The following is a 110603-nucleotide window of genomic DNA, read 5'->3' as shown; positions in this document are numbered from 1 at the left end:
CAATAGGAAGCGGTTAAGAGAAAGGAGGAATGTGCCTACGAGATAGTAAGATCAGCTGGTGGGCAAAGTCTGGGCCGTAACCTATTTAATCCCCGAGTCAACAACACTTATTGAGTGCCCTTATATTTAATCGCTTTTAATTTTCCCTACAACTCAGTTTAAGTCCAAGCCTGGTTATGCTGTTCCTCAGCTGATATCGTGGTTTCAAACAAACGATTTAGGGATATACTGACAGCCTAATATTCCTTGATGAATTTTGGAATATTTACTCTAATATTAAATTGGTGATTTTTTAAAAAAATTTTTATTTATTTATTTTTGGCTGCGTTGGGTCTTCGTTGCTGCTCACTGGCTTTCTCTAGTTTCAGCGAGTGGGGGCTACTCTTCGTTGCGGTGCGCGGGCTTCTCATTGCGGTGGCTTCTCTTGTTGCGGAGCACGGGCTCTAGGAGTGCAGGCTTCAGTAGTTGTAGCACGCACGCTTAGTTGCTCCGCGGAATGTGGGATCTTCCTGGACCAGGGCGTGAACCTGTGTCCCCTGCATTGGCAGGCGGATTGTTAAAAATTGGTGACTTTTTGAAAGACCTTTTAGATGATGTTGGAGGATGTGCACATTGAACAAAAACCAAAACACTGCGACATGGTCACCCAACCAAGTTATTAAGTAATGTTTAGGGATAAAAATTCCATGACACTAGGGCTCCAAATATTTTTGTGATAGCTGTAGAACAGCTCTACCCTGCCCCTCTGCCCAAGTCTAGGAAAACAGAAGTATCTCTGGCCTTGGAGGGTATTATGCTTAGTGAAATAAGTCAGACAGAGAAAGATAAATACTGTATGATATCACTTATATGTGGAGTCTAAAAAATAAAAGAAACTGGTGAATGTAACAATAACAAAGGAAATATCCCTGGCAAGGTGAACCACCAAGCCTTATTCCCAACTGAGAACAACAGGCTGTACCTCCTGGTTCCTAACAAATAAGGTGTATTTTCTCTAAGCTGAACCCTCCAACTGGAAGTCTTCAAATCGGTGAAAGCACTGTAGTATAAGGTAAAAATAACTATGGAAGTGCTTGGGAATGTCATACACACAACTCTCAGGCTTATGCAAAAGGAAACATCCTTAGTTTTATTACTTTTTAAAAAGTAAGTCTACAGAAGACAAGAGAATTTTAAAAAATGAAGTAGAATATATAAAATAGAAAATTGGTAAGGACCTACTGTATAGCACAGGGAACTCTTTTCAATACTCTTTAATGACCTATATGGGAAAAGAATCTAAAAAAGAGTGGATATATGTATTAATGTATGTATAACTGATTCACTTTGCTGTACAGCAGAAACTAACACAACACTTCAAATCAACTATACTCCAATAAAAATTATAAGAAAAAAAAAGCACAGTGAAAAATAAGAATGAAGTAGATTTCTACTGCAAAAAAGGATTGTGCTGGGAATCTGGTCAGAGCACTTCCCAGATGGCCAGTGTACTATGTTACAGCCTCAGGCTAGGCTAATTTTGCACACTGATGGAATAACCAACCCCCATGTATTCAGATTTCAAGACTTCCAGTAGGACTTTCTGCACACAAAAATAATCTATTCCATCTGCACTGATGCTCCAGATTGTTAAATTTTCTCACTGTTTCTGTTTCAAAACTAGATTGTAAATTATTTGGGGCCAGAGATTGTATAATTAAGTACCAACTTTGTTCCAGATGCTAGGCTAGTGCTGAGGAGACACGGTCCCTCTTTCATGGAATTTGCAATCTAGTGGCAGAGAAATATACAACCTAATAATGGCAGAAGTGTATAATTACAAATAGGGAGACATACTATGAAGGAAAAGCAAAGAGTGTGATGAACATTTAAGGGCGTAGGGGGCTGATCTAGTCTAAGATACCCTGAGGAAATAACCTTGAATGACAGTCTGAAGTTTAAAGGAGATAATTTGTTAATGGAATAGGTGGGTGGTAGAATGTCTCCTAGGCACAGAGTACAGCATGTGCAAAAGTCCTGAGGAGGTGCATTCAAATAACTAAAAGAAGCCACCATGATTGCAGCTGAGAGAGAGAAGGAAGGGGATAAGTAGGCAGGGCCCAGACCCTATGTTAAGGATTTTGGTCTTTATCCTAAGGCTAATGGGAAATCGCTGGAAGAGTAGAGGAGAAATATAATCATACATGAATTTTTATAAGATCCTTTTGGCTGTGGCACGGTGTGCAGACTAGAAGAGGACAGGAGTGGATGAAGGTAGATCAGTTAGGTGGAGAGATGATGATAACAGTGGCAAATCCAGATTTTGTGTGGCCTGAAGCTTATATACGATTTCGGGGGCTTCTTAAGAAAAAGAATAGCAATTATAAATACAAAACTAGATACAAAAGCGTATATTTATTTAGACTGAGAAAAGAAATCACAATATTATAAACTATTAAAAGTTGAGAAATATTACAAATAATGCAAAATGTAAAAATAACAAAATATTTTTATTAATAAACTGTCAGGCACGCCTCTCCAAACTTTCTTCCCAAATTTTATGGCTATGTACTCTTTAATCGACTCTTCATATGACCATGGTTTGTAATATTTTCTATAGAGAGAATATGAAGATAATTTACTTTTTCTCTAGCATGGTTGATCAGTATTTGTTTTTTTATTATTAATAGCTCAGAAAAATTTTTTTCATCCTTGTAGTTCATTATTTGTGTGTGTGTGTGTGCGCGTGTGTGAAATTTCAGGAGCTCTATCAAATATTTTTAGATGGGCATTTCAAATTATCTTGCACAGTTACTAATCTTAGATATTCCTTGAATTGAAGGCACTAATTTAGTCATCAATGCACTCATTGTAATCACATATTATCAGTTTATATGAATTTCACTGATGTCAGTTTGAGGTCAAATCAGAAAAAAATTTAAATATTTTTAAATGAATTTGTATGATTCACTTCTCTTTACAAATTATCAAATGATTCAAGAGCCTATTTATTACTTTTATTTGCAATTTGTCTCTTCCTCTTAGTCTGCCCTTAAAGAGTACGTGTGAAGGGAAACAAACAGTTGCCCCAGTTTTCTACCTGGAGGCACATCCTGAACCAGGGAGCCAGAAAAAAGGTCCCATGCAGAACAAAATTGAGTTGAAGAGAGAAAGATTACAGTTAAGGGGGGCTGAAGTAGCTGGAACTTGTGGGGCAATGTTCCAAAGAGGAGGCTATGTAGGTGCAAAGCTTCATAAATCTGGGTAGATATCTTTGGGAGACATTGTTGAACACAAAGATGCACATGCCTAGGGTGAAGGCACCATAAGGTAATGCAATGAATGACCAAGGATATATAATAATTCCCAGAGGAGCTGGAAATGTTTGAGATCCAACCAGCCAGAAGGGAAAGTCTTTCTTGATCACAAGGAGCATCCAGTAGAGAACCCAGAAAGGTTATACTTTTGTAGTAGAGCTAAACTCTCATGCGTGAAAAGTACTGTATGCCTACAATGACAAAGTTTAAATACAAGTCTCAAAGTGTCAAGCTGATCTGCTAGAAACTTAACTGCCAAAATAAGGCCCCATACTCTTTAAGGGAAGACTACAAAATCTAGATACTCGACAACATGAAATTTACAATGGCCTGGATCCAATTAAAAAAAAATTACTGGGCTTCCCTGGTGGCGCAGTGGTTGAGAATCCGCCTGCCAATGCAGGGGACACGGGTTCGAGCCCTGGTCTGGGAAGATCCCACATGCTGCAGAGCAACTAAGCCCGTGCGCCACAACTACTGAAGCCCATGAGCCTAGAGCCCGTGCTCCACAACAAGAGAAGCCACTGCAATGAGAAGCCAGTGCACCACAACAAAGAGCCCCCGCTCTCTGCAACTAGAGAAAGCCCGGGTGCAGCAACGAAGACTCAACACAGCCAAAAATAAATAAATAAATTTATTTTTTAAAAAAATTACTACACAGGCCCCCAAACAGGAAAATGTGACCCATAACCAAAACAAAAACCAGGCAGCAAAAACAGATAATAAATGACGAGATGAAGGAATTAGCAGATCAGTGTGTTAAAACACCTATTACAACCATATGTCGTAATAGAGTTTAAACAGATCTGGACATCCTGCAGAACATCATATCCATCCATTACATTGATGACATCATGCTGATCAGGCAGGATGAACGAGAGGCATCTAACATGCTGGAATCTTTCATATGACACGTGCTCCAGAGGGTAGGAGAGAGACCCTATAAAAATTCAGGGACTTGGCACTTCAGTAGAGGATCTTAGGGGTCCAGTGTTAATGTCAGGACATTGCCTCCAAAGTGAAAACAAATCGCTGCTTCTTGCATTTCTTATTGCAGAAACGGAGGCACAGTGCTTGGTAGACCTTTCGGTATTCATAAGCAACCCATTCTACCGAGGAGTACAGCTACAGCCCATATACTGAGTGACAGGAAAGGATACCAGATTTGAGTGGAGCCTGGAGCAGAAAAGCACTCTGTAGCAGACAGGCCTGGTTACATAATCTGTAGGGCCCTGCGTGAAATAAAAATGTGGGGCCCTTTATTAAAAAAGCAGGAAAAAAGTGCCACTGAAAGTGGTAAAATATAAAGTTTTTCATTAAAAAATATTGAATTACTTACAAAATGCAATGGGTGTTATAGGGATACATGAATAACACTGTAATCTTACAAACTGCAGAGAAACTTTTGGTGTTATAATTTATGTAATACAATAAATAATTATTATTAATGTGATATCTTGATTGATTATATAATTTTTCTGGCTTGCTTTCCTATTAATTCATTTTGTAGGCCTATAAATTCACAATTTCCTACAAATTCATTTCAAAATCAGAATGTGTATTTTTAGCAACTTCATTTTCAATTGATATAACTAAAAGTGATCTCGTGACTCTCAGCAAATGCCTGATTGCAAATAATTTTTGATAATTTTTAATTTTGAGGAGGATCTTCTGATATAACTGTTACTGGAGCTGTTAAGAGTATTTTATAGGGTGTATAACAATGTGGGATAAACTTTTGACAGATTATTTCAAAATACAAATTTTAGCCCAGGTAGAGCTGATGATTGTGGAACAACTTTTCTAAAAACATTTAAATCTCTCTACAGATCAGTTTTATTTAGATATGAATTTAATTTCAATGTAAATCATAAATTATTATAATTTTGCAATTGTAAAATTGTAACTGGTGTAATAGTTACATTGTAATATTTCCTCCAACATTTCCTGTAACTTGTGAAGGGCCTACAAGAAACTTCAGATGGCTTCAAGTTTTTATATAATTCGGAGTGCCTGTTTTTGCATTCTAATACTGCATCTTCAATTATAAGAAAAAGTTAAAATTTTAAGTTGTTTTCATCATTACTAATTGGTTTATCTGGAGCTACATTTAAAAATAGTGTTCTTTTCCATCAAATGCATTGATCTTTAATTTCTTTCTAAGACTGTGGAAATTTGATTTGCCGCATTGCAGAAGTTTTCAAAACCAGAGACTCAACTCAGTGAAGAATTCTAATAATTTTCTGATATGCTTTATTTCAATATCCATATGTGTGCTTATATTTTATAATAATTTACTGACAAAATGTAATGCCTGAAAACTGGCAGTTCCTGTCCCAGATCTCCAAGATTTGTGCAAATGTCACAAAGATGGCATTCAGGAAACAGATGGGCAAGCTGGATCCCCACAGCAGGTCCCAGCACCAGTTTTAAATAGAAAACCTTTCTTTCTTACTGCTGTTGGCCACCACTGCTGCTTTTCCACTATTCTCTCTACAGTTGCTGCCACCAAGCTGGGTTCTGGTCTCTGCCTGCCCACCTGGGGGCCCTGAGGCTCCCGGGACTGCCTGGAGGTACGCACATGTGACAATTTCTCAGTGCTTGGCTGCTGCCTGCTCTACCCCCCAGTCCTGGCTCATCTCTACTGCTCCTGCACACCTTCCATTGTCCCACTGGACTTCACTTACAAAACACAAGTTCAAAGAAAATATTGTTAATAATTTCAAGATGATGACAACAAAGCATGAAGCCAAGTGTGGGGACATTCTGAAAGTGCAGCTCTGTACAAGTGCAGAGGTCACATCTTGAAGTCCATCCTGGTGGCAGGTCCAACCTGTGATGCAGGTAGCCCTGCTGCTTGGGGCATACCTGCAAGCAGACCCTATGGCATTCCAGATGTCAGTGGTGGGAACAGATGCCATGTCAAACACACTCCAATAGGAAAAAATCACAACACAGACCCCTGTGGTTTTGGAGCAAGGTCATGATACCTATAGCAGGAATCACGCATCTTTTGAAAAACAGCTCCTAATGTACTGAGCCCTGAGAAAGATGGGACTCTCGACCATGAGGCACTAAACGATGATGCTACCTGAATTATCCATCACCAGTTGGGTCCTCTAGGATTCCCAAGTCATAAAGTTGGTCAGGATCAGCAGTAGTTCTATAGAAGATGAAACGGTACACCTGGAACCAAGCATGAAGAAGACCAGAGGGCACAAGCAAGTGCATGAAGAGATAGCCCAGACTCCCATATCACTCATCATGTTTGCCCCTTACTCCTATCTCAGCTCACACCTGGGAGGCTATAGACCAGCTGAAAGAGGAGGAGAAAGTCTGAGCTTTGTTTAAGGATAGAACAGCTTGGTATATGGGTGCAAAGTGGAAGTGGTTGATGGTTGCATTACAGCCTCACTCAGCTTGGCCTTGAATGACAGTGGTGAGAGAAAACCATCTTAATGGGCAGAGCTTTGAGTGATGCACCTGACCATCCAGTTTGTGTAGAAAGAAGTGACCTAAGATTAGAATATATATGGACTCACTGGCAGTGGTGAATGGCCTCTGCTGGCTGGTCATGACCCTGGAAGGAAAATGACTGGGAGATTGGAGATGGGGAGTTCTGGTGTGGAGGCACAGGGATAGACATGTAGGAATAGGCACAAAGTGTGAAGATCTTAGTATGATGTGTATACGTCCACCAGAAAGCATTCACATGGAAGAGGCACTAAACAATGAATTAGACCAAGCAGTTGAGGCCATCGATGTTAGTCCGCCCTTGTCAGTGGCTACGTAAGACACCTCACTTACTCTCAAAGAATATCACTTGAATATGGGTGAGAGATCAGAAGTTCAGTTCCCAGCTGATATGCATTGAGCAATCACAACTATTTCTACTCTTGCAAAGGAAAGGTTATATAATCTGTCACTTTGAAATATAGTATAATAATTAATTATTAAGCAGTAGTCAAATGAGATCGCCAAAGTTCTTCTAAGCACTCAAATTTTGTGACTTAAATGTCATTCAACATTAATAGCTCTTTTTTTTTTTTTTTTTGTTGCTGTACGCAGGCCTCTCACTGCTGTGGCCTCTCCCGTTGCCGAGCACAGGCTCTGGACGCACAGGCATGTGGGATCTTCCCGGGCCGGGGCACGAACCCGTGTCCCCTGCATCGGCAGGCGGACTCTCAACCACTGCGCCACCAGGGAAGCCCCAATAGCTCTTATTTATTGACTGTCTACTATGGATTACTATGTATTTCCCAAGGTCTAAGGTTTGGTGGCTTTTTAAAGTATGAAAATCCCCTTTTTACCTCTTATCCCAACTTTTGGGATTGAAAAATATGATTCTTCATGTATAGTTATTAAATTGAAAATAGAGATTGTATTGCATTCCAAGGATATAAATAAATTGTAACCAGCAATTAATTTTGAGAGTGGGCTTCTATGAGAAGCTGAAACTCAGCAACGACCTTGTGCATTTCTCCTGTGACTCGAGAATGAGTAATCCCTGAAAGATTAGAGTAAAAGGTTAACTGCTAGATTTTACAAATCAGCCATTCCAAGAATAGTCATAACTTTCATCATAGCAATTTCGTCTTTATGTGTGTTTGCACACGCTGAAAAAAATTATCAATAATGTTGAGAGTCTTAAGGTAGTTTTATTTTTTAAATAGAATATCATTTATTAAATGGGATAGTAGGGAAAATACTCATAATAAAATGTTGAGCAAGAAAACAATATACAAAATCCATCTTATATAGGTTAAGGTAGTTTTAAATGACAGGTGACAGAAGGTTATTGGCAAGACCCTGATACAGGTTTGGAAATAATTGAAATGTTCATGGTCTGTATCTTGTACACAGATTTATATAAATTATATCCTACAGATTATAGCAAATTGTACTCAACTTAGAGATAGATGCTTCTTAGCTCCTTGTAAATATAATGCAATATTGGACCATATATCTGATACAAATAATTAATAATTATTTAAATATTAAAACTAAAGTTCCAAACAAATTAAAATGCTGATTATTATTAGTAGCATAGTTAACCATAGTAAATTTACTTTAAGCTATTAATTAGTTGTGATCAGTTTGAAATCATATTCTGTCAGGCCAATGGTTCCCTCTCATATCCAATTAGTTGGCTTCAGACCTCTAGGGAACTCATTGGGGTCCATCCCATCACCGGGCAGCAGTAATGTAGGGTACAAAAATGGGCTGCTCTTTGCCAACACCTCTTCTAGGACTCTGTTTAATGGAACTCACTTTTCTTAGGAAAGTAGGTAATTGGTTGATCTTTTCTCTAGTTTTCATATTATTCATTCAGTTAATTAATTCAACAAATATTTATTGAGTACATATAATGTGCTAGCATCTGTTCTAGGTGGTGGGCATACATCAGTGAACAAAGGAGACAAAAATTCCTGCCTTCAGGAGTTTATATTTTAGTGGAAGAAGACAGAGAATAAAATAAGTCCATAGATGGCATAATATGTTGGAAGGTGGTGAGTATTATGGAAGAAAAGAGGACAAGGAGGGGGAAGAAGGGAATACTGGGGGTTAGGGAGCTACAATTTTAAATAGGGCGGTTAGGAAGGATCCACTGAGAAGATGACATTTTATTTTATTTTTTTAAATTTATTTATTTATTGGCTGAGTTGGGTCTTTGTTGCTGCGCGCAGGCTTTCTCTAGTTGCAGCAAGGGGGGGCTACTCTTCATTGTGGTGCGTGGGCTTCTCATTGCAGTGGCTTCTCTTGTTGTAGAGCACGGGTTCAGTAGTTGTGGCGCACGGGCTTAGTTGCTCCGTGGCATGTAGGATCTTCCCAGACCAGGACTCAAACCCATGTCCCCTGCATTGGCAGGCGGATTCTTAACCACTGTGCCACCAGGGAAGCCCTGAAGATGACATTTAAACAGAGACCTCAGCTGGTGAGAGGAGTCACGTGGATATCTGGGCCAAGATCGTTCTAACAAGGGCAAAGGACTTTGAATCTGCTTTCCTTGTTAGTTTTTATTTTGCCAATTTTCTGTCCTCAGGTGATTTGGTAATGATGGGTAACAGGAGATGATTTTGGAGTTTGATTAATTTAGAAATGTTGACTGTCAATGACCTACTGTTTTTCCTGGCCTCTTTCACCATTCATTTCAGCTAACTTTGAGTTTCTTTATAGGTCCTGATAGTGATACCCGAGATGTGAATTGTGCTGAAGACTAGTAGTTATCACATCTCTTACTGGAGATAGAGAGAAAGAGCTGGGAAGTCAACTAAGAAAAGAGATCCAATTTCAGCGTTTCCCTTTGTTTAAGTCCTGCTTGTTGCAAAGTTTGACATCTGAAGGAAAGACTTCAGGACTGTATTCAATGCTGGAGACAACAGAAAAAAAAACCAAACCTCAAAAAACAAAACAACAATAAAATAACAAATAATTCCATTCCTTCTACTGCATACATTTTAAAGTTAAATGGATACAGTAGTAGTTAACACACTTACAAAACCATAAAATACTATTTCTAGTATAATTTTAAATTCTGGATACATAAAGGAAAAGTTATAAAACTTCTGCTTCCCTTATAGTAACTCCAGTTTCTAAAAGGGTCCTATTGGTCTCACTCTACGTTTACATGTATTTTGGTGGTGATGCCAAGGGACACCAGGTTTCTACAGGCTCTATTATGAAAGTGCCTTGAAAAGTAAAAAGTGTGTTGAACAAAAAGTACCACCATTGTTCACTAGGTGCTCTGCTGTTCCTTTAAAAAATATGGCAAGCATTTAATAGCATTAGGAGATAGACAAATATATACGCATCTGTACTAAAACCAAACACTTTAAGCTTTAAAGAAAGTTTACTTTATTCTTTGTAGATTGGCAGTTATTCAGCCTCTCTGTGCTCCAGCCCCCTCATCTGAAAAGTGAGGAAAAAATAGTACTTACCTTTGTAACTATATGGTGACATATGTGAGCTAGACATATTGTGGTGATCATTTTGCAATGTATACAAACATCGAATCATTATGTTGTACTCCTGAGACTAATATAATGTTATAGGTCAATTATGCCTCAATAAAAAAATAGTGCTTACTGCTTTATAGGGTTAAAGTGAGAATTAAATGAGATAATTCATGCAAAGAACTCAGAACAGTGCCTGGCACACAAAAAGTGCTCAAAAACATTGACAATTATTACTAAATTCACAAAAATATCTACAGTGGAGGGGCACCCAGTTCTTCCATTGAGGTGCAGGGTAAAGATACATCGCTTAGGAGATCAGGTGAACTTGATTTTACTGATAGAATCAGCTGCATCAATTTATTAGTTTTGCCTTCTCATGACACGTATTAAATCCTCATTCTCTGTTAGGTCTTGCGTCAGGGCATTAGTTGATTTTAATCCAGTACTTGATCTTTCACCGAAGGAAAAAAGTTCACAGCGTTATTAAATCTCAAGTATATGCCAGGTCTTCAGAAAAGTTATTGTCAGAAACTAAACTAAGAAAGCCTTTAAAGGCGCCCAGATCAGGTGGGAAGGTGAGAAGGGCTGGGCATTGTGCCCGGAGTAGGTGAAGGAGGGAGCTCCCGGCCTCGGCCTATTGATGGGCGCTTAGAACCGGCACTATTTCGAGCCGGTGGCTGAATAGGATGCTACAGCTGCCCTCTTTTTGAGTTAATCACGTTCATAAACGTGAAGGTGTCAGCAGCCAGAGCGCCCTTCCCCCTCCGGGCTAAAGGCTTCATCCTGATTCGTTCTGGCCACATCCTGCTACTGGACGCTCTTCAGAGATCGCTCCCGGGCGTAGGCTGGGCTCACCTGCTGCAGGTGTCCCCAGTTATCAAGCGGCGTGGCCGCCGCCCTATCCTCCCGGCCCGGAGCCGAAGGGCGGCGCCGCGCGTACAGACCCGGGGGGAGGTCGGGCGCTTGGGGTATCCGGAGGCCGCTGGCGCTGCGCCCGGCCCAGGACACCCCCGGTGGGGCCGAGGCCGCGCCTCCTCCCGGAACTGGCCGGCGCGGCGTGGCGCCGCGGGAGGAACGGCGGGAGGAGCGGCGGGAGCCATGGAGGTCCTGCCCGCCGGCGGGGGCCGGACGGGGCTCTCGCAGCCTGAGGTGAGGCTGGAGGACGCGGGCCCCAGAGCGCCCCTGGTTGTAAACCTGCCAGGGGCGCCCCCGGCGGAGCGAGCGCGGGGCTCCCGGGACTCCTGGGAAGGCGAGGAGGACCCGGAGCCCGGCGAGCCTCGGGGCAGCTGCACGGCGTCCCTGGTGAGCGGGTTGCTCACCGAGCTGTACAGCTGCACGGAGGAGGAGGCGGCGGCCGGCGGGGGCCGCGGGCCCTGGGGCCGCCAGCGGCGCCGAGACAGCCTCGACAGCTCCACGGAGGCCTCGGGCTCCGACGTGTTCGTGGGCGGCCGCGGCGGCGCCGGCGACTCCCGTGTGCTACAGGAGCTGCAGGAGCGGCCGAGCCAGCGGCACCAGATGCAGTACCTGTGGCAGAAAGGTGAGGACCGGGGGAGGGGGTTCCCGGGAGCTTCCCGGAGCCGCGCCCCCGCTGGGACAGTCCGCGCTCTCCGGCTCACCAGCGCGCACCTGTGCTGATGGGCCGTGCGCCCAGATGTTAAGTTTGGGACGTCTCTTTTGACCTGGCACGGCTGGCCACAGTGTCACGGATTCATGACCAAGTTCTTATTGTACCCCCATCCCTTCTCGAGTTGTCGAGTGAAGCATCAGTTATCGGAATGGTACCAACGGGCCTCCCCCCTCCCCCCGTCCCCCATCCTCCTTGTGTTTGTGGAGGCCCAAGGGGAGAGGCAGTCCAGGTTCTAATTTCACCAGAACAGCTGTTAAGACAGGTTTGGAGTTTCCGATTTGTCTATCTGAAGTTATCTAGAGGGCCCTGGGAGAGAATAGAGGCGACTCTTGGGGCTGGTTTAAAAAAAAACAAAATCCACTTTTTAAAAATTTTATTTTACATCCACCTTCCTTGGCCACACCACTGAGAGAGTGTTTAACTAGTGAGGCAGAATAATTCAGTAATGCAGTTTCTAAGCAGAACGTGTGAAATCCATTTCTCAGAACGTCTGGTTTCAAGAAGCTCACTGGGTGGATTTTTTTTCCCCCTTGGGTGGAGGATTAGTGGAGGGCCCTAGGGCGTTGTCATTATCACAGCATTTAACTACCAGTACCTTCAGTTGGAGAGGTCGATCCCAAAAGGGCCTTGGCTTTGGGGGGAGAGGCTAATTTGGTTTCTTTTGTTATCAGACTCTGATGCTCTGTCCTAATTGAGATTTTTTTTTCCCTCAACTGTTCATAATAGATTTCCTTTCAGGCACTGACACAGTTATTACAATTGTCTTTTGGTATAGATATATCAAGACCTCAATTTACAAAATGAAGTCAGGTGTGGAAAAACATGCTAAGCCACCATAACGTTTCTTGAGTTAATGTCCTTGTGGTAAATTACCAGGAAAGGGAGGAACAAGAATACTATGGATGGGTCTCTTGTCTCCTATTTGTAAAGTCAGCCCAGCTGGTGCGGGGATGGGGTGGGGGTGGAACCTAACTAGAAAAGGAATAAATTTCCCTGCTTTCTGAAATCTGTGTAAACAGCTTTCAGCTTCCTCTTTTGGCTTCCTGGTGAGGATTTTTTTCCCAGCTGATTGTTACAAATGGCTTCCACCCATCCAACCCCCGCCTGGGACTTTAGCTGGAGTTGTGCTCTTTAATTTTATACAATTATTTGGCTCTTCTCAGGGTGTTTATGCCAAGAGTTCTGCAGGGCAATAGTTCTTTCAGAATCAATTTTGAAGACTTATGATTTGGCTTTCTGTTTTTTACAAGGTTACTTACTTTTCATTACGGAGAGAATTTTGTGGATTAGTGATTTCCTTTTGGAAGAGGAAATTTGGCAAGCTAAAGTTTAGGGAAGACGTCACAGTACAGCTTTGGAAATACAGATTTCAAATAAGTGACCACTCTACTAATCATTCATAAGACCTGTAAGAGTCAGTTTTGCCCAAGTCTCGGTCTTTCTGCATGGTTAGCTATCTGCTGATCTCTTCCTTCCTTGTAGTCGACCCTATTAGAATGTACATGATGCCATATTATGATAGTCCTACACACGCAAACACACACATATATCCCTTTTCCTTCATCGATAAACATCATTAGAGTACTAAGAATAAGGAATCAGGTAATGGAAACAGCCGTCTACTTAAATAATTTTACAGCTTATTAGGTTATTTGATTGTTTTCAGGGTCAAAAAAATATCCCTCCTAACATAATATGTAGTTAAGACTATAATGTAGATAACCTGTGTATTAATTTGCTCTTCCCTCTGATACGGATTTTGTTGTAGGACCTATTTAGATATTCAGCATGCGTGGGTTGTTTATTTATGTGAGGCACCAAAATGGTTTCTCAGGAAATCTAGGCACTCTTTTCACTGTTGTCATTAAGGGCGTGAACTTTGGAGTTAGCTTGAGTTAATATCCTGCCACTGTTCCTTACTAATTGTGTGACCTTGGGCAAGCTCTTTAACCTCTCTGAGTCTCATTTTCCTCACCTACAAATAGGGATAATAATACTACTACTTCATAGTCAGGCAGAGAAAAAAAAATATTATGTCACTTATGTGTGGAATCTAAAAAAATAATACAAATAAATTTATTTACAAAACAGTAACAGACACACACAGAAAACAAACTGATGGTTACCAAAGGGGAAAGGGGGTGGGGAGGGATAAATTAAGAGTATGGGATTAACAGATAGGCACTACTATATATAAAATAGATAAACAGCAAGGATTTACTCTATAGCACAGGGAACTATATTCAGTATCTTGTAATAACCTATAATGGAAAAGAATCTAAAAATATGTATAACTGAACCACTTTGCTGTATACCTGAAACTAATACAATATTGTATTACAATACAATACAATATTACAATTACAATACAATATTGTAAATCAGCTATACTTCAGTAAAAGAAAATGCTACTACTTCATAGGGCTGTAGTGAGAATTATGTAAGTTAATGGGTGTGAAGTGCTCAATAAATGTTAGATATTGTTTTTATTATTATATACACTGGAATTCCTTAAAGAGGAAATTGTTCAGTTTGTCAGTTGATGATCTCATTTTTCCTCATTTATTGAACACTGTGTTAGGAGCTATGGCTGATGCTGTGGGACATAATAAAGATAAAGCAGACCTTATTTCTGTCTTCCAGATATTTATATACCAGCACATGTTGCTGTAAAAGACATTTTCAAGTTCAACTCTGAAGATTTTTCCTACATTGGACAGTACATATCATTCAGAAAATCATAGAGCTCTAGGTATCTGAAGAGTCACTGAAAATGACTCTTTTGTGGAAGGAAACTGTAATTTGAATATAAGATGATGATATCCCTGTCCCTTTTGTTTCTGTTAATAGAGGGAAAAACTTTAAACATTCGAATTTGCTCTATTTGAACGAATCTGGGATTGAAGGGTCTCTGGTGTCTTCTTGTTGCTGGATTCCACGTTTAATCATCCTCAGAACCCAACTGTTTTCAATTAACCTAAGTGTGTTCTTACTTCTCATTATATCTCACCACATTTGAACTCAAGGTGAGAGAAATAGCTGGCTGTTTTTTTCTTCCTAACAGTAATTACTTATTCTTACTTTAGTGCTCTTTATATTAATGTTTATAAAGGCTATTCACATCTGTTTTTCAGAATAATCTTGTAGAATTTGAGACTTGGAGCACTGCCTTGCCTGAGATCACACAGATAAGTGGATTGATCCAAAGGCAATTCTTTTTAACTCAAGGTCAAATGCATTTTCCATAATGAGGTCAATCCAGTATGAGGGCTGTTAAAGCAACCCTCACCCACTTCTCTGACACAGACCCCGACAGTTCACTTCCTGTGATCTCTGGAATGTTTTTCTTACTTTTGCACACTTCTTTTGTTCTCTTCTGATCCTCTCTAGTTTCTCCAAATCCCTTTCAAAATGAGTAGATCCAAACCCCACACAGGACCCCTAATGAGGGCCTAGGCTGTGCCACGCCAAGTGGAAGGCTTTGCCTGCCTGACAGGTCACAGTATGGTGACTAATGAAGTGCGACATTAGTCATACTAATATGCAGTATGACAAACGAAACTCCCCAATTGTAATGATTATTCATATAGATGTTGTGGTCACTTCTGATTCCCAAGTCTTTTTTCATTTGTAGAAAAACTGCTGTTGAGAATATTAGTTTTATAGATGCGAACTGTCTTTTACTTATCTGTTTGAAGGACATATTTTCTACCATATTTGAAAATGAAATGTTGTACTCAATGTCAAGCTATGGGAAGGCTGTATATTTAAAACAAAACCATTATCACTACATTTATCTATATTAGAAAATGTGGTAATATTACTTTGATCATTTACAAAAGTGAGTGCTTTTAAAAAACATTTGTTATCAGCTGTTAGATTTATCATTGATTTAACAGACTAAAGATTCTTTTTCTGTAAGCTTACCGTCTGAGCACTTTAATGATAGAAAAAAATACATGCCGGGCTTCCCTGGTGGCGCAGTGGTTGAGGGTCTGCCTGCCGATGCAGGGGACACGGGTTCGTTCCCCGGTCTGGTAAGATCCCACATGCCGCGGAGCGGCTGGGCCTGTGAGCCATGGCCGCTGAGCCTGCGCATCCGGAGCCTGTGTTCCGCGAAGGGAGAGGCCACAACAGTGAGAGGCCCACGTACCGGAAAAAAAAAAAAAAAAAATGCCAATTTTAAGGCAATGAAACAAATTTGAAACCAGAGCTGGATATCGTAAGAGTCTTTGCTTACATGTTACAAGTAGCCTCAAGAATAAAATTATCTTACAGTCTTTGCATGGACAGGGCAAGAAATATTAACAGATGAGTGACTTATTTCATCAGAATCTTTCAGCTGAATGTTTACATGTAATCCTGGCTGAGAATCCAGGATTACTTGGTTTAAATGGATGTTCCAGAGATTTTTCTCATGATTGGTATCACATTGGAATTTGTATTCCTCTCAGGGTATTTATTGTTCTATTTTCCTTTTTCTTTACTGATAGACACAAATGAACTGAAGATGATCCTTCGAGAGCTAAAGTACAGGATTGGCATTCAGTCGGCGAAATTACTTCGGCAGCTGAAGCAGAAAGATAGGCTTGTGCACAAAGTACAGAGGAACTGCGATGTTGTGACGGCGTGCTTGCAGGCTGTGTCTCAGAAGAGAAGTAAGTGCTGGATTGGGGTAAGCCCTTTTGCCACGTGGGACCGGAATGTTAGTGAAGCCACATCAGTAGTCATTATGCTTTTGAATATATGTATTGAGAAGTTTTAAATGGAAGTCTATACCTTCAGAACTAAGAACGATGAGACAGCTTCCTGTATTTTTCAGTTAAAATGTATATTACATGTCTGATGTTACAATGTAGTTAGTTTTATTATTATAGATTTGAGGTAGCACTTCACTTTGACAATGGTTATTTTTGCCTGATGCTACATAATGACTAAAATCTTTACTTTTAAAACAGCAGCAAAGAGACACAACCTAAAAGGCATGTCTCTACCTTCTTATGCTGTGTTGCTCTAATAAGTGAATTAAACAATTGATTTAAAAGAAGGAGACTCTTGGAACAGGATCTTACAACTTGCTCTGAAATCCGAAAAGGACAACATAGTTTAACAAATTAAACCTGTCTCGTGGGTAATCCATTCATAAGTAAGAGATGCATGGTTTATTAACTGAGTTAAAAACAAAATATTAACTTACTAATCCATGTTAGATACTGGATATAAAAGCTTGTGAATTGATTTTTTAATTCTCCATGCAAGAATTTTATGTTTTATTCTGCTAATGTTTCCCTATTTTTGTTTTTTATTTTTTATTAACATGCAGCGTGGCAGAACAGGTATGGTAAACAGAGGCACGATAATGTGTTTTGACAGAATGCCCGTGGCAGCTTTTTAGGTGCATGTGAAAGTTGCCTTTTCTTTTTCCTTTACCCTGTCACATTTTGTATGTAAAGTGACACTTACTAGAGTGTTTTTTTTTTAATTCCAAATGAAGATGTGTCTGTTTTCATAAAACAATTTTTAGGGCTTGATTAGCTTCAGATAATAAAATTAATGACTTAAATTCCATTCTTACGTTTGTTATTAAAAGAAAATACTGTTTGCTTCCTCTCCTTTTATTATATCACTGTTATCCCCAAATTATTATTATGCTATTTACTGAGGAAGGTTTCAACCTAATGTGTATTAAACGGAATACTTCTTATTGTTATAATGATGTAATAGTCCATACAAGAAGCAGGAATATAATTGAGTAGACTGGTTTTGAATAGGGTTTTCTGCAGAGCCAGACACTTGTCTGAAATAGGTAGAGAAGGAGGGTAGAGATATATAGATATACATGTACATATATAGATATACATGTATAGCATATAGTACATGTATATCTATATATGTGTATGTATACAAAAAGTTGTCGTGTGTTATAAGTATTTGATATTTTTCCATGGATTCTGGTTGATTTCACTAGTGTCCAGTAAAAATGGTATTATTTTCCCTTTTTATTTTGAAATGTTTTGATTTTTCTCTTCTCAACTGTGTTTTCATCTTCCCATTATTATTGTTTGTATCAGAAGTTAAAAGCACAAAGTGGTAAATGCATGGATTTGGACGTGTGGGAAAGTATAAGGGGGGGCGTTGGAGCCAGTGTCAGGAGACAGAGAGGAATGTCAGGCTAGCACAGGATCACAGGCTGGTAAGTACCAGAGACTGATAATCGTTTAGAGTTTCACTTTGCTTGACTGATGAAAGGACTGGCTTTTATGTCTTTTTAGAAAAATGTGTCCACACACCCCCAATTTAATTTGTGGATTTGTGGGTGCAGCATTCCTATGTATTTTCGATTTTTGTCTCTTTAAGTCCAGAGTTTTGCATGTCAGAGAATATGGGGTTAATGGCTCCTTTCCTTGGATTTCAGTTCTCACCTGGGTAATAAGACTCTATTAAACGGAACAGAATTTTTTGTTGAATTAAGAAATAACAGTGTATTAGAATTATCATTCTCATCATGTGATAAAGTATTATGATGTAGACATTGTTAGAAATTTGACTAAGTGGTTATTTATCCATTTGAGAACTCTAGAGGTTAGATTTAAAAAAAAATTAATTAACTAATTAATTTTTGGCTGCATTGGGTCTTCGTTGTTGCGCGCGGGCTTTCTGTAGTTGTGGCGAGCTGGGGCTACTCTTCGATGCGGTGCACTGGCTTCTCATTTTCGTGGCTTCTCTTGTTGCAGAGCACGGCCTCTAGGCACGTGGGCTTCAGCAGTTGTGGCACATGGGCTCAGTAGTTGTGGCTCACGGGCTCTAGCACGCAGGCTCAGTAGTTGTGGCACGGGCTTAGTTGCTCCACGACATGTGAGACCTTCCCGGACCAGGTCTCGAACCCGTGTCCCCTGCATTGGCAGGCGGATTCTTAACCACTGCACCACCAGAGAAGCCCCGGAGGTTAGAAGTTTAGTGACTAAATGCCTGATTCCAGTACTTACCCATTTGTCCTCTTTCCTCAAAGTCAACTAATAACAAATATGTTTAATTAGATTAGTCACTGAACTTTCAGTTTAGTAGTGACTGTCAGTGATGCATTGCAATACAGCATACGTGTTGAATTGTTTGCATTTAATGTGCAAAAGTCAGATAACCCCTATTTTCCCCTCCGTATGGATTCAGTGCTTATGATTCTTTCTATAAGTGACTTTTCCCCTTTTATAACACGCTGTAGAATTAAACACTTTTTTTTACATATACATGAAATATTTTTATTGTTGTTAGTTTTACAAAAACAGGGTCATATTATAGAATTAAACAATTTAAATCTTTTATTAAAATGGATTATTTCCTGTTGATACACCGAAGGGGATATATTAATTTTGAAATAAGAATCACAAGTGGATGATGAATCAGAAAGTGTGGATTATGAACCAAAATGACTAGATCATTTCTATTTCTAACACAGGTGATGTAACTGCTTAGACTTTTTGATTTTCTACACCAAGCCTTACGGTAGAATCCCTTTATTTTCAAACGGGTGAGAATAAGAGCAGGATCAATACTTGCCTTATAGCACAGCAGATTTTTCCCCTCGATTTTACCGTTTATCTAAGGGTAACCATAGTATAACCACTTCAATATTAATCTTAAAATGAATAATAAGAATAGTATCAGCAGCTACTCTTCACTAAGTATGTGCTTTATGCGAAAGTGTTGGTTTTATCTCTCATAGCAATTCCAAAAGTATATTGTCTTTAGGCACATTTTATTGGGAAATTGAGATTCAGAAAGTTTAGGTAATTTGCCTAGTGGTTGAGAAGGAATTTGAAGATAGGTATCTCAAAACTTCACTCTTTGGACCGTAAACATAAGAGGGGTCTGCTTTTTCTTAGCAATTAGATTGATACTTCTCTAATACTGGATTACTGTTGGAGCAATAAGAAATTTGTAACATACGAAGGATGTAATACAGAGTTTCATGTTTATTAGAATATACTGCTTTAGCACAGTTGGCATGTGAAGTAAATATCTTTTCTTGGCCATCTGGATTATGGAACGAATGTAGTGTGGTGTGCAGGAAAATCTACCCAAAGGCATTAAGATGATGGGAAGAATAAGGTGACTATTTGGCCGGGAGTTTGATTCTGATGATAAGATTTTTAAGTAGTTAGCTTATCCCGTGGTGTAACTATTTTTCCTGAAAACAGAAGGGAGGCCATCTTAATGATCAGCGTTGCCTAGTTCTACGGTTTTCTGCATTGGTATATTAAATGTTTGTTCTGCTGGTTGAGTTTGTGAAAGGTGTTATAGATCAAGTGATTGATCTAGATCATTCCAATCTAGTGGTGATTGGAAAACTGTGAAAAGAGAGAAGCATGAAAAAAACGTGAATGTAAATGGACGTATTATCTTTATTTTAGCCTGGTCTCTAAGTACAGGAATTTTAGGCAGCTTATAGACTTATTTTGTTAATGTGTCCACCCTGGCATCCTGATAATGTAATTAAATCTTGCTATCATAAATGCCTGGTAGAGACTGATACTTTTGTCAAACAGTGAGTGGCCTTTGTTCTTCTTTTTCTATGGGTCTCTTCTCTACAGTAGTACCTTGTCCTCTGCGGCAGAAGAAGGAATTTGTGTGACGCTGAGTTTGGTATCACTGACATTCAACATTTTCCACTAAGAAACAATTCTCATTGTTTTTTAAAAAATTATAAAAAGTAATGCACCTAACCAGCTATCTACTCCTAGGTATTTACCCAAGAGAATTGGAGATGTATATCCCCACAAAAATTGGTACATGAATGTTCATAGCAGTTTTTTTTTATAATAGCCAAAAAATGGTAACAACCTGAATGTCAATGGATGAATGGATAGACAAATGTGATACATCCATATGATGGAATATTATTCAGCCATAAACAGGAATGAAGTTACTAATTCATGTTACAACATGGATGACCCTTGAAAACATGATGCTAAGTGAAAGAAGCAGGCACAAAAGTCCACATACTGTATGATTCTATTTGAAATGTTCAGAATAGACACATCCATAGAAATAGAAAGTAAATTAGTCATTGCCAGGGCTTGCGGGTAGGGAGAATAGGAAATGACTGCTAATGGCATGGGTTTCTTGCTGGGGTGATGAAAATGTTGTGCTGTCAGATAGTGGTGTTGGTTGCACAATTCTGTGAATATACTAAAAGTCACTAAATTGTACAGTTTAAAAGGGTGAATTTTATGGTATGTGAATAATATCTCAATAAAAAGTGTTAAAATATAATAATAAAGAAACCTTGGAAAATACAGAAGTGTAAAAAGAAGAGGAAAAACCATTTTCTAAAGACAGTCTCTTAATGTTTTTGAATTTTTATGCAAGTGGTTTTTTAATATGAAGTTTTTCCAAAGTCGGTGTACTGTATAATATTTCTGTATCCTGCCTTTTTCATGTAACATATTATAAGCTGGTGCCATTGGCATAAATTATCATAAACATAATTTTGAATGATTAATGCACTACTTTTCAGTCTACCATTTTATTTTGTCACCACATTGTAATAGTGACGAATCTCCTTTCAGTTGTGAGTACAGAAACACAACTCAAACTGATTTAAGCAATAAAGGAAGTTGATGGGCTTACATAATTAAAAGTCCAAGGATGTGCCTTCAGGTGTAGCTAAATCAGGTAAATACAGGTGCTCAGAGAATATCTTTAAGACATATGACTTCATCTCTTAGCTGTGCTTTCCTCTGTATTGGACAACACCAAAATGGCCAACAGCAGCTCCGAATCAGCAAACGTACCAGAAAGAACATCTTTTTCCGTAGCTCCAGAAAGTCCCATAATTTACTTTCCTTGACCTAGTTGGGTCACGTGCTTACTAAGACTCAATCCTTTTTTAAATGTATGTAAGAAGGGGTTAAGGTGATAAGTGCCATGGGGAAAAAAAAACCAACAGGAAAAGGCAGATTTGGAGTGGCCAACAATTGGTGTTTGTGTTGTCCTTTAAATTTTAACTCTTCTAGTGAGTGCTTTAGTGGCTGCGTGATTTTCATTTTCATTTTGCTGATTACTAACGTGGTTCAGCACCTCTTCATGTGTTTACTGACTAATTGTCTCCTAAGAAAAGGATTAGTCTCCTTTTTCTTACAGATTTGTAGGAATTCTTTATGTATTCTGAATATGAGTCTTTGTCAGATACATGTGATGCAAATACCTTCTCCCACTTTTTTGGCTTGCATTTTCACTCTCTTAAGAGTGTCATCTAGAGGGCATCTATGAACATTCCATTGGGAGTCATCCTTTCCTATCAGGCATCTCACCTGCGGCTTTGTGTATTTGGTCAGACTTCTGGCATGTTTCGTTTCCTGTTGTTTAGTAAAGGTGCTGTTCCTGGGATGTACTAAACCAGGTGATTTTTCTTTTTTTTGATTTTTTCCTTTTGATTTAATATACTGAGAAAGAATTGGGGCTGTTAAGATCAATTTTAGGAGTGGTGTGTGTATTAAATAGTTATTCATTCTGGAACACAAGGACAGGATTGTAATAAAAGGAGATGGAACAGTTTTAAAAAAAAAGAGTGTCATTTGATGAACAAGAATTCTTAGTTTTTATTTAGTCCAATTTACTAGTCGTTTAGCTTCTTGCAGGGCCAGCTTCACGGGCATGTGATCTGTGCAGTCACTTGGGGCCCATGCTCATCAGGGCCCTACAATTGGTTTAATGCTCTGCTGTTGCTTTTCTTAGTGATTTTTGAACAAGGGGTCCCACAGGTTAGGTAACCAGTCCTGCCTTTATAGCTGGTGCTTTCTGTTCTCCCATTATATTTTCAGGAAGCTTTATTGTTTTGTTTTCAGATCAAAAGCCACCTAAAATTGATTCATTTTGTTCACATGAAATGAGAAAGGAGTCAAATTTCATTTTTGTCCATGTGGACATCTAATTGACTCAGCACGGTTTATCAGAGACCATCCTTTTACCACTGCTCTGTGGTGCGATTTTTATATAAATTTCTATATGTGTGTGGGTCTATTTGGGGTCTCTTATCCTATTTTATTGTTTTATTTGTCTATCCTTGAGCCAATGCAACACTGTCTTAATTACTGCACTGTTTTGGTTTTTTTTTTTTTTTTTTTTTTTTTTGCGGTACGCGGGCCTCTCACTGTTGTGGCCTCTCCCGTGGCGGAGCACAGGCTCCGGAAGCGCAGGCTCAGCGGCCATGGCTAACGGGCCTAGCCACTCCGCGGCATGTGGGATCTTCCCGGACCAGGGCACGAACCCATGTCCCCTGCATTGGCAGGCGGACTCTCAACCACTGCGCCACCAGGGAAGCCCTAATTACTGCACTTTATAATAACTCTTACTCTCTGATAGTGTAGGTTCTTACATCTTGTTCTTCTTTAGGACTGTTTTGCTTATTATTGGCTTTTAGGGGAGAATTGACATCTTTACAATGTTGGGTCCTCCAATCCATAACTATGGTATTTAAAATTATTATTCAAATTTATTTGAATAATATTTTACAGTTTTCTATGCAGAGGTCTTACATATCTTTTACTATATTTATTCTTAGGTAATTGAGTTTTCTTGATGCTATTTTAAATTGGTACCTTTTAAGAAATTCATTTTCTATTTGTTTCTAGTACATAGAAGTATGATTGTTATCTGCATATTGGTACTATATCCAGTAATTTTACTTTTTCTTTTCTTGATTCTAATTATCTGTAAAATCATTTGTTTCTTCTAAGTATATAATCTTTATCATCTGTGAATACTGTCAGTTTTATGGATTTCTTTACCATCCTTTCGTTTATTTTTCTCGTCTTATGTACTGGCTAGGACCTCCGGTTTAATCTTGAATAGAAGTAGTGAAAATAAGATGAGAATTTTTGTCTTGTGTACAACCTCAGAAGGAAAGTTTTCTTTTTATCATTTCACCATTAAATACAATGTTTGCTGAAAGTTTTCTGTAGAAATCCTTTATCAAATTAAGAAAATTCTCTTGTCCAATTTGCTAAGATGCTGAATTTTATCACATACTTTATTGCTGTATTGAGATAATATGTTGAATTTTATATTTTTGTTGAATTTTAAAACAACTTTGTATTCTTGAAAAAAATCCTACCTAGGTCATTATATATATATATATACACACACACACATATAATATACACACGAATATATACGCATATATACACACACACAATATGTATATGTACATACATATATACATTGCTAGATTTGATTTGCTAATATTTTGTTTATGATTTTTTATGGCTTGTTCATGAGTGAGATTAACTTATAATTTCCCTTTCTTGTAATGCTCTTGTCAAGTTTTGGGAGTCTCATAAAAGAAGTTACAGAGTACCCTCTTTTTCCATTCTTTGGAAGAGATTGTATAAGACTGGAATTATTTCTTTCATAAAAGTTTGGTAGAATTCACTGGTAAAATATTTGGGCCTGAAGTTTCCTTCATAGGAAGGTTTTAAATTATGACAACTTAAAAAATTATAGGATTATTTGTATTTTCTGTTTCTTTTTATATCAGCTTTGGTAAATTACATACAATTTGCCCATTTCACGTAAACTTTCACATTTATAGGCATAAAAATTTTAAGAATATTTTTTTGGTTCCTTTAGTGTTCCACAATATTAAAACAATATCACTGATTTAAATAGAAATTCACTTACTATTTAAGATATCTATTATAGAATGCATCACCATAAAGAAGAGTATTCTAATACATGTATGTATATTAAAAATAAGCAGAATCTATGTATGATATCTACCTATGAAGATTGAGTAATAAATATTACTGGCACATTAGAAGCCCTTGTGTGTTCCTCCCTGGCTGAAATCTCCTTTCTCCCCTGCGTTTGTGTTAATTATTCCCTCGCTTCTCTTTATAGTTTTTCTGCCTCTTGTACATATCCCTAAACAACATATAGTTTTGAAAAGCTGAGTAGCAAGCCCATGCCTAGTTGTGTAGGGAAAGGGTAATGTTGCTGCCTCTGTTAGAGAAAAGCTCTCAAAAGGTAAGCCAAACCGTTTCTGGGTCACAGTCTGATGTTGGGTTCCTCAGAGAATTCACAGGAGCCCCTTCTGGGGGAGTCAGAGGGCAGGTCCTGTGGCATCTGCCAGGGCTGTGTTTTGGACTAGTTGATGAATGATCAGCTAAGCTGGAGGAGTGGACTGCTGCTTATTTTTGATTTGAAGCTCGCCAACATGGCCTTGCTCTTTCTCTCAGAAGTAGGTCCAAGCAGAACACTTTTGTGGGCATGGAGGGGAGTGGAGAACAGGCACTTTATCAGCACACTGTGAGATAAACAAGCACAGATGAGAATCTGGACCAGCTCACCTGGGCATTCTCACTTCGAGTTAGAAAAAGGGTCCAGTAGCAGGAAGCATCTTGTGTTGACTGCAGTCAACACAACTGTTGCCGGTTGTGCCCTGTCTGATGGACACCCGTGATCTTGGGATCTCTCTTCACTCTCAGCCTGGAGGCTCTCTTTTTCTCCTGTGTTGGATCTGTTACTTCCTGTGTCCTGTGTTTTCTTTCTTTCTTTTTTTGAAAATATCATTGCCCATATCTCCTTGAGGAAGGGCGCCTGTGAGGTAAATTTTTGGAAATTGTGCAGGAATGAAAATATCTTTATTATATCCTTGCTTTAATTGGCATTTCTATACCTGTTTTATCGCCTTTATTGTTTTATTGCTTTCATTGTTGGTCTAGAGAAGTCTAGAGTCTTATTCCTTATCCTTTGTACTGGACTGTTTGTTTTTCCTCTTTGAAAGCTTGTGGGATCTTTCTTTGTTCTTGGTCTTCTGGAATTCACGATCATGTTGCTTGGCGTGGGTCTATTTTCACCCACTGTGCCTGGGTCTAGACGGGCTCTTTTGATCAGGCAACTATGTCTTTCAGCTCTGAAAAATTTATGTGAATTAATTCTTTGATGCTTTTCCTCTCTCCTTTTATTTTTTCATTTTTCCTCTTTCTGGGATTCTATTGTTTGGCTGTCAGAACGTCTGGACTAGTTCTGTAATAGTCTTGTCTTATTTTCTATATCTGTTGTTTATTTTCTTGTTTTTGCTTTACTTACTCAGAGATTATCGCAACTTTATTTCCCACTCCTGTTACTGAGACCTTTTTTTTAAGTTGTTAGTTGACTATTTCATGCATATATATGGTATTCTGTTCTTATTTCATAGATGCAATCTATTTCCTTGTTGCTCTAAGGATATTAATGATAGAGACTAAAACAGACAAACAGAAAATAACAATTTGGAGGAAATAGATTATCCAGGGAGGAAAGAAACCTTCAAAATGCTGTTATACTTCAAGTCTTTCCCCGGATATCCGGTGATCCTTGACTGTCTGCTCATAAGTGTGAGAATCTAAAAGAATGAGTTGAACTCTGAGCTCGCCCAGTAGAGCTTGTGGACTTTGAGCTTTACTGGAGTGTCGTCTGGATGGGCCCTTTCTTATAGGGCCCCCAGGTCAGTGTCTCCAGGTTTTTCTTGTGGAGCTGGTCAGAGTCCTCAGGGAAGAGTCCTCTGACTTCCTGCCCGGATGGTGAAGGTCTATGGAGCTAAGAGCTGGGTCTCTGCATTCAGTATTCAGTGTGCATATGGTCACTGGATTCCCTCTGTTTTAGGTAAGGTTCCCGCCCTCAGCTGGTTGTCCAGCAACTCTCTGTTTTACCCCTTTTCAGAAATGAAACCTTCAGTCTTTGGCAGGGATGGAAGAGGAGTAATTGTCCAGCCTCATGAAGTAGGGGAGAGGATATAGGGATCCAACTGCTTCTCAACAGCTGTCTCCCAATTCTCCTCATGAAGCCTGGCCGCCTGTCTCTGAGTCTTTTGTGGAATATGTGGTGTAATAGAGGTTGGATTTCCACTTTCCCGTGCGGTTTTGGGATTTGGCTTTCTAGGATCTGCTGAGTCAATTTCTACTTGTCCATATGTTTTTTCATCTTCAAAATTCTATTGCTGTTGTCTCTGATGCTTTTTTTTTTTTTTTACTTCTTGGTCCTTGTGGGTTATGATAAACAAAAATCTCTTAACTGTATTTTTTAGTGTGATTTTGGTGGGGACCAAAATTCGATGGAATTTTTTTTGAATCTTCCTTCTTAACCCAGATGTATGTATACCTTTTTCATAAGCTCATTTGTTTTGCTGGATGGAAAGTATTTTTTCAGCTTTATTGAGATAACATTGACATATAAACAAGTTAGCATTTAGATTAAGGTGGATGTGCCTTAACTTTGGAACTTGGTTGCAGAGTTGTGACTTTTGGTATAAATTTGTTAATATTGATAATCGATTTAGGTTTGTTTTGATATATAATTAGCAGCGTGGTCTGCCCTAAAGTAAGACTATGACTAGGTGAAAGAAATTGGATTCTTATTGCTTACAACATATTTTAGCAACAGTTTCCTCTCATTTCCTTTAAACTTTTAGTGTCTTGCAGCTGAGTTTTTTTTTATTTTGTCATAATTTACTTATCCTTACTGCAAATTTGTGAAATATTTGAAAGTACTGTATAGCTTTTGAACCTCTAACTTCCGAGAGATTCTTTTTTTTTAAAAATACATTTATTTATTTATTTTTGGCTGCATTGGGTCTTCGTTGCTGCGCGCCGGCTTTCTTTAGTTGCGGCGAGTGGGGCTACTCTTTGTTGCAGTGCGCGGGCTTCTCATTGTGGTGGCTTCTTTTGTTGCGGAGCATGGGTTCTAGGTACACAGGCTTCAGTACTTGTGGCACGTGGGCTCAGTAGCTGTGGCTTACGGGCTCTAGAGTGCAGGCTCAGTAGTTGTGGCACTTGGGGCTTAGTTGCTCCGCGGCATGTGGGATCTTCCTGGACCAGGGCTGGAACCTGTGTCCCCTGCATTGGTAGGTAGATTCTCAACCACTGCGCCACCAGGGAAGCCCCTGAGAGATTCCTGTGGCTTTGGAAAACAACAAAACAGTAGCTGTTCCTTGTGCACATTACAGAGAGAATTGGTTTTTAGAGAAAACCATCTGAATCTCAAAGTCATAGTAATTTAGAGCTAGAAGAGAACTTAAATCTAATTTCTGTTTACTCCCAACCTTAGGGCTGGGCAAAGTGAGGTGGAAGAGTTAAGAGTGTTGCCGAATATAATCTGCAAAACAAAAAACAAAAAACGAAAAACTGAATCACTATGATGTACACCTAAATCTAACCCAGTATTGTAAATCAGCTATACTTCAGTTAAAAACAAAACATTGCGGGAACTCACTCTACTGGTTGGTGACTCAGTCAGGGCTCCCCTGGTTGGTGGTGCCCTTGCTATCAGTTGTGACAAAAGAAAACTGTATATACAGCCAGCAGGGGGAGTTCTCTTTCTCTTTTAAGCTTTCCTAAGAGCTGTGTTAAATTTACATTCTCTGTATTGTCACAGCTTGAATCCTGGTTCTGCCACTTCCTCAAGGTGCAGTCTCATGTAAGTTCTTTGACATCCCTGTGCTTCATTTTTCTCATCAGTTAAAAAAGGGGGCTTCCCTGGTGGCGCAGTGGTTGAGAGTCCACCTGCCGATGCAGGGGACACGGGTTCGTGCCCCGGTCCGGGAAGATCCCACCTGCTGCGGAGCGGCTGGGCCCGTGAGCCATGACCGCTGAGCCTGCACGTCCGGAGCCTGTGCTCCGCAACGGGAGAGACCACAACAGTGAGAGGCCCGCGTACCCCCCCAAAAAAAAAAAAAAAAAAAAAGGGACATGATAATACCCATTTCATAGAGTGGTTATGAGAACTGAGTGAAATTATATAAAATGCTTATAGGGGGCTTCCCTGGTGGCGCAGTGGTTGAGAGTCCGCCTGCCGATGCAGGGGACACGGGTTCATGCCCTGGTCTGGGAAGATCCCACATGCCGCGGAGCTGGCCGCTGAGCCTGCGCGTCCGGAGCCTGTGCTCCGCAACAGGAGAGGCCACAACAGTGAGAGGCCCGCGTACCGCAAAAAATGCTTATAGAACAGTGTCTGGCCATATTACTTACTATTATTGCCATTATTTCTGCTGTGGGGAGGTTTAGAGGCTGCCCTTTCTACCAGCATTTGGATACTACCAGCATTTGAAGGCAATTGAGAAGGTTGGAGTTGGGGTTCCTCACATTTAAAAAAATTGATGGGATGGGATTGTTGGAGGAGGAGATATTAGATGATCATAATTAGGGATTTTAGACTTCTTTAGCTCTTTGGGAAAGGATGGCTTACTCTTGTCCAATAACATGCAAGGAGATTGCTCCTCTTTTATGTGATTCAGTTGAAAAGATGATAAGTAAACACATCATATCTGAAAGTAGGCAACTGCCTGTGTGTACAAGGACAGTAGGGTCCAAGGTGAGAATCACCCAAATCCTCCTTGAAGCACTTCAAAAAAGAACTAGAACGAGAAGAATGACAGGAATGTGCTACGTAGCTAAGGGTAGGTGGGTTGGGGAAATATTCCAGGCAGAGATAATGGCGCAGAGGCTGCGAGGACATCAGGTACTTAGGATACTTTTAGTAATCTAGTATTTCTGGATATAAAATTAGAGCTAGAGGGAACCTCAGAATTCATCTGGTGTAACTGCCTCTTGAACATAGAACACTAGTGTCTGGGAACTGCCTTCTTAACTAGATTGAAAGCTGTTTGAGGATATGGCTATTTGACAATAACTACTTGATACGTGAACATTTAGTACATAATACTAACCGATAATGAGAGTGCAGCCTTATCTCTACGTGAGGATGAAGTGAGTAGGGAAAATTAGATGATATCACTCTCGTTAGAAAGAAAGTTTGAAAATGTATATACCAGGCAGCAGGAAAATAGCAAAGACAGATAATTCAGCTGTGTTGTCTTCAGAGAATATGTCCTTAACGGCATTGTAAAATTGTACCTGCTCAGTTCTAATTATGGATCTGACGTATCTCCCTCCCCAGCCTGCAGGAGCTTTTTTTTCCTACCTGCTTCTTGGCATTTCTGTCATGATTTTACTTTCGAGGTCATTGAACAATAATGTAATATTTTTTTCTGGGGAGGGCGTGAACAAGTAGATGTTTATAATGGACTCTGTATAGAAATATATTTTAATATCTTATGTTGGAAGAGAATTGTTGCTAATGAACCCTCATCGTTGCCCATGCCTAGTCTTTTAGATGGAGCTCTTTTTCGGTCTCATCCAGTATTGCCTTCTCAACACCATTTGCAAAAAGGAATGTTCCAGGACATGGTTACTAAGGCAACATCAAAGTTTGCTCTTTGGCCCGCAATGTCTTCCATAAGCTTTCTGCTGTGTATGAAAGTTGCTGTAGCTGGGTGTCTTGGTTTTTTTGTGTGTCTAGTTCCTCCAGCTAAAGGTGGAGATCATCTCCTCACATCTTACTGCCACTACCCAGGATTGCCAGCAGAGGGCAGGCTTGCTCCTTTCCCTGATCTGGGACCTGCACTGCCTTCTTCCGGCCCAGTCTGTCGCCTCTGATATCCAGCAGTTTTCTGATTTGTCAGATCACACAGTTTCTAGAATCAGTTATAATATAATTAAAAACTAGTGGAAAAGGGACACAAACGTCATTCTTGTTTTCTCCATACATCTTGATTCTTTGGGGCAGATGTCTTTTAGCCCACGTTGGTGGCCCTCTCTGAGCTTTTTCTGCCCATATTCTCCCAGGATGACGCACGGAAGGTATAAGGGACTCAACCCTCAACGCTTGTAATGTGAGGAGGTTGTGGTCTTCATGTTGTTGTGGTCTCTCCCGTTGCGGAGCACAGGCTCCGGACGCGCAGGCTCAGCGGTCATGGCTCACGGGCCCAGCCGCTCCGCGGTATGTGGGATCTTCCCGGACCGGGGCACGAACCCGTGTCCCCTGTATCGGCAGGCGGACTCTCAACCAGTGCGCCACCAGGGAAACCCTGGAGGAGGATTCTTAATAGGTCGTTAAGGAGGCTTCTCAAGTTTGATTCCCACATCGAGGTCCACAATGTTGCAGCGTTCCTACAAAAAGACACAGATTTACATGGAGCTAAAGTCTGTACACATCCATATTAATAGATTTTTTTGTTGTTATTCATGGAAAGATGTGATAATAATAATTCTCCTTTTTAGAGGAGGAACTAAATTTGCAAACAGTATTGGGCTGTGAGTTCAGGAGTCCTGGATTCTGTTTTTGATGTTTCTGGATTTTCTGCAAATCATCTTGCTAGCCTTTGTTCACCAGTTTGTAAAAACAGTATTCTTCTTGGGGACTTACTGGTGACTTTTCTTCAGGGTGTCTCATTGAAGAAAATACATTTTCTCTTTCAAGTTTTAGCCGTTGTATTTGAGAGTGGGGAGGATTCACCCCACATCAGAAAAACATGACAGATTTCCCAGGGAAATGACCATCTCTCTCTGCCCTCCCAGCCTGACCATTAAAAAAAAAATTAGTTGCAATGAATTCATCCCTTTATATGAGTGAAAGTGAAAGTTGAACAATGAGTAGAAGGCGTCCTCATTACAGTTGTTGCTAATAATTAACCCACCTGTGGGAAGACCCGTGGCATGTGAAATTTGCTCCACTTGTGTCGACCAGTCGCCTTCAGCATCCAGTGGTGTCCGTGTCCTTGCCACGGATGGCTGGGACCAGCCTCTCTTAAACTTTCCCATTAAGTTAATGCTCTTTGCACTTGAATTTCAGTCTGTGTTTTACTTGAAACCACATCCAGAGGGGTGTCAGTGCTGTGACTATAGTTAGGGAATGTGAGCCTCAGAATGAGTAAATGACCTGAGTTTTCCCAGTAAATCAACCTAATTCTCCTCTCAATTCATAGAATCATGAAATCTGAGCTCCTTGGGGATCATCTAGTCCAACACACTCATTTTACAGATGAGGAAATTGGAGGCTCAGAAGCGCTAATAAGATGGTTGTAACTACCTCACATCCATTAGGATGGCTGCTATTAAAAAAAAAAAAAACCCAGAAAATAAGTGTTGGCAAGAATGTGTGAAAAGTTGAAACCTGTGTACACTTTTGGAGGGAAAGTAAAATGGTGCTGCTGCTATGGAAAATGGTATGACTGTTCCCCCCCAAATTAAAAATAGAATTACCATGAGATCCAGCGTTCTTCTGGGTATACAGTCGTCTCTAGATGTCTGCAGCATATGGTTCCAGGACCAGCTGTGGACACCAAAATCCACGAATGCTCAAGTTTCTCTGTATCTACAGCTCCACATCTGTGGAATCAATCAACTGCAGATCGTGTAGAACTGTAGTATTCATTGAAAAAATCTGTGTATAAGTGGACCGGCACAGTTCAAACCCATGTTGTTCAAGGGTCAGCTGTATACCCCAAAGAATTGAAAATAGGGTCTGGAAAAGGTATCTGTACATCCACGTTTATACCAACATTATTCGCAATAGCCAAAAGGTGGAAGCGCCCCAAGTGTCTATTGATGGATGAATGGATAAACAAAATGTGGTTTATACATATGGTGGAATCTTTTTTAAAAAATTTATTTATTTTTGGCTCGAGTATAGTTGCTTTGCACTGCTGTGTCAGTTTCTCCTGTACAGCAAAGTGAATCAGCCATACGTATACATATATCCCCTCTTTTTTTGGATTTCCTTCCCATTTAGGTCACCATAGAGCACCGAGTAGAGTTCCCTCTGCTGTACGGTAGGTTCTTATTAGTTATCTGTTTTATACATAGTAGTGTATATATGTCAATCCCAATCTCCCAATTCATCCATACGTTTGAGAGTGGTATCCATACATTTGTTCTCTACGTCTGTGTCTCTATTTCTGTTTTGCAAATAAGTACATCTATACCATTTTTCTAGATTCCACATATATGTGTTAATATACATTTTTTTCTCTTTCTGACTTACTTCACTCTGTATGACAGTCTCTAGGTCCATCCATGTCTCTGCAGATGATACAATTTCATTCCTTTTTATGGCTGAGTAATATTCCTTTGTATATATGTACCACATCTTCTTTGTCCATTCCATTCCATGTTGATGGACATTTAGTTTGCTTCCATGTCCTGGCTATTGTAAATAGTGCTGCAGCGAACATTGGTGCGCATGTATCTTTTTGAATTATGGTTTTCTCAGGGTATATGCCCAGGAGTGGGATTGCTGGGTCATATGGTAGTTCTAGTTTTAGATTTTTAAGGAACCTCCATATTGTTCTCCATAGTGGCTGTATCAATTTACATTCCCACCAATAGTGTAAGAGGGTTCCCATTTCTCCACACCCTCTCCAGCATCTATTGTTTGTAGATTTTTTGATGATGGCCATTCTGACTGGTGTGAGGTGATACCTCACTGTAGCTTTCTGTTTTTGATTGTTCACATTTATTTTATTTGGCCTCACCCATTTCTCAACATTTAGGACTAGTGTTTTGTTTTTTTTTAATTAATTTTTATTAGAGTATGGTTGCCTCATTGTAGTTTCGATTTGCATTTCTCTAATAATTAGTGATGTTGAGCAGCTAGCTTTTCATGTGCTTCTTGGCCACCTGTATGTCTTCTTTGGAGAAGTGTCTATTTAGGTCTTCTGCCCATTTTTGGATTGGGTTGTTTGTTCTTTTGATATTGAGCTGCATGAGCTGCTTGTATATTTTGGAGATTAATCCCTTGTCAGTTGCTTCGTTTGCAAATATTTTCTCCCATTCTCAGGGTTGTCTTCGTCTTGTTTATGGGTTCCTTTGCTGTGCAAAAGCTTTTAAGTTTCATTAGGTCCCATTTGTTTATTTTTGTTTTTATTTTCATTACTCTAGGAGGTGGATCAAAAAAGACCTTGCTGCAATTTATGTCAAAGGATGTTCTGCCTATGTTTTCCTCTAAGAGTTTTATAGTGTCTGGTCTTACATTTAGGTCTTTAATCCATTTTGAGTTTATTTTTGTGTGTGGTGTTAAGGAGTATTCTGATTTCAATATGTTACATGTAACCATCCAGTTTTGCCAGCACCACTTATTGAAGAGACTGTCTTTTCTCCATTGTATATTCTTGACATAGGGTAGAATCTTATTCCTCCTCGAAAAGGAAGGAAATTCTGACATGCTACAACGTGGATGAACCTTGAGGGCAGTATGCTAAGTGAAATAATCCAGTCACAAAAAGACAGATAGGTACCCCTTATATGAGGCACCTAGAATCGTGAAATTCATAGAGACGGAAAGTAGAATGGTGGTTGCCAGGGGCTTGGAGGAGGGAGGATGGGGAATTGTATAATGGATGACAGAGTTTCAGTTTGGGAAGATGAAGGTTCTGGAGACTGGTTGCACGACAGTTCAACGCTACTGGACTACACGCTAAAAATGGTTAAGATGGTAAATTTTATGATACGTGTATTTTATCCCCCGCCCCCCCCGCCCCTCACCGAAAGAGCTTATGTCCACATGGATAGGTGGCGTTTCATTTACTCTCAACTATTCTGTGCTTGTCCTAATACGCCATTAATGATATTCTTTCCACAAAATTAATCATGCATCGGACGCTAAAGCATCCTTCCCCCAACCGGTTTGTCACTGCCCAGAAAAATAATTTTCACTGTTGATGTGTGGATGCTGTTTGACTCTCCATCCTCCTCTCTTCAGATCACACCTTCCCACTCTGTGCTCCAGGCAGGATGCATTAGAGGTGGTACTTAAAGTTCACCGCATTCTCTCTCGCCACATGCTCTTTGCTTTGGTACTCTTTTCTCTGCTATATGGTAACTTCTACTTTTAGGATTCAGCTGAGGCATCATTCCTTCTGGAAAGTACTTTTGACCCCAGAGTCTGAATTTGGTGCTTCCTCTGGTCAGGCTTGTCCTGGCTACGTGGAATTGTCCTGCTCTGTTTCCCGGTCTGCATCTCACGCCGGACTGTGCCTTACTTACTCGATGTTCCCAGTGTCGAGCACACCGCTTGCACAGGGTAGGGGCTCAAAAACCTTTGCCAGAAGATGAACTGTGTCTTGGAAGATACTGCTGTAAGAGAGACATATTCAAAACTGCCCAACACCAGTCGCTGATCTGCAACTCTCCGGCTTTTTTTTAAAGTTCATTTTGAATCATTGTGGTAAAATACATGCAACATAAACGTTGCCATCTTAACCATGTTTAAGAGCTTAGTTCATTGGTATTAAGTAGAGTCATATTGCTGTGCAACCGTCACCACCATCCATCTCCAGAAGTCTTCATCTTGCAAAACGGAAACTCTGCACCCCTTAAACAATGACTCCCTATTCCTCTCTCTCCTCAGTCCCTGGCAACCACTATTGGGTATGTGTCCTTTTGTGACGTGCTTATTTCATTCAGCATAACGTCCTCAAGGTTCATCTATGTAGTAGTAGCATGTGTCAGAATTGCCTTCATTTTTAAGGCTGAATAACATGCCACCATATGTATGTACCACATTTATGCATTCATCCATTGATGGACACTTGGGTTGCTTCCACCCCTTGGCTATTGTGAATAATGCTGCTGTGAACATGGGGTAGCTCTGACTTCTTAAGCATGACAGGTCTGTCTTTGTGCCGTCCATACAGCACCACATAAAAAACACACCTTTTAGACCCTGAATTCTTACATCCTCCATCCTGAACCATTTTTCTCCATCCATCTGCTTTCTGTCCTCTTCCAGTCTCCCCAGCGTTGACCTTGTGACTTGTTTTCTTCACTTAGAACTGCGTCTGTGGTTTCAGTCTGGGTTCATACACAACCCCTTGTCTGTGGTTTCGGATCAGTCAAGAAGACTTGCTTCTCTACCTCGTGGAGTTTGGGATCTCTTGACAGAATGTCTCCCCCTCCTCCTACCCCTCTACTTTCTCCACCCCACCAGGCTTTTCTCTTCCGCTTTGCCACCTATTCCCATTGGAGAAGGGAGGCTCCACTGGCAGCAGCCCTCCCATGCTCTGTTCGGCGTGAAGCCCCCCTTCCTTACCCTTGGCCCCTACTGCTCCCCCTTCCCCCATTTCCCATGATTGCAAGGCCTTGGAGAAATGAAAAGTGACCTCTTGAACTAAAGACAATTGCAAAATATAGCCACCACTCCCAACAGCCCTTGTTAGTAGATTGGGTGGGAGAGTGGCTAGTTTCACATCTGTCCTGACTGGGGCCATCCTGCTTCTCCTCTGTCATGTGCTGTCTGTCCCTGCAGCACTGTCTTTTTTTAAAAAAAATTTTTGTTGGAGTATAGTTGATTTGCAATGTTGTGTTAGTTTCAGGTGTACAGCTAAGTGAATTAGTTATACATATAGCCACTCTTTTTTAGATTATTTCCCCATAAGGGCCATTACACAGTGTTGCGTAGAGTTCCTTGTGCTATACAGCAGGTTCTTATTAGTTATCTATTTTATATATAGTAATGTGGATGGACCTAGAGATTGTCATACTGAGTGAAGTAAGTGAGACACAGAAAGACAAATATCATATGATACCACTTATATGTGGAATCTAAAAAAGGGTACAAATGAACTTATTTACAAAACAGAAGTAGAGTCACGGATGTAAAAAACAAACTTATGGTTACCAGGGGATAAGGGGGGAGGGATAAATAGGGGGATTGGGACTGACATATAAGCACTGTCTTTTCACTCTAAACCTGAACACTTAGGTTGCTTCCATTGGAGTGCGTGTATTTTTTGCGAATTAGTGTTTTTGTTTTATTCAGATATATACCCAGGAGTGGAATTGCTGAGTCATATGGTAGTTCTATTTTTAGTTTTTTGAGAATCCTCCACAGTGGCTGCACCAACTTACATTACCACCAACAGTGTACGAGGGTTCCCTTTTCTCCAGATCCTTGCCAACATTTGTTATTTGTGTTCTTTTTGATGATAGCCATTCTGACCAGTTGTACACCAAATTTTGTAAAGCAACTGTTGGACATACAGCAAGGAAGCATCTGAAGCATTGACTCACTGCATCAAATCTTTAACATCAGTGAGTGGTTAATGAGAATTTTCTGCTGTCTGTGATATTGTGCAAGAGTTTTCAAACACTTTTAAAAAAATTAAAAAAAATTTTTTTATTTTTGCAGTACGCGGGCCTCTCACTGTTGTGGCCTCTCCTGTTGCGGAGCATGGGCTCCAGATGCGCAGGCTCAGCGGCATGGCTCACGGGCCCAGCCGCTCCGCGTCATGTGGGATCTTCCCGGACCGGGGCACAAACCTGCGTCCCTTGCATTGGCAGGCGGACTCTCAACCACTGCGCCACCAGGGAAGCCCTCAAACACATTTTTAAAAGTCTGGGCAACTTAGTTTGAATCATCTTGAATGTTATCCTAACTCTGAGATACAGTGATTGTGACAGCTGGCCCCTGCACAAGAGGGAACACAACAATGGCACAAAAATTATTTGAGACTGATTATACCCCAAGTCCTCATCATTTAACATTTTCTCTCTATGGAGAGGGTCTTTGGTTTGTTGCTTTCTCAAATAATGAACCAGCTTCCTGTCTCCTGAAAATTATTTTCAGAGACAAAATCATATCTGCAGTCTCTTGGGGGAACTTCAAGGTGGCCCAGATTTTTCCTGGATGAGTTATAGGGTGGGTTGATGCAGAAAGAATTGCCCCATGAGGTCTCCACCAAGCCCCATCTCGCTGTGGGTTCTAATGAACTCCTGCATGCCCTGCCACGTATCCTATAGGACACAGCTGGTCTTCTGTAATCCTCACCTAAGAGCTTCACTCATTTGCTCTGGCATCATGGAATCTTTCCGTTTACCTGGCAGTGCTGGGCTGACCCTGTTGATGCTGCTTCTCTATCATCTCTACCAGTATCTTGTTTGTTTTAGTAGGTAAATAATAAGAGGGGAGTTTGAGGAAATTATGGATGTTTCATTCACTTGGTAACATCAATGAGACTGTGAACAAGTCTCCTTCCAGAACTTCCAAAGTGTTTTTGATCCTGCTCAGATCAAAAATACCTGGCTATATTTTATTGGTTTGGTGTGGCTTTGCAGTGAGATAGACCTGGGTTCAAATCCCAACTCCACCACTTATTAGTTATATGGCCTTGGGAAACTTATTTAACCTCTTTGTTTTTTCCTTCTTTTTTTCCTTCCTTCCTTCAGGAATAAAAAAAAAAATCAGAAAAGTACAAGGAAAAATACAATAAATCCCCATACTCCCACCACTCAGAATTAACTATTTATATTTGAATATATCTTCTTGCCCTCCCCCACCCCCATGCTTAGGAAAAAATTACCCTGATAATATAGGTGTACACTCTCCTTTTACTCCCCATTTCTTGGGGAATAATGTTTACCTTGTTGGGTTAAAATGAGATAAGATACTTAAACACCTAGCCCAGTGCCTGATCCACAGCAGACAGCTGGTACAGGTAGTTGTTACTTATTTTTCTCCTCCCATGCTTACTTTTCTCCTGGTGCATCTCCATTAGAAAATTTAGTACTGGAACATTGACAAACTTAGAAAAATTATTTTTTTGACAAACTCTTTCTCCTTCTAGGGTGTATTTGTAACCCCCCCCAACCCCAACTCGAGGAATTGATGTTGATGCATGTAGAAATGGATAGAATACACCATACAACTTATTTATATGGCAAATAATAAAAATACATTGAGGGCTTCCCTGGTGGCGCAGTGGTCGAGAGTCCGTCTGCCGATGCAGGGGACACGGGTTCGTGCCCCGGTCCGGGAAGATCCCACATGCCGCGGAGCAGCTGGGCCCGTGAGCCATGGCCACTGAGCCTGCGCGTCCGGAGCCTGTGCTCCGCAACGGGAGAGGCCACAACAGTGAGAGGTCCGCGTACCGCAAAAAAAAAAAAAAAAAAAAAAAAAAATACATTGAAAGACCAGAACTTTCTGATGAATGATGGACTACCTTTGGGAAACCCTTTAAAACAAAATGATTGAACCAAATTTTAGAAAACTGCATGCATTATTTAAAAAAGCTGTAATATTGGAGGAATAGAAAGATTGAGAAGAAAATTGCTTACTTAAACTCTGCTGTGAAAGATTGATTTCTTCCCTGTAGTGATCTCGCAAAGCAAGAGGCTGTTGGGTAACTGATGCTGGGGCTTTGTTAGTTTATGAAGAGCAGGGAAGGATTAGCTTGTCTGCACTGAAGTGAATTCTCCCCAAGTAACATGCTTGAAAAAAAAATCAAGATGATGAGAAATGTGAACAGTTTGTCAGTTTAAATGGATGTTCCCTTTTATGGGCTTCCTAGACTGGTTTCGCACTAAAATCTCTGCCCGGATGGAAGGTAACATAATTAAAGTGCAAAGATGCTTGAGTGACCAGGTGGCATCATTTATAATCTGCAACAATGTTGATGTATAAGCTTAAAATAGTTTTCCTTTAAAAAAATATTCTGCGTGTCTTTAATACTATATATTAATGGCACAATAAGTCATTTACTATAAGAACTTACTGTAAGACAGACAGCATAAGTGCTTTCTCTGTATCATTCGATCCTTGGAATAATGCTTAAGAAGTAGATAGTTTTCCCATTTTATGGATGAGGAAACTGAGATAATTAACTTACCCAAGTTTAGATAGTTACTGAGTGGTGGAACCAGGTTTCAAATCCAGGTAGCTGGTTCTAGAGTCTGATTTTAGCTGCTATACTATGCTGACTGCCGTTATATCTAGAATTTCAGGAGCGTCTTTCACCCGATGAGTAGAGCAACTATGTGATATTTGAGCATCTTATATTTTGGAAACTTGTCAGGGAGACTAAGAATAGTGATTGTGGATTTTTGGGGGGTACATTGCATAAATGTCAGTCAAAATATCTTTTCATAAACACATCTGCTTATTTCTCTTGTAGTTGAATAAAAAGCCCTTTTTTAATGAGTGGGAAGGTCTAGCTCTCTTCTTGATGTGATGAGTTTATGATGTTATTGTTCATGTTCATGTACTGAGTGTCGAAAGTGTATGAGCCCCATGCTGGCTGCAGGCAGGGAAGGGGAGAGATCCAACAAAGAAGAAGTCTTAGTCCTGGTGCTCAAAGCAGTTTATGATCTATTGAGAAGCCTATAAACAATTCAAGGGCATGGATGAATCAGACGTGGGGGTGGGATAAGTGTGGCATCTGAAATACAGGTTTTAATGTGGGTACCATTTAAAAATGTCCAGTCAGCAAGATCCCAACCTGATACTCTTTGTGTCATAGATGCAATTAAAAAATTTTACTGGGCTTCCCTGGTGGCGCAGTGGTTGAGAGTCCGCCTGCCGATGCAGGGGACATGGGTTCGGGCCCCGGTCTGGGAAGATCCCACGTGCCGCGGAGTGGCTGGGCCCGTGAGTCATGGCCGCTGAGCCTGCGCGTCCAGAGCCTGTGCTCCGCAACGGGAGAGGCCACAGCAGTGAGAGGCCTGCGTACCGCAAAAAAAAAAAAAAAAATTTTACTGAGTCCCTACTGTATTTCAGGCCCTGTGAAAGAAAATTATTCTGTATTTTCCTAAAATACACTGTGGTACTTAGTTTTCAAGTATTAGGAAGGTTTAAAGTTTAGAGAAACCAGGGTTAACTTTATTTAGCCATAATCTATTCCCTCCTTAGGAGCTGGTGTATCTGATTGAAGCTGGTGTTAGGCCAGAGTGACATACTGCCAAGTGACACTCTGTGGTAAGGTGGTACTAAAGATGGTGGTAATTCAAGGTGCCAGCGCTGCTATTTTAAGTACATGAATATATAATGGGCCACACTCGTATTGTTTCTCGAAGAGAAGGAGTACATCGGAAGTATATTTATTAAAAGGGTCTGCTTTGTTAGGAGTTTTTCTCTAGTACCAAAACTTTAAGTTGACTTGCAAAAACTAGAACACATAGGACCATTTTTAAGACTACACTGGTGAATTCCTGTATCTGTGGAGGTAAAGGTAAAAGTGGATGTAAGTCACCCGATATGCTACCCTTTGAAATGCTGAGGCCTGTATTGGCTGACATACCATAAAATTTCTCTTACCTCCAAGTATCTGTCACCCGTATAATTCAGGAGACATGCATTTTCCTTTTAATGTAGTTCCCAAGATGATTTGCAGTTCCTTTCTAACATGTGTCCTGGACTCTCAGACAATGAGAATAATAATATAACGTAAGGTTTTTAGTAAATACATAAAAATTCAGTTTGTTCAGAATTCTTTTTTTTTGCGATACGCGGGCCTCTCACTGTTGTGGCCTCTCCCGTTGCGGAGCAAAGGCTCCGCGGCCATGGCTCACGGGCCCAGCCGTTCCGCGGCATGTGGGATCTTCCCGGACCGGGGCACAAACCCGCGTCCCCTGCATTGGCAGGTGAACTCTCAACCACTGCGCCACCAGGGAAGCCCCAGAATTCTCTTTTTAAGTAAAGAAAGTATAATGGTACATTTAAAAAAATATCCTTAATAAGGATTGAAGCCAACTGGATCTCTTCTGCTTAAACTTCAGTTTACCTGAAACTATAACAATCCAATGCTGTATTCTCCCAGCATTATAGTTGGTCAGGATTTGTATTGGATTGAGGAAATCTTACAGAGTAAGAAACCTGAATATCAGTTCAGTTGCTTTCAGAGAATCATAGTGTTGGAAGCTGTTTTACTGATACTGATGCTTGAAACTCACCTCGTTTTAAATGCCCTTTCACAGCACTCCTGACTGCTGGGCTTGCAGTCTTTGCCTGAGAACTCCAAAGAAAGGACATTTATGATCTCCTGAGGCCCTTTTATGACAGTTATAGTGTCCTTAAATTTTGATGTCTGCCTCTCTATAACCCCATTTAGCAGTTCTGGTTTTGCACTTTGGAGCAAACATGAAGCTAACCTCAGTTTTCCTCCCATTGAGTGAGGGCACCAGGGTAAGAAGGCAAAAGAGGAGCATCTGGTGAGGACCTGGGACCTCAGAGGACCCAGGACCTGGGTGTTCTGGCCGGGCAGACTTTCCCTGTGGGTCAGGTCCTGATCCTGTGCTGGGCGGCAGACTTCTGGATAGACCGCGAGCGGGGCCATTTTAACCTTTATCTTGTACGATTATCAACAAACACTAAGGAGGACACCCCAGTGCACATGTATTGAGTGCCGGCTTTATACCACTACTGTGTTAGAATCTTGACTTTCATTATGCCACCTAATTCTCACAAGTACTCAGGTAAGTATTGTTAATTCTCAAGATGAGGAAACCGAAGCGCAGAAATTTTAAGTAACTTGCCCAAGGGCATAGAGCTAGTAAGTATGGACGTTGGCATTCTAATCTTGGTCTCCCCGCCACGTGGGCAGGCCCTTTCTGATACACCACATTGCCTCCTGAGGCCTTTCAGGTGAAGCTTTTATGAGCTCCCTCATCAGTTCACATGTTCTACACTCTTCTCTTCTGAATAAATACATCTGGGAGATCTAAGGCTCCCAGGCCAGCCAAGCCAACATTCATGTTAATTCAAATCTCTCTCCTCTTCCTGATACCTCTCTGGTCTTACCATCAAAGTTAAGCATATTATTTTCAAAGGTATCACCTTTTTTTCTCACTAGGAATATATATTCCTAAGCCAAACTGATCTGCATCAATAGGTATGAGAAACCTCTCCTTTCATATCCCTCAACTGGGTCAAAAAGGATCTCAGAATGGCTTAATATAAAGGTTGGGAAATCTTAGCTAAATAGTCATTTGTGACCAGGTTGAACAATGATTTCATCTTCTAAAGTGATGGGTCTCACAAAGTGAGAGAGAGGCATGGACATATATACACTACCAAACGTAAGGTAGATAGTGGGAAGCAGCTGCATAGCACAGGGAGATCAGCTCGATGCTTTGTGACCGCCTGGAGGGGTGGGATAGGGAGGGTGGGAGGGAGGGAGACGCAAGAGGGAAGAGATATGGGAACATATGTATATGTATAACTGATTCACTTTGTTATAAAGCAGAAGCTAACACACCATTGTAAAGCAATTATACTCCAATAAAGATGTAAAAAAAAAAACAAAAAATAAAATAAAATAAAGTGATGGGTCTCAGTCTTCCAGACTGAGATCCACTCCTGATGTGCAAATAAAGGGCTGAATATCATAATTATGAGAAGAACACAGATGAGCTTGGTCTTTGGCCTGCTTTCAGCTGAAATTTAATAGTTCAATAAAATGAAGCCCTGGGAAAACATTGGAATGTATGATACCTAGGAGGAGGTAGAGATAATGGTATCCCTCCAAGTACTTGCATAGTATTTAATTAATTAATTTTAATTGAATTATCGTTGATGTACAACGTTTATAAGTTACAGATGTACAATATAGTGGTTCACAATTTTTAAAGGTTATACTCCATTTATAATTATTGTGTTTGCTATAATCACACTCCCTGACTTCAGACTATACTATAAAGCTACAGTAAACAAAACAGTATGGTGCTGGGAAGACTGGACAGCTACATATAAAACAATGAAATTAGAACATTCTCTAACATCATGTACAAAAATAAAGCCTAAATGTAAGACTGGATACCATAAATCTCCTAGGGAAAAACTTAGGTAGAACACTCTGACAAAAATCGCAGCAATATTTTTTTGCATAGTATTTTATTTTTATTTTTTTTAAACATTTTTATTGGAGTATAATTGCTTTACAATGATGTGTTAGTTTCTGCTTTATAACGTAGTGAATCAGTTATACATATACATATATCCCCATATCTCTTCCCTTTTCTGTCTCCCTCCCTCCCACCCTCCTTATCCCACCCTTCTAGCTGGTCACAAAGCACCAAGCTGATCTCCCTGTGCTATGTGACTGCTTCCCACTAGCTATCTATTTCACATTTGGTAGTGTATGTATGTCCATATATACACTACCACTCTCTCACTTTGTCCTAGTTTACCCTTCCCCCTCCCTGTGTCCTCAGGTCCATTCTCTAGTAGGTCTGCATTTTTATTCCCATCTTGCCCCTAGGTTCTTCATGACCATTTTTTTTTCTTTTTTAGATTCCATATATATGTGTTAGCATATGGTATTTGTTTTTCTCTTTCTGAGTTACTTCACTCTGTATGACAGACTCTAGGTCTATCCACCTCACTACAAATAACTCAATTTCATTCTTTTTATGGCTGAGTAATATTCCATTGTATATATGTGCCACATCTTCTTTATCCTTTCACCATTGATGGACACTTAGGTTGCTTCCATGTCCTGACTATTGTAAATAGAGCTGCAATGAACATTGTTGTACATGACTCTTTTTTTTTTTTTTTTTTTTGCGGTATGTGGGCCTCTCACTGTTGTGTTCTCTCCCCTTGAGGAGCACAGGCTCCAGATGCACAGGCTCAGCGGCCATGGCTCACGGGCCCAGCCGCTCCACGGCATGTGGCATCCTCCCGGACCGGGGCACAAACCCGTGTCCCCTGCATCAGCAGGCAGACTCTCAACCACTGCGCCACCAGGGAAGCCCCATGACTCTTTTTGAATTATGGTTTTCTCAGGGTATATGCCCAGTAGTGGGATTGCTGTGTCATATGGTAGTTCTATTTTTAGTCTTTTAAGGACCCTCCATACTGTTCTCCATAGTGACTGTATCAATATACATTCCCACCAACAGTATATGAGGGTTCCCTTTTCTCCACACCCTCTCCAGCATTATTGTTTGTACATTTTTTGTTGATGGCCATTCTGACTGGTGTGAGATGATGTCGCATTGTAGTTTTGATTTTGCATAGTATTTTAAATGAACCTTTCACACTGTCCTATCACTACCCACTTTGTCCCTCAGTAAACTGTAAGCTTCTTGAGGGTAGAGAACATACTGAATTCATACTTTTATTCCCCACAGGCCATGGCACAATGCCTTTCCCACAGCAGTTGAGGAATAAATGTTTATTTCACTAATGAACGAATGAATAAAAGAAGTAGGAAGATGTCTTGTATGGGCAACATAAACCTACCTCAAGTGGTGCTGAATCAGTTTCAGTTATTCTGAAGCAAGAAAATACTTACTAGAAAATAGAAAATCTTGGGTTAGCTATGCATCTGAAGTTACATGGACCTGGATGCAGGGTTTTACGTGTATTTCCACTATGGTACTGTGAAATTCCTAGCTTCACTCCAGCTAGGAATTAAATCTTTATATTAGATAAGTTTTGAATTTGAAACTTTCTGGCCTGTAAATAAAACCGGTTATTCTTAAAATACTTCGTCCAAAATATTTGAGTGTGCTTGGGGGGAATGTTAAGAGTGGTTTTGGTTTTGAAAATATCTGATTAAAATGAATGGTCCTGGAAAGCGTAAGCAGGGACTATTGGGAGGTAGAAGACGGTGCTGAGTGTGATTCGGTGTTGGAATGTCCAAGCTTCTCTGTACCACGCTGGACAGAATCCTTTCTCTGTGATAAGCAAAATACAAAAGCTACACCTGATTGTCTTCAAGGATGCCTGTATTTAAGTAGAGAAATAGGTTTTTATGACTAAGAAGGGAAACCATACAAAAAGAAAACAAAATGTCCCATGTACGTCATGTGATGTGTCAGATAATTGTAAGGTTTTTCCTTTCCCCTTGGTTTCTTCCTGCTGTCCCGCTTCTGTCTCTTTCATGAGGGAAGGTGGTTATGATGCTCGTCTCCATGAGCTCATAGTTTTGTGGGCTCCGTCCTGGATAATGAGTTGAAGGAGCTGCTTATTAAGGCCCTGCTCTTAAGTAGTTCTGAGGAGAGTGGTAGCTTCTTATGTGACTGATCACAGTTTACCATCCATTTAGGAGATATTACTTTTCCTATTTACGAGTTGCTCACAGACCTTCAGAAATGGTGGGGAGAGCAGAGAGGAGAAGAGTGACTTTTATGCCACTAGACCACCACCCTTTTCATTAGCACAAGTGCCAAGACGTACCATCTCCTGCCCGATGGGAGACAGTGCTGGGCCTGATGTTCGGTACAATCTCTTCTGATCCTTTGAGACTTGTGGGTTGGAGAACAGCTGCCAGGGGCCTCTGAAAGCCGTGAGGATGAGTTCCAGGCTCACCTCCTCAGAGCAGACCAGCTCCCTGTGTTTTCTCTCTCTTTGCTGTAGAGAGAGCTTTTTCCGGAGCTTTTTCTCTCGGTAACTGTCACCATTGGCTCTGTTCAGTCCCTGAAGATAAACACATAGGCCCTTTGTATTTTAAGATTTTACTGTTAGGGCTTCCCTGGTGGTGCAGTGGTTGAGAGTCCGCCTGCCGATGCGGGGTACATGGGTTCGTGCCCCGGTCCGGGAAGATCCCACATGCCGCGGAGCGGCTGGGCCCGTGAGCCATGGCCGTTGAGCCTGCGCGTCCGGAGCCTGTGCTCCGCAACGGGAGAGGCCACAATAGTAAGAGGCCTGTGTACCGCAAAAAAAAAAAAAAAAAACCCAACGATTTTACTGTTAGACGAAAGTAACATCATTAGGAAACCACAGGAATCCCAGACCTGATTCCCTTCTGGAAGCCCCGTGGGACATAGCTTTTATTTATGCTGGACTTGCTTTTTCTTCTGGCTTGTCCCCTTTCTCCATTAAAGGAATAGTTTGCTCTCAAGGAAGCCTCACTGCCAGCACATAAGCCTGAAGATGCAGGGGTAGCTGAATGACCCCTACTTCCTTGTTTTGGCCTGGGAGCTTAGATCTCTGGGGATGTACCATGGGTATTGGACTCTCTGAGACATTCAGAGTATTTCCTCAAAGCACTCATTTTCTTTAGCAAGCCAGTAACAGATTCTCATTCGATGTGAAGTTTTCCTTTTCCCAAACTCAGCTTAAATCATAACTGCTCTGGACCATGCCAAGGTATGATTCGCCCAAATGTGAATTCATTGATATTATTTGATTAGTAAAAATCACTCAGTGAAGAGTGATGGTAAGTTGGCTTTGGCTGGAAATCTCACCAGCTGAGATCCTCAAGCAGAGCTCATGCTGGCATTGTTTCCTCTGCAGGTTGACTTCAGATGACTTCTTTTGCGTTTGGAAAACAATATTCCAGACACGAATAAGAAACTATGAGTCATACAATAAATATAATGCTAGGCTTGTGCCATGGCTGTTTTTAGAGCATTGTATTTTAGTGCTTAATTATCTGTTTGCTACGAAAGTTGGCAGTCTTGGCTTTCCTCTCCAATGTAAACAAAATAATATTATTTAATTCCTTCATTATGTATTGCTTTAATAGTAGAAACTTAAATTTTTTTGTGTGAGTTTCAACTTCTATGTAGTTTAGCATGGGAAGTTTTCAAGAAAGCATTTTTTTTTAAGTCAGTTTTTTCTTGTAATAAATCTGAGTGAAAGAAAATTTTTATCTTGAAAGTAAACAAGCCCCTGTCACTAATAGTAAGAAAAATGCTGTAACTGAAGAATTTCAGAGACAGGCCTTTTTGTCAGCCGTGACACATCTGGGTGGGTTGGCAATCTAGGGTCTACACTTCAGCTTTGGCAGCCCAGAAATTTGATTTCTTCAGCTCACTGAGAGTTGAGCAAACTCAGGGATATTGACTGCTGTTAACTGGTCAGCGTGTCCTCTCCTCAGCGGCAAAGTCTCTATGGGAAGCCAAATGACAATCAAAAGTTTGCTTGGTGAGCAGGGAGTCCGAGCCAAAGGGTGTGGGATGGTCTGAGTGGTGGACGTCAGCCAGGCCTGTACGTCCTCCTTTCTACCCCAGAGGCAGTGTTGTAAAGCAGAGCCCATTGCTCCTCCTCTTGGCCGGCGAGGCTGTCTTTCCTGCTGGCCCACTGCTAAAACTGAGCATGAACAGCCTTTTTGTTAAAAGAGAACATGAACCCTCTATGGTTTGAGAAGGTGAGAGCTCTGGAAGACGATACTGTGCATGCACTTACCACCTTGGTCTGGATTTTCCCTCTCCTTCCAGTTTTCTTCCTTTAACTATGGGTGTTCATTCACCCAGGGGTCTGTGTTGCCCTCTAAAAAACTGTCCAAAGCCAAACACCAGATATCTTTCAGTTATCGTTCTCAGGCCAGAGCAGTCAAGGGACATCTTAATAAAATGAAGAGAAAGCTGAAGGAGAACAAACATGTACTGAAACTGTAAGCATCGGGCTGAATAAGTGTAGATTTCTGTACCTGAGATTGGTGTGAAATGTTGGGAAATCTAAGCTAAACAGTTCATCACAACCAGGCGCAATAATGATTTTATCTTCTAAAGTGATGAGGCAGGCTACTGCCTGTTTCAAGGCATCTTTATCTCAGTCAGGTGGGCATAACTGAATAGCTTCTATATCCCTATCAGCTGGCGTTACTGTTGCAGATGACCAATGTCATTTTAACAGATTTTTATATGTGAAATGTATATTTCATGCTTAGTGTTATATCATTTCTGACATTGTCCTCAAATTCTGAGGGCAATTCACAAAGTCCAGAATGTGCTGATTACAAAATAAGTGTGCCAGAGTTGTGTGAAGGACTTCTTTTTTAGTTCTTTCAGAATATCATAAGAAATGCATTTTTTAAAAAGTTAATACTTTCAATCAATAGCAGCCATTGTTTTTTTAAAATTTATTTATTTATATGTAAGTATAGTTGATTTACAATGTTGCATTAGTTTCTGGTGTACAACAAAGTAATTCAGTTATAAATATATATATATATAAAATATTCTTTTTCATATTCTTTTCTATTATGGTTTATTACAGGATACTGATTATAGTTCCCTGTGCTATAGAGTAGACCTTATTGTTTATCTGTTTTATATATAATACTTTGTATCTGCTAATCCCAAACTCCTAATTTATCCCTCCCCCACCTCCTTTTCCCTTTGGTAACCATAAGTTTGTTTTCTATGTCTGTGAGTCTGTTTCATAAATAAGTTCATAAGTTCATTTGTGTCATGTTTTAGATTCCACATATAAATGATATCATATGATATTTGTCTTTCTCTTTCTGACTTATTTCACTTAGTATGATAGTCTGTAGGTCCATCCATGTTGCTGCAAATGGCAAAAATTACATTCTTTTTTATGGATGAATAGTATTCCATTGTATATATGTCACATCTTCTTTATCCATTCATCTGTCGATTAGCAGTCATTGTTTTTGATGCTCAAAGTGTTCCATCTTTGGCCAATAGTATCCTATCTGTATGGCTCTCATGTCTTTTTTTTTTTTGGTACGCGGGCTTCTCACTGTTGTGGCCTCTCCCGTCGCAGAGCACAGGCTCCGGACGCGCAGGCTCAGCGGCCATGGCTCACGGGCCCAGCCGCTCCGTGGCATGTGGGAGCTTCCCGGACCGGGGCACGAACCCGTGTCCCCTGCATCGGCAGGCGGACTCTCAACCACTGAGCCACCAGGGAAGCCCCTCTCATGTCTTTTTGACATAACCCCTTTAGTCTTGGAGCACATCCTTCCTTCCTGAATTCATCAATATATTTCAGGCTCATCTTGTACTTTTTCTGGCCCAGAACTGGAATCAGTTGCACCTCAAAGGAGCCCTGGTTCCTTTTAGTGGGGAATGGTTTTTAGAGACCACATCCTGAGTGCTGGGGGTGTTCATTGCTGCTGGGTTGTCCTTAGTTCTAAACCTATTCAGTGGCTTTATATGTATTTTTGAAAAGAAAAAAGATGAGTTCATACAATTATTTCCATTTAAAATATACTATTGCAGGATTAAAAAAAACTTAATTTCTTTGGTTGCACACCTGTATTTTCTGTTACACTGAAAACATCTTGGTTTCTTTTGACCTTAACATATTTATTTATTTTTTCACTAAGAAAACATGTAGACTTTAATATTCGAGTAAGAAATTCACAGAAAATATCATATAACTGCTTAGTTAACATACCAAAAAAGTTCAATTGCACTACTAATAAAAAATGCCAATAAAAACAACAAAATGACAGTTCTCTTTATCAAATCAGCAAGTGTTTAAATGATAATACTGAGAGCTGTTGAAGATGGAGGATGAAAATGTGTCAATCAGAGACTAAACTGGTATAATCCTTTAAGATTTAATTTAGCAATATATGTCATATAGATGATTATGCCTTTAGATCCAATAACCCCACTGTGGAAATTCATTTTAGGTGTTCAAAAATCTAGTAAAGCTTAGTCAACAAAGATATCCATCACATTACTTAGTGAAACATTTAAAATCACCCCAAATTAGCAGACTGATTATGATGTTAACATAATTATTTATTTAGGTTATCCTATAGTGTACATAAGAATTAAGAAATAACACCAATATTATTAATAACAGTAATGCTACTGAATGACATTTAAGATTTCTTTGCAGCTCTTTTTGCCCTTGAAGTCTATACCACCATTGATACACAGGCATAACACTACACTCTAAAACAACTTACTCATCTTTTCTGTGTTCTTATGCCATCAACAGGATTTCTAGTTAGGTTCATTTGTTTCCATTCATTTTCAAATTTTAGGGTTTTCTTTTTGCTTGATTTATTAATATTATTAATATAAGATGTTATTCCAGAGTCAAAACTACATAAGGCACATCTAGAGAAATCTGTTTTCTATTCCTCTCTCTTCTACACTCTTCCCTTCCACATAAATACTTTTTAGTTGTTTTTAATCCATCTGGTGTTCCTTCTCTAAATATTAGCATATACAAATATCTTTGTATTTCCCTCCATATGCTTTCCTTTCTTATGACTTATTCATCTTTATGATTAATATCCACTGGTGAATGTCATAATGTCGTAGTTTAAGAATGATTTAGAAAAAAAGTAATTATCACTAACCATTCTGCCTGCTGAAGTCTCTGGCTGGAGAGACGGAGGAAGCACTTAAAAAAAAAACCCTGCTTTTAATGGAACACTTTTATCTTGAAGTCTACTCTTCCAAAAGAAACAACCATTATTATAATAATAATTATGTTATAGATTTAATTAATGTACAAAGTATATATTAATAGTAATATATAATAATAATTTTAACGTGCTTCCTATGCCTCTCTAAGATGCCAAGAAAAAGAGTTTAACACAATTTGGGATGAAGCTGGTGCTTCACCTTCCACCAACGTTCCCGCCGCGCTGCTAGATTCTTCCTGCGGTCTGTTGACCGACTCTTGCAAGACTGCTCAGATGAGGTGGGCACTTGCATCTCGCTGGCGTTCTGCACCTGAGACTCGCTCCCTTGGGTGCTCCCTCCTGCACCTCCCAGATCTTGGGAGAGGCACGGAAATCTGTCACTGCTTCTGGTCCCCGGGCGCAGTTGCTCAGCCCCCCGCTCCTGGGCTCCGGGTCTCTGCGGCTGCCCAGTGCAGGTGCCGCGAGCTGGCGGGGCGCTCGGGAGCTAAGGCAGCCCCGCCTGCGCACGGTGATGCCGGGATTGGGGGCGGGAGCGTTGCCTCCGTCTCCGCGCGCTCGCTCGCTCGCTCCCGCCCTCCTCCCCGCCCCAAGTCCTCTCCTGCCTCAGCCTTGCAGGCTCCGCACTGCAGATCCCTGCCGGCCGCCTCGCGCTTGGCGGCTCCCGCGGTGCTCCGCAGGGTCCCTTGACCCCCGAGCACTTTTGCTGCTTTCGAGAGACCCTTGACTGACCGGTCTTGCCGAGCCCCACGCGTGCGAAGCCGCTGCGCCGGCGGGACAGCGAGGACCCAGGCGGACGGCGGCCGCACGGGAGCCCAGGGCGCTCTCGGATGCGGCAGGACAAGCTGACCGGCTCCCTTAGGCGCGGAGGGAGATGCCTGAAACGTCAGGGCGGCGGCGGCGGCAGCGGTGGCGGCAGCGGTGGCGGCGGCGTGGGCACCATCCTGAGCAATGTGCTCAAGAAACGCAGCTGCATTTCCCGGACCGCGCCCCGGCTGCTCTGCACCCTGGAGCCGGGTGAGGACCCGGGGAGGCAGATGGGGCACTGGAAAGTAGCGTGGCGCCCCCGGAGCTGGTGCCTCTGCCTCAGCCGAACTCCGCGTAGGCCAGGGAACAGTCGCCGGCCGCCCGGTGCTGGGTACCGCGGCTGGGCGCAGGCGGGGCTGGGTCGGCCTGGGAGGGAAGAGCGCGGACCGAGGCCTGGGCGGGGGCAGCGGCCTCCCACGGCGCGGAGGACCGGCTGCTCCCGCCGGCTGCCCGTGCGCCCCCATCCCACCGCCTGTGTGCGGTCCAGCCCTGCTTGTGCCGGGAGCTGCTGGCGAGCGATGCGCTCGGTTTTCTCCGAGTGGTGGGAAAGTGTTGGCGGCTACCCGGGCTATCAGAGGCCGAGCAACCAGTTGTGTTTCGGACCCACAAGAAGCCACACCTTGAAAGAGGTGTGTGAGGCAGGAGAAAGGCACAGGTCTGATGCTTGTTGTCAGAAGAGGAGGCAGTGACCGCGAAGGAAAAAATCGGGTGCATTTTCTTGAGGGTCCCTGCTTCGTGAGTGCCGGGATCGTCTCACCTGGAGCCTCTAATTTGTGTGTCCGGGTGGAGAGCGGGCAGGAAACACTCCTGCAAAGTAGAGATTCTTTCTATAGGTAAAGACTGAGAGTTCTCCTGGCTGTGCTAGGCTAGGCCCTTTCTGCTGTCAGCCTGTGTTTACACATCCCTGCTTCTCCAGGCTGCATAACTCCGCGCTTGCTCCACCACCCGGCATCCCTCCGCAGGGTTTTATGAGGCCGGCCCTGGCGCGCGGGCCCCTGGACATAAGGCTTTCCGGCTAGGGGTGGCCGCAGAGGGAGCCGGCTGTACTCGTACCCGTGCGTAGCGCACACTTGTCCCTGGAGTGGCACCAGCTGGCTTCCAGGTGGGTTTGTCCTCCCCCAACCCCACCCCATCCCACCTCCCAGCGCCTTTGGGGACCTGCTGTCCTGAGGCTGCAGGGGAGAATCTGTCGAGGCACCGAGCCTCAAAGGGTGGAACACGTCGCTGCCTTTCCGAACCTCGTGGTTTCTTTGTTTTTCTCCCCAAGGAAGTGTCTAGTTGCAGAGACTGTAGTAGTTATTCACCGTCTTCCTTTAGCCTTAAAAAAAGAAACCTCCTTCCCACGTTAAAAGTGTTTTGTATTTCTGAATCCGGAACAGCCAGTGATTACCAGATGAAACATAAACCTTCTCCCCTCCCTTATTCAATTAGAAGAAAATAGGTGGAAATGACCTGATTTCAGCTTTTGCCTGCAGGCAGCGAATGATCAATTCCGGTTAAATCCTGTAACTCATTTTTGATAGTGAGAAAATAGTTGTGATTTTGACTAACCCCAGCCGGGTTTCAGCTCGGCAAGGCGATGGGCATCGTGCCCAGCAGGTACTTCTGAAAAAAGTCAAGGGAGCATATTCGGTCATACATGCAAGGAATCCGAGGCTTTTAGGTCGGTTGAAATAGGAGCGTGGGACCGAATTTCCTGGTCTTTGTTACAATAAAGCAAACGTCATGACTATACGCTCCTCCATTCAGCACCCTGTGTATGGACAGCAACCTCACAAAGAGGTCCGTTTTATCGTGTCTTAAATCATGCGCGCCAGCTGGAGGCACTCTTGTGGTCTTTGTATCATTGTGCTGCACTGAGGCAGGACTTAATTTAAACCATCTCAGAGAATTGGGAATCCGTCGGGGTACTTAATATACCTTCGAAGAAGGAAATCTTATCTATCTAGGCAGAGTATGGTTTTGGCCCTGAAGCTCTGAAGAGAATGATCAGGGCATTGGTTGAATGCCTGGGATTCTCTATCACACACAGCTTGACTTTAGAAATCTAGGACCCAACTCATGTATACACAGTATTCTTCTAGGACTCCAAGAAGGACATCTTCATACTGTCACGGGCCTGGGCAAATCAGACACATCTCTTTTCAGCTTCTTGACTCCATATATGTTTTTTAAAAGACACCCGCATAGCACAGGGAGATCAGCTCGGTGCTTTGTGACCACCTAGAGGGGTGGGATAAGGAGGGTGGGAGGGAGGGAGACACAAGAGGGAAGAGATATGAGGATATATGTATATGTATAGCTGATTCACTTTGTTATAAAGCAGAAACTAAGACACCATTGTAAAGCAATTATACTCCAATAAAGATGTTAAAAAAAATTGTCATGGAATTTCACCTCAATAATAAAAAAGCCCAATATGAATACAGCGTATAATCTTTATATATTCTCCTATTTACTTACTTCTATTCCATAGATTTGGGATTTGAGTCAAAGAAGTTTAAAGTTGTAGATAACTTGGAATTAGAGTTCGGTTATATTTTTAGCTTGGAGCCTATAATTAAATGTGTAAACTTATCTTTAATGAATAAGTCTATCATGACAGAATTTAAAAATACATGCAAATTGCTAAATAGTCTTGTTAAAATGGATTATTCCACAAGTGGGAAGGCAGTGACGTTATTTTTATAACTTGATATTTCACTGAAGTTTCCTTAATAGACTTAGTCCATGCAAGTGTCCTAGAAAACAAATTCTGTAAGTAGAGAATTCTCTTCCTAAGTTTCATAAATATTAATTATACTGTGCTAAGTGATTTACAGTTAATTATTGCAACAACTAACTGAGATAGACGTTATCCTCATTTTAAGGATAAAGAATTGAGACTGAGACAGGTTAAATAATTTGTTTGACTCTAGGAACCAAAGGTGAATTAAAGTGTGCATGACTCCAAGCCTGTGGTGTTATTTTTTTGTTTTTGCACTACTCCAGACAGCGGTGAAACCACCATTCTATGTGATAAGCTTCATTCTATTACCACAGGACATTTTTCTATCTTAATAATCAGTATTCTTTTTCTTTTAACAAAATTGACTACAATTTAGTAAAAATAAATGTTTTAAAAATTTTATGATGACTCAGTAGAATCAGGTTAATTTTTACTTTTATTTTTGATGTAACGTATTTTTCCCCCAAATAACAGTTATTTATGTATTTTTCTTTTAGGAGTTGACACAAAGTTGAAGTTCACTCTTGAGCCATCTTTAGGTCAAAATGGTTTTCAGCAGGTAATTTTATTTTTGGTTTTGAAAATACCTTTATTTTGGGGTACCTACAGGGTACACTGAGGTATATTCTCAAAGTGGGAAAATTAACATGTGCTTGGATATGCCTAAGAAGATGAGTCAGTTTTAAAAATTATAGATAAAATAACTTGTGAAGCTATAAGTGACTTGGATTTATACTTGCAGTGAAAATTTTTGCACTTTTTTTTAATGGTTCAAGTGTAAAAAAATTTAAAAACCAAATGCCGTTATTCCGAATCCGTAACACATGTTTTGATTTCAGAGTTCCCAGCCTTTGTGTGTGTACTGCAATTGGATCACGGGTGTGTTAAGGGTACCTAAGTGGGGGACCTTGGGGCAGTCATAGCCCTTAGACCAGTCATGTCTGGCTGAAGGAAGCTCTGAATGTTTACCCCAGTGTTCTGTATACATTTTCTCATGCTCTACGAACGTTAAGATGGGGAAAAGTTGACAAGTGCTTAACCAGGTCAGTATTATCACTTTGACAGCTTTTCTTCTTTGTTTCTAGTGGTATGATGCGCTCAAAGCGGTTGCCAGACTATCGACCGGAATACCAAAGGAATGGAGGAGAAAGGTGAGGCGGATTTGTATGGCTAAAGTACAAAAGGCCCATCACTTTGTCCCTCTTGAAAGTGTCTGGAATGTCAGAAAGGATATTCTAGATTTAGTCATTTGAAATCTGTCTCTCTTCATTATTCATTAATTCAGTAAGTATTTAATGATTATCTATTCTATGCCAGGTACTGTTCTGCTGGGTAATGGGGATACAGCAGTGGAAAAAAAAAAACAGCAGACCAAAATTTTTGTCCTCATGGAGTTTACAATGCATATAATATAAAGTAGGTCAGATGATGCTAAGTGCCATGCATAAAAATAAAGCAGAGAAAGGAATCAGGAGAGAGGAATGGAGGTAAGGAGGTAGCATTTTAAATGGCAAGGTGACATTTGAATAGGGCCCTTAAAGAGGTGAGCCATTGACCCCGTAGCTACCTGGTGAGAGAGTACTCCAAACAGGAAACACCCTCAGGTGAGAGCATCACTGAGGAGTATGCAAGCAAAAGCAAGAGGCCAGGGTGGCTGAAGCACAGTGAATAAAAGGGAAAGCAATGGGGGGGGGGGAGGGTCATAGAGGTAATGTGATGACCTTAGGGGAATGGCAGCTCATATAGGACCTTACAGGTCATAGTAGGACTTTTGCCCAATGTGAGATGAGAAACATTGGGAAGTTTTGAGGAGGAGAATAACGTGATATGACTTATATTTTAAATGGACCACTCTGGCTACTAACTTGAGAATATGAAGGACAAGGGCAGCAGCGGAGAGACCAGTAGGAGACTTGAGATAATTCAGGCAAGAGATGGATCAGGGTTGTGGTAGTGTAGATGGAGAGAAGGTCAGATTCTGGATATATTTTGAAGGCTGGGTTGACTTGAATTCCTACTGGATTGAATAAAAAGTGTAAGAGGGATGTCAATGACTTCAAGATTGACCTGAGCTACTGGAAGGGTAGAGTTACTGTTTTCCCAGAGAGGGGACAAGCAGGTGTGTGTGTTTGTGTGTATGTCTGTATAGTTGGGGTGGCGGTGGATTAGACAGTTGGTTTTGGATATGTTAAGGTTGAGATGCCTATTAGATGTCTAAGTTGAAGATGTCAAGTGAGCATTTTGACATATGATCCTGATGCTTAAGAGAGAAGTATGGCTGGAGATATTAATCAGTGTTATTCCTGCTAAATTATGTTCAAATACCAAAACTTGAATTGCCATCTTATTAATTCATAAACGTAGTCTTTGTTTCCTTTTTTAAAAAATTTTATTGAAGTATAGTTGATTTTCAATGTTGTGTTAATTACTGCTATACAGCAAAGTGATTCAGTTATACATATATATACATTCTTTTTTATATTCTTTTCCATTATGCTTTATCACAGAATATCGAATATAGTTCCCTGTGCTATACAGTAGGACCTTGTTGTTTATCCATTCTATATATAATAGCTTGCATCTACTAATCCCAAACTCCTAATCTATCCTTCCCCCACCCCCTTCCTTTTTGGCAACAACAATTCCCATTCCTTTTATTAAATTTAATTTTTATTATATATTGGGGTATAGTTAATTTACAATGCTGTGTTAGCTTCAGGTGTACAGCAAAGTGATTCAGTTATACATATACATATAGCCATTCCATTTCAGATTCTCTTCCCATATAGGTCACCACAGAATATTGAGTAGAGTTCCTTGTGCTATACAGTAGGTCCTTATTGATTATCTATTTTACATATAGTAGTGTGTATATGTTAATCCCAAACTCCTAATTTATCCCCCCACCCCACATTTCCCCTTTGGTAACCGTAAGTTTGTTTTCGAAGTCTGTAAGTCTCTTTCTGTTTTGTAAATAAATTCATTTGTATTATAAACCAGGTCTTAATACCCCTAGAATCTGAACATTTTGGTTCCTCAAAATGCACATTAGAAATAGCATTATGAAACAGCTTTTCCAGATAAGGTAATGAAAGGAGTAAAAATATCCAGTGATTCCTTTAAAAAAGTTATTCATTATAGGAACCCATCTGTCAGTTTTTTGTGTGTGTGAGAGAGGGATGATTTAAAGGCAGAAGCCACTTTATGGTAAAAACAGGCCCATACTCCACGGATGACCAGGGAGCTCTTGCCCAAGCATAGAGCGCCATCCAGAGCCAGGTATAACAAGCTCATAAGCTAATTTAGCTATTCCAATGAACTGAAATAAAATTTGAAATGTTTTCGTTTTCTTAACAATATCCCTAATGGCTGGATCATTGCTTGGTACATAGTAGGAACTCAACAATATTAATTGAAAGAATAAACAAAAGCCCCTAATTGGTACAGTTTAGTACAGCAATTTTTCAGTGAGGTTCTTAGAGATTTCTACATGTAGGCTATATCTGTTCTAGTAACAGCTCTCATTTTCTTATTGGACGCAATCATTATTTCCTGATAAAGAAAGATGAAATTATGTCTTTTACTTTAGCATTCTTTTTTATTAATATTTTAGGTTTGGTTGACCTTGGCAGATCATTATTTGCACAGTATAGCCATTGATTGGGACAAAACCATGCGCTTCACTTTCAATGAAAGGAGTAATCCTGATGATGACTCGATGGGAATTCAGATAGTCAAGGTAATGCCCCTAAGTTTAGCTTATTGTCCTAATTTAGAAGAAAGATTCTAAGAGCCAGATGTTTCCTGGACAGAGGATCAAGCCTTATGGATTGAATGTCCGTGTATTTCCTGCTTCCTAATTTCATTAGTTAACAGCCTTTTTTTTTTTTTTTGCGGTACGCGGGCCTCTTACTGTTGTGGCCGCTCCCGTCGCGGAGCACAGGCTCCGGACCCGCAGGCCCAGCGGCCACGGCCCGAGGGCCCAGCCGCTCCGCGGCCCGCGGGATCCTCCCGGACCAGGGCACGAACCCGTGTTCCCTGCATCGGCAGGCGGACTCCCAACCACTGCGCCACCAGGGAAGCCCAGTTAACAGCTTTTTAATGGGGAACTTGATGATGCCTTGTCCTCATAAATTTGTATGTTGCTAGTAAGAAGAAAATGTTTCCATTCGTATTCAACTTATTTATTTTGCTCACATGATAGGAAATTGAAATTCCTTTTTTCTTTAGCATGGGTCAGTGCTTTTAACTGGATTTTAATGTAAAAGTCACTGAGAAATTTAAAGTTAAATCTATTTCATATTAGAATAATTGGGTACTTCTTAGGATTTTGATAATTTCTTAACTGTCATTTTATGAAGATAGTTAGATTGACTGATGGGTTTACTTTAAACCAGATGGTCAAATGCTCAAGCCAGCTGTGGTTCACCTACCTGGATTATTACAGTTGATCAGAGCCTGGCACCGAAAGCCAAGGATGCTGATTTGATTTAATCCCATTATTCTTCTCTTACATAAGCCTCTAGCACATGCTTTTTATTTTATATGAGTACATTACATGTGATGCTAAACTGAGGGTTTAAAAGGAAAGTTGTTTCATCTAAATTTCGGTCACCAGAAGTTGGCTAATGTTTTGGCAGATTTGAAGATATGTTTTTCAGGAGGAGGTCCTAACTAAAATGAGCTATTTTCTCATCTAACTTGGTCTGTTTCAAGCATATAATATAAAAAAGGAAATTTTATATTGTATGCTTGAAAAGCCTTTGCATTGTCCACATTTGAGCTGTTTATTTGGAATTTAGGTGTATGTTTCCCAGAGATGAAATATTCCATATTTGAAATATTTTCTTTCTATTTAAGTTGTGAATTAAGGCAATGCACATTTTATAACAATCATGTTATTAAGAGAAGTTTTTTTCTCATTGAAATGAATGATATGTCAGTAAAATGACTTCAGCTCCTGAAAATCATAGTCTCTGTTGGGTAATTAAATTATAGATATTGCCCTCATTAAATATTAAAGCACAGTAAATGTTTCTGCCTCTTTTATACAAATTTATAAAACAACTTGGAGAGAATGGTTTTTCTGTCTCTTTACAGTACCGGTTACATTTTTTTATTCTTTTCATTTGGCTCCTTAATACTATTTGGAGTTTTGATAGCTAAATATTATATCATTTTTTATAGAAAGAAATAATGTTAGCATCTATCATAATGTGTTAAAATGACTTGTTTTATTTGAGATGTATGATTAAAATAAACTGTCAATTTATTTGGAATTATAATGCAATATTAATTCTGAGTCCCTTTTTGTGTTAACTCTGGAAATACTTTTGGTAGCAAGTTTGCCTGACTGAAATTCCTCTTGAAAATGCCTCAGCATATTAGAAAACTAAAAAAAAAAAAAAAAAAAAAGTTTTGGTCCATGTGTTTTAAGTTGCATATACATTTTTGAAAACTAAAATCCATGTTGATACTCTGACTCTACTGAATGCTGAGGCAGAGAAAAAACTAAAGTTTTTAGAGAGCTTAAGGAGGTATTTTAAAAAATGTTGTTTCCCTGTCATTTTAGGATCTTCACCGCACAGGCTGCAGTTCTTACTGTGGCCAGGAGGCTGAGCAGGACAGGGTTGTGTTGAAGCGGGTTCTGCTGGCCTACGCCCGATGGAACAAGAATGTCGGGTATTGCCAAGGCTTTAACATCCTGGCTGCACTAATTCTGGAAGTGGTGGAAGGCAATGAAGGCGATGCTCTGAAAGTGAGTATCAGGCTCTGAAGAAGGCAACTAAAATTCTTCAGAGAGTGAAATACTGGAGCTATAACTTCTCTTCCCTGGTGCTCCACCTCCTTCCAGGGTATTGACTACACCTTTCTTATTATCCATGACACCATTTCTCCCAGGTTAAAGCCTAGTCACATGACAGACTTATGTAGCTGCCAAATTTGAGGAGAATGATTATGTTTTTAGTCTCACTTATGAGACATCACATTTTTTTAAATTTAATTTTATTCTTTTAACATCTTTATTGGAGTATAATTGCTTTACAATGGTGTGTTAGTTTCTGCTGTATAACAAAGTGAATCAGCTATACATATACATATATCCCCATATCTCCTCCCTCTTGCGTCTCCTTCCCACCCTCCCTAGGTCCCACCCCTCTAGGTTGTCACAAAGCACCGAGCTGATCTCCCTGTGCTATGGGACTGCTTCCCACTAGCTATCTATTTTACATTTGGTAGTGTATATATGTCCATATATACACTACCACTCTCTCACTTTGTCCCAGCATACCCTTCCCTCTCCCCATGTCCTCAAGTCCATTCTCTAGTAGGCCTGCATCTTTACTCCCGTCTTGCCCCTAGGTTCTTCATGACCATTTTTTGTTTGTTTGTTTGTTTTAGATTCCATATATATGTGTTAGCATATGGTATTTGTTTTTCTCTTTCTGACTTATTCACTCTGTATGACAGTCTCTAGGTCCATCCACCTCACTACAAATAACTCAATTTCATTTCTTTTTGTGGCTGAGTAATATTCCATTGTATATATGTGCCACATCTTCTTTATCCATTCATCTGTCGATGGACACTTAGGTTGCTTCCAAGTCCTGGCTATTGTAAATAGAGCTGCAATGAACATTGTGGTACATGACTCTTTTTGAATTATGGTTTTCTCAGGGTATATGCCCAGTAACGGGATTGCTGGGTCATATGGTAGTTCTATTTTTAGTTTTTTAAGGAACCTTCATACTGTTCTCCATAGTGGCTGTATCAATTTACATTCCCACCAACAGTGCAAGAGGGTTCCCTTTTCTCCACACCCTCTCCAGCATTTATTGTTTGTAGATTTTTTGAGGATGGCCATTCTGACCGGTGTGAGATGATATCGCATTGTAGTTTTGATTTGCATTTCTTTAATGATTAATGATGTTGAGCATTCTTTCATGTGTTTGTTGGCAGTTGTATATCTTCTTTGGAGAAATGTCTATTTAGATCTTCTGCCCTTTTTTGGATTGGGTTGTTTGTTTTTTTGATATTGAGCTGCATGAGCTGCTTGCAAATTTTGGAGATTAATCCTCTGTCAGTTGCTTCAGTTGCAAATATTTTCTCCCATTCTGAGGGTTGTCTTTTTGTCTTGTTTATAGTTTCATTTCTTGTGCAAAAGCTTTTAAGTCTCATTAGGTCCCATTTGTTTATTTTTGTTTTTATTTCCATTTCTCTAGGAGGTGGGTCAAAAAGGACCTTGCTGCAATTTATGTCATAGAGTGTTCTGCCTATGTTTTCCTCTGAGAGTTTGATAGTGTCTGGCCTTACATATAGGATTTTAATCCATTTTGAGTTTATTTTTGTGTATGGTGTTAGGGAGTGTTCTAATTTCATTCTTTTACATGTAGCTGTCCAGTTTTCCCAGCACCACTTATTGAAGAGACTATCTTTTCTCCATTGTATGTTCTTTCCTCCTTTATCAAAGATAAGGTGACCATATGTGCATGGGTTTATCTCTGGGCTTTCTGTCCTGTTCCATTGATCTGTAATTCTGTTTTTGTGCCAGTACCATACTGTCTTGATTACTGTAGCTTTGTAGTATAGTCTGAAGTCCGGTAGCCTGATTCCTCCAGCTCCGTTTTTCTTTCTCAAGTTTGCTTTGGCTATTCAGGGTCTTTTGTGTTTGCATACAAATTGTGCAATTTTTTGTTCTAGTTCTGTGAAAAATGCCATTGGTAGTTTGATAGGGATTGCATTGAATCTGTAGATTGCTTTGGGTAGTAGAGTCATTTTCACAATGTTGATTCTTCCAATCCAGGAACACGGTATATCTCTCCATCTATTTGTTTCATCTTTAATTCTTTCATCAGTGTCTTATAATTTTCTGCAAACAGGTCTTTTGTCTTCTTAGGTAGGTTTATTCCTAGGTATTTTATTCTTTTTGTTGCAATGGTAAATGGGAGTGTTTTCTTAATTTCACTTTCAGCATTTTCATCATAAGTGTATAGGAATGCAAGAGATTTCTGTGTATTAATTTTGTATCCTGCTACTTTACCAAATTCATTGATTAGCTCTAGTAGTTTTCTGGTAGCATCTTTAGGATTCTCTATGTATAGCATCATGTCATCTGCAAACAGTGACAGCTTTACTACTTCTTTTCCGATTTGGATTCCTTTTATTTATTTTTCTTCTCTGATTGCTGTGGTAAAACTTCCAAAACTATGTTGAATAATAGTGGTGAGAGTGGGCAACCTTGCCTTGTTCCTGAACTTAGTGGAAATGGTTTCGGTTTTTCACCATTGAGGACATGTTGGCTGTGGGTTTGTCATATATGGCCTTTATTATGTTGAGGTAAGTTCTCCCTATGCCTACTTTCTGGAGAACTTTTATCATAAATGGGTGTTCAATTTTGTCAAAAGCTTTCTCTGCATCTATTGAGATGATCATATGGTTTTTCTCCTTCAGTTTGTTAATATGGTATATCACATTGATTGATTTGCATATATTGAAGAATTCTTGCATTCCTGGGATAAACCCCACTTGATCATGGTGTATGATCCTTTTAATGTGCCGTTGGATTCTGTTTGCTAGTATTTTGTTGAGGATTTTTGCATCTGTGTTCATCAGTGATATTGGTCTGTAGTTTTCTTTTTTTGTGACATCTTTGTCTGGTTTTGGTATCAGGTTGAAGGTGGCCTCGTAGAATGAGTTTGGGAGTGTTCCTCCTTCTTCTTTGTTTTGGAAGAGCTTGAGAAGGATAGGTGTTAGCTCTTCTCTAAATGTTGGATAGAATTCGCCTGTGAAGCCATCTGGTCCTGGGCTTTTGTTTGTTGGAAGATTTTTAATCACAGTTTCAATTTCAGTGCTTGTGATTGGTCTGTTTATATTTTCTGTTTCTTCCTGATTCAGTCTTGGAAGGTTGTGCTTTTCTAAGAATTTGTCCATTTCTTCCAGGTTGTCCATTTTATTGGCATATAGTTGCTTGTAGTAATCTCTCATGATCCTTTGTATTTCTGCAGTGTCATTTGTTACCTCCCCTTTTTCATTTCTAATTCTATTGATTTGAGTCTTCTCCCTCTTTTTCTTTTTTTTCTTTTTTTTTTGCCCTACGCGGGCCTCTCACTGCTGTGGCCTCTCCCGTTGTGGAGCACAGGCCCCGGATGCACAGGCTCAGCGGCCATGGCTCATCGGCCCAGCTGCTCTGCAGCATGTGGGATCCTCCCGGACCGGGGCATGAACCCACTTCCCCTGCATCGGCAGGCGGACTCTCAACCACTGCGCCACCAGGGAAGCCCTCCCTTTTTTTCTTGATGAATCTGGCTAATGGTTTATCAATTTTGTTTATCTTCTCAAAGAACCAGCCTTTAGTTTTATTGATCTTTGCTATCATTTCCTTTATTTCTTTTTCATTTATTTCTCATCTGATCTTTATGATTTCTTTCCTTCTGCTAACTTTGGGGTTTTTTTTTTTCTTCTTTCTCTAATTGCTTTAGGTGTGAGGTTAGGTTGTTTATTTGAGATGTTTCTTGTTTCTTAAGGTAGGATTGTTTTGCTATAAACTTCCCTCTTAGAACTGCTTTTGCTGCATCCCATAGGTTTTGGGTCGTCGTGTTGTCATTGTCATTTGTTTCTAGGTGTTTTTTGATTTCCTCTTTGATTTCTTCATTGATCTCTTGCTTATTAGGTAGTGTATTGTTTAGCTCCATGTGTTTGTAGTTTTTACAGATCTTTTCCTGTAATTGATATCTAGTCTCATAGCGTTGTGGTCAGAAAAGATGCCTGATACGATTTTGATTTTCTTAAATTTACCAAGGCTTGATTTGTGACCCAAGATATGATCTATCCTGGAGAATGTTCCTTGAGCACTTGAGAAGAAAGTGTATTCTGTTGTGTTTGGATGGAATGTCGTCTAAATATCAATTAACTCCATCTTGTTTAATGTATCATTTAAAGCTTGTGTTTCCTTATTTATTTTCATTTTGGATGATCTGTCCATTGGTGAAAGTAGGGTGTTAAAGTTCCCTACTATGATTGTGTTACTGTCGATTTCCCCTTTTATGGCTGTTATTGTATGTTTTATTTATTAGAAGCCCGTCACTAGTCCAGCTTGTATTCAAGGCGAAGGGCATATACAAGGGTGTGACTGCCAGGAGGTGTAGACCCTGAGGGGTCACGCTGTAAACTGCCTTATTTGTTATGCTTAATTCTGGTTGGATCTTGTTAATAGGTTGCTTTCACATCTGGGGCAAGGTATGAATGAAGTAGGCTGAGAGTGAATGTCTGTTATGGAAGGTGTTTGTGTGGAGAAAGGTTATGGAAGTGAATTATGTTTCTTATCTTTTAATCTTGGATGTCTAGGGCCTTTTTTTTTCTTGTGGTTTGCGGGCCTCTCACTGCTTTGGCCTCTCCCCTTGCGGAGCACAGGCTCTGGACGCGCAGGCTCAGCGGCCACGTCTCACGGGCCTAGCCTCTCCGCGGCATGTGGGATCTTTCCGGAATGGGGCACGAACCTGTGTCCCCTGCATCGGCAGGCGGACTCTCAACCACTGCGCCACCAGGGAAGCCCTCGGGCCTTTTTTAGTAAAAAAATTCTGGAAACACTTTGAGATGGGTCGCTAGCAAGTTAAACATATAGGTCTGAATATGACTCAGTGAGTCACCACAAATGGTCTTTATGAGAAATGAAGCGTTTCAGATGTAGAGGATGGCCACTGCCTTATTTGCTTGGTGTAGTATGGGGTTGCTTATTCATGTTTGAATCCTGAAGCTGTTTTTGATTGCAATGTTGTGTGGTGGATGGGACGAATACTTAGTCTTTGTATTCAAGATCCCCCGCCTCCTCCCAATTCTGTGTTTGATTTCAGCAAATAACTTAGTGATATTCTTAATCACTCACTTAATGTCATATGGAAAAATAAACACATTTTCCTCCTGGTTTTATACACATCGTGGTGTAATTAACTATAAATCCAGCATGACATGATCTAAATCTGTATTCACCCTCTCGATTTTTCCATTCATGTATTTAAGGAAACAGCTTTGAAGGTACTCGTTCATCAAATAGGCAGGGGAGAAGGGGAGGAGGCAGTGACAAATCAAATACGTGAGTTTAAAACATTTTTTATTAAGAAGCAATTTTGTTTATTCAGTCTATCAGCTTTAGTCATTTTTTTTTTTCTGGTGTAATTTGCATGACTATGAAATGAGAGCTGTCCAGTTGAAATGTTGAAATAAACAGGTTTGGGAAAGGGGATATAAATGCCAATCAAATCACAAAATCTCAGTGATATTTGAGAAACTGAAAATTCACATAAAAAGATGGATTATTCAAAGCTGAGAAACTGAATATTTATATTTCTGCCTCTAAGAAAATGAACTCTGTGGAATGAAATGACATCATCATCATTTAGGAATCTTGTGGTTAGACATTTAATGTGCAGAGGAAGGTTGGGTTTATGAAGACACTTCTGATGCTAAGGAAAATATTGGGTGTCATTGTTTTTCCAGCAGCTCTTTTCGCCTCTGCAAGTTGTAGTTATTAGGGAAATGAATAGTTTATCATAGTAGGTAAACCATTTTCCCTGCTTTTTTTGTGTTTACTGTTTTTTCTTAGTAACTCTTTTGTTTTTAACTATTTGTTAAAAATTTGAAGCTTCCCCATTATTTTTTGAATACTTCATTTTTAAGAGCAGTTTAGAGTCATAGCAAAATTGAGAGGAAAGTACAGAGATTTTCCATATACCCCTTGGCGCCCCCCCACCATGACAGCCTCCTCCATTATCAGTATCACTCACTAGAGGGGTACATTTGTTAAAATCGATGAACCTACATTGACACTTCAATAATCACCTGAAGTCCACAGCTTACATTAGGGTTCACCCTTTGTGTTGTACATTCTACGGGTTTGGACAAATGTATAATGACACATAGTCATCATTAGAATGTCATAAGGGTATTTTCACTGCCATAAAAATGCTCTGTTTTCTTCACTCCCTGCCCCCCTTCCACTAATCTTTTTACTACTTCCATAGTTTTGCCTTTTCCAGAATATCATATCGTTGGAATCATACAGTATGTTGCCTCTTCAGATTGGCTTCTTTCGTTTAGCAATATACATTTATGGTCTCTCCATGTCTCTTCATGGCTTGATAGCTGGATTCTTTTTAGTAATGAATAATATTCCATTGTCTGGACCTACTGGAGGACATCTTGCTTCCAAGTTTTGGCAATTATGAATAAAGCTGCTATAAAAATCCACATGTAAGTTTTTGTGTGGACATAAATTTTCAACTCCTTTGGATAAATACCAAGGAGTGCAGTTGCTGGATTGTATGGTAGGAGTATGTTTAGTTTTATAAAAAAAAAAAAAACTCATCAAACTGTCTTCCAAAGTGACTATACCAGTTTGCATTCCTACTAGCAAAGTCTGAGAGTTCTTGTTGCTCCACATCCTTGTCAACATTTGTTGTTGTCAGCATTCCAGATTTTGGCCATTGTAATAAGTGTGTAGTGGTACCTCACTGTTGTTTTAATTTGAATTTCTCTGATGACTGTGATGTGGAACATCTTTTCATAGCTTATTTACCACCTGTATAACTTCTTTGGGTGTCTGTTAAGGTCTTTGGTCCATTTTTTAATCAGGTTGTTTGTTTTCTTATTGTTGAGTTTTAAGAATTGTTGTACATTTTGGGTGACAGTCCTTTTTTCAGATCTGTCTTTTCAAATATTTTCTCCCAGTTTGTGGCTTTTCTTCTAATCCTCTTGGCAGTGTCTTTCACAGAGCAGAAGGTTTAAATTTTAATGAAGTCTAGCCTACCAAGTATTTCTCTCATGGATTGTGCCTTTGGTATTGTATCTAAAAAGTCATTTAAAAGTCATACTCAAGGTCATCTAGGCTCTGTTATCTCCTAGGAGTATTATGGTATTGTGTTTTAGATCATAGGTCTATGATCCCTTTTGAGTTACTTTTTGTGGAGAGTGTAGGGTTGTACCAGCACCATTTGTTGAGGAGACTGTCAGTTCTATTGCCATTATGTATCCTATTTTTTTTAAAGATCTAATGTTTGGTCTTTGGAATACAGTAGTAGGTGAAGTAACATAGCTGACATAGTACATAGCTGGCTCTTCTGTCTTATGTCAGATTTTTTTTTTTTTTTTTTTTTTCTGTACGTGGGCCTCTCACTGTTGTGGCCTCTCCCGTTGCGGAGCACAGGCTCCAGACACAGGCTCAGCGGCCATGGCTCATGGGCCCAGCCGCTCCGCGGCATGTGGCATCTTCCCAGACCGGGTCACGAACCCGTGTCCCCTGCATTGGCAGGCGGACTCTCAACGACTGCGCCACCAGGGAAGCCCTTATGTCAGATTTTGAGATGCGTTTGGACAGAGAATTTCATTGTGTCACAAGAATTACTGTGATAATCGGAATTCTTTTTCTTGTTTTCATGTAATTTTGAGGGATTGTGATGCCTCATAAAAACTTATAAATTCATTTAAAAATCTTTCTTGGTATTATATAGCTTATTCTAGATGAAAAGTGCAGTAATAGACTGTTACCTTTAAATTTTGCCTTCAGATCCCATAAATCTTCTCCTTACCTGTAGAGCGCGAGGTCCCTGACAGTGCTCTCTGCTCTGCTGACAATTTGCTCTCCCCTCTGCTGGCCTGTGTGAGGGCTTCTTCCCTCCACAAAGGCTGAATGTACTGCTTTTACTGCTAAGCTCCTGTTTTCAGGGTGATGCTGCATTTACCTGGTAAATTCTGACCCTGTGTCAGAAGGCTAAGGCGGTTCCCTGGGCCTGTTCACTCCTATAGTAAAGGCCGTGGGGGGCCTTCCTGAGAGTATGTCCCCAGTCTTACTGACTTAGTCAAAACTATGACCCTAGGGCTTCCCTGGTGGCACAGTGGTTAAGAATCCGCCTGCCAATGCAGGGGACACGGGTTTGAGCCCTGGTCTGGGAGGATCCCACATGCCACAGAGCAACTAAGCCCGTGTGCCACAACTACTGAGCCCGTGTACCACAACTACTGAAGCCCGTGCACCTAGAGCCCGTGTTCCTCAACAAGAGAAGCCACTGCAATGAGAAGCCTGCGAATCGCAATGAACAGTAGCCCTTGCTCGCTGCAACTAGAGAAAGCCCGTGTGCAGCAACGAAGACCCAACACAGCCAAAAATAAATAAATAAATTTATAAAAAACAAAACAAAACAAAACAACTGTGACCGTAAAAGTAGAAGTTACAAGCCAAGGATGAGGGGGAAACGGGCCCTTGGCAGGTCTGGGAGATAATTTTTTTTTTTGGAAAATAGTGTCTTGTGATATGCTGAAAATCAAAATATGAGACAGCTACCTCTTTACCAACGTATAGGACCCACTATGATTTTGTTCTTTTATTTTTTAAATTAATTTATTTATTTTTGGCTGCATTGGGTCTTCATTGCTGCGCGTGGGCTTTCTCTAGTTGCGGTGAGCGGGGTCTACTCCTTGTTGCGGTGTGCAGGCTTCTCGTTGCGGTGGCTTCTCTTGTGGCGGAGCACGGGCTCTAGGTGGCTGGCTTCAGCAGTTGTGGCATGCGGGCTCAGTAGTTGTGGCTCAAGAGCTCTAGAGCACAGGCTCAGTAGTTGTGGCACATGGGCTTAGTTGCTCCACGTCACATGGGATCTTCCCAGACCAGGGCTTGAACCCGTGTCCCCTGCATTGGCAGGTGGATTCTTAACCACTGCACCACCACGGAAGTCCTATGATTTTGCTCTTAATTTTGCTTTTTCTGTGCTCTAGGGAAAGAGCAGTTCTAAGGAGGAGGGCATAAACAGAGCATGCAAGCTGACATATAGAACTCACGTGTGTTTTGCTGGGTCATTCTGGTGGTCCTTGACATCTTAGAAAAGATAGAAAAATCAGATAGAAAAGTCAGAATGAAAATAGTAATTTGAAGAGCATGAGCCAATCTCATGAAAGAAATCCCAATTTAAAAGTACCATTTGCTCAGACAAAACCTTGTTGCACTCTCCCAGGAGAGGAAGTGGACAAAAAGCCGACATCAGTTGTCCAAATAACCCAGGTTGATGGTCAGTGAATCTTGAGACCGGCTGCAGTTGGGATGTTCCATGACAGGCCAGCTGTTGGTTTTCAGGTTAAGGTTGTAAAACTGTGCTGGTATCAGGGAGCCGACATTGAGATTCCTGCCGGCTGCTGAGAAAGCACGTGCTCCGTGGCTTCTCAGAAGGAGGCTGAGGGGTGTGTTTATCATCACAGCTACTTATAGGATGAACTCAGGTCTAGTGGCCCAGCTAGAAGTTTTAGACATTGGCAGATGTGGGGTCTGAGGTACTTAGACAGTTATGCCGCCCGCTCCTTACCCAGGGGGAGAGGAGCCTTGAAAATCCAGAACATTTAGTTCTGACATATGTAAAGGATAGTGTGCTTTGGCTAACTGCATTTTATCTATTTGAATATGTTCTATTTAAGATATGTGAATATACTGGTTTTTATGAAGCAATCTTCTTTTTTTAATAGATTTATTTTGTTTATTTGTTTTTTTTTTCGGGCTGCATTGGGTCTTCATTGCTGCATGCAGGCTTTCTCTAGTTGCAGCTAGCAGGGGCTACTCTTCGTTGTGGTGCATGGGCTTCTCATTGCAATGGCTTCTCTTGTTGCGGAGCATAGGCTCTAGGCGCACAGGCTTCAGTAGTTGTGGCACGTGGGCTTCAGTAGTTGTGGCTCACAGGCTCTAGAGCGCAGGCTCAGTTTTTGTGGTGCGCGGGCTTTGTTGCCCCACGGCCTATATGAAGTGATCTTATTCTTTATCTTTTTCTTCAGATTATGATTTACCTTATCGACAAGGTACTTCCTGAAAGCTATTTTGTCAACAATCTCCGGGCACTGTCTGTGGATATGGCCGTCTTCCGAGACCTCTTGAGACTGAAGCTCCCTGAATTATCTCAGCACCTGGATACTCTTCAGAAAACTGCAAACAAGGAAAGTGGAGGTAGTGATGATTCAATGCTATTTTACCTTTGAAAATACTTTACTTCTCTGGTTCCACTGTACATAAGAGCCTAAACCTTGAATGGAAATATGTGTTTTCAGATATTTCTATTGGTGAGAGTTTAGTGCAATGAAATAGATTTCTAGAGAACAAAAACAAAACTAAAAACAAAACCAAGAACAAAAAACAGAGGGGCAAATGTTGAACCTCTAACTGGTTATGGTTAGGAACTCAGACAAGAACCTAATACTTCACCAGTGCCAGATCACCAAGTATATATTGTACTCTAGGTAAAGAAGGGTATCCGTGTCTTGCCATCTAGTTAAACTGCTTTAAGTTGGCACCAAAACTACAGGAGTTCTTTAAAACTGAGCTACAGGTACAGCTTAGCACAGACTGTGGTTTTGCCTCAACCATTGATGTTACGGAGAGTGGAATATGTATTTTCATAGAGTTGTAGGAGATAAAAGCAGTCCTTTGGACTGAGTTCCTTTGATTCATTCATGCGAAGGGTATTTAGATTTACTTGAGATGAATGGGCCTGGTCTTGCTGGAGAAGGGCTCTTCTGGACCTCTGTTTAGAACCTGAGCCCTGCAGGAATGGACTGGGCTGAGTGGGGCGGTGATGGAGACAGCTCTGCAAGCAGCTCTGCGTCTCCTCCATCTAGCCGGCTTCGTCCAGCTTCCCAAGTACCTGAGCTCGTAGCTGTCATTATAGCCACTGCTTGCACTTCCCCGGCTGTGCTCAGGATACCAGAAATAGAATAGTCAGAAGTTTGCTATGTTTCCTTTAAATGGTTGCCAGTTCCTGATCCATGCATCTAAATCTGGGAAAATACGAAAGGATTTTGAGGACCCTATCTATGATTAAGATACACTGGAAATTTTAGTGACACCTGAGCGTCTCTAAGCATTTTCTTCTAACTCATTTGAGCAATCTTACTTAATTTGGCTGTGCAGTATACTTGTGAACCGATGAGGATTTCATAAAGCTTCCAGCGAGACCAAACTTTTCTGTCCTGGAGTCAGACACACTTTTACTGGGCTCCATGTTTCCCCTAAATGCCCTGTACTTGCTTAAGTGGTGACCTCAGATTCTAGTCTCTGAACAAAGATATTCCTTTGTTCATAGGTAAGAAGCAAGAAAATGAGTGCAGGAGAACAGATCTTGTTTTGCTTGTACTTGGGTAACTGCACCTTCTGACTGTAATTTGGAGGGAGGATTAGTCCAAATATCTAAATTTTTGTATTTCATTAAAATACACGCTTATGTGATCACAGGAAATGGGAGGGGACTCTTTTTTTTAGTGAATCCAGAAACTTCAAAGTGAGCTGGATCCCAGGTCTTTAAAACTGGGTATAGTTTAGTTAAAAATATTGTAAAATTTCACTTTGCTTGATCTCCGAGTATTTTGGGATTTTCCAGCTTTATTTCTGTTATTGATTTCTGGTTTAATTCCATTGTGGTCTGAGAACTATGTATAAATTAAGAAGTAGACAGGTAACTGCTAATGAGCAATTTTATTTTTATCGGCAGCATTTGAATAAAGGTAGGCTTTAGGAGGTTTTGAAAATCAACTTTTACCTTTGAGAGGTTAAAATCCTTTTTATCCTGTTTTCGGTAAGGAAAACATCCTCCTTAATTTTCAGCACCCCACAATAGGTAAAGCCAAATTAAATTTTAGGTTAAGATTTCTGAAATATCACAAAGAATCTGTGAAGTTCAAATTATTGAGATTTTTATTAAACACACCAGTGTTCTTCCAAAAAAAAAAAAAAAACAGGGCTTCCCTGGTGGCGCAGTGGTTGAGAGTCCGCCTGCCAATGCAGGGAACATGGGTTCGTGACCTGGTCTGTGAAGATCCCACATGCCGCGGAGCGGCTGGGCCCGTGAGCCATGGCTGCTGAGCCTGCGCGTCCGGAGCCTGTGCTCCGTAACGGGAGAGGACACAACAGTGAGAGGCCCGCGTAAAAAAAAATAAAAAAATAAAAGAAACAAGGAAGGACAAAAGGAGGAAGGAACCAGAATTTAGAGATATAAAGAAATCAGTCAGGAAATAACATATTTGGGTGGACATGGGAGACTGAAAGAGGGTATTTTTATATCTTACAAGTTGTCGATTCTGGAGAGATGTAGAGTGTTTGTTTCATTTCAGGTGGATATGAGCCCCCACTTACGAATGTCTTCACGATGCAGTGGTTTCTGACTCTCTTCGCTACGTGCCTCCCTAACCATACGGTTTTAAAGATTTGGGATTCAGTCTTCTTTGAAGGTTCGGAAATCATCCTAAGGGTGTCGCTGGCTATCTGGGCAAAACTAGGAGAGTAAGTGATTTCCCACTGCTGTTCTTTTCTGTGGTGTTGAGGGCTTTACACCATTTTTGTGCTCTAACAAGTAAAGGATTGCTATTTAGGTTTGAGGAGGAGAGAAAGTTGTGAACTCGGTGCAATTGCTTCTGCCTTCTGAACTCTCAGCTGGCTCTTCTGTGAATGTTGGGGGCAGAGAGAATCCATTTTACTGAAGGAGGCAAGCTGTTTCAGGCCTGTAGGTCTCCTCCTCCTCGGTGCTGGTGTCCTGCCTGGTCCGAACTGTCGGCATCTTTCCTGACACTGGTTGGGGAGAGGGAAAGGGATGTAGATGGAAGAGGAACAGGCAGATCTGGAGAGGACTGGGTGGGTTTGTTGGTTAAGACTGCAATTTGGCTTATGTTTGAATCTTTATAATTTATTTTGTGAGCTGTGATAAAATTAAATGAGATAATATGTGTAAGGGTATCTAGCATGGTGCTTGGTACCTAGTCAACAGTAGAACTTACTTCATTTCATCAAGAGTTAATTCTAGGGGCTTCCCTGGTGGCGCAGTAGTTGAGAGTCCGCCTGCCGATGCAGGGGACACGGGTTCGTGCCCCGGTCTGGGAGGATCCCACGTGCCGCAGAGTGGCTGGGCCCGTGAGCCATGGCCGCTGGACCTGCGTGTCCGGAGCCTGTGCTCCGTGGCGGGAGAGGCCATGGCGTGGGAGGCCCGCGTACCATTAAAAAAAAAAAAAAAAAAAGAGTTAACTCTATGTTGCAATCTATTACTACTAAACAGATTTTACTTACATTCTTGTCTAGTAGCAGAGCTGAAAAAACTAGGGTATTTTCACCTACCTCTAATGTATTATGACTATTACATTAAAATTCTGCCTTTGGGGTACTGGAAGAGACGTCAGGATGAAGTTGTTGCAGTTAACTGAAGATGCAGAGGATTAAAAAAAAAATTATATTGGAGTATAGTTGCTTCACAATGCTGTGTTAGTTTCTGTTGTGCAACAAAGTGAATCAACCATATGCATACATATATCCCCATATCCCCTCCCTCTTGAACCTCCCTCCCACCCTCCCTATCCCACCCCTTTTTGTGGTCATAAAGCACCAAGCTGATCTCCCTGTGCTATGCTGCTGCTTCCCACTAGCTGTCTGTTTTACATTTGGTAGTGTATATATGTCAATGCTACTCTCACTTTGCCCCAGCTTCCCCCTGCCCCCACCATGTCCTCAAGTCCATTCTCTATGTCTACGTCTTCATTCCTGCCCTGCCCCTAGGTTCATCAGTACCATTTTTTTTTAAGTTTCCATATATATGCGTTAGCATACGGTATTTGTTTTTCTCTTTCTGACTTCACTCTGTATGACAGACTCTAGGTCCATCTACCTCACTACAAATAACTCAATTTCGTTTCTTTTTATGGCTGAGTAATATTCCATTGTGTACATGTGCCACTTGGAGATGCAGAGAAGTTGTTAATGTTTCTTTCCTAGAGCTGTAAATGACTTGAGTGGGTACCCATAGGCGACACGGATCAAAACCTTTTTCAGTAGCCTTTTTATCTATGACCAGTTGTTTCCTTGGAGACTTGCAGTATTTTTTACTTTTTGTAAGAAAGATCCACTGACTCTCAATTCAGGGATTAAAAAAAAGTCATTGTGTGTGGAAGTATTTTTAAATATCATATAGCTATCTCCTTTGCCTTTGTTTTATTGTACATAGCTTTTCAGCTAGGCAAATAAATTAATCTGTGCGGGGTTTGTTGTGCTATTTATTTACCTGATTACTTTCTTCTGATGTCTACCTCTTTCTGCAGTCACATATTTCCAACCCACTCTACACCTCGTAAACTCTTTGAGCTTTGATAATTTCTCTATCAAACACTATCACACTCTAACTGGTGTGATAGTTACTGAGTAATTAGCTTATGGGGTTAAAATGCTAAAGCACTTTACTGTATGCAGTTACGGTCCCCTTTTTGTTAGTTCTTAATTATGGGGCAGGAGGAAAAGAGGTGGTTCTCATTTTATTCCCATCTATCCATTATTTGTAGGATCAGAATTTATTCATGTGGTCATCCCAGGGATGGCACACTGTTGAAATAATAATAGCTACACTTAAAATCCAATATTCATGGAGTGCTTGCGAAGGACAGGCATGGTTCTAAGCACTCTAGATGTAAAATTAACTCATTTAGTCCTCACCATCATCCTATGAGGTAGGTACTGTTATCATCCCCATTTTATAGATGTGGGCACTGAGGCACAGAGAAGTTAAGTAAATTGCCCCAAATCACCGAGTTAGTAAGTAGAAAGGCCTGATTTTGAACCTAGGTATCTTGGCTCTATAATCTGTGCTTTTAATAATGTGAATCTATTGCTTATAAATAGCTCCTGTTTATGAAGTTCAGGGATCTATGAATCAGACTCGTAGAATTTTAAATGTTTCATAGTCTTTGCTTATTATAATTATACATGTTTTGAGCGTGCAGCTTGTTAAACGAAAGGCAAGGCAACCAACATGTATACAACATCAAGTACCTGCCGTGCCGTCATTGTGTTAGGAAGTTTACACACATCATCTCATTCGATTCTCCCCACAACCCTGTGAAGTAGGTAGGATTATTCTCCCTGTCTTTTCAAGTGCGAAAACTACCCCAGGAAGGCTAATTAACTAGCTCATTGTCCCACAGCTAATGAGTAGCGGAGCTGGGACTTAATCCTGGATCTTTCTGACTGTAATCAGTCAGACTCCAGGGCCTATAATCTTGTCCACAAACTTTCCATTGGAAAAATCGTAAACAGTATGCAGGTGATCTCCAGCTTATGTGTTCCTGAGTAACATATGTGCCTTGTGTGTGGTTATCCATGGGACCCTTCCCATCACCCTGCCTCTGCAACGTGAAATTTCCTCCTTTGCTCATACCAGCGGTACTTTTGGAACGTGTAAGCTGTAGACCATCTACTTAGCCCCACTGGCATCTCTTTCACATGTCCCTTCTTTTCTGATCTGACTGCCTTGATTCCCTCCCTCGTTGCCTCATGCCTGGCACTGTCCTCCCTGGCCTCCCCGTCGTACCCTGAAATCGCCATGCCACCTCCCGGGCAACCTTGCCAAGGGCATGTCTGTTCCCACACTCCATATTAAAGGCCTTTCAGTGACTCTTGTCCCGAGGGGGCTCAGCAGGCAAGGGAGGCCATTGCGATCTGCTCTCTGCACCTCTCTGCCCTCAGCTCTCCCTGTCGCCCCCAGCTGTGCAGCCGCTCCCATGCTGGTGGTGGGGACCTACATGCATTTCCCCCGGTAGTGCCTTCTGTCTCCTGTATCCACATCTTTGGGATGCTTTTTCCACCTTGTCAACCTGCAGAATATTTTTCAAACTCATCTTAGGCATTACTTCTCTTCCTCGCGCTTCCTGCCACTCACAGGATAAACGTAACCACTTTATTTATGCCCACATGGTACTCGGTATTTTTCATTAACACGTCAGCCGTTTATTTCATTTATTTATTTACATGTTGTGGCAGTGGGCAGTGAACAGCACTCCAGAGCATGGAATTTTCCCATCATCATATTGGTTTTGGATGGCTCTATAGAAATCCCCTAACCTTAGTGTATGCCAAAGAGCATGTCTTATGATTGGTGGGCAAATAGAGTTATCCTGCTATGCAAAGAATGTCATAATAGATAAAACAAATACACAGGTCTCTTTGCTTTGGGTTATTCCTTCCCCCTCTAGAAGAAGGATTAAAGTCTCACCTGTCTCACAGGATGGGAGGTGACATATTCTTTATTTACATGTCAAACCAAACACAAGAAACAGGGTGTAATTTCCAACTAGCAGCAGTGTCCTGAGAAGGGCTGAAAAGACTACCTGTGAAAATATCCTGTGGACTGATGAAATATGCAGATAAAGTTTTTGTATATTTCATCTTTCACTTCTACTGTGGTTTGATTTTAGTCTGTCAATGCCACTGCAGTTTGCAGATCCAGAGAAACAGATCCCCTCTAGGGAATAATTGTACTTGGGCACCCAATTTCCTGGTTATAATTGCTGATCCGTGATGGGTATTCTGATGTGTAGAATGTGTCACATGGAAACAATAAAGATGCCACAGATGGGGCTGTGAGTCAGCGGAGCAGCATAGCAAAGGTGGGAACTCATCCTAGAATAAGTACCTTTACATTGTCCTTCGAATTTTTAAAATCTTTTCTCTGCCTAAAACAGGCTGTCCTGTGAGTGTATCATAGGATTTTGACTTTTGTTGGTTGCTAACTTGGTCAATTTGATGGCAAGAGAAAACATGCCTTGTTGTGCCTGCAGCATGTACCTGATAGCGTGGGTATCCTAAACAGTTCCTTTTTCTGTCCTTTATCTAGGCAGATAGAATGTTGTGAAACAGCAGATGAATTCTATAGCACCATGGGGCGCCTTACCCAGGAGATGCTGGAGAATGATCTCCTGGAAAGCCATGAACTCATGCAGGTGAGTGGGCAGTGCCACCCCCCTTGGCTCGGGGGACCCTGGTACCGTGGGAGCAAGCAGTGCGAGAGCAGCGATCTTGGGAAATGTATTTTCCCAGTCCTCAGATGTAGTTTTTCAAATGACCAAGAGTCTATATATAATTTGTTAAGCATCTAACTGTGTCACAAGAGGAAGGAAGAAATGGATATTCGTTACGGCTTTCGTTCCAACTGTGTTGCTTAAAAATCATAACGTGCAATATAAAAACCAAAAAACCACCAGAACACCTCCTCCCTCACCCCCCAAATCACCAGGTATTTGTTCTGAATCTGATTCTTAGCTGTAAAGGGAGACATGTGGGGAGAAATAATTATTTCTGAGAAGGGATTATTGAGGATAAAAAGGAGATTATTCTAATCAGCATTTTGGTTTATTTGTTTTGCCCACATTTGCAACTCATGTTATTACATATGCATCATAAATTTCAAAATGGAAGACTTGAAGGGTTTGGTCATTTTTCTGGCATGTTGCTGTATCTCAAGATTACATTCTCCAAATCATTAAAATTGGCAGTGAGTATAGAAGAGATAGAAGTATATATATAGTATATATATATAGAAGTGTATATATATATATATATATATATATATATATATATAGAAGAGATATATATAGAAGAGATATATATAGAAGAGATAAGTATATCTCTTCTATATATATATAGAATATATATATATACTATATATATATATAGAATATATATATATAGTATATATATATACTATATATACTTCTATATATAAGTATATATATAGAAGAGATAGCTCTCTTCCATTCGGCTCTATGACATGAGTTTTCTGCAGCCTCCTCCCGCTTTTTTTTTTTTTTTTGCGGTACGCGGGCCTCTCACTGTTGTGGCCTCTCCCACTGCTGAGCACAGGCTCCGGACGCGCAGGCTCAGCGGCCATGGCTCACGGGCCCAGCCGCTACACGGCATGTGGGATCTTCCTGGACCGGGGCACGAACCCGTGTCCCCTGCATCGGCAGGCGGACTCTCAACTACTGCGCCACCAGGGAAGCCCTCCTCCCGCTTTTGACCACTGCTTCTCTTGCTAGTTCTTCCTTCATCCTGCCCACTGACCAACAGTTGGTCTTGTCCAAGGTTGTCCTTGGGCCTTAGTTCCTTCTTTCTCTGTGGTTTCTCTCTCCCTTTTTTTTTTTTTTTTGGTGTCAATTTTCATGTTGGGTTCCATGCCTGAGGTCATTTCTGGGTGGTGGAGCCCAGTCAACAGGTTAGAAAACAGAGACTCAGGCCCTGATTTAGGACTTGTCAAGTGAAGAGGTTCCAGTTCCTTTGCTTGTATCCTGGTACCTCCAGCTCTTTCTCAGAATCCCTCACTTTTAGCAGACAGCTGCCCGATTCACTGAGAATACTGACCACCTGGTATAACTTCCCTGAACATTCATATTTTGTATTTCATGTTTTCTTTGCATTGTCATCCGGTCTTTCTTCCTTCCTGTCTGTCTCAGAGGTGGAACGCTCTATCTGCCCCTGACCTCTGTGTTCTGATTTCAACTCCTCTCACACGTCCTGGGCTGCTGCTTCATTGCTCATTCTCTCTCTTAGAGGGAAGGGCCTTTTATTGAACATTGTTGTGGATGTGAGGTCCAAGCTTGGCATTTTCCACGTGTGAGATCCTTTACATCCTACAGAATTGCCTGGTTCACATGCCCCAGGCGGGACTGTGAGATCTCATCCCTTCTCCCTCACTCATGAAACTACAGTGACTACTCACTGCCTACAGCACAAAGCGTGGATTTCTCAGCTTATCCTCCAGTGCTCTCGACTGTCCGGCATTAACCCATCTTTTCAGCCATAGTTCCTATTCCTCCCTTTTGTACCCTTGACCTCGTCTAGTCAAGTCACACTGTCTTCCATGTTCCCAGAAAGGCCTGGGAACATGCCTCCTCTACGCCTTTGCTCTCTCTGTTCCGTCTTTCTCTTCTCCCTTCACGTGTTTCAGGCCTGCTTCCTTGTGAAATGTCCAGTTCAGATGCCATCTTCTTTGTGAAACATTCTGATAGTCTCGGCTAAAAGCGTCTCCTTCTTTGCCTCACCACATTTTCCTTGTACCTCTTCTGTGAGCCTTCATTACATTCTACCTTGAGTTGAGGCTGTGATACTGTAAGTTCCTTAAGGACAGGGACTGTGCTTTGCTCATAGCACATAGCACTTTGCCTTTTACTGGTGCTGCACAATAAATGTATTAATTCATTAAGCAAATATCTATGGAGAGTCTGCAACTAGTTTTCTGCCTTCTCTTTCTCAGTGAATGTTTGCTGAATTAAACCACACTCAGAGATGATGGCCCTCCTTCTGGGGTCCGCCTGCTCTAATACAATCCTCACTTTGCTGCCAGAGTATTTGTCCACACTTACTGCTTTGGTCATTTTATTGTTCTTCATAAAACCTGTGCTTCCTTGTTATCAACTGCAGTAAATAAAATGTTTCAGCCTAGTTTTCTAGGCCCTGTATTAACTTCTCCAAATATTAAAAGAACATCTCTCTCTGTCAGAAGCCTTTCTTGAGGGAATTAATATCTGGTTTTACCTTTTTTTTTTTTTTTGTGGTATGGTACGCGGGCCTCTCACTGTTGTGGCCTCTCCCGTTGCGGAGCACAGGCTCCGGACGCGCAGCCTCAGTGGCCACGTGGGATCTTCGCGGACTGGGGCACGAACCTGCGTCCCCTGCATCAGCAGGCGGACTCTCAACCACTGCGCCACCAGGGAAGCCCTGGTTTTACCTTTAAAGATGGATCGGAGTAGGTCGGGCTGTGTGTGTGTGTGTGTGTGTGTGTGTGTGTTTGAGGCAGTGGTGCAGAGCAGACAGGCAGTTCATGGCTGAGGGAACAGCATGAGACAAGGCATTGGCAATGAAAACCTTTATGGTGTGGGAAGGAAGCTACAGGAGTTTGGTATACAGGGATGGCTCGTGGGAGACCACAACCCATGGTTAGGAGTGTGGACTTGATCCTGGAGGTCAGTGGTTGTGAGGTTGTGCTTGCTGGAGTTCTTGGGCCTCTGTGGAACCTTTGGAAAGAGAAGAAGAGCTGTGGGCCTGAGAGGTTTTAGGGAGAAGAGGGAAATGGTCTCAGTTGTGTCTGATGTTGATTACAGGGGCAACTCTGTGAAGGGTGGACTTGAAGGGGTCACCATGGGGAGGCAGTGAAGGGTCGAAGCAAGAATGGAACAGAGGCAGTACTTAGAAGGTGAAGTTGACAGGACTTGGCCATGGGAAGTGGACATGGGGTGAGGGAGAAAGACAGGGAGAACCAAGGACAGCCCCCAGGTTTCTGGCTTAGGAAGAAGAGGAAAAGTTCACAGGGGAGGAAGGTGGATTTGTCTTCACACTGGTTGCATTGGAGGTATTCTGTGGTGGCCCCATTTCTTACCTATACAGAGGCGCTCCCCACTACTTCACAGCCAGGACCTATTGCACTGGCCATAGCTCTGTCCCCACCCAGTCCCCTGTGGGCCTTGCTCATCCCCATGACAGGGCTTGTGGTTCCCTCTGACACCCTATCTGGGCAGATCCTTTCTGCCTACCGGATCCTACTCAGTCTGTTCTCCCCTCCCCTCAGGCTCTGTCATCTCAGCCCTCGTTGATGATACCTCTTCCCTACTCCTTCAGTACTTAAGATTGTCAGCAATTGACTTAATTTTCATTACAAATTATTTTATATTGTTTGGTATTTTTTCAAATATGTTAATCTTATCTAGCAACTTCCTTAATGATAAGGGCCTTGTATTACCCTGTATTCCCATAACATCTAATGTAGCGCTAAGAACCCACCTGGTTGCTCAGTGCATATACAGAATTATAGACCATTAGAACTCGAGGCAGTGGTTTTCAAACGTGACTGTGTGTAAGCAGCACGTCAGGAGTGTATTAAAAGGCAGATATTTGGCCCGTGGGTGGTTCTGATGCAAGTGGCTTTGAGCTAACACTTAGACAAACACTGGTTTGAAAGAAGCTTAACAGTCCACTAACCTAATTCTGTCATTTTACAGAGAAGAAACTAAGACGTGGAGAGTGAGCCTCTTGCCATATTCTTAGGTTGTCTAGTGGCAGACCCAGAACTGGGGCCCAAGCTCGACACCTGGCCAAGTGCTTCTCCTCCCCACCCAACACAGGGCTTCCACCTTATTGAAAACATGACTTTCTAAAAGCTGAAATCCCTTTTAGAAGAATGAGGAACGTTTTATCTCACCTAAAGTTTAAACATTGCCAGAAGGAATGATAGATATGTTGAGGTACTCCATCTTTGTCCTTCAGGAATTTCCAGTCTTAAGTATTAAGAGATGGGCTTCCCTGGTGGCGCAGTGGTTGAGAGTCCGCCTGCCGTTGCAGGAGACACGGGTTCGTGTCCCGGTACGGGAGGATCCCACATGCTGCGGAGCCGCTGAGCCTGCGCGTCCAGAGCCTGTGCTCCGCAACGGGAGAGGCCACAATAGTGAGAGACCCACGTACCGCAAAAAAAAAAAAAAAATAGAAAAGAGCACCTCTTCTTTACTCTGCTTTAAGAGACTCCTGGAAGGAAAAATGTAGGCTGTGGCTTGATTGATTAGAATTCCATTTTAGCAGCATTTCTCCTGCCGAGGGAAACATCTGGTGAAGATGAATTGAGCCTAATTTTGTACAATTTATGTTTTCATGTTTCTTTTAAAGCATGTCAATAATGAAAAAGAGAAATACAGCTCCTTTGCAGCAGTGCCTAAATATAAATGTCTATTTAAATGTGTGTTGGTAGTTTGGGCAGTAAATAGGCTTGGTTTTCCTTGACATCGTAGAGTATTAAGGAGAGAAACGCTGAATGTCATTTCAAGCACTCTCTTTTCTGTACTCTTAAAAAAAATTAATTCAATGGCTGTGATCCAATTATGGTAGACTTTTAAGTCTGTCAGCAAACCTGAAATGACTCCAGATGAAAAATTTGGACTGCATACAGATCTTTATTTTCGAGCTGAAAACGTTCTCCCTGTTTGGTCTTCTGTATTTTTTTCAGTTCTAGGGGCCATACGCAAAATAATCTACTGGGTTTTTTCCCCCTGCAAATTGCATTACTCTTTTATTTTACTAGTAATGGCCATTTAAAAAAAAAAACAATGTTAGAAAAAGATGTTGGGAGAATGCTGATGAAATAGTGTATATGGATTTCAGTAAGACTTTTGACAAAGTCTCTCATGAATTCTTTAAGAGTAATATAGAGAAAAGTTAGTTAGATGCTGTTTACTAGATGGGTTTTAGGTGCTTAGGAAAACCTAGCCCGAAGTGGTTGTCAATAATTTACTGTTAGCTGCGGGGAGCTTTCACGTGCCGTGAGGCAGGACCTGCCCTTGGACTGTTCCATTTTTTGTATCAGTGATGAAGTAGAAATTACGTGGATGTGAATGCTTGTCCAGTAGAAGGTTACTGTTTGATTGATTAGTGCTGTCAAAATGAAACCGTCTGCCTTGCAGAATTGTGTGTGCCCGTAACTGCAGGTGTTTCAGCAGTGCCTTTATGATCATCTGTTGGAGATGCGTTAGAGGGAACTCCTGCTTGGGACGGAGGTTGAACTAAATTATGTTTAAATTTCTTTCTAACCCTAAGACCCTATTCATGTACTATACTTTGGCTCTAAGATGATTAGTAAAATTCCTTTCTTGAAATCTGTTACAAATCTCTGATTTACACAGTTGGAAGTCTACAGTTTCTCAGGTATCCTGAGGGCTGTGGTGGTGTGTGTGGTGTACCTTCATGGGATAAACATGCCTGCCGACATGTGAGACCTTTAAGTGAGTGAGTATATGCAAAGTACTCTTAGCACATTTGTTTCAGGAACACCGATGTATGCTTTGAAGGGCTAACTAAAAGTAAATTATAGAGAAAGGAAGACCAGGAATAGAGAATGCAGCTCAATGGAGCCAGTGTTCCTTTTGGTCCAGTGTCTTTAGCTGAGTCGCCCTTGAAGGAAGCTTGGTAAGACCCCAGACTGTTTACCCTGGAGCAGGATGGGACAGAGTAGGGGCAAGATGTACTTCCCTTTCTTTCTTTTTTTTCTTTTAATATTTATTGGAGTATAGTTTATTTACAATGTTGTGTTAGTTTCAGGTGTACAGCAAAGTGAATCTGTTATACATATATATATATATCCACTCTTTTTTAGATTCTTTTCCCATATAGGCCATTACAGAGTATTGAGTAGAGTTTCCCATGCTATACAGTAGGTCCTTATTAGCACTTTCTTTTCTTACACACTTCCTTCATGAGGCTGGACAAAGGAGTTTTCTGATAACTTTTAATAAAACTGGCAAAAATAAAACAAGTGAATCTTCAGCTAGACATCCCACTAATTGTCTCCAATGAGGCATCTTACTTTGTAGAGAATTGTGAAATTCCTAGCATTAATAATTTCATCTTTTAAACTTGAATCCAGATGGTGTGGGTTTCTCTTTTATTGAGATATGGTTGGCATATAACATTACACTAGTTTCAGATATACAACATAATGATTCGATATTTGTATATATTGTGAAATGATCACAGTAAGTCCCGTCAACACCGATTACCACACACAGTTACAAATTTTTTTTCTTGTGATGAGAACTTTTAAGATCTACTCTCTTAGCAACTTTCAAATACGCAATATAGTATCATTAACTATAGTCACCGTGCTATTCATTGCATGGTATGCGTTTCTTGAAATCTGAACCAGGTTTCTAAATTGTTAAGGAAGAAAAGTCTCATGAGTGAGGGACAGGCTGACTCTTGGCCCAGCAGCGGGACCAACATTTGATGTGTCAGAGAGTGATGCTGCTGTACTGAGGCCCAAGCAGAGGTGCCGTGCTCTGCACTTAAAGTTGGGGTGCTGAGGTTTTCACATCTTTCCATTTCCCTCAAAAGGGTATGTGGAGTTAAGACAGGTCACAGGAGCAAGGAGGGAAGAATTCCATACTGGCAGTAAAGCAGGTTCTCGGGCGATGGGCTGCTGGTACACTTTGTGGGATCAAAAAATGTGAGCGTGTACTCTGACCATGTTATTAATGAAATTATATGAAGTATTTCAGGCATACAGAATGCATTAAAATAATAAAACTTACACACCTATGACCCAACTTAAATAAAACATTAACAGCACAGGTGAACACCCTCATACCCTTCTCTCTGATCCCGCCACCCCCTCTCCTCTCAGAGGTAACCAGCGTCCTGAGTTTCATGCCTTCATTTTTTCAGATGAGAGAAAGGAGGCCTAGAGAGGTTGGGAACCAGCTTAGTCTCACACTCCAGCCTAGTGGGAACCACAGGGCGCCTTCTGCTTCTTCCCAGTGGGGAACAGTTGACTGTTAGTAAATTTGTACTGCTTCTCAGCCTTTTGGGTACACAGATCTTCCTGGACTTCCGATGGGGTTACATCCAGATAAGCCCTTCATACGTTGAAAATGCATTTAATACACCTAACCTACCAAACATCACAGCTCAGCCTGGCCTGCCTTAAACATGCCCAGAACACTTACATTAGCCTAGAGTTGGGCAGAATCATCTGACACGAAGCCTGTTTTATGATGAAGAGTTGAATAACTCACGTAATTTATTGCATACTGAACTGCAAGTGAAAAACAGAACGGTTGTCTGGGTCCAGAATGGTTGTAAATGTATTGGTTGTTTCCCCTCGTGATCCCGTGGCTGATGGGGAGCTGCCTTGCCCAGCATCACGGGAGAGGACCTATGGCGTATCGTAAACCCAGGAAAAGTTCCAAATTCTAAATTCAAAGAAGGGTTTCTACTGAATGTGTATCACTTTTGCACCTTCGTAAGCTGGAAAAATCATTTAAGTTGAACCATTGTAAGTCAGGGACTGTCTGTAATCAAGTATGTGTGAGATAATACGACTTGGAGATGACTTTTGTGGTCCCAATAAACTGTGTAACTTTGCCTAATAAGCAATGGAGAATCAAAGGGAAGGAATTTTAGTCAACACTTCCTTGTTTGGAATCTTGGGATGTTACACTAAGGTATAAGCGGATACCACAGAAGTTTGGGGACAGTCAGATGTGCAGACTGTTTAGAATCGAAATTGTGGTGGACTGTCCCCGGTGGTGGCTCTGAGCTGTGGGGTGAGGCTGCAGTGCTAGGAAGCCCCTTTCAGAGCCCTCCTTTTCCTACCTGTGCAGATATTAGACATCTCCTAAGCCTTCAGGAAAACAGTACTGTTGAAATGAAAAATACCACTTCAAAATATTGTCCTAGAAAAGTGTTATCAGGACATTTGAATGGCTTCCTGGAAGAAATGAAAGTTAATGTGATTAATATACATTTTCTGGTGAATAAGAACCTGAAAGATTGAAGAAATATGTTTGGAGCAGTTAAATTTTCATAAAATTAAGAGAACAAACAAGATGATTTTCCTCCTGCTGGTAGAACGATACATAATCTTAAAATCCTGGAGGAAGCACAGGTGCTTTTCCCAATTTTATTTATAGATTTTTAACAGCCTGTGCTTTACACCCTGTCACTTTTCTTTCTTTTTTTCTTTAAAAATAACAGTTAACAATTTTCACCTAGAACTGATTCACAGACATTTGAAAAGGTGGTATCTTTGGAGAAAGCTTGCAGGTGATCACAAGATTGTCCCCCAGACATAACTGTATCTGGAAGGCTGACATTTAATGCCTATAACAATCATCAAGCGAAGCTTTGAAAAACGAGTGGTACAGATGAAGAAGATTGATGGGTTCGCTGTGAAAGAAGTAATAGGGAGCTGTGAATTTCTGAATTAGCCCATCTATCAAATGAGCAAGAGAACGTCAGACTGTCCCCATTTGCCCACCCATGTTCACCAGTTGGCGTGCCCAGTCCCAGCTGGGTTGATTTGGGGACTAACTGTTGTTTTATCAGTATTCTTTTGTCTTTCTCTAAAACGATACTGAAGTATATTCTCTCCACCTGCTGTGTAAGGAGCAGTATCTACCTCTTCACACCCAAATCATAGAACTTTAATGTCTTTGCAGGATTGATAAGAGCTGTTTAAGGCCACCATTTCAGACTTGGCATTTTTGTTCTTGTTTTCCAGACTGTATATTCTATGGCTCCATTCCCTTTTCCACAGTTGGCAGAGCTGAGGGAAAAATACACCTACAACATTACACCATTCCCAGCCACAATTAAGCCCACCTCAGTTTCTGGGTAAGGTCCTTTTTTTTTTCCTTCTTGTTTTCATGATGGAAGACTTAATACCTTAATTTGTTATTAATATTTGTTAAATCCCAGAAATACATTTGAAGTAGTTTGGTGCTTAAAATCTGAATATCTCTTTCCCAAAGGTTTTGATTTAAATTCTAGAGGGAGATTTTTGAAAGTGTACTTTCCAAAGAAGGTTGGAACATAAACTGAAGGGATATTTAGCAACCCCACAACTTATTTAAAAAGATCAAATATTAAAAATCTCAGTAATTAAAAAAGGGTAGAATCAAAAAAGTGTAGACAGATGAGCTAGTTTAAAATACTGTGGAGACCAGAAATTAACAAATACACACATACACACACACACACACACACATACACACACACACACAGGAATTTAATATATGAAAATGTAAATCAACACTGAAAAGATATACTATTTAGTAAATGGTGCTGGGCCAATGAGACTCAGTCTGGAAAGAAATAAAGTTAGAGTCATACTTTACACCATACATCAGGATAAACTCCGTAGAGATGAGACAGTTAAATGGAAAAAACTGAAATAATAAGCAGAAGAAAATGTGGAAGGATGTCTTTAGTTCTTTGGAATTGGGAAGGCCTTAATAACTCACTCAAAAAAACAATAAGGGATAAAAAATTAAGTACTTTAAAAATAATTTTCCGCATGACTAAAACCAAAACAGAGCAAAAGAAAACCTCCATAAGCAGACACAAAAATATTTGTGAAAAAATATTTGTAACTGATTCCTCTCATATATAAAGTTCTTAGAAGTCAATAAGAAAATGACCACCATCTGAAAAATGATGAAAGTATGGGAATAGGCAGTTTACATAAAAGGCAGCTTCACTTGGACTAAGAGAAATGCAGCTTAAAGCAAGATTGAGATTCTGTTTTTTTCACCTATCAGGTTGACAAAAATTCAAAAGGTTGATGTGCTGTCTGTTGATAAGGCTATAGGGAAACGGGCACTCTTACACTTTGCTCACGAGAGGTTAATTACCATGGGATTTGGGGCAGGCAATTTGACCGTATTTTCCCAAATTACTATTGCATATATCCTTTGACCCAGCAATTCTACCTTTCTGAATTATCCAACAAATATATTTGTACACATGCAAAACACAGTAGGTATAAGGTTATTTATTGCAGTGTTGTTTATAATAGTTTAATATTGGAAACCACTTGAGTGTGCATCATTTAGCAGCCTGGTTCCATAACATGGGCTACATACATGCAATACAGTGCATACATACGAACAATAATGTATACATACAGTACAGTGCAGACACACGAACAATAATATATACATACAGTACAGTGCAGACATACGAACAATAATGTGTACATACAGTACAGTGCAGACATTAAGGAAAGGTTGAGGAGGAAGCTCTGTGTGAATATGGAGAGATTTTTTTTATTAGGTGAATAAAAGCAAGGTGCAGAAGAGTGTACTTATATATAGCATGCTAATACTTATGAAAAAGAGGTGAAAAATGAGACTGTATGGTCATATTTGCTTATTTAACTGATAAGGAAGCTGAAGAACACATCAGAAACTAGTAACAGTGGTCCCCTGTGGGGATTAAGTGGGGCAGGAACAGGGTAGAAGTTGGACAGGGATGGGAGATGGACTTTATATATATATGTATAAATTATAAAAATATAATATATAATTATATAAATATATAAATATGTTATAGAAATTATAATCATGTATATACCTTATATATATGTCATTTAAGTCATGTGGCTATATTACTTATTTAAAAATAATACCACTTTTTGGAAAAATATTCCTTTTTCTTTTATGTTTTCCAAGACGACGTGGTAAGGTCAGAGACAGCGATGAAGAGAATGACCCAGATGATGAAGATGCTATTGCTAATGCAGTGGGGTGTCTCGGACCTTTTAGTGGGCTCCTGGCACCTGAACTGCAGAAGTACCAAAAGCAAGTTAAAGGTAAAGAGGTGGCATCTATTAGATACTCACAATGTGTTGGTTCACTATAGCAAGGGTAGTATTATTGTGTCCTGTTGTTTCCCGAACTGATTACCACTATTAAAGGTCTTTATTAAAAGTAACTTCTCTGTTACTTTATCATTTAGGAGGATCTCTCTGTTATGTGTTTCATGCATAATACATATTTCTTTTTCTTTATGATTCGTTTTGCCTCCCACTCGTCTGATTTAAGTTTGTGTGCTCAGTTCCTTAGCACCGAGCCTGGCATATAATAGATGCTTACTACATTCTGTTTGAGTTAAATTGAATCCATTATAGACTGGCTTCTTTTCCACTATAGAAGTACTCCCTAAAGCCAAAATATTATGGTACCTCTACTTGAATTTCAGTGACCAGAAACTCATTATCTCATAAGACATTCTGCTAATTCCTCTGCTTAGCCCAGCGTTTCTAGTTTTGAAGAGAGAAACTCCACTTACTAGTTCTATTAATAGTTCTTCTCTTCAGAACAAAATAGAACAAGTCTGCTCCCTCTTCTGCTGGATGTCTCCTTTGAATCTTGAGGACAGTCATCACGTCCCCCAAAAGTTTCTTCATGGTCCAAATTCAGAATTTCTCAAAGATATGTCTTCCAGAACTTTTAAAGTTCTATAAATTCACCTCTAAATGTCCTGCAGTTTGATAGTATCCCCCTTAAAAAGTGGTGCTCTGAATTGAATGTCATGCTATGTTTGTTTTTTTCTTGTAGAAAATAGATTGGACATTATTCGTGTAATGAACTCTTTTGAAGCAGTTCGCGGTTCCCCCACTGTGATCTTTCCTATCTTTGGTGGCAGCTCTTCCTTTATGACATTTATTCTAGTTTGAAGACCATTCTCCGTGCTGAAAGAGGACAGAAACAAAAGATGTCAGGCACCTCTGCATTCTCTTTGCCATCTGCTAGCTTTATACTGCCTTCTCAAAGTCATGGGGCTATCTTCTTGTTTTTGTTCCTCTTGCTTAGAAGGCTTCCTTTTTGTTTGTCTGTTTGTTTTGTTGTTGTTTTGGTCGTGGTAGTTTTGAGTATGTTCTGCAAGCCTTAGCTTGTTTTGAGTTTTAACCTGCTTAATGTTCGGTTCATGTCATTTTTGTGTGTGTTCTTGGTATGCACTCCCCTGTCATCTTTTTAAATGACTTAAAAAAATCTGAACTCAACAAGAGTTCTGTTGGTTTTGTAATGGTTTCTATCTCCTCTTTAGTTGCCTGAATTTTAGCTTTTGGTTTCTAGCTACGGGATCAATTAGTATTTTAACTCTAATGTTTTTGAATCTGCTTTCTGTCATCTGGGTCTACGTTCCATTTTTTTCCCCCCTGTTATTCTTTCTGTGCAATTATAGGCTCTGGGATGACATGGTCATTTTCTCCTAAATTTCATCCTTAGTCTTTCTTGTTGGTTTTACTTTAGTTAGATTAGAGGTCCTCTTTTAATTTTCTTCTCCTTAGAGAAGTATTTTCAATAAAAAAGAAAGTTTACCAGATGTTCGGTCTTTATCTGAATAACACTTTCAGCAGATGTTAGGATACTTGAAATCCCCTACTAATCTTTTTTCTTAAGCTTGTCCCCAGGCAAGTTTTACATATCGTGTTAGAAAAGCCTAATTTTATCCCCTGTTTACCTGTGTGGCATGTGAGTGTATTTTCACACAGTACTTATTTCTGTTTCTTGGAGGTAATCTCAAATTTATTTGAGGGATAAATCTACGAGTTGTTGGTGTTAACAGGAGCAGAAACCACGTCAGACATAACACACATAGTAGACAGTCAGGAAGTGCTTGTTAAATGAATAAAAACATTTCGTTTCTAGTGATACCATGATCTAAATTCTTGATAATCTTATAGGATGTCTTGCTGTTTTTAACTTAAGAAAAACTCACTTTTAATGACTGACTAAACCCTACAGTGTAAAATTTACAAATTTATAGTTGTGAGTCCTCGTGCAGTTAGTTATGTGGAACCTTGTAAATCCTCATGTGGTTATATGGAAATCTGTACCCTGACTTTAGAAAACTAGAGTGATATTTTTCTAAGGGAATTTTAGAAAATGACAGTGATTTTTTATCTGGAAACAGCGGATCTTATGTCCATATAATGAACAAAGGGGTCATAAAATCAAACAATGAACCCACACAGCTCGTTTCAGACTCACAGTTAGCCTAATAAGAAAATGCAGAAATGTTTTCAGGACCAAATAAAAACAAGTACTAGACAAATTCTAGTGTACATGTTTTTTATGGTTCAGAATTTCCTGGAGGTTAAGATACTACCCCAGGTTATATAGTGTAAGCAATTCCCAGTTAGTCCCGTTCTCCTCCTGTGATAGTGTCTCCTTGTCTCTATTCCTTGGAATATAGAGCCAAATGGGGACCAGAATCTGAGATCCAATAACATTGCGGAGCTGAGTCCAGGAGCGATCAACTCCTGCCGAAGTGAATACCATGCAGCTTTTAACAGTATGATGATGGAACGCATGACCACAGATATCAACGCGCTGAAGCAGCAATATTCTCGGATTAAAAAGAAGCAGCAGCAGCAGGTTCATCAGGTGTATATCAGGGCAGGTAATGTACTTCTTTGTTTGAGTCAATTTCAGCTCCATGTCAACTTGTGAAAGGAAGACCAAGTATTCCCAGGATGTCCTGGGAATTACTGCTCACTCTGGCTTGGCATCCACCAACACAGCTGGCAGGAGACAATAACATCTTTATCTTCTCACTTTTTATTTTATCTTATCAGGCTCTAAATAAGAGAAAGGTCCCAAGGACCAGGCAATTGATGGTATTCAATACTTCTTTACTCTGTATGCTTGTGGAGAAGGCTTTACAAATGATTAGAATGTTGCAAAGCCATGCAGTCCTTGGATTTGAGACATTTGGGAGCTATTGCCTCTTAAATTTCAGGCATTTGGAAGTAGAATTTAGTCATCTGTATACTGGTAAATAATATTGCTACCAGTCATTTAGGTAGTAATACAACAGATGTTGTGATCAGAGGAAACGGAAAAAGCCATTACTGTGCCTGCTGACTGTGGGTTAGCAGTGTCTTGGGAGTCTGCTGAGAAGAACACAATTGTACTGCAGTTGGAAATGCTCTTTTCCAAGGATTGTCAAGCTTCTTTTTTCCTTTAAATTCCCCAAATCCCAATGAACAGTCTGATTTATTGTTTAATATATGCTGATTTGGGAATTGGTTTGTCTTCTTTTAAGCGAAATCCTAATGAAAATGATGCCGATCCAGGATTAACCAAGATACAAATTTGACGTGTTTTTAAGAGGCTTGTGAGCATGTGACTGATCTTGCAAAAAAACTGAATTTACCTTTCCCTTGTTGGGGAGGAGTAGGCAACTTCTTAAAGATGCTTACTTTATCCTGAATCATTAAAAAAGCAATCACAAAAGGAACTAACAACTCTAACACTTTAAGTTTCAAAACATTGGCACATACATATCCTCATTTGTCCTCAAATCTATGAGAAAGGCAAGGACAGATATTCTTCTGTCCTTTTAAAAAATGAGGAAATGGTAATTCAGGAAGGCTGAGCAACTGTCTAGGATTATATAACTATAGTGAGTGGTCAGGCCAGGGCTAGAACCCCCATGTTCTGATTCTTTATGTAGTTCTTTTCCAACCACTTTCAGAAGCTTTAGGTGGAATGGTGAACAATTGCCATTGGGTACTAAATCTGCCCAGTGTCTGTACTCTAGTCAGGGGTCAGCAAACTATGGTCTGTAGGTCAAATTCTGCGCACTGCCTGTTTTTATAAATAAAGTTTTGTTGAAACACAGGCATGCCCATTTGTCTACATATTGTCTATTGGCTGCTTTTGCACTACAGTGGCTAAAATATTTATAGTCTGGTCCTTTACAGGAAAAGTTTGCTGACCCCTACTCTAGATCAGGGTTTATGTGGTTATTTTTAGGGAGAGATTGCTGCTCAAGGGCAAAGTTTGAGAGCATTGTTTCTCAAACTTTAGTGTGAATACGCATCACTTGGGGATGTGTCAAGAGGAGGAATCTGCTTCAGTAGCTGTGGGTGGGACTGAGATGATGCATTTCCAATAAGCCTCCAGGCGATGCCACTGCTGCTGGGTGGGGATTGCACTTTGAGTAGCGGGGGTTTTAGAGGAGGTGGTGTAGGATAGGATCAGCAGCACAGGCGGAGAGATTGAACTTGTGCTAGAGGCAAAGGTCCTCAGCTTCTGAGATTTAAAGGAAGGTGGTAAGGATGGTGGTTGAGGTACCAGCTTCCTAGGTTAGGGAGGACAGGAAGTTAAGGCTTTTCAGTCCTGATAGCTTCTGCTTGTATGAAGAAATTGGAGGAAAAGTTGTTTGCTTGGGAGTAAGTTGAAGGTTGGGTGGGAGCTTAAAGAAAGTGATGAAGATTTGGATCGGCCGTCGGAAGCAATGGGAGAGGGAAAGAAAGTTTGTTCAGCGGCATTGCGGACCTAACAAAAATAGGAAGTTATGAATTTAAGGGAAATCAATCCACCTGGCTGTGTGATTTCCCCCCACCCGCATCCCCACCCCCAGCAGCTATTAGCAGCTCCTGTTTTGGAAAGGAGAATGTGAATTGTGGATCTAGAGTGGAGTTTTGCCAGGCCTGTGTGATAAGCCATAGGGATGCCTGGATGTGTGGTTATTGGTGAGGTGTGGTCCAAGGGATCCACCGTGCATCTAGCAGGGTAGGGGTGTAATTGAGCCGAGGAGACGGTGAGAGGTTATGAGAAGATTGAGGGATCAAGGAACGGAAATCTTTATGGTTTAGTACCAAGTATAGTTACGTCGAGAGTCTGAGAGCTGGAAGAGTCAAAGAGAGGAATATGAGAGTTAAATATTTTTCACATGAGGCAGAGCCGAGTGATGAGGTTTAGGATGGAACTGGGCAGGTGGAGGATGGGTCAGTCACCGAGGCAGTAAAGTAACCGAGGTAGGTAAGAGGACATAGAGCGAAGAGGAAACAGGTGTCAAAATTTCAGTGAAGATTGGACTGTGACCAGAGGTAGGTAGATAGGAGCAGTCGAGAAGCACAGACGGGAGTTCAGCCACGTGACCTGGATATCAGGAGGAAGGCTGTTCACACAAAGGCCAAAGGCGGCGGGGTCTGCTCTTGATACTTCTGCCTGCAGCTGTCGTCCCTGGGGCCATGAATGTTGAAGCTTCATTGGAAATAGGGGCTCGGTCAGCCGCAGGATGAGGACGGTAATACTGTTAACAGTGCCTTGCAGGAGAACACAGCTTTTGGTGCTTTCCTGTTTTCAATTTGCTTTCAAAGTCAATTGAGGACACAGGAGTGGAAGTAGAGCCAGGCACTGGATAGCTGTGATGTCACTGCATTTTTACCACCTTCTTATCACTTCTCTCATTCTGCTGTCTCTCAATAATATGCAGTGTGTTGTTTTTCTACCTCTCAGAAGCTGACAGCTGGTAATCTATATGGTCATAGTGTTTGACCTATTATTTAAAAAAAAAATCCTCAAAGATTTCCTAGATACAAGACCTCCGAGGTTGCTTCTCAGACACAAGGCTCTCTGTAAAAAACATTAGGGAGGCTGGGCTCTAATTAGTAACAACGGGTCAGAGTCTGTTCCTTTTTGTATCCTCAGCCGCTTGTCTCCTCCTCTTTGAAGAGGAGGGAATCCGTACCCCAGGCTCTAGGATCGAATTCAGTTTCTGCTGCCTTCAGTTACATGACTCTGCCAAGACCTGGGAAATATGTGGGCAGGGTCCGGGCACAACCTGTGTGTGACTCCTGTTCTGTGCTGGATGTCTTTCTCTGTGGTACCTTTCACACGACCTTTCAACATTTCTTTCAGACAAAGGGCCAGTGACCAGCATTCTCCCATCTCAGGTAAACAACTCTCCAGTTATAAACCACCTTCTTTTAGGAAAGAAGATGAAAATGTCAAACAGAGCTGCCAAGAATGCCGTCATCCACATCCCTGGTCACACAGGAGGCAAAGTATCTCCCGTCCCCTATGAAGACCTCAGGACCAAGCTCAATTCTCCATGGCGAACTCACATCCGGGTCCACAAAAAGAACACGGCGAGGACCAAGAGTCAGCTGGGCTGTGGGGACACCGTCGGGCTGATAGACGAGCAGAACGAGGGCTGCAAGACTCACAGTCTGGGGGCAGTGCAGGGATTTTCCTCCGATTGTGCGGGGGCAGCTCAAAGGGAAGGTGGCAGCTCTGATGGCGGCACTGGGAGGACCATCGAAGGGCAGTCTCCAGAGCCACTGTTTGGGGATGCTGATGCCGACGTGTCTGTGGTCCAGGTGAAGTTAGAAGCCTTGGAACTGAACGCAAGGGATGCTGCTGCTGAAACTGATCCCAAGGTGCACCTGCCCTGCCAGCAGCACCTCCCGGAGCCGCCAGACACACCTGGAGGAAACAAGGCCCCTGGCAAGTCTCCCCAAGGCAGCCACCCGAAAACTCCCATCTTTAGCCCCTTTCCCAGCGTCAAGCCACTGCGGAAGTCAGCCACTGCCAGGAATTTGGGATTATATGGTCCTACAGAAAGAACCCCAACCGTGCACTTTCCTTACATGAGCAGGAGCTTCAGCAAGTCCAGCGGTGGAAACAGTAGTACTAAGAAACGGTGACATCTTTCAGCAACTGTGTATCCACATTCACCTCTTCACGGTGGCAGAAGGGTTCCAGCTGGATGGCTCCAAGAGAGCTTCAGTTGTCCATTGAAAACGAAGAGATAGGTTCAGAGATGAGCAACGGTTCATAAAAATGGGAACTGGAAATTTTATAATGGGTGCTAGAATAGGGATGTCTTCCGATCATCGATACAGTGGGTTCTTGTGGCAAAATAAATATTGTGGTTTTAAAGTGTGAAGTTTTCCTAACTTTTCATTGTGAGCTGTTTAGAAAAGACTTTGTATCTAGGCTGTTAACCCCTCTTCCTTCCTCCTGTTCTGAGGGCCTTCAGGGTGCCTTTGACAACCCCCCCACCCAACCTTCCAGTTCTCTGGGTGTTATTAATACTCAAGCATGCACACACTAGCTTGCTAGAACAGAAACTGTAAAAAGAAAGTAAGTTCCTTAGTTGCAAAGAACTTCCCAATTTCCCTCTTCGTGCCCCCCTGGGGAGAATGTTTGTACGTGTGAGTTTTCCTTCAGTAGTTTCTTTCAGCCGGTCTCAAAACTGGGTTTTATTCTTGTGCTAAAATGCAGGAGAAAAATCTAGATAGCCTTTCTTTCACTTTCTATTTCTACCCGCAAAAGGAAGAAAACCTTTATCTGTTGAAATGTAGCTTGATCATCAGCTGGAAGATCTTATGAAGAGGACACAAATGGGTTATGCCTTAAGCAATTGCTCTCAACAGCTTGCTGACTCCACTGAGCTTTCCTCGAGCTTCGTGTTCGCTTCTTAAGCAGAGTTTTGGTCCTCGTTGGTGGGATGATCCATGGGCTCTATACAGAGCTTGTCTGGCCTCCACCATGCAGCTCATTTACCTATCAGTTCTCCACTGCAGATGCGAGGAGCCTCTGCTCAAAAGCCGGAACATGGCACCTGCAACTCTGTTACTTGAATTTTGTGCTTTTTTTAATGGGTGGGAGTACTTTGTTGAGTACTTTCTTACTTGAACACAGCCTTTCCCCGGAGAAGGCCCCAGTGCTTTCTAGCTCTGTCTCGCCCATTCCTCCCCAGAGACAGCACCTGTTATCTCCACCATGCAGATGGGAACTCTGAGCCACACAGAGGTGAAGTAGTACTTCAGATACGCAAGGTAAATACTCCCAATACTCAGTGTGACTCAGCCACATTGCCTCCAGTGCAGTAGGTGGGTTTTATGCTCCATGTACCCAGGTGCATTGGCTACATAGGTTCTAGAAACCAAGACTGGGAAGCTATTCACTGCACTCCCTCCTGACTCAAAGGACCTTTCTCCAGATGGTACAGAGTCCTGAGATGGCATTTCATAAAACCAGCTTTGACCTTCTTATCCGAAAACGTAGTTCATTTAAAAAATGCTTCATGCAGCTGTCATTTTGGCTGGACAAAAGGCTCACTCCTCAATCCCCTTCTCCCACCAACGTTAGAAGATAGACTTGGCATTTTTATCCTCGTTCCCTGGAAGACCTCGGCTAGGCTTGCCGGCATTTTGATGAGGCAGTCAGTATTCATTGGAGCTAATTGGATTGTTAATTCTGAAACCAAAGCTATAGTTTTAGAAAGAGTTTTTACTATGAGAGGCACTAATTTTTATAATAAAACAGAGAATGTGGTTGTGTGGGCTTTTTTGCACAGAAAACACAAGAATGATATATACAATGAGAAAAGTTATCCCTTTTGTGGTATTTTTACCCTCCAAAGAACTGAAGGTGGAAAATATGACTAATAAGTTATTGCAGTTTTGGTCTTGCAGGAGAATTCTGTGCCATCTGAAGTTAGCATGCAACTTCTTAAAAAGCAGCCGCTCCCACAGCCTGTGTCTTGGGAAGGGTGTAGGTGGAGAATCGGGATTACTTCGCATACCACCCCCAGGACGAGACCCACTGCATTTTCCAAAGTTAGGGCAGTGAAACGATTTTCTTCCATCTGCTGAACTTTACATTCCACCTTGTATTCTTTCCTCCTCCCCCTTCCCAAGTGAGTCAAAACAGTCATTTCCCCTTGAGGGATGTCTGACTTGAATAGAGAATTTTTCTTTTCTCTCTTGAGTCAGCTCCCAGCTCCCGGAGGGTCTGGGTCTGGGGAGGTGGGTGAGGCGGTGGAGGGCACTTACTGCAGTTCTTAGGCGTGTACCATCGCTGTCTGCCACCTGTCTTAGGGTTAGCAGCACATGCTGTATCTGTTTCCTGGGGTTGGTCTTCCTGAGAAAAGAATGGATGTGACGCACACGGCTTGGGATAAGTATCTGTTGAATGAATGAATAAACTACTGAAAGGAAAATAGTCCTTTGAGGTCAAAATGACCTCATCAGGATTTCCAAACCTGACAGATTCCTGTGAAAGCACTCTGTCCTGTTAAAGTGCATGCGTTGTACCATGTAATCACCATGTGTATCGGTCAACTTGTGAGCTTTGCCTACTTTAGAAAATAAAGGATCTGCAGTAACCTGTAGCACACAGCATGTACGAAGAGACCAGTATGGACTTTTATCTTCTTTGTATTGGACACTGTATGCCAGCACCAGTACTTACCAAGTAGCGGTTTCTTCATTTTTAGATATGTCTGTACCCCGTCAGCACTTAGGCCGGAGCCGACTCCTCATGTCTCTGCACCTCGGTTCTCTTACAAAAGCCTCCAGATACTTTAAACCTAGTTTGTAATGTCAACCTATGGGGCTGTAACTGTTTGGAATATTGTATTCCCTTTTTCAGTCTCTCTTGTTCTGAAGAACTGTACTGATCACAAAGATATATGCATAAAGATTCTCATTATTGTAGCTATTGTGACGTTGTTTATCTGAGCGCCTGCATAGAACGCTGTTGTGACTTTCCCCACCCCTTCTCTTACCCTGTCAACTTTACCCCACCTTGGTCACGTGAACCAAGAGAACAGCCCAATAAACTCCATCTCCGCCAGTCTAATCACTGGGTTGCTGGGTGGCCTATGACCTGCCAAGAACTTGGCAAAATGGCGAGTTCCCGAATATGAGTAAAAGAGTTTATTCAGGAACGCGTGTGTGTGTATGTGTGTGTGGAAGTATGTGTGTGTATAAAAATAACCTGTGGATCTGTCATTTTTCTTTGTTTTAATAAAATAGAACAATAAGAATGCCATTTAGCTTCCTGGTCTTATGGATTCTAGATAACGGAGAGCCGTGGTCAAGTGTACAGCCTGCCATCTCCCCTCATAAAATCTCCCTTTACTCTTTCTGAGCCACTTTTTTTTTTTTTTCACATCTTTATTGGAGTATAATTGCTTTACAATGGTGTGTTAGTTTCTGCCGTATAACAAAGTGAATCAGCTATACATATACATATATCCCCATCTCTCTTCCCTCTTGCGTCTCCCTGCCTCCCACCCTCCCTATCCCACCCCTCTAGGTGGTCACAGAGCACCGAGCTGATCTCCCTGTGCTATGCGGCTGCTTCCCACTAGGTATCTGTTTTACATTTGGTAGTGTATATATGTCCATGCCACTCTCTCACTTCGTCCCAGCATACCCTTCCCTCTCCCCGTGTCCTCAGGTCCATTCTCTACGTCTGCGTCTTTATTCCTGTCCTGCCCCTAGGTTCTTCAGACCATTTTTTTTTTTTTTAGATTCCATATATATGCGTCAGCATACGGTATTTGTTTTTCTCTTTCTGACTTGCTTCTCTCTGTATGACAGTCTCTACGTCCATCCACCGCATTACAAATAGCTGAGTTTCGTTTCTTTTTATGGCCGAGTAATATTCCATTGTATCTATGTGCCACATCTTCTTTATCCATTCATCTGTCGATGGATACTTAGGTTGCTTCCATGTCCTGCCTATTGTAAATAGAGCTGCTGAGCCACTTCTTTTTGCTACCTACAGCTGTCACTTGAGGCAGCATTTTAAATATATTAGTTTCCTAATTAGAAAAATGACATGTGTTAAGAAAATCTGGAAAACAGAAAGAGCACGAGGAATCATTGGTATTCTGGTATGGGTCTCTCCACTATGTTTTTTTATGTGTGTTCGTGTATATACACACCACTATCTACAAAAAGGTATATTGAGAAAACTAAGCTTTCTTTCCATTAAATGCTCTTTTTCAGTATCATTTTCAGTAACTGTTATTTCATCATGTGTTTTTGCCAGAATTCACATAACCAGTGTCTCGTCCACGAGGTGTTTTTTTTTTTTTAAATTGAAGTGTAGTTGATTTTCAATATTGTGTTAGTTTCAGGTATATAGTAAAGTAATTTGGTTATACATATATGTATGTATAATTTTTTGGCTTCTTTTCCATTATAGATTATTAAGAGATATTGAATATAGTTCCCTGTGCTGTACAGTAAATCCTTGTTGTTTATCTGTTTTATATATTGTAGTGTGTATCTCAAACAGGTATTTTTTCATTGTAGATAGTACTGGAGAGAACATCCTAATACTTATAACTTTGTACACAACCCTAAGAATTTTCTTAAGGTATGTTCATCCAGGTGGAGTTGCAGGGTCAGAAAGTATGTGCATTTTTAAAACTTATATATATGTATTGCCAAGTTGCCATCCTTGAAGACTGAACTTACTATATATACAAGCAGAATGCCTGTTTCTCTACACCTCCGGATGAGGCAGTAGTTTCTTTCTTTTTTTTCCCTAGGACCTCCATCATTGATAGAAGCAGTGATAATGGGCATTCATATCTCATTCCTGACTTTTAAGAAAACAATTAAGTCAGATGTTTCCTGAGATTCCTGGTAGGTATCTTTTATCAGGTTAAGGAAAGTACCTTTTATTCTTTGCTCACTAAGAGATTTTTTAAAAATCAACAAATATTTAACTTTATCAAATGATCCCTAATTGCATCCTTTGAGAGGGAAGTGGTGCTTGAGATTTGGTATCTTTGAACTTGAGAAAATAGCCATTACCGGGTTTCATCGAAGCATATTAAGATATTTTAGAGTTGCAAGTGATAGCAGTGAAAGTTTTATGTGCAAATTTTCATTGCACTGTTAAATTTACTAGAGGAAATTTGGAAACAGTAGAAACAATGTAAACATCTGAGAATGGGGTAATGGTTACCTTAATTATGGAAGTGCAATGGCCCATGAGTGTTGGGGCCATTGAAATGGCAGTTATCTCTTATCCACATGAGGCAGTTCAGATGAAAGTTTCAGTGAAGTCTGGAGTCATAGAATCACTAGGATACAGCTACGGATGGGAAGCCCTTACTGGATGATGGCTAAAGCAGAACTGTGCAGTGTAGCTCTTCCACAAAGGCAGCCTGGGCTCAATTAAATAGGGACCAAATGGGGACCCACAGACTCTGGGGGTTGGATCAGCTCCCATGAATTTCCTTGCTGCCTGTGTCCTGAATCTGAGTCTACTTCTTTCCTGGTGCTCAGCTCTGATCAAACCCACTGACCTTTTTCAAAGTCACTCTCTATCCCATTCTCTTCATTCCTTCCAGCACAGGCAAGCCTTATCTGACTGCTATACCCTGCATCCCAGGGGCCTCGAGAGTCTTCTGTTTAAGGTTAAAAAACCAGAAAGTTGACTGTTTCTTAATATTTGCATTCCTTCTATATATTCCTGTAGCACTTCTAGTTTTTCTTTAGGTGATGTTGATCCTTGGGGAGGAGGTGGATCAATTTCCCTAAGGGGCCAACAGCTTTCTGGGTGGGACTTAGCTGATATTTCAACCCAGGTGTCTCCCAACCCCTGGAGAGTTTAGAAATCTGTATTAAAACAAAATAAAGCAACAACAAAACAAAAAAACCTCCCCTAGAAATTTTGATACTGAACTAGATTTGACACCCACTGGTCAACCTATTTTAAATGTCCTTCAACTAGTCTCTCCCATCCTACCCCACCTCTCTCTGTTGCCGTGGCTACACATTGCTGCCAGAGTGATTCTTCTAAAATGAAAAACTGATCAGACCATTCCTCTGGACAAAATCCTTCAATCGGTTCCCATCTTCTGAAGTATAAAGGCTAAAACTCTTGTCTTAGTTTGATCTGGCCCGTAGTTTGATCTATCATCATCAGCAGAATAACATCAACCATTTGTTGAGATCCTATCTGCTAGGCACTATGCTAGCTCCTTTATATATGTTATCTAGCTGGCATATTCCTCCCAAGAACCCCACAAAGCATATTATTCCTGTATTAGAGATGATAAAAGTGGGGTGACTTGTTATGTCCTTGACCACGTTTACCTCATGGCAAATAGCAGGGTCCTTATCCCTCTGACACGAGAGCTTAAGCTCTTTGCCCTGCACTGTCTGCACTGTCTGAGAACTTTGCATACAGCAACCTGAAATTCCCTGAAAGCTCCTTGCTCTCCCAACACCCTCGTAACTGTGTATTCATTAACCTCTGCCTAGAACACCCTCCTTGCTCCAGTCTGCCTGGGAAACACCCACCCATCCTTTTAGTCATATCACACACATCAATGGGGTCAGATCCAATCCCTGCCACTTTCCAATAGTATGATGTTGTGTAAGTTTCTTAACATCTGGGACCTTCTATCTCCACATCTGTACAAGGAGGATAATAATTTCAATCTCATAAGGTTTGTTGTGGGCTTCTGCTATTTTTGCTGCCTAGAATTAACTACCTTCCTTGGGCAACAGTGCCCTGGAGAGCTTTGTTCTCTAACTCTCTCCATGTAGTCTGGTGAAGTTGCTGCCCCAGGAGCACAGGGACCAAGCCATTCAGCACTCTCCCTCTTCCCTGCTGTGGTGTCTGACTCATGGTCAAGCACATGGGCAAAGAAACTCAATTCCTGGGCTCTTGTTTTGAACTCTTGGGGAAGCTGATTTTCTCGTTTTTTAGTGGATTTGAACCTAAAGGAAAAAGCCCAGGAGTTGCTGCTGGCAGCCATCTTGTAACATCTCCGCATGAGAGGAGAGTTTCTTGGAGAAGTGAGTCAACACTGAACAAGCAGAGCTCAGAAACAGAAACCAGGCCCTTTTCATATCAGATGACCCCTGGATCAGGCCATACCTGAAGTTAAATTAATCTCTCTACACCATTTATTACATCAGCCAACATTCCAGTTTTGGGTTTTACCCTGTTTGGTTGGGTTTTCTATCATTCATATTAAAAACCTGTCAATTGGAACAGGCATTTTATGAATATTACAGGTTAAAAGGGCAAAATAGTGGTATAGTCAGTAAAAATTAGCTAATATTTTTAGTTTAGTGAGTCAAACCTCTCTTGAGCTCTGTTATTTTTGGGGGGCTCTGTCCTCCCCATCATAACAATAGATAGTGTAAGCTGGTGATAGAGTCAGGGAGAGTGGTTCTTGTTTCACGAAGAGGGTTCTTTCCTCCAGCCTTTGGATCTTCTTTGGCCTTGTATCTCCTTGTGGCAGAAGGACAAGTGATTCTGAGTATGAAATGATTTTCCACCAATCTTACCTATTGTTCCAGCCCCATCTGCATTCACAGCTGAGTTCTGTGAAGAGCAGAGAAACTAGATGCAAAACATGGAAGGGTTGTTTTAACCGAATTCCATAAAATTTGGGGGTCCAACAGCATATTTGTGGAATTGCTCTCACCGGCTATAATGGAAACTGAGGGCATTTCCCTTCCCTCCCTCAGGTGCTCATGCAGCTCTCTGACAGAGAAGGCTCTGGAGCAGCTCGGGTGGCATCTGATGGGAAGCAGCAGGGCTGGGTTGGGGAGTGGGCCTCTTGGGGAGCTGAGGCGTCCAGCAGAGTTGTAGGAGCACCTGCTGGGGAGCACACCTGTTTGGGGAAACAAGAGAAGCACCTCTTGAGGATTTCAAGAAAACCTTGCCCTGTGTTAAGAGGATAGGAAGACTTTATAGGCCCTACCTCAAAAGATGTATGTGAGAACAGTGGCTTGAGTTGTTGCTGTTACAGGGACCCTACCTGGATGAAAAATTTGCTGAGGTCTGTGAAAAGTCAGGTTACATATAACTGTCACCTGATAAACTCCACATATGTATATGCAACCAAACTAGCAGATGGTGAAAAGCTTAAAGTTTTTTTTTTTTTTTTTGCACTTGGAACTATGGACCAGAGTGTCTAGTGCATTTTTTATGTGGGAAACAAATCACAGAATCATAGAATTATTTGACAAAAGTGTTTGTATTGGAATAATGGAATTACTAAATGTCAGATCTAGAGATCATGGAGCTCAGTGGTTTTCAATATCTTTAAGCAACAGGACATTTACAAAATTATTTAAACTTTCACTTTGCACATATTTGCACATGGTGAAAATTCAAAATGTACAAAAAAGCACATGGTAAAAACTAGGTCTCCCTCCATGCCTTGTCTCTTAGCCAACCAATTTCTCTACCCACTGGAAACCACCGCTACTATTTTCTTGCATACCCTTCCAGGAAGATTTTATGCATGTTCAAGCACTGTCACACGCACATATTTATAAGTAGCAGCATAATAACCTTCTGAACCTTTTTTTAAAAAATAAATTTATTTATTTATGGCTGCGTTGGGTCTTCCTTGCTGTGTGCAGGCTTTCTCTAGTTGCAGTGAGTAGGGGCTGCTCTTCCTCGTGGTGCACGTGCTTCTCATTGTGGTGGCTTCTCTTGTTGCGGAGCACCAGCACTAGGTGCGCGGGCTTCAGTAGTTGTGGCGTGGAGGCTCAGTATTTGTGGCTCATGGGCTCTAGAGCGCAGGCTTAGTAGTCTTGGTGCATGGGCTTAGTTGCTCCATGGCATGTGGGATCTTCCTGGACCAGGGATCGAACCCATGTCCCCTGCATTGGCAGGTGGGTTCTTAACCACTGTACCACCAGGGAAGTCTTGAACCTTTCTTTTTTTTGTTTTTTGCGGTATGCGGGCCTCTCACTATTGCGGCCTCTCCCCTTGTGGAGCACAGGCTCCGGACGCGCAGGCTCAGCGGCCATGGCTCACGGGCCCAGCTGCTCCACAGCATGTGGGATCTTCCCGGACCGGGGCACGAACCCGTGTCTCCTGCATCGGCAGGCGGACTCTCAAACACAGCGCCACCAGGGAAACCCTATTCTTTCTTTCTTTCTTTCTTTTTTTTTGGTCCTTATTGATACCAGTTCTTTATACACTAAGAAAAATGTCCTTGTCTGTAATATGAGTTGTGTTATTTTTCTCATTGCTGATTATCTTTAAATTTGTTTATGCTACTTTGTTTTATATTTTTTAACAACTTTATTGGAGTGTAATTGCTTTACAATCGTGTGTTAGTTTCTGCTGTATAACAAAGTGAATCAGCTATACATATACATATATCCCCATATCTCCTCCCTCTTGCGTCTCCCTCCCACCCTCCCTATCCCACCCCTGTAGGTGGTCACAAAGCACTGAGCTGATCTCCCAGTGCTATGCAGCTGCTTCCCACTAGCTATTTATTTTACGTTTGGTAGTGTATGTATGTCCAAGCCACTCTCTCACTTTGTTCCAGCTTACCCTTCCCCCTCCCCGCGTCCTCAAGTCCATTCTCTACGTCTACATCTTTATTTCTGTCCTGCCCCTAGGTTCTTCAGAACCATATTTTTTTGGATTCCATATATATATGTTAGCATATGGTGCTTGTTTTTCTCTTTCTGGCTTACTTCACTCTATATGTCAGAGTCTAGGTCCATCCACCTCACTACAAATAACTCCGTTTCTTTTTATGGCTGAGTAATATTCCATTGTATATATGTGCCACATCTTCTTTATCCATTCATCTGTCGATGGACACATAGGTTGCTTCTATGTCCTGGCTGTTTTAAATAGAGCTGCAGTGAACATTGTGGTACATGACTCTTTTTGAATTATGGTTTTCTCAGGGTATATGCCCAGTAGTGGGATTGCTGGGTCGTATGGTAGCTCCATTTTTAGTTTTTTAAGGAACCTCCATACTGTTCTCCATAGTGGCTGTGTCAATTTACATTCCCACCAACAGTGCCAGCGGGTCCCCTTCTCTCCACACCCTCTCCAGCATTTATTGTTTGTAGATTTTTTGTTGATGGCCATTCTGGCTCGTGTGCAGTGATACCTCATTGTAGTTTTGATTTGCATTTCTCTAATGATTAGTGATGTTGAGCATCATTTCATGTGTTTGTTGGCAACCTGTATATCTTCTTTGAAGAAATGTCTATTTAGGTCTTCTGCCCTTTTTTGGATTGGGTTGTTTGTTTTTTTGACATTGAGCTGCATGAGCTGCTTGTAAATTTTGGAGATTAATCCTTTGTCAGTTGCTTCATTTGCAAATGTATTCTCCCATTCTGAGGGTTGTCTTTTGATCTTGTTTATGGTTTCGTTTGCTGTGCAAAAGCTTTTAAGTTTCATTAGGTCCCATTTGTTTATTTTTGTTTTTATTTCCATTACTCGAGGAGGTGGGTCAGAAAGGATCTTGCTGTGATTTATGTCATAGAGTGTTCTGCCTATGTTTTCCTCTAAGAGTTTGATAGTGTCTGGCCTTACATTTAGGTCTTTAATCCATTTTGAGTTTATTTTTGTGTATGGTGTTAGGGAGTGTTCTAATTTCATTCTTTTACATGTAGCTGTCCAGTTTTCCCAGCACCACTTATTGAAAAGGCTGTCTTTTCTCCATTGTATATTCTTGTCTCCTTTATCAAAGATAAGGTGACCATATGTGCATGGGTTTATCTCTGGGCTTTCTATCCTGTTCCATTGATCTATATTTCTGTTTCTGTGCCAGTACCATACTGTCTTGATTACTGTAGCTTTGTAGTGTAGTCTGAAGTCCAGGAGCCTGATTCCTCCAGCTCCATTTTTCTTTCTCAAGATTGCTGTGGCTATTAAGGGTCTTTTTTGTCTCCATACAAATTGTGAAATTTTTTGTTCTAGTGCTGTGAAAAATGCCAGTGGTAGTTTGATAGGGATTGCATTGAATTTGTAGATTGCTTTGGGTAGTAGAGTCATTTTCACAATGTTGATTCTTCCAATCCAAGAACATGGTATATCTCTCCATCTGTTTGTATCATCTTTAATTTCTTTCATCAGTGTCTTATAGTTTTCTGCATACAGGTCTTTTGTCTTCTTAGGTAGGTTTATTCCTGGTATTTTATTCTTTTTGTTGCAATGGTAAATGGGAGTGTTTCCTTAATTTCACTTTCAGATTTTTCATCATTAGTGTATAGGAATGCCAGAGATTTCTGTGCATTAATTTAGTATCCTGCTACTTTACCAAATTCTTTGATTAGCTCTAGTAGTTTTCTGGTAGCCTCTTTAGGATTCTCTATGTATAGTATCATGTCATCTGCAAACAGCGACAGCTTTACTTCTTTTCTGATTTGATTCCTTTTATTTCTTTTTCTTCTCTGATTGCTGTGGCTAAAACTTCCAAAGTGATGTTGAATAATAGTGGTGAGAGTGGACAACGTTGTCTTATTCCTGATCCTAGAAGAAATGGTTGCAGTTTTTCACCCTTGAGAACCATTTTGGCTGTGGGTTTGTCATATATGGCCTTTATTATGTTGAGGTAAGTTCCCCCATGCCTACTTTCTGGAGGGTTTTTATCATAAATTGGTGCTGAATTTTGTCAAAAGTTTTTTCTGCATGTATTGTGATGATCATACGGTTTTTCTCCTTCAATTTGTTAATATGGTTTATCACACTGATTGATTTGTGTATATTGAAGAATCCTTGCAATCCTGGGATAAACCCCACTTGATCATGGTTTATGATCCTTGTAATGTGCTCTTGGATTCTGTTTGCTAGTATTTTGTGGAGTATTTTTGCATCTATGTTCATCAGTGATATTGGTCTGTAGTTTTCTTTTTTTGTGACATCTTTGGTTTTGGTATCAGGGTGATGGTGGCCTTGTAGAATGAGTTTGGGAGTGTTTCTCCCCCTGCTACATTTTGGAAGAGTTTGTGAAGGATAGGTTTTAGCTCTTCTCTAAATGTTTGATAGAATGAGTCTGTGAAGCCATGTGGTCTTGGATTTTTGTTTGTTGGAAGATTTTTAATCACAGTTTCAATTTCAGTGCTTGTGATTGTTCTATTTATATTTTCTATTTCTTCCTGGTTCAGTCTCAGAAGGTTGTGCTTTTCTAAGAATTTGTCCATTTCTTCCAGATTTTCCATTTTCTTGGCATATAGTTGCTTCTAGTAATCTCTCATGATCCTTTGTATTTCTGCAGTGTCAGTTGCTACTTCTTCTTTTTTGTTTCTAATTCTAATGATTATGCTAATTTGTTGACACCTATATATATTTTAAAACATTTTTTATCTTTTCAAATTCATCAGCCTTTTATTTTATAGCGTCTGGGTTTTGTGTGATATTTAGAAAGTGCTTCCTCACATCTTTGTAATTATTTGAAAATTCTCTAATGTTTTTCTTCTACTTTTATAGGTTCCATTTTCATGCTTAAATATCTTTTGAAAAATTGAAATGTAGTTTATTTACAACGTTGTGTTAGTTTCGGGTATACAGCAAAGTGATTCAGTTATACATATGTATGTATGTATATATAATATACATATTCTTTTTCATATTCTTTTCCATTATGTTATATTACAGGATATTAAATATAGTTCCCTGTGCTATATAGTACAAGGCTATACAGGACCTTGTTGTTTGTTTTATATATAATAGTTTGTATCTGCTAATCCCAGACTCCTAATTTATCCCTCCCCAACCTCTTTCCCCTTTGGTAACTGTAAGTTTGTTTTCTGTGTCTGTGAGTCTATTTCTGTTTTGTATATAAGTTCATTTGTATCACTTTTTAGATTCCACATGTAAGTGATAGCATGTAATATTTGTCTTTGTCTGGCTTACTTCACTTAGTATGATAATCTCTAGGTCCATCCATGTTGCTGCAAATGGCATTATTTCATTCCTTTTTTATGGCTGAGTAATATTCCATTGTATATATGTACCACATCTCCTTTATCCATTCATCTCCTGATGGACATTTTGGTTGCTTCCATTTAGGTTGCTTGGCTATTGTAATTAGTGGTGCAGTGAACATTGGGGTGCATGTATCTTTTCCAGTTAGAGTTTTGTCTGGATATATGCCCAGGAGTAGGTTTCCTGGGTCATATGGTAGTTGTATTTTCAGTTTCTTAAGGGACCTCCGTACTGTTCTCCACAGTGGCTGCACTAATTTATATTCCCACAGACAGGGTAGGAGGGTTCCCTTTTCTCCACACCCTCTCCATGCATGCTTAAATCTTTGATCCAACTGGTATTTTCTTTTGTGTAAGGTATGCATTATTTTCCCTCTTAACATATTTTTTTTGATGACAAAATTCAAGTTTATTATAAAAGTCTTCCTGTGTGGCTACGTCTAGTGCATGTTGAGTGTATTACCGTATGGGGCCACCTTAACAAAGTATCACAGACTGGGTGGCTTATCTACTAGAACTTAATTTTCTCCCAGTTCTGCAGGCTGGGAGTCCAAGATCAGAGTGTGGACTGGTTTGGTTCTTTCTGAGGCACTCGCCCTAGAGGTGAGAAAGGATTAGCACCAGGTAGCTGTGTACAAACTTCTTCCCAGTGAACCAGCTGTAAGATTCTTCAGTTGTTTGACGTTAAATTCGTGTTTTAATGAATTCAACCAGGTGCTTTCTTCTTGAAGTCACATAACCATTGCTAGACAGTGGACTCATTGAGGAGGAAGAAAAGCCTTCATGATCCTACACTATATGGGCAAATCTCGGACATTGTCACAATCAGATCTCCAGAAATAATCACCTTAACCATCAGGCACAGGGGTATACGAAGTGTAGAAGGCTGTCATGTTGAGGTCACAAATATAAATGCATCAGTGCTTCTTAATCCATCTGTGCTAGAAGACCAGTTTTGTTTGCCTTTATTTTCACTTCATTTTTGATATTGGTGAACTGATTTTTCACATTTTTTTCTAAATGGTTACCCAGTGGTCCGAAAACCATTTATTAAATAATTCATCTTCCCTTTACTGATTTGAAATGCCATTTGTATCCCATACTAAGTTCCTGTATGTTTTACGGTATATTTCTGGACTTTCAGATCCACAACAGAACCTTGTATTCAAAGCAAATCTCCTGAGCAATAACAGAGCTGCTCTGGTTGGGGGTTGAGGGGTGGAGAGGCCAAAGCCTTCCTGACTCGCTTCCCCTCTTCTTGCCTGAGGTCACCCCCAAGCTGCTCTGTGGAGGCTTTGGGGTTCTGGAGAGCAGAGTTTGAAAACCACTGATCTGGCCTAGTCTTTTTCATGGACGACAACGGTACCATTGTACCATTACCAGAACACCGTTGTATGTCCCTTCCCTCCCCATGTGCATGGAGTGTACCATTGGCAGAGGAGCTGGAGGGAGTCACAGGAAGCTGGTCAGAGAGCTCATGTTGTGGACCACTCCATTGTCACAGGTGATCATGTCGGCGTTTGGGGGAGAAATGTCCCAGGTAGAAGGAACAGCAAAGGCAAAGTTACTGGGATACATGTGTGTAGATAGAGACATAGCTATAGGTATAAAAATAGGAATAGGCACAAGATAGATAATATAGGAGACAGAGATGGTGATAGATCTAGAGATTAGAATATGCTTCACCTAAGAGTAGGAAAATTTTCACTTAGTGTCCTATTTATATTAATACAAATGTGTTCCTGTGTTAAAAATCTCACAGCCGACAATTGAAACATCATATTGTTTTTATTTTCATAGCACTCCTGAACTGAGTGGAAACACTGCAAGTGTTTTCAATAAATGAGCATCTCCTTCAGAAATCCCTCTCCACTTGAGCCGCTTTGCTTTGGGTTTTGCTGCCAGCAGCTCAAGGTGTTGACAGATAAGGTAACTTTTCAAGTTTCTTCAACTAGTGGGGCTGGGGTGGGGGAAGATAACCTGTGTTTTAGAGCCTTGAGGAGGGTGAAATGTAAGCTCTGCCCCCAGAGTCAGTCCCAGCCTGGTTCTGCCCTCCTTTTGCAAACTCTCTTTGAGATTATCTCTGGAAGGAAGCCTCTCAGAGAGGAACCATCCCCACTGGGTGCAGAGAATAAACCATTGCTTGAGTTTGCCTCATATGGGATTTTGGGTATCACAGAGGGACATAGTAACTATGATGTCACCTCGTAGTTACACTGAAGTAACTTGAAAGGTCAAGAAAGGAAAGAATAAATAAAACACTTTGAAAAGGTCTCACTCAGCATCAAAATTTGTGTAAAGGCTTGCCACAAACAACAATTCGACCTGTAATGATGTAAAAATAACAAATTAATGATTAGGTCACACCCAACCACTGGATTTCCAGATTTTAAAAGAGATATTTTCTAGAAAGGAATTATACCAAGTGAATATCTTACTTTCCTTGAAATCACTCTCTTCCAAAAAAAAAAAAAAAAAAAAAACTAACACAAACAAGAAACAAATAACAAAAAACAACTGCATACCTTGACCCAGAGAAATGGATGGATTCCTGTAATAATATTATTAGTCAGAGCCCAGCTTCATCTGTGCAGTAGAGAAGTGGGGATCTGGCCTTCTGCATGGCCTGGGTCTGAGCTTCTGAACCAGATGGTATGAGTTAGGCTTGGGATGAAAGGCCTTCCTGCCTCCTTTCAGCAGGGCAAGGTCATGTCTGCACCAGCAATTGTGTTTTCATGTCCAGGTCCATTGGCCTTGTAGTCTACAAAAATCCTCCCAGATTCTGACTTGTGACCAGTGATTCTGCCATACTGATCTTTTTTTTAAAAATGAATTTAATTAATTAATTAATTTTTGGCTGCATTGGGCCTTCATTGCTGTGCGCAGGCTTTCTCTAGTTGTGGCGAGCGGGGGCTACTCTTTGGTGTGGTATGTGGGCTTCTCATTGTGGTGGCTTCTCCTGTTGTGGAACACAGACTCTAGGCGCACGGGCTTCAGTAGTTGTGGCACGCAGGCTCAGTAGTTGTGGCTCGTGGGCTCTAGAGTGCAGGCTCAGTAGTTGTGGCACACGGGCTTAGTAGCTCCATGGCATGTGGGATCTTCCCGGACCAGGGCTCGGA

General features: G+C 41.0%; 1 protein-coding gene across 4 annotated transcripts; it reads left to right on the top strand.

Moving 5' to 3' along the window:
• The first annotated feature begins 10934 nt into the window (after positions 1 to 10934).
• On the top strand, positions 10935 to 94904 carry TBC1D30 (TBC1 domain family member 30). Of its 4 annotated transcripts, none has more exons than XM_019918772.3 (13): positions 10935 to 11789; positions 16373 to 16537; positions 54577 to 54638; positions 55165 to 55230; positions 57693 to 57818; positions 59652 to 59837; positions 69881 to 70049; positions 72206 to 72374; positions 76738 to 76843; positions 85936 to 86048; positions 87887 to 88026; positions 90417 to 90623; positions 93875 to 94904. In XM_019918772.3, the coding sequence occupies exons 1-13, from the start codon at positions 11351 to 11353 to the stop codon at positions 94660 to 94662; spliced, it is 2736 nt and encodes a 911-aa protein (XP_019774331.1). In that variant the 5' UTR covers positions 10935 to 11350; the 3' UTR covers positions 94663 to 94904. The 4 variants fall into 4 exon arrangements, with proteins under 4 accessions (XP_019774331.1, XP_073644516.1, XP_073644517.1 ...); XM_073788415.1 differs by having other exon boundaries at positions 11000 to 11789; positions 93947 to 94904; XM_073788416.1 differs by lacking the exons at positions 10935 to 11789; positions 16373 to 16537 and adding an exon at positions 51177 to 51561 and having other exon boundaries at positions 93947 to 94904.
• The last annotated feature ends 15699 nt before the right edge of the window (positions 94905 to 110603 follow it).

The sequence above is a fragment of the Tursiops truncatus genome, chromosome 11 (assembly GCF_011762595.2).
Source record: "Tursiops truncatus isolate mTurTru1 chromosome 11, mTurTru1.mat.Y, whole genome shotgun sequence".
Taxonomy (NCBI): Eukaryota; Metazoa; Chordata; class Mammalia; order Artiodactyla; family Delphinidae; genus Tursiops; species Tursiops truncatus.
The sequence above is the reverse complement of the archived record's forward strand: the minus strand, read 5'-3'. Positions and strand labels throughout refer to the sequence as shown.

Bases quoted from the DNA above. Each gene is read 5' to 3' on its own strand.
- TBC1D30 (XM_019918772.3), top strand. From the start codon at position 11,351: ATGGAGGTCCTGCCCGCCGGCGGGGGCCGGACGGGGCTCTCGCAGCCT. The intron at 11,790-16,372 runs GTGAGGACCGGG...CTTTACTGATAG, and splicing joins GCAGTACCTGTGGCAGAAAG to ACACAAATGAACTGAAGATG. The intron at 88,027-90,416 runs GTAAAGAGGTGG...CTTGGAATATAG, and splicing joins GTACCAAAAGCAAGTTAAAG to AGCCAAATGGGGACCAGAAT.